We start from the raw sequence: 144,179 nt of genomic DNA, 5'->3' as shown, positions 1-144,179 counted from the left end.
ATCATCATTTGGACTTAGGGTGATTAACCATGGCTGCTAGCTTTACAGACAACTGATCTTCTACACTACTTGCATATGTAGTTAAATACAGTTGTCCAATTACAGCTAATCTAACTTATATTCCAGAGATAGAAATTGCTAGAGGATGATTATTTGCCTACAAGAACCAAAATGTCTGTGCCCAAGGGGTCCTGTAGAAGCAGATACTCCAACCAAGGATCATGCATGGAGAGGACATAGACCCTCTTCTCAGATGTATACCATAGGGGAGCTGAGCTTCCAAATGGGCTCCCTAGTAAGGGGAGCAGGGGCTGTCTCTGACATGGACTCCTTGGCTGGCTCTTTGATCACCTTCCCCTGGGGGGTGCAGCCTTTCCAGGCACAGAGGAAGAAAATCCAGCCAGTCTTGATGAGACCTGATAGGCTAAGGTCATATAGTAGAGGAGGAGGAACTCCCCTATCAGTGGACTAGGGAAGGGGCATACAGGGAGAACAGGAAAGGAAGGTGGGGCTGAGAGGGGATGAGAGGGAGCTACAGCTGGGATATAAAGTGAATAAATTATAATAATAAATAAATAAATATTAAAAAAGAAAAGAGCATTAGGCAGAGAATAGGAAGCCTTTTGGAAAAGTGAGGGCAAAGACCGAAGGAACTGGAAGGGCCAAGAATTCCATAAGACCAACAGAGTCAACTAACCTGGGCTCTGGCGGGTATAAGGAGATTGAAGCACCAACCAAAAACCAAAGATATGGTCTGGATCTAGGTCCTCTACACATATATATCCAATGGGCAGCTTAGTTTTAATGTGGGCTTCCTAGTAAGGGGGGCCACGGCCTGTCTCTGACATGGACTCTGTTACCTGCTGTTCAATCCCTTTCTTCTGCCTTGCCAGGCCTCAGTGGAAGAGAATGCAATCAATCCTGATGATACTTAATGTTCCTGGTTAATTGGTCAGAGAAGGGGGCTCCTCTTTTCTGGGGAGTAGGGGAGGTAGGATAGGGGGAAGCAAGAGTGCTATGATCAGGATGTAAAATGAACTAAAAAAATAATTTAACACAAAATATATTGATTAAAGTTTACCCTCCTCCATTTTTTTCTATTACCTCTTCCATCCTGATCCAGAGAGTAGAAGAAAACAAACAGAAGAAAAGGAGCCAAAATAAAAGCACACGAAATATATAGATGTAGAGACATGCATATTCTCAGATGCCATGGGAATCTTGTAAACACACAAAACCAGAAGCAAAATATATATATATATATATATATATATATATATATATATAAACAACATGCACATAAAAATAAATAAAATAAATAAAAATAAAGCGAACAATAGCAACAACAAAATCCTGATAAAGCATTTTCCATTTAGGACTGAATATTTCAAGGTACCTTATTATCTGCACATTGTCTGACTGTACTTATTTTGAAGGTTGATAAGTATGCATTTATTTGCATTCTTCTACATACAGATGTTCAATTTAACTAGCACCATTTGTTGAAGATATTGTCTCTTTTCCTCCAGGGTATATTCCTTGCTTCTTTATCAAGAATCAGGTGACTTTAGGTACGTTGGGTTTTGTCTAAGACTTCAATTCTATTACATCGATCAATGTGTCTGTTTTTGTGTCAATACCATAGTTTATTATAAAATAGAGGTGTGTAGTACAATGTGAGTTCAGGGATGATGATACTACCACCATTTACTTGATAATTCAGGGTTGATTTAACTATTCTTGTTTGTATGCATGTGTGTGTGTTTCCCTATGAAGGTGAAAATTGTCCCTTAAGGATTTATAAAGATAAAGGAGGTCTTCTTTTCCTTCCTTCTGATTCTAGTCAATTAGGTCTCATCAGGAGTGGCTGCATTGTCTTCTTCTGTGGTCTGTTAATGCTGCTTCCCCCTCAGGGGGAGATAATTAAAGAGCAGGCCAATCAGTTCATGTCAGAGACAGTCCCTGTTCCTATTACAATGGAACCCACTTGGGTACTGAACTGCCATAGGCTACATCTGTGCAGGGGTCTTAGGTTATCTCCATGCATAGTCCTTGGTTGGAATATCAGTCTCAGGAAAGACCTCTGTGCTCAGATTTTTTGGTTCTGTTGCTCTCCTTGTGGAGTTCCTGTCCTCTCCAGATCTTACTGTTTCCCACTTCTTTCCTAAGATTCCCTGCATTCTGCCCAAAGGTTGCCCATAAGTCTCAGCATCTACATTGATAGTCTTCAGGGCACAGCTTTTCAGAGGTCCTCTATGTCAGGCTCCTGACTTGTTGCCCCTCTTCTCCCCTTCTTGTGATGTCCAGTCTCTTTGCCTTTCTGGATAGGAATTGAGCATTTTAGCAAAAGTCCTCCCTCTTGATTAGTTTCTTTCGAAGTACAGATTTTAGTAGGTTTATCCTATATTATATGTCTATATGAGTGAGTATATACCGTGTGCATCTTTCTGCTTCTGGGATAGCTCACTCAGGATGATCTTTTCCCTATCAGTGGACCTGGGGAGGAGCATGCATGCAGAGGGTGGAGGAAGGGAGGGATTGGGATGGGAGGAGGGAGAGAACCACAGGGGGGATACAAAGTGAATAAAGTGTAATTAATAAAGAAAAAAACAATAAACAAAAAAGATGGAAGAGATAATTTCATCCATAGAAGAAGCGATGGAAGAAATAGACACATCAGTCAAAGAAAATGTTAGAATTTCCTAACACAAAGAAAAAGTTAGAATTGCCTAAAACAAAACATTCAGGAAATCTCGGACATTATGAAAAGAGTGAACCTAGGGATCATAGGAATAGAGGAAGGGAGGGAATACTACCTCAAAAACTCAAAAATATTTTCACCAAAGTCATAGAAGAAAAATTTTCTAATCTCAGGAAAGGTGTGCCTATCAAGGTACAAGAAGCATACAAAACACCAAATAGATTGGGCCAGAAAAGAATGTCTCTTCACTGCATATACTGGCTGGTTTTGTGTGTCAACTTGGTATAAGCTGGAGTCATCAGAGAGAAAAGAGCCTCAGCTGAGAAAATGCTTCAATGAGCTACAGATGTAAGGCATTTTTTTCAATTAGTGATCAATGGGTGAGGTATCAGCCCATTGTAGATGGTGCCACCCGTGGGCCAATGTTCCTTGGTCCTATAAGAAAGTAGGCTGGGCAAGCCATTAGCAGCACTTTCCTGTGGCCTCTGGATCAGCTCCTGCCTCCAGCCTTACTTGAGTTCCTGTACTGACTTACTACAATGTTAGTTTATGATCTGGAAGTGTAAGCCAAATAAACTCTTTCCTCCACAAAAAAAAAAAAAAAAAAAAAAAGAAGAAGAATTGTTTTGGAATTATGATGAGGATTGCATTGAATACTTTATCAAGCCTTATTGAGGCAAATTCATAGTATATTAACAATCTGAACAGACACACACACACACACACACACACACACACACATATATATATATACATATACAAACATATATACATACACATACACACATATGTATATATAAAAGGGGGAACTGGAGTGGCAGAGAAGAAATTTGAAGAGGGAGAGCAAAAACTAAGTGCTATTTGAGTTGTATAGAAGCCCAATACAATGATAATCTTATATTTATATTTTCCCATGAACAAGGGAGATCCTTTCAGCTTCTGATTCTTCTTCAATTTCTGTCTTCATTGTCTTACAGATTTTATTACATAAGCCTTGTATATGCTTGGTTAGAGTTACTCCAAGGTATTTTTAATGCTATTGTGAAAAGTATTTTTACCTGATTTCTTTCTCTGTCTGTTTGTTATCTTTATTAAAAAAGAGCTACTAATTTTTGTTTTAACATTGTGTGAAAAATTTTAGGGTCACTCATGTCTACTATCACATCATCTGCAAATAAAGGTACTTTGACTTCTTTCTTTACAATTTGTATCCCCTAGATTTTCTTCAGTTCTCTTATTGCACTAGCTAAGTCTCCATGTGATATACTGAATACATGTGGAGTGTACATTCTTGTTATTTTCCTCATTTTAGTGGGAGTGCTTTGGGTTTCTCTCCATTTAGGTTGGTGTTGACTGTAGATTTTCTATAAATCACCTTTATTCTTTTGAGATATTTCACTTGTATACCAAGCATCTTCAGGATTTTTATCTTGAAGGGGTGATGAATTTGGTGAAAGGCCTAATGCATCTGATGAAATGATCATGTAGCTTTTGTTTTTCAGTCTGCTTATGTGGTAGACTACATTTATCAATTTACATTTATGAATCTTCCCTGCATCTTTGGTATAAAGTATATTTAATCATATTGGATGATCTTTTAGATATGTTCATGGACATTTTTTTGCAATCTTGTTAGTGAGAAATGTTGATCTATGTTCATGGGAAAATTGGTCTGCAATTCTCTTTGCTTGGTTTTTATTTATTTTAGGAATCAGGTATTTGTGATTTCATTTAAAAAAATGATCAGTGTTCTGGATGTTTCTATTTTATGGCACATTTTGTAAAGTAATGGCATTAGTTATTCTTCAAAAATCTGGTAGAATTCTGTGCTAAAATCTTCTGGTCCTAGCTCTCTTTGTTTGGGAGACTTTTAGTGACTGTATCTATTTCACTAGGGGTTATGGATCTCTTCAAATTGCTTATGTTATCTTGATTTAACTTTGCTATGTGGTATGTATTAAGAAAGTTACCCATTTCTTTCAGATTTTCTAATTTTGTCGAGTCCACATTCTAAAATGTATCTGTTTGATTCTGTGGATTTTCTCAGCGTCTATTTATATGTCCCCCATTTTTTTGTAGTTTTGTTAATTTAGATATGTTTTCTCCACCTTTTGGTAACTTTGGCTAGGAGTTTGTCAAGCTTACTATTGATTTCATCAAAGAAAACCAACTCATTGTTTCATTGATAATTAGTATTGTATTAGTATTTATAATTAGTATTGATAATTAGTATTGATTCTATTTATTAATTTCGATCACAAGTTTGATTATTTCTTGCTGTCTACTCCTGTTTTGTATGGTTTCTTTTTTGTTGTTCTTGTTCTAGAGCTCTCACAAAAGTTACTCATGTGGGGTCTCTCCAGTGCTTTCATATGCACTTAGTGCTATGAACTTTCCACTTAGAACTACTTTGATTGTATTCCACAAGTTTGGGCAAATGGTGTTTTTCATTTTCTTTGATTTCTAAGATATTTTGAATTTGTTTCTTTATTTTTGTCTTGACCAATTTTTTAGTGATTTGTTTAATTTCAATGAGTTTGTACACTTTCTATTTTTTTTTCTCTTGTGTTCATATCCAGTTTTAATCCATAGTGTTCAGATAAAAGAGAGGGTGCTATTTTAATTTTCTTGTGTCTATTTAGAATTACTTTGTGTTCAAGTATGTGATCAATTTTGGAGAAAGTTCCATGAGCTGAAGAGAAGAATGTATTTTATTTTGTGTTACGGTGTAATTTTCTGTAAGTATCTGTTGGTCGGTTTGGATTATGATATAAATTAGCTCCAATATTTCACTGTTTAATTTTTGTCTGAATGACTTTTCTGTTAGTAAGAGTTGAATATTGGAATCTCCCATAAGTAATAGATGAGTGAATATGTGGTTTTAAGTGCAGTAGTATTAATTTTGGGAACTTGAATGTCTTTGTGTTTGGTGCATAAATGTTTAGAATTGCGATATTTTTTCTTTTATTCTCATTTTTAAATTTTTTATATTAATTACAGTTTATTCATGTTCTATCCCAGCTGTAGTCCCCTCCCTCATTCCCTCCCAACCCCACCCTTTCTCCCTTATCTCCTCCCAAGCCCCTCTCCAGGTCCACTGATAAGGGAGCTCATCCTCCCTTCCAACTAGCCCTAGCCTATCAAGACTCATCAGGACTGGCTTCACTGTCCTCCTCTGTGGCCTGGCAAGGCTACTTCCCCCTTAGGGGGAGGTGGTCAAAGAGCCAGCCACTGAGTTTATGTCAAAGACAGTCCCTGTTTCCATCTAGGGAACCCACTTGGATACTGAGCTGCCATGGGCTACATCTGTGTAGTGGTTCTAGGTAATCTCCATGCATGGTCCTTGATTGGAGTATCAGTCTCAGATATGAATCTTGGGCCCAGATTTCTTGGTTCTGTTGCTCTCCTTGTGGAGCTCCTATCCCCTCCAGGTCTTACTATCTCCCCTTTCTTTCATAAGATTCCCTGAACTCTGCCCAAAGTTTGGGTATGAGGCTCAGCATCTGCTTTGCTACACTGCTGGGTAGAGTCTTTCAGAGGCCCTCTGTGGTAGGCTTCTGTCCTGCTTCCTGTTTCTCCTTCTTCCAATGTCCATCCTGTGTGCCTTTCTGAGTGAGGATTGATCATCTTACCCAGGGTCTTCCTTCTTGTTTGGTTTCTTTAGGTGTACAGATTTGTGTAGGTTTATTCTATATTATATGTCTAGTATCCACTTATAAGTGAATGTATACTTGGTGTGTCTTTCTGCTTCTGGAATGCATCACTCAGGATGATCTTTTCTAGTTCCCACCATTAGCCTGCAAAGTTCATGATTTCCTTGTTTTTAATTGCTGAGCAGTATTCCATTGTGTAAATGTCCCACAATTTCTGTATCCATTCTTCCGTTCATGGACATCTGGGTTGTTTCCAGGTTCTGGCTGTTACAAATAAAGCTGCTATGAACATGGTTGAACAAATGTGATGCCTATCCTTGATGTTAAAGTATATTTCTTGATTGCAAAGGGATCCAGAAGGATGCATTCTGTTTTCTAATTTAATCTATTTGTCTTAGATTTTTTTGGAATTTAAAGTCATTGATGCTAAAAGTTTTCAATAAGCAGTATTTGTTGATTATTTTTTTTTTATATGGGGTTCTCTACCATCTTTTGATTTGCTGGACTGAGATTATCTTTTTGTTTGGGTTTATTTCCTCAGCTATGGTTAACCTCTTCAGGTTGAAATTTTTATTCTATTATCTTCTTTAGAGCTGGATTTGGTGTGGCTTTCTTTTTTATCTATTGTGATTGAAACTTTTGCAGGATTAGTAGTCTGGGTTGGCATCTGTGATCTTTTATGCTTTATAGAATGTTTGTCCAGCCCCTTCTGTATCTTAAGATTCTCCATTAAAAAATCAGATGTTATTATAATGAGTCTGTCTTTATATTGTTACTTAGTCTTTTTTCCTTAAATCTTTTAATATTCTGTTGTTGTTATATGTTTAGTGTTTTGATCAGTATGGGTTGTGTGGAATTTCTTTTTTAGTAAGGTCTATTTGTTGTTCTTTTTGCTTCTTAAAATTCAATAGACAGCTCCTTTTTAGGTTTGAGTAATTTTCTTCTATGATTTTGCTAAAAATATTTTCTGTACTTTTGACCTGTATTTTTCTTTACTGTATTCCCATTATTCTCAGATTTGGCTTTTTCAAAGTGACCTAGATTTCCTGGATGTTTTTGTTACTGAATTCTTTAAGATTTAACATTTTCTTTGACTAGGAATTCTATTTCCTCTATATTGTTTTCAAATTTTGAAATGCCTTCCTTTATTTCTCATATTCTGTTGGTAAGGCTTGCCTCTGAGATTCATGTTTGAGGTTTTATATTTTTCATTTCCTATTTTCCCTCAGTTTTTGTTTTTTATTGATTCCATGTTCATGTCTTAAACAGCTTTTTTTTATATCATTCTATTCTGTTTGTGTTTCGATAGATTTTATTAATGCACTTCTTCATATCCTCTTTTAAGAATTTGAACATACCTTAAGTTATTTTATATTTTAACTATATTGTATCTCTCAGGGTCTACTGTAGTAGGTGTGTTGGGCTCTACTGGAGACATGTGTCCTGGCTTTATTGATCATGTTTTCATTTGCTGTGTTTGGGATTATTGTAATTTTGGTTGTTAATATCTACTGTTTTGTTTGTTCGGTGAATGTCCCATTCCTTAGTTTCTGTTGACTTTCTTGTGTTTAGGAGAGTGTGGTGCTTGTAGGTTGCCTAGTAAGGAATGCTTCTGAGAGACTGCCAGGTATGGCCATCCTCTGAGGTTTCTGGTAAAACATGTTTCTTAATTTCTGACTAGCTGAGAAGTAACTGGTAACTTTATAATTTTAATTAATATATATCTATACATTATCTGCTATGTGTTAAATACTTATCTAATAGGTAAGATGAACTATTAAGGGAAAAATTCAGAAAACTCTTCTTGGTATATTCCAGTGGAAAAGCAAGAAACAAATAATAAACAAGATATGAAACCAGAAGTTTCAGAATATTAAAATAAAATAATAAAAAAATAGAATTCTAACAGTGAATGGGTGAATGGTTATAAATGTGGAACCAAGTAGTTAAAGTAGTAGAAAAAAATAAGTGGCAAAATTGAGAAGAGAAATAACAATATGACCAATGTGTTTAATGACTACTCAGCAAGATGAACACTCATAGATAAGGTCACAGTGTCTATGATACAACATGCAAGACATATCATGCAGAACATTTCATCATAAATAAGTACATTGTTATTTTCTCTTGAGACCATTTTAGGACATAGTAGATGAGTCCTATAATGTGACTTTCAGTTTTAAAGAAAACTTGGCAAATTGCACTGAAAACCATCTCTTGGGAACAAGGATAGTATAAAGGAGCTTCTTTGAAGAGGCATTAAAGTTGAAGGTGCTCAAGCATGCTAAGAACCATGGAGATGGTGAGAAGTAGTCAGCTTTTTTTTTTTTTTTTAAGAAAGACACAGCAGAAGTTATAATGCAGAATTTATAATGCAAAGGGAATAGAGGACAGCAAAATGTTTTTCACAAAATGACCACAATCACCAACAGGTATGAAGCAGGAACACACAGTTCAGATTATGAGGCATAGATGAGAACATGTGAAAGATGGAGTGGATGACCCTGAGAATAGTAGCAAGCACATGTTATATGAGAACCAAGAACTTAGTGTTAATAAAATAAAATGAAAGTAGAAGGCATCTTAGCATTTCTACTTTCTGATAAAATAAATTACAGAGAATAAGGGAAAATTTTACATGACTGATAACATAATTTATTATTAAATGTGCAAATAAATTTATGACAGAAGATATGAGAAAAGGGATGGATAACATTATTTTCTTTAAGATGATCAAATAATGCTATGTAAGTAATGAAGAGCACAAACAACATATATAGTGGGGATGGTTTATGGTAATACATCTAAGTAGATGTAAGGAAGCTATTGACTAGTGCACAACTTAGGGAACAACATTTGAAAAAATGCTGTTGTAGGCTCTAGTAGGTGGAGGACACAGTGGTAGATGTCTATAGACTTTCTATTTCCACTGCTGAGAGAAAGAGTAAGGATGAAATGGTAGTTTGGAAGCAGGCAGATAAAGCATTCATAGTTCTTAATTAATTAAGGATAAATGATATAGTAACAAATCTTATACTTCTTTGAAAATCTAGTTAGAATATTAGGAAAAAATCCACGAGTGATGAAGATTCACTCTCAGGAAAAGAAAGCTGTGATAAGCCTAAATACTTGTCAATCAAGTCCTGTCTGACTATTGTCTCTGGCCCTCTGGTAGTACAGGCTCATGCCAATCATCATTTTAATGTAGTCACTCTGTTCTTTACATATATGATGTCCTATATATCATTTTATTTAATCTACAGTTTTTCTTTCCACAAATATCTCTAGATTACAGACATTTATTTTTACAGACATGCCTTCACCATCCATCTACAACACAATGACAGCAGTATTTAACAGAGCCAGGCCAGCTTTATAAGTCTGGTCACTTCTCCGACTTATTCAACAAATAATAACTTTTCTTTTCTCTCTTTTTTTTTCTATTGCACTCTCTCTGCTTTAAGCATGCTTTTGCTGGTACTTTGGGATTCCTTAAACTTTCTCTAAAGCTCCTCTCCCAGCTATGTTATTGCTTATCCCCCATGTGGCTAGCTGACCTCCATGGAAGCTTAACTCAAATAGCATGACTTAAAAAAAAAAAAAAAAAAAAAAAAAAAAAACAAAACAAAAAAAACTTTTTAAAACCTTCACTTTGTTTTTGTTCCCTAGGTAGTTGTTGAAATTTCCAGCTTTTCTTCATTGGCTTTGTTTTTGTTTGTTGTTGTTTATTTGTTTGGTTTTTTTTTTTTTTGTGATGCTTTAACAGTACTGTCCTTGATCTTTTCTTCTTTGTTTTTATTTTTCAATATTCTTGAAGACTGCACATGGGGTAAAACTGCTTGGTGGTTCAGAAGGATCACAGCTTTGGTGTTTGCCTGATGGTGTGCAGTCTTTGGTAGTGGTTGGAGTGACTTGTATGAAGTCAGTGTTAAATTAGCAAAACAGCATTTATGCACCCATTATTTTCAAGATTGGTAGTAACTTGGGCATACTTTCCCCAAATAAGCTTGCCTCCTTGGGTCACACGGCCCAACTGGCTCACAATCACTTTTAAAACTGTACCTTTGGTGATTGCACCCAGAGTGCAATAATGGGGATGATGTACCCCAGAGGGAGCAGCACCAAGCCTACCTGCTGAGCAGAGAGTGACAGTTGATAGCAATACTGTTTTCCAACAGGATTAAGCCGAAACCGAAACCGAAAGAGAAAGCGGGAAAATAGGAAGTCCCTCTACCCAAAGTCCCCTGCCCAAGGAGAAGTAGAAGTACTGAAAATTTACTAACAGGAAAGAGAAAAAAGAAGGCATGGAAGAGGATGGTTACTAAAGTCTGCTTTGTTGGTGATGGTTTTACAAGAAAACCACCTAAACGTGAAAGGTTCATCAGGCCAACGTACCTGCATTTCAAAAAAGCCCATGTCACACATTCTGAGCTGAAAGCTACTTTTTGCCTGCCAATTCTTGATCTTTCCTTTGAATTTTTATTAAATATTTTATTATTAATGAGACAACCCCAGGAGAGGATCGAGGTTTCCCTGGTATCATCTGGAAATTGTAATGGGACTCCCCAAATTTTCTAGCATCATAGGGTGGACCATCAGTGGATGATAAAGGAGCTCTTCTGAGGACACAGCAGTGAGCCTTAGGTAAATGTGTTTATCCTTCTGCTTTGCATTGGTACTCCAAGCTACCTAACTAGTGCTACGCCTCTCTCCCAAGCTTCCTCCCTGGAGACAGTGCTGGTACATGGAGTCCATGTAGAGAGTGTATTTGCAATGCCTCTTTTTCTTGGCTTGTGTTTTCAATGCCTGTGGCCACTGGGCATGCTTTGGTAGCTAAACGTGCTAATTTTAACTAACTATCTTTGTTCTCTCATGTCCAAAGGATCAAACACCTTTTATATATATGATATATTAGTAGCTTGTCACATGTTGTTTGAGCTCACTGAGAAGCTAGCCCTGGAGATTCCTCCCACCTCAGAAACAAATTTTTTTTGTCTCAAAATATCTTTCAAAAAATTCTGAGTCAGGAAGACACCCTGACTCTTTAACTGCTATCCCAGGAAAAGGGATAGCAATAAAACAGTGTTAGAGTAATGGCATTGTGTCCTAAACGGAAACCATTTCCAAAACTGGTTACTATTGTTTATCTCATGATAAAGACTTCTACCTACAGTGGAAACAGTTAACAGAACTTTTATCTATGGATAGGGCAGAGAGAATCCTTTGCCTAGGAATGCTGAGTCAGTCACTCCAGTATCACTGTCGTTTCAATAAGGCTTTACTTGGTTGATTTATCTTGGATGTTAAGATATTAGTCTAATGACTTTTTAGTATTTATTTTGTACTCCTCACTCACTCATTCAAATCCCAAAGCACAGCTATGGTAAACTATGCTGTTGACTACACAGAACATATATAATTGCTGAGTGTTTTGTGCTTCTATAGGGTTTACCTGGAAACTTAAAAAGCCTCAGTATAACACTATGTTATGTATACAGTAATATTAATTCATTCCATTACTTCATTATGCTATACATGTGGTTTAGATTCCATTTTTATAAATAAGATGATATGTTAAGTTGTTAATGTTACTATGTCTCATGGCACTATGAAAAGACAGCAGGGAACCTATAAATAGAAAAAGGAAAAGAAATGTTAGAAGAATGCAAGAATAGAAATAATTTTATTAAAAAAAAAAGGGGGGGATTCGCATATGAAGGTTAAGTTGGTTAGATATCTTTCCAGATGGGAAAACAAAACTGAAAACATAAAGGTATAAGTACATTATAAGAGACAAGTAAAAGATTAGCTTTAGAGATGATATTTATGATCTTAAAGAATCTAAGGTCAAAAATTGATTCATTAATATAAAAAGCTTTCTTAAATCAATAGAGTTCTTTAAGTTATTAGTATTCTTGTGGTAAGAGTTACAGGTACTGGCTTAAAAGAATAAAACACATGCCCAATCAAGGTTTAATTAAAAGTGATTTTCCCCTCTAGGCTTCATCTAAATGTTAAACAGTAGTTAAAAGTAGCATGCTAGTGTCATTGTGAGATTGAGTTTTCAACTATACTTAGAGCCTATATTAACTTGGTCAAAGAGAAATAAAAGCAATAATATTTTGACCTGTGCTTTCCAGGTTACTATGGGGTGTCTCTCAGAATGTTCTGTAACCCTGGTGATTCATATGTCTTCTTGCTCATGAAAGTCATGTAAATGGCATTGGGTAGACTATAGCCAATTTAGTATGCAAAGAGGTGCATCAACACAGAAAAATGACTCCAATGTCTTTAAGTGAAGCCATAGTCAAGCAAGGCTTTTTTGGCTTGATCTCCAAAGACAAAACTTTTGTAAACAAATAACAAATGTTAGAGGAGACTGATACTCCATCATAACCCAACTGACCAATGAAGACCAGATCCTCCACTGGTCTAAAGAGTAAAAGAAAGTTGATTTTGGCCACCTGCATTACCATAAACACCAAGTCAGAAAATATAACCAAAGTGGGAACTTTAATTGTATAGCTTTCTATCTATCTCCTTGTGTTTTTCAATTGTCTACATTGTTCAAGTAATGTTCACCATGTATGATTTGCTACAGTATTAATTTTTATGTGTCCATGATAGATTTTTATGTAACTCTGCCTTCTTTTACATATCTGTTAATTTATGGTTAACAAAATCCAGTAATTTGATCATTCATAAGTTTGATTATTTGTCAAGTCTGTTCTAGTGTTGTATCATCTAATCAGAGGTTATATAAAATTTGCTGTAGCATTGCATTTTTAGACATTTACCATAATTTCCTTCATTCATTATTTGCTGAAACAATAGTGCAGCAAAATCACCAGATGAATTAGTTTGTCACCCAGCAATAGTTATTTGAGAAAAAGAAAATTCTCTTTCTCTCTCTGTGTGCTGCTAGAGATGAAATATCCATAAGTTATAACTTATGAATATACTTCAAAAATTATCTTGATTCTTTTTAATTTATGAAATATTGAAAATAATGAATTACTGCCTCAGCATCATTGTCAATATGCTAATAGCACTGGCTTTGGAATTACTATAAGCTCATGGATGTGAACACATGGATTAAATACACCCATCTATTCACGTCCGTGGGCTTCTGGCTCATATATAATAATTCTCTCATGTCCTTCATTTAACTCTTATTCAAGTTTGCTTCTGAGTCTTTTTGACCTATGGCCTTAGGAAAGTCATAACTTTCAAACAGTGAAAAAGAGCTCAAGTTTTGTCCTACTGTATAATAACTATAATCAACATACATTTAATTTTATTGGATTGATTAATGTTTTTAATGCTGTATGTGTGTATGCATGTATGTGTGAGTAGGTTGTTCTGGTGCTTCTGTTGGTATTTTTGTTTGATTATATTTTTGTTGTTTGTTTGCTTTGCTTTTAGACCAGAAGCCAGCAAAAGCTGGCTTGTGAGCTTCCCTCTTGATTCCAAAAAGTCCGTTTCTATAGCTATTTTAATATAACAATAATATAGTAATTAAAGCAAAGGCAGAACCACAGTCAGAAAGCCTTAAATATTTACTATCTAGACATTTTGGCAAACTTTTTTTTTTGACCTATGCTCTAGACAACCAACATAATTACAAATTATCCACTTTCTTGTTATTAACCAATTCCACAGAAATTTCCTCTACGTCAAATTTAAGCTGCCAACAAGAATCCCCAGGAGGCCAAGCTGGGCAGAATTGTGGCACAATACCTTTTGTACTATTTTCCCTATGTAGATATGAATACTATAAATAACTCTACAAATCACAACAAAATGAATGGAAATAATTTTAAACTGAAATTTGTAAAAGAACCTTGATTATTTAATTACAAGTACACAGTTGAATACTGAATAACAGCTGAATTTAACAGTCAGGTCTGATAGATTGATATATCCAGCATTGGTTTCCTGCATCCTGATTATCTTCACAATTGATGTCTAGGAGGTTTTTGTTTGTTTGTTTCTACTTCTTAATTAAAAATATGTTCAATGTCTGATGTATAGTACATTATTTTTTAGTTAGCAAGTTAACCACAAATTGGAAACCTTGCATAGTACTTTTGTACAAAAAAGTTAACCACAAATTATAATCCTTGTATAGTATTTGTTTACATTAAAAGGTATTACCCAAAGACCTTATCACAAATGCATTTCAATGTTCTAAATATAATCAAGAATACTTCTTATGAAAGAATATTTTGACTATGTCAAAAAGACTTTGACACGGAAAACACCATTTGTAGACATGGCATTGTGCACACCTTTAATCTCACCACTCTAGAGGCTCCAGAATCCCTACGAGTCTAAAGCTAGCCTGGTCTTCAGAGAGAGTTCCAAACCAGTCATGGCTACTCTGTGTCTCAAACAAAACAATCAGAAAATACTACTTGAAAGATGATGCTGGTGAAGTTACCAACAGCCTGCATATATTTGAACTTAGACATGTTGTTTTATCACACATTTGCCAATATGAATCTTTATTACAGATTCAAATCAGTGTTCCATTACTGTCAGAGGGGTTACTGAAGGACATGAAGATTGTTTCACCTCTGCCCAAATGGCAAGCATCATGTTTTACACAATAATTAACACTGTTAGAGCTTGGCCACGAACCCATTACTCATTTCAATATAAGATGAGTTTTAGTACTTGAAAAATCTAGTACAGAGTTTTCTATAGATATTTTCTTTTTGTTTTTAATACATTTCAGATATTTTAAAGAATTATGTGTGTTTCCTTCACAGTTGGGATTTGCAATGTTTCTCAAAAGTCCCTGTATCAGGGGTTGCAGAGATGGCTCAGAGGTTAAGAGCACTGGCTGCTTTCCCAGAGGTCATGAGTTCAATTCCCAGCAACCACATGGTGGCTCACAAACATCTGTAATGAGATCTGATGCCCTCTTCTGGCATGCAGGTCTACATACAGACAAAACATTGTACATATAATAAATAAACAAATCTTATATAACTCTAGACAAAAGTCCCTGTATCACAGACTTGGACCCCCATCATAGTGTTGTTACTAAGAGGTGTAGAGTCTCAAGAGGTGACGCCTAGCAGGATGTCTTCTGGTTATTGTGGGAAGGGGATTTCAAATGGAAAATGAGACTTTATAGCCCTTTGTATTGCTTCCTACCCATGAGGGGAGCATCTCTGCCCTACCATACATTCCTTACCATAATGCAACACCTTACCACAAGCACCATGAGGAGGTCACCCTATCCTTGACAACAATTTCTGAAACTGTCAGTCAAAACAAACTGTATCTATTTATGTCACTGATCTTGGATTTTGTTGTAGTAATAAAATGAACAGCTGACAAAATATTTTCAACTTTGATATTTTGTCACAATTAAAAAAATACGCAGAGTTCATGAATGTAAATATTGGGAAAGTGTAAATTAGGAGACTAACCAGCTCATTCACTTAATGCTATGGAAAAGCAGGACATTATTGGTGCTGTAAAGGCCAGTGTCCTTCACAGGTCTGTTGGGTTGGTTTATAAGTGGTCTCATTTTTCACTGTTCACACAGTACTTAATCTAATGACTTTTGCTGAAAGATTTAAGAGTAACACCAACAGAATATAATAACCCTTTCTGAAACACGGCTTGTGGTCTAGAAAATCTTAGGGACAACAGGCACATAGCAGTCTCCTTTGACCAAAACTGGGATCAAAACAGGAAAATGTGGTCATGGGGAATTTAAGGCAGAGAGAGACTCAAATCCTCCCAGGGTCTGGTATTCATAGAGCACCTGAAAAGAAATTATTCAAATACAAAGAAATTACCATGTGAATGGGGTTTCTGCATAATGTCTGCATATGCTGCCCTGCATTTTTATCAAGTACAGACATAAACTGCGTGAGAAAGCAGGTGCCTTTTCCCCATATCTTTTAAACTTCAGTATTTCCCAGAAGTTAAATGCATGTAATAATGGCCAAAGCACAGAAATGTTTTTATTTGGATCCAAACTCTTCACCCAGAAGAGGCTTTTTGTCATATATTTTAAGCTTGGAGCTTTTGATCCAGATTCATTAGATGACAGATCATTTAAATAAGAACACTAGAAGGCAGACTGAGGGGGAACTTCACAAGCTGGTGGAAATATTACAAAGAATATTACAGCTCAGAGGGATTTCTCTTTTGGAGCCAAATTCAGATCCCACCTACAGAGTTAAAAGCATTAATTATTAAGGACAGATTGCATATTAAAATTATAAGATATAGGGTTTGACAGCACATCACAATGAACCTTCAAATTGTGATTTCTCATTCTAATAATGATGATAGAACACACTGAATGGCTAGTGCTTTCAATTGAACATTTCAGAGACCTGTGCCCTGCTCTCTCATTTCTAAGGGCTGTCATTCATACAGAAAAATTCCTAACAGAAAGGAACTCTGGGTCTGCTGTGATTAATTCACAAGACAGCAAGCAGAGGGAAGCAGCTAAATGGCACAGTGGGTTAATGACACACTGCAGTACTTCACCATAGGAGACATAAGGGTTGAATTCTGACATTGTTCACAAGTGAAAATTGGTTTACCTATCTTGGTCACTGGTGGACAGTTGTCCTTGTCTTAGACAGTCTTAGATGTGTCCTAATTTTCTGCCTGCAGGAGCAAGAAGCTGGCAAACCTACTTATTGCAGAGAAATTGGCTTGCAGAATTGGAGAAGGAAACTGGCCCACTATCTTTTTAATTCTGATTGCTGCTGGTATCTCATTTTCACAAGCATAAAATTACACTCAAGACAGCAAAAGGAGGCAATAAACAAGGCCAGTTTCCTTTTTGGTAAACTGTATCCCCAAAGATGTAAGCTTAGCATTAATTTATTAAGAGGGGCACTTGTGTGCAGCAGGCCTTGCTCTCAGTAGAGTATTATGAATCTTAAAGATTAAGAATGAAACAGCTTAGTTAAAAGGATGCGCTTTTTCTAGAATAATTGTATCAGATAATTTTGTCTGTGTGCAGCTCTTCTGCTTATAATATTTATGTCCTTGGATATAAAGGGAATGCATGAAATAATCTCAATAATTTTATAATATATTATATAACTAGACAAAAGCACATTTTTAATAAAGGCTTTTTCTTTAAGATAAATTCATTTAATTTATTTTCCCATTAGATGAAGGTTGGAGGACATAAGAAAGCATCACTAAAAAAGAGAACAAGTTTAATAAAATTTTTATATACACAGAATTCAAATGGGAACGAAGAGAAAATTATTTAAGTGTCTAATGCTGTTTGTTCTCTACTTTGGAAAAAAGGGAAAACTCTACACGAAAAGCACTGAAAAATTAGTAGATGAGAAAAACAGAAAGAAACACCTATAACTGTAGAAGAGATGTACCATTTAATGAAAAGTAAAGCAAATATATTTAAAAGGCTATGGTGACAAGGGAAAAATAAGAATTAAGGTGGTGAATTACTATTTCTTTTTCTTTATATGTTCCTTGTACTTCAGGTATTTTAAGCTTATGTTAACTATTTACTGGAATTATTTTGAGCTTTATTTTCACTTTCATTAATTATAAATCATTTCTACTAAGCCATTTTTTGGTAGGTCTGAAGAATGGTTCTACTTATTTTTTTTAAATTTTATTTATTCTTTATACTTCATTCTCACTATAGATGGTTGTGAGCCACCATGTGGTTGCTGGGAATTGAACTCAGGACCTTTGGAAGAACAGCCAGTATTCTTACCTCTGAGCCATCTCTCCAGCCCCCATATATGGTTTTTTGTTTGTTTGTTTGTTTGTTTGTTTGTTTTAAGATTTACTTATGTATACAGTGTCCAGCCTGCATGTGTGACTGCATGCCAGAAGAGGGCACCAGGTCTCATTGTAGATGGTTATGAGCCACCATGTGGTTGCTGGGAATTGAACTCAGCATCTCTCCAGCCCCGGTTCTATTTATTGTTAATAATTCATGGGCTGAAACAGATATCAGTAGTAGAGCACTTGCATAGTATGTATATTAACCCATGTTCAATTTCCAGTAAAACACACACATACACAAATATGACAAGAAATTTATTTTGTCTCCAAATTATGCTCCCCAAATATGGGTGAAAGTTCAATTCAACATTATCCTTTTGTATTTGTCTCATTTTCTATGCAAAGCCAGTTTTATGAAGTTTGTGCCATGTACTTCTACTCACAGTATGCCTATTTGCCCTCCAGTTTTCCTAGGATGTCCTCATCTGTTTTGAAGTTCTGATCTGACACTGGGTTTTAGACTTTTCTGCTCTCCAGGTTCATTAAATTTAATCCATGTTTAGTCTCCTCTTGTAAGGTTTTTTAAATTTAATTTTATTTATATATTTATTTATTACAATTTATTCATTTTGTATCTCTGCTGCAGGCCCCTCCCTTGGCTCCTCTCAGCCCTACCCATCTTTCCTCTTCTCCTCCTATGCCCTTTCATTAGTCCCCTAATAGGGGAGGACCTCCTCCCTTTCTATGTGACTCTTGCATATCAGGTCTCATTAGGGCTGGCTACATTATCTTCCTCTGTGACCAGACAATGCTGCCCCCCCCAATCAGGGTGAGGTGATCAAAGAGCTGGCCACTGAGTTCATGTCAGAGAGAGTCCCTGTACCCCCTACTAAAACGACAGCCTACAGACTGGGAAAAGATCTTCACCAACCTTACATCTGACAGAGGGCTAATATCCAGAATATATAAGAGGTTAAACATCAACAAACCAAGAAATCCAATTAAAAGATGAGTTACAGAGTTAAATAAAGAATTCTCAACAGTGAAATATCAAATGGCAGAGAAACACCAAAGAAATGCTCAGTGTCCTTAGTCATCAGGGAGATGCAAATCAAAACGACCCTGAGATTTCACCTCATACTCATCAGAATGCCTAAGATCAAAATATCAAGGGGTAATGCATGCTGGAGAGGATGTGGAGAAAGGGGAATCCTCTTCTTGTAAAGTTTTCACTGACACTTTTTGTCTACAGAGATCTTGTCTTCCCCTAATCATTCAGCATTCTAGAGAAAGGGTAAGGCCCAAACGGAAAACCTCTTGCTTCCTGAAACAAGTCCCTAGGCTAGAAGCCTAGAACTCAATTAAAAGAGCCTAAAGCCCACTTTGGCAATTTATACTTGACTAGGTGAAATTAAAGATTAAGAAAAATAATTTAGAAGTAATTTCCAATAAAACCTTTGATGTAAAGGTGTGCCGGGAGCCAAAGCTATCTACTGAAGCCAAAGTCAAAGCTATCTAGTGGAGCCAAAGCTATCTACTGAAGCCTAAGTCAATTAGTGAGTCAAAGCTACCTAGTGGAGACAAAAGGTGTTTACTTGGCCAAAGCTAAATAGTGAGCAAAGGTCATTTAGTGGAGACCTAAAGCTATTTAGTAAAAGTTATCTAGGACCCTAACTCATGGGTGATAGACTGTGAGGACATCCGTTTGTTAGAGCATCCGTGAGAAAACATCCCTATGGTATCTTACAGGTACCCTATTTAACACATGAAAGCACTCTTCCTGTCTCCTGCAGCAGCTAATTACCTTTTCCTGCCTTCTCCCTATATAATTGGGTAAAAATTTCTAACAAATGAAGCCTTGATCAGACAAACAGACGTGGCTTCCTTCCTTGCGCTTCTCGTCCCTTCCCCCCATTCCTTCCACTCTCCTCCCTTAGGAACCCATGTTGAAGCCCCGCGGCAGAGGCAAAGGTGCCTCTATACATATAGTGAGAGACTTCTTTTGTTACTTTATGTACTGATGTTAATATTCTAGCACCCCCAGCATGCTGCCTTCTGAGAATAAGTTGGTAGGCATGTTTGACTCATACATGTTCACCATAGGATAATGACAGCTTTAGCTATGTTAACATAGCCTTCTTAACTCTAATGAGATATTCAAAGCCTCCCCGACATTTAAATGGAACATAAAACAAGATCATGTAATTCTCTGTTGTTAAGCTAATAATGACAGATATTTAAAGGTAAGAGAAATTTTACTTTCATTCACAAATAAATTAATACCATAAAATTATGATTCAACTGTAATTTTAAATTCTTTTAAAACACAATGTGACAAACTTGAAACTCTTTAGAATTATTTAAGAACTTTTCTACATAGAGCAGAAGAAAAAAGCCTTTAATTTATTAAAATATTAGTGTACTTAGAAATATTTATGTCAGACTGGAGAGATAGCTCAGAGGTTAAGAGCTCTGACTCTTCTTCCAAAGTCCTGAGTTCAATTCCCAGCAAACACATGGTGGCTCATAACCATCTGTAATGATATCTGGTGGCTACTTCTGGCATGTACACATACATACAGAAAGAATATGGTATAAACAATAATAAATAAATCTTAAAAAGAAGAAAATTTCTATAAAAAAATTTTTGTCAAAGTTTTTGGACTGTCAGTTTCATTTAACAATAATATTGTCTGCTATATTGGGACCGTCAGGAATGTAAAATTTCTAGTTGGTTGGACTTTTTTCTATCTGCTTTATTTTGGTTCAAGTGATTTTAAATATAATTTAGTAATAAATAGAACAATTACTTGCCTATATATAAAATATATATAAACAGAAACTAGAAACTTAATGTGAAAAGTGAATGCCACTATTAATGTGCTGGGAGATGAATGCCCTTCCTGCTGAGACTAGAATCTCCATATTTATATGCCTTACTCAGATTCTGATTTCACATCCTTTAAAACAAAACCACATGTTTTTGTTGTTTTTGGTTTTTTGTGTTTGTTTTTGCTTTCTTGCTATGTTTTTAAGTACAGTAAACTAAATCAAGTACAATTCCATCTATCAGAAATCATGATCAAGATGGATTTCTTCATTGCAGAATCTACCAGCAGACTGGAGCTATGGGAACTCAGCACAACTGCTTGTTAAAGGTGCTCACAAACCTGGGTTTAATGCTTGATTACCCACCTCCCCAGACACATATTGCTTGCCACAAACAGACAAATAAAAAGATCCAGCAGTAGTAGTAAGGAACGAGAATGAAAAATTTATGAAGAACAAGGATAAATAAACATTATCCAAAGTCATTATTTTCTGAGCCAATATTTTCAGTATATGTGGCAAAAATACATGCCTCTAATAACATGCCAAAGCACCAGACAAAACCTGGAAAGCAGGAGTTGTTAGTATACAGGTGGTCCCACTAGTCTGCTTTTCAATGTCCTAGCAACTTCTTGTGTCATTACCTGCTACCACTGTCAGGTGGATCAAGGGATAAAAAGACCCTGCCTGCCTCCCCAGCTATCTCAGTCTGTCTCTGTTTCTATATCTCTGTCTCTCTGTGTGTGTCTCTTTCGGCCTTCATGGCTATGTCTTTCTCTGCCTTCATGGCTATGTCCCCATATGTTTGTCTGCCTATTTACATGTCCAGTCATCTGCCTCTACTCCTCTTCCTTGAGACCCTAACTCCTCTCTCCTTTGCTTCCCCCAAATAAACTTCCTTATACAAGATACATTGTGAGGCATAATCATTATTATAACAGGAGTTCCTTTAGACAGTCTGTTCTATCTTCCTTGGTGGTTTCATGATAAAGGACTCTAACCCAAAGCAGCTCAGGGGAAGGACTGGATTTATTTCAGTTTACAGCATACAATCTGGCTTTGGGGGAATTTGGGGAAGGAACTCATGGAAGATTGTAAAGCAGAAACCAAAGAGTATTTGTGCCCCAAAGGCTTATACATAGCTAACTTGCTGGTGTTCTTCAGGGCCCATGCATAGCTTACTTTTTTACACAGACCAAAATTAATGAAATGTTTCCATTCACAGTGAGTTGAGTCTATGTACATCCATTAAAGCAGTCAATCCCCACAGGTATTCCCACAGGCCAATCAAATTCAATTGACACTTTCTTCTCAGACTCGGCTATGACAAGTAGACAAAACTAAGAAGGTTACAGTCCTTTCAGTTTATTCTAGAACACTTTCAAAGTTACTTCTTCTTTTCCCCTACATTTGTGAAGAATGAATAAAATCTAAAACAAAACAAAAGATAGCATAACTTACCTCTAGTACATTTACTTCTATAAAAATAAAAAGATTAAGAACTTTAATATCCACAATTTTATTCAATATATTTACGTTTTTGAAATTAGAATTACAGCATGTCTCCCCTTCCCTTTCCTCCCTCAGTCCCTCCTATACATACCCCCTTAATATTTATAATGTAAAACCTCTTTTCCTTTATTTTTCATATATATATGAACTATATACAAACATATATATATATATATATATATATATATATATATATATATATATGTATGTATGTATGTGTATGTATGTATATATAGCCCGTATCTATTGTTTTGAGCCCATGGACTTTCTGCTTTCCATGTTAATAGTCCATGCTGTCACCAGTTTTCAGGTCCTGCTTAGGCATCCATACTGGTGAGACTTCATGGGTGTTGCCTCTCTGACACTTCTAGAATACACAATTTCACAGCAATTTTTCTGTTCCCATAACTGTACTATTTTTCCCACGCTCTATTTTGAATTGATCTCTGAGCCTAAGGTGCAGATTTATGCAGTAGACATATCAGTTAGGAATAGTACTACACAGTCTCTTGTTCTCTGAAGTTTTATTGGCAAGGTTTTCTGTAATGGTCTAAAGGCAGGTTTTTTTCATGAAGGTTGAGAACTGCACTTATCTATGAGCATAAAGATAAATAGGTAGAATATATAGTTAGAAATTGCACAAATTTGCACTTGCAAGCTCTCCTCCTGGATTCAGACTTCACTAGCCCTGAGTATTTTCCTATTTTTCCATACTAGGCATGATTTACCTCCTGTTTAGCAGGACTTAAGTACAATTAGAGAGCCATTGGTTGTTGTCAATGAAACTAATAACTTACGGTTATCTTATTATGTTGGTCATTGTGGTTCATACACCATGAAGCTGGGAAAGACTATTGGTTGCTTCCCTCTCCTTGAAGCTTGCACAGCATCTCCTGTTAACATAAAAGCTAGGTTTTAGGAAGGAGGCATTCAAATTATATCCATCTTAGGTCCTGGAAGTACTGTCTCAGAAATGCATGCTGTGTCTTCTCCAATAAGGGCTTTGGTAGTTTGAATGAGAATGTCCCTCATAGGCTTTGATTATTAGATGAATGTAGTAAAAAGTACTCATATTCTAGTCTTCTATTTTATTCCATGGGTATGAGTCTGTCATTGTGCAAATACCATATTGTTTTGTTATTATGGCTCTACTATATATCTTGATATCTATAATGTTAATTTCTTCAGCATTTCTTTTTTTTTTTTTCAGGATTGATTTGGCTATCTGGGGTCTTTTCAGATTCCAAATAAATTTTAGAATACTTTTTTCTCTCTCTATTTTTTTTTTTTTTGTAAAGAATGAGATGGCGATATTGATTGGAATTACACTGAATGAAAATGGCTTTTGGTAGGATGATGTTTTTGACAATTAATTCTACCTGTTGATGAATATGGGATATATGCACTTTCTACAATATCTCTTTCTTCAGTTATTTAAAGCTTTCATTACAGAGTTCTTTTAACTCATTGGCTAGGTTTATTCCTAGATAATTAATTTTCTTCAAGTTTATTCTGAATGTTGGTTTGTCCTGGATCTCTTATTGTTGTATATAGAAGAGCTATTGAATTTTGAAAGTTGATTCAATTCAGTATTTTCTACATTTATGAAATTCTCATTTATAAAAGTTTTCTCATTTCTACAAGTAGAGTTTTGGATATCCCTAATATATAACATGTTACCTGCAAATACAAATAGTTTGAATTTTTCTTTTCATATTTGTATTACTTTAATTTCCTTTTCTTGTCTTATTGCTTCAGTTAGTGCTTTGAACACAATAGAAATAGTAAGTAGTCTTTCCTTGTTCCTGATTACTCAAGATTTTTTTTTTCCACTCAGGATGATATTGGCTGTAGTTTTTTCACATGTAGTTTTTGTTATAGTTAGTTATATTCCCTCTCATTCTATACTCTCTAGAACTTTTATCATGAAAGTCTGATTTTTTTTCAGACTTTTCTGTATCTATCAAGATAATGGTATGGACTCTATATTTAATTCCATTTATATAGTTTATTACATTTATTGCCTTGCAGATGTTGAAGCAACTCTGTGTCTATGGAATCAATCCAGCTTTGTCATTGTGGATAACTTTTTGACATATGTTTGTACTTTGTTGATAAGTGTTGTATTTACAATTTTAAATCTATGTTTTTGGGGGATATAGACTTGTGGTTTTACTTTTTGTTATTGTGAGTTTACATGGCTTTATTATTAAATGGGTACAATCTTTTTTAAAATTTTCTTTATTAGTTACACTTTATTTACTTAGTATCCCCCTCTGGTTCCCTTCCTCCTCCTCTCCCAATTCGTCCTTTCCTCTTCCTTCTCCACACATGCTCCTCCCCAAGTCCACTGGAAGGGGAGGTCTTCTTTTCCTTCCTTCTGATCCTGGTCGGTTAGGTCTCATCAGGAGTGGCTGCATTGTCTTCCTCTGTGGCCTGGTAAGGCTGCTCTCCCCTCAGGGGGAAGTGATCAAAGAACAGATCAATCAGTTCATGTCAGAGACAGTCCCCATTCCCATTACTATGGAACACACTAGGAGACTGAACTGTCATGGGCCACACGTGTGCAGGGGTTCTGGGTTATCTCCATGCATGCTACTTGGTTGGACTATCAGTCCCAGGGAAAACCCATGTGCCCAGATTTTTTGGTTCTGTTGCTCTCCTTGTGGAGCACCTGTCCCCTCCAGATGCTACTAACTCCCACTTCTTTCATAAAATTTTCTGCAATCACCTCAAAGTTTGGGCATAAGTCTCAACATCTGATTTGATAGTCTGCAGAGCAGAGCCTTTCAGAGGCCCTCTCTGGCAGGCTCCTAACTTGTTCCATTTTCTCCTTCTTCTGATGCCCATCCTCTTTGCCTTTCTGGATGCGGATTGAGCATTTTAGCCAGAGTTCTCCCTCTTGATTAGTTTCTTTAGGTGTACAGACTTTAGTAGGTTTATACTGTATTATATATCTATATAAGTGATTATATACCGTCTGTGTCTTTCTGCTTCTGGGATTCCTCACTCAGGATGAGTTTTTCTACTTCCGACCTGCAAATTTCATGATTTCCTTGTTTTTTATTGCTGAGTAGTATTCCATTGTATAGATGTACCATAATTTCTGTATACATTCTTCAGTTGAGGGGCATCTTGGTTATTTCCAGATTCTGGCTATTACAAATAAAGCTGCTACAAACATGGTTGAGAAAATATTCTTATTGTGTACTTGAGCATCTTTTGAATATATGCCTACAAGTGGTAGGGCTGGATCTTGAGGAAAAGCTATTCCTAATTGTCTGAGAAAGCACCAGATTGATTTCCAGAGTGGTTGTACAAGTTTACATTCCCACCAGCAATGGAGGAGGGTTTCCCTTTCTCAAACACCTCTCCAGCATGTGCATGAAGTTTTGCTCTTAGCCATTCTTATGAGTGTAATGTGAAATCTCAGGGTCATTTTGATTTGCATTTCCCTGATGGCTACTGAGGTCGATCATTTCTTTAAGCGTTTCTCTTCCTTTTGATATTCCTCTTTTGAGAATTCTCTGTTTAGTTCTGTTTCCCATTTTTTAATTGGATTACTTAATTTATTGTTTTTTAACTTCTTTAGTTCTTTATATATACTGTATATTAGCCCTCTGTCAGATATAGGGTTGGTGAAGATCCTTTCCCAATCCGTAGGTAGTTGTTTTGTTCTGACATCAGTGTCCTTTACTTTACAGAAAAAGATTTTCAGTTTCATGAGGTCCCATTTAATGATTGTTGCTCTTAGAGCCTGTGCTGTTGGTGTTCTATTCACTAAGTTTTCTCCTGTACCAATGAGTTCCAGGCTCTTCCCCAATTTCTCTTCTAACAGGTTTAGTGTATCTGGTTTTATATTGAGGTCTTTGGTCCACTTCAACTTTAATTTTGTGCAGGGTGATAAGTATGGATCTATTTTCATTTTACTACATGTAGACATCCAGTTAGACCAGCACCATTTGTTGAAGATGCTGTCTTTTTTCCATTGTATGGTTTTGACATCTTTTTTCAAAATTCAGTTGTCCATAAGTGTGTAAGTTTATTTGTGGGTGTTCTATTTTGTTCCATTGATCCACCATTCTGTTTCTATGCCAGTACCATGCATTTTTTATTACTGTTGCTCTATAGTACCACTTCAGATCAGGGATGGAGATAACTCCAGAAGATCTTTTATTGTAGAGGATATTTTTTTAGCAATTTGGGTTTCTTGGTATTCCATATGAAGTTGAGAATTTTTCTTCGAGGTCTGTAAAGAATTGTGATTGTAATTTGATGGGAATTGCATTGAATTTGTAGATTGCTTTTGGTAAGATGGCCATTTTTACTATGTTAATCCTGCCAAGCCATGAGCATGGGAAATCTTTCCATCTTCTGATATCTTCTTCTAATTCTTTCTTCAGACACTTGAAACTTTTTTCATACAAGTCTTTGACTTGCTTGGTTAGGATAACACCAAGGTACTTTATGTCTTTTGTGGCTATTGTGAAGGGTGTTGTTTCCCTAATTCCTTTCTCAGCCCTTTTTTCTTTTGTATATAGGAGTGCTACTAATTTTTTTGAGTTAATTTTTTATTCAGCCAATTTGCTGAAGGTGTTTATCAAGTGTAGGAGTTCCCTGGTAGAATTTTTTGGGTCACTTAAGTATACTATCATACCATCTGCAAATAGTGATAACTTCTTCCTTTCTGATTTGTATCCCCTTTATCTCCTTCAATTGTCTTATTGCCTTAGCAAGTACTTCAAGAACTATGTTGAAGAGATATGGTGAGAGTGGGCATCTTTGCCTTGTTCCTGATTTCAGTGGAATTGATTTAAGTTTCTTACCATTTAGTTTGATGTTGGCTATAGGCTTCCTGTATATTGCCTTTATTATGTTCAGGTATGTGCCTTGTATCCCTGATCTCTGCAATATTTTAAACATGGATGTATGATGGATTTTGTCAAATGCTTTTTCCGTATCTAAGAAGATGATCATGTGTTTTTTTTCTTTCGGTGTGTTAATATGGTGAATCACATTGATGGATTTCCATATATTGAACCACACCTGCATACCTGGAATGAATGATATCTTTGATGCCTTCTTGTACTTGGTTTGCAAGTATTTTGTTGAGTATTTTTGCATTGGTGTTCATAAGAAAGATTGGCCTGAAATTCTCTTTTATTGTTGGGTCTTTGTGAGGTTTAGGTACCAAGGTAACTGCTGCTTCGTAGAATGAGTTTGGTAGTTTTCCTTCTGTTTCTATTTTGTGGAATAGTTTGAAGAGAATTGGCATTATGTGTTCTTTGAAGTTCTGGTAGGATTCTGAGCTGAAACCATCTGGTCCTGGGCTTTTTTTTGGATGGGAGACTTTTGATGACCATTTCTATTTCCTTAGGGGATATAGAACTATTTAATTGATTTACCTGGTCTTGGTTTAGCTTGGGTAAGTGGAATCAATCCAGAGAATTGTCCATTTTGTTTAGATTTTCAAATTTTGTGGCATATAGACTTTGGAAGTAACTCCTACTGATTGTTTGGATTTACTCAGTGTCTGTAGTTATGTGCCCCTTTTCATTTCTGATTTTGTTGATTTGGATAGTGTCTCTTTACCTTTTAGTTAGTTTGACTAAGGTTTTGTCTATCTTGTTGATTTCCTCAAAGAACCAGCTCTTGGTTTCATTGATTCTTTGAATTGTTTTATTTGTTTCTAATTTATTGATTTCAGCCTTTATTTTAATTATTACCAGCCGTCTACTCCTCTTTGGTGTGTCTGCTTCTTTTTTTTTCCCTAGGGCTTTTAGGTGAGCCATCAAGTTGCTTGCATGAGATAATTTGAATTTCTTCTTGAAGGCACTTAGTAATGTGAAATCTCCTCTTAGCACTTTTTTCATTGTGTCCCATAAGTTTGGGTATGTTGTGCCTTCATTTTCATTGAATTCTAAGAAGACTTTAATTTCTTTCTTTATTTCTTCCCTAACCCAGCTGTAGTTTAGTAGCAAGTTGTTCAGTTTCCATGCATGTACAGGATTTTTGCTATTTCTGTAGTTAAGGTCCAGCTTTAGACCATGGTGGTCAGATAAGGTACAAGGGATTATTTCATTCTTTTTGTATTTGTTGAGACTTGTTTTGTGACCAACTACATGGTCTGTTTTGGAGAAGGTTCCTTGATTGTGCTGAGAAGAAGGTAAATTCTTTTGTGTTTGGGTGTAAGGTTCTGTAAATGTCTGTTAGGTCCATTTGATTCATGACCTCTGTCAGAGTTATTTTTTGTTTAATTTCTGTTTTGTTGACCTGTCCTTTGTTGAGAGTGGGGTGTTGAGGTCTCCCACTATTAATTTGTGGGGATCTATGTGTGGTTTAAGTTGTATTAATGTTTCTTTTACAAATGTGGATGCTTTTGTATTTGGGCCTTAGATGTTCAGAATTGGTGGAGTTTTCCTTTGATGATTATGAAATGACCTTCCCTATCTCTTTTTATTAATTTTGGTTGAAAGTCTATTTTATAAGATATTAGAATGGCTACTCCTGCTTGTTTCTTGGGTCCATTTGCGTGGAAAGTGTCTTTCAGGTCTTTACTCTCAGGTAATGTCTATCTTTATTACTTAGGTATGTTTCTTGTATGCAACAGATTGTTGGGTCTTGTTTACGTATCCATTTTGATAGTCTGTCTCTTTTTATTGGAGTGTTGATTCCATTGATGTTAAGGGAGATTAATGACCAGTCGCCATTAGATGCTTTTATTTTGCTGTTGGCTATGGTAGTGTGTTTGTGTGATTGGCTACTTTTGGTTTTGCTGTAGTGAGGTTATTTTTTTTCCTGTCTTTTCCTGAATTTAGTTAGTTTTCCTGGGTTTCATTTTTCCTTCTAGTATCTTCTGTAACATTGGATTTGTGGGTAGGTATTGTTTGAATTTGTTTTTGTCATTAAATATCTTGTTTACTCCATCTGTGATGACTGAGATTTTTGCTGGATATATTAGCCTGGGCTGATATCTGTACTCTCACTGGGTCTGCATTATATCCATTCAGGCCCTTCTTGCTTTCATAGTCTCTGTTGAGAAGTCAGATGTGATTCTGATGGGTTTGCCATTATATATTACTTGGCCCTTTTCTCTCACAGTTTTTAGTATTTTTTCTTTTTTCTGTATACTTGCTGTTTTGATTATTATATAGCAGGTGGATTTTCTTTTCTGGTCTAATTTATTGAGTGTTCCGTAGGCCTCTTGTGTTCTTATAGGCCTCTCCTTAAGTTGGGGAAATTTTCTTCTATGATTTTGTTGAAGACATTTTCTGGTCCTTGGAGCAGGGAGTCTTATTTTTCCTCTATTCCTACTATTCTTAGACTTTTTCTTTTCATATTGTCTTGGATTTCTTGGATGCTCGGTGTCAAGAATTTTTTTGGATTTAATATTTTCTTTAACAGATACCTCGATATTTTTCCATTGTATCCTCTACAGCTGGGAGTCTTTTGTTGGTTGAGCTTTTACGCTGACCTCTACCCATTGGGCTGTTTTAGGTGTTGGCTGTTAGTTTCTGGTGCTTCCTGGAATCCTGGGGAAGGGAGAATCCCCTTGGCAGGAAGATGATTTTTCCTGAAGAAGGCCTTCCCACTTTTTGGGTATGGTCACTGTATGGCCAGTGTTTCTCAGGAATTGCCACTGCTCACCTCAGGTGTATAGACCTGAGTAGTGGCTGTGGTTTTTGTTAGTCAGAGGATCTCTCCTCTCACCTGTAGAAGTCCTGGAGACAGCTGCCCTGCTGCTGGATTTCTTGTTCTGAATTTAGTGAGCTGCTGCTGTTGTAACACTGTTTTCCAGGTACAGTCCTCTTGAAGAACCTGCTGATTCCCTAGTTGTGGTGTTTTCTCCCAATAGGGAAATTCAGTCTCGTACCCTGGGGCACTCAGTTCTGTCTGGGAAGGTGAGTCTAGTGCACAGAAAGTCTCTGGGCCAGAGGCTGAGTGCTCCGCTCTGGGCAAGGAGACTGTGCACCCCTGGGTCTGGGATGGCTGCTGTGGATGCCACTATGAATCAGAGGCTTGGCATCTCACTCTGGGCTAGAGGCTTGGCACTTCACTCTGGGTTAGAGGCTGTGCCCCACCTGATCTGAGATGGTGGCTGGGGTTGCTGCTCTGGGCAGAAGGCTGTGCACGTCGATCTGGACTGGCAGCTATGCACCCAGCTTTGGGCTCTGCACTCCTCTCTGAGCCAGCAACTGAGGTCTCCGCTTTGGTCCAGAGGCTGGATGCCTCACTCTGGGCCGGAAGCTGTGTGTCCTCATCCTGGATGGCGGCTGGGGGTGCTGCAGGAGGCTGTGTGCTTCGATCTGGTGAGGCGGGTGTGTTCGCTGGTCCCCAGGACCTTTTTCAGGTTTTGACTGGGTGACCTGAGGTTGGTCCCAATTGATTTACAATCCGTAGGATTTCTTCTCACTTGGCAATCACAAAGCCTGGTGTTTAGGTTCCAGAGTTCTGTCTCCTGGTCACTGTGCTGACACTGCTGTCCTGTTCCTCAGACACTGTGTCCTCCCGGCGCCACCATCTTGTCTAACCTCCGATGGGTACTATCTTAGTAAAAGTAGTTTGAGAGCATTCTTTCTGTTTAATTATGTTTAATAGTTTAAGAAGAATTGGCTGTAAATCTTCTATAAGAGTAAAGCAGAATTATGCTTTGAGCATATCTGGCCCTGGCCTGCTTTAATTAGAATATATTGTATTACTGTTTTAGTGTTTGTTATATATTTGCTTAAGTTGTTGACTTTTTCTTGGTTTAATTTTAGTGGTTTGGCTGAATCTAGGAATGTGTCATTTCTTTTAGGTTTTACAGCTTAGTGGAGTACAGTTTGCAAACCATACCCTTCTAAATTTTAAATTCTAAATTTCTTTGAACTATGTTGTCATGTTTCCCGTTCATTTCCTATTCTGTTAATTTGGGTCCTCTCTTTCTTCTATTGGTTACTTGGGCCAAGTGTCTCTCAACTGTTTTTACCTTTACAAAGAACCAGCTCTGAGATTCATTGATTCTTTGTATTTTTTCCTTAATTCTATTTCATAATTTCTAGCTTCAGCTTTTTAGTATTTCTTGCCAGCTAGTCTTTGGATTTTCTTTCTTTTTCTTTTTCAAACTTCTGTGTTGCACCATTAAAACATATTTTGTGCTTTGTTATCTTTTTAATATATGAACTTAAAACTATAAATTTTCTTTATAGTACTGTTTTAATGTGTCACAACACCCTTGTTTTGTTGTATTTTCACTTAGTTTCAGGAATTTTCCTGATTTCTTCTCTCTTTTTTTATTTTTGAACCATTTTTTACTAGGTATTTGTTTGTTGCCATTACTAAGTTTTATTACATGTTCTGGTAAGACACAGAGTTATTTCAATCCCTCTGATTTTTTTAAAATTTGCTTTGTGTCCTTGGATATGGTATGGTTTATTTTACAGAGGCTAAATAATGTGCTGCTGAGTAGAATGTGTCCTTTTATTGATTAACTTTTTGATTCTATGTTAGTTTCACCCATTTTCCTCATCCCTTAATATTATCCCTCTGCCCTTGCAACCTCCTAACAAAAGAAGATAAAAAGCAAAAGTTAACAAAAAAAAAAGAAAAGAAAAGAAAGAAAACAAACCAAAACATAGAAAACATCTTATTGTGGAAGTTCTAGTGTGTCACACTGTGGCCCACAGCATACCTCTGTGTCCATACTTCTTTTCTTGCAAATGTTCATTGCAATAAGCCATTGATCTGGTTTGAGACCTCTGGCTTCCACTACACCATCAATACTGGATCCTCACTGGGACTCCTTTCAATTATTCTGTTGTTGCTCTGTGTCATGAAGATCCTGTAGCTTTGGATCAACAGGACCAGCCTTTTTACACCCTGCAGCAGTTCAAAGATGAGATCGATATTGGGGTGGGCCAACTCAAAGCTCTGGATCTGGGCTGAAAGGTAACTGTGCCTGAGGGATATCTGAGCTGATCAGCCTGCCAATCTCCTGTTGTTAAACCTCAAGTAGTGGGGATGGGGTTTTTTGGGGGGAAGGGCCTGGTTGGCTACTCACAAAAGTCAGAAAATCTCCACCTCTCTGTCTCCAGTTTTACCTTTTTTCATAATGCTCACACTTTTCTGCTTCTCTTTCTCTCCCATCTGTCCACCTGGACATTGTAGTCACTCCCACCAAGGGCAGGACACACAGTGGGTGGGTCTCTGGATGTCTTTCTCCTCCAAAGCTGCATTTCTTGGGGTCAGGTTGTCCTCTAGGTGTCCTTGGACAGCTGTTCTTGGCTTAGCTGTTCTCTGTGTTTCTACAGCCTGTCAGTGCCTTGTGGCAGGTGAATCTTTCTGTCCTCTGTCTTTTATCTTTCTTTGTATCCTATCTGCCATGGAGTGAACAGCTTTTCTTCATCCTCCTATGTCATGATGTCAACCTTACCACAGGCCCATAGCCAGTCTAGACAAATCTTTGGTTATGGATTACACTATGAACAGCACTGAAGCAGGAAGTCATGACAAAACATAAAACCTTAAAATGATGTTGATCTTCACCTAGCCCAGTTTTTATGACATATGAAAGAAAAGTACACTAATAAATGTCTGCCACCCTTGGAATAATGTAGAGTAGATAACTTTCAGGACCAAGAGGACATACACCAAACGCAAACTGACTCCTGCAAGATGTACTCTGATTTCCAAACATGCCCCATGGAAGGAACACCCTCACACATTCACACACTTTTTGTGATGTAAAAAGCCAGGTAGCAGGTGCAAAAGGTAAGGACAAGCTGGGAACCACCTCACCTTCATCTGTCAGCTCTCCAAGCTTCCCACAGAGAGGTGGATCTCACCCCATAGTATGTGCATTGGTGTTTGGATGAAATAATCTGTAAATTTCTGTGAACTCTATTTGATGAATTATATCATTTAATTCTGACCTTTTTTGGCTAGATTATCCATTTGCGAAAATGGCTTATTGAAATCACATAATATTAATGAGTTGATGTTTGCCTCTTTTTCTACTTCCAGTTGTACACTTCTACTGAAATCATATTGATGTATATATGTTTAGGAAACTAATATCTTTTTGGTTTATTATTACCTTGATTTAAATGAAGTACCCTTCTTTATCTTTTCTGGTAAGTTTTAAATTTGAAGTCTATTTTGTCAGATATTAGGATAGCATTTTATGCTTGCTTCTTCATTTCATTTGATCAGAGGAATGTTTTCCATCCTTTCACTCTAAAGCACTCTAAGCCTAACTTTAAAATTAAGATATGTTTTGTAGAAAATATATGGATTTTATTTATTGAGTCAGCCTGTGTTTTTCTGTTGAAGACATATGGTATTAATATTTAAATTTATTAGTAATTATCTGTGTTTGTTAATTTGTTTTGTTATTAAATTTTGTTGTTATTACTTGTGTTCTCAGTGGTACTTTAAGTTTCAGTAATTATAGCTTTATTTTTCTTTATAAGATTCTTGGGTAAGCCCATTCCTCTCTTCAGACCTAAATACTACTCTCTGTGGTTTTTGTTGTTGTTGTTATTGTTGTTTTGTTTTTTTATTTATTATTAATTTATTTTTTATTTATTTTACATCCTGATTATAGACCCATCCCTCCTCCTTTCCCAGCCCCACTCATCTTTACTCTCTACCTTATTCCTCCTTGCCTTTCCTATCCACACCAGCTCATCAAGTTGCATCAGGACTAAACATGTCCTCTTCCCCTGTGTCCTGCAAGGCAGTCCCACCAGAGGGATGTGATAAAAAAGCTGGCAACTGAGTTCTTGTTCAATGAAGTCTCTACATCCCTTACTACAGGACCCACATGAAGCTTAAGGTGACCATCTGCCACATCTTTGTAGAGGGCCCTAAGTCCAGTTCATGCATCGTCTTTGGTTGATGCTTCAGTGTCAGCAAGCCTCTGTGAGCCCTAGTTAGTTGGCCTCATTAGTCTTCTTGTGGAGCTCCTGTCACTCCCAGGTCCTTTTCTCTTTTTTCCCATTTAATATAAGACTCCCTAAGCATCACCCAATGTTTGGCTCTGAGTTTCTGCATTTGTTTGGAGGAGCTGCTGGGTAGAGTCTCTCAAAGTACAACTTTGTCAGGCTCCTGTCTGCAAGCTTAACAGTATCATTCATAGTGTCAGGGGTTGGCACTCTCCCATAGGGTAGGTCTTTGGTTGGGACAGACATTTCTTGGGTATTCCTTCAATCTTTGCTTTATCTGCTCTGTCTTTATCTCTGCACACCTTGTAGCATTTTGTCAAATGCTTTTTCAGCATCTAAAAAGATGATCATGTGTTTTTTCTCCTTCAGTTTGTTTATATGGTGGATCACATTGATTGATTTCTGTATATTGAACCACCCCTACATACCTTGGATGAAGCCAACTTAGTCGTAGTAGATGACATCTTTGAAGTGTTCTTGTATTTGCTTTGCAAGTATTTTACTGAGTATTTTTGCATCAATGTTCATAAGGGAGATTGGCCTGAAATTCCTTTTTTTGTTGGGTCTTTGTGAAGTTTAGGTACCAAGGTGACTGTGGCTTCATAAAATGAGTTTGGTAGTGTTCCTTCTGTTTCTATTTTGTGGAATAGTTTGAAGAATATTGGTGTTAGCTATTTTTTGAAGGTCTGGTAGAATTCTGAGCTGAAACCCTCTGGCCCTAGGCTTTTTTTTGGATGGGAGATTTTGATGACAGGTTCAATTTCCTTAAGGGATATAGTACTATTTAATTGATTTACCTGGTCTTGATTCAGCTATGGTAAGTGGAATCAATCCAGAAAATTGTCCATTTCACTTATATTTTCAAATACTGTGGCACATAGACTTTGGAAGTAAGTCCTAATGATTGTTTGGATTTCCTCAGTGTCTGTAGTTATGTCCCCCTTTTCATTTCTGATTTTGTTGGTTTGGATAATGTCTCTTTGCATTTTACTTAGTTTGACTAAGGGTTTGTTTATCTTGTTGATTTCCTCAAAGAACCAGCTATTGGTTTCATTGATTCTTTGAATTGTTTAATTTATTGATTTTAACTCTGAGATTGATTATTTCCAGCCATCTACTCCTTTTTGGTGTGTCTGCTTTTTTTTTCTTAGGGCTTTTAGGTGAGCCATTAAGTTACTTGAATGGGATGTTTCAAATTTCCTCTTGAAGGCACTTAGTGCTATGAACTTTCCTCTTAGCACTGCTTTCATTGTAGCCCATAAGTTTGGGTATGTTGTGCCTTCATTTTCATTGAATTCTAGGAAGACTTTAATTTCTTTCTTTATTTCTTCCCTGACCCAGCTGTCATTTATTAGCAAGTTGTTCAGTTGTGTGTGTAGGCTTTTTGCTATTTCTGTAGTTGTTAAGGTCCAGCTTTAGTCCATGGTGATCAGATAGGATACAAAGGATTATGTCAATCTTCTTGTATCTGTTGAGACTCACTTTGTGACCAACTATATGGTCTATTTAGGAGAAGGTACCATGAGGTGCTGAGAGGAAGGTAAATTCTTTTGTGTTTGGGTGTAAGGTTCTGTAAATGTCTGTTAGGTCCATTTGATTGATGACCTCTGTTAGAGACATTGTTTTTCTGTTTAATTTCTGTTTTGTTGACCTGTCCTTAGTTGATAGTAGGGTGTTGAAGTCTCCCACTATTAATATGTGGGGATCTATGTATGGTTTCAATTTTATCAATGTTTCTTTTACAAATGTGGGTGCCCTTTTATTTGGGTCATAGATTTTCAGGATTGTGATGTTTTCCTGGTGGATTTTTTCCTTGATGATTATGAAGTGTCCTTCCCTATCTCTTTTGAATAATTTTCATTGAAAGTCTATTTTATCATATATTAGAATGCTACTACTGCTTGCTTCTTGGGTCCATTTGCTTGGAAAACCATCTTCAAGGCCTTTACCCTCAGGTAATGTCTATCTTTGTGACTTAGATGTGTTTCTTGTCTGCAACAGATTGTTGGGTCTTGTTTACACATCCATTCTGTTAGTCTTTGTCTTTTTATTTGAGAATTAAGTCCATTGATGTTGTGAGAGATTAATGAACAGTGGCTGTTAGATCCTTTGATTTTGATGTTGGCTTTGGTAGTAAGTTTGTGTGCTTGGTTACTTTTTGGTTTACTGTAGTGAAGTTAATTATTTCCTGTGTTTTCTTGAAGATAGTTTTCTTGGGTTTCCTCTCTATGTCTCTCTCTGTGTCTCCCTTTTTAAGGCAGGGTCTCCATGTTACTTCCGTTGTCTTAGAATTTAGTATGTAGACCAAGCTGGCCTTAAACTCACAGAGATCTACCAGCCTCTACCTTCCCAAGCAGTGTGATTAAAGGAGTGTGCTACCATGCCCAGCTCAGATACTCTTTGATTTAAGAGAATCTCACCTAGTCCTCTGTTTCTATTTTACTTTTTCCCAACTGAGTTTCCTGCCTGCCTCAATATTCAGGAAGTAGCTACTTCCAGTTAAGCTGATGTTCACTCCACTTGGCTAAACTGCACAGCATCTCGCCTCACTTATGTGATGACCTCTCCTTTACTTTTCTCCCGGTGTCAACTGCCGTTATCCATGGCAAACATAGCAGATTCTGAGGGCCTGTGAAGCTTCCAATTCTATAACTTTGGCCTCTACACTAGTTACTTCTATTTTCTATAACTAAAGTTGGCTGTAGTTATAGCCTGGAGAGCCTTTTGCAGTGTTGAATGTTTGAGTTGTCCCACCATCTAAACTCGCAGCTTAATCTTTACCTCTGCTCAACAACCTTTTTACTTTCTTCCTCATCAGCATTTTTTCTAATTCCTTCTCTACACTGTGGTCTATAGAAGCTAGGATTAAGCTTTCTTCACAAGAGCATCCTCAGATTTGTTGTTCCCCTAAATCATCTTGGGAAATACCAAAGTATTTTTCATATCATTTGTATCTTTTTGGGGGGGTTAATTTTTTATTTTAATTTTTCTTAATTACAGTTTATTCAGTTTGTATCCCCAAATAAACCCCTTCCTCCTCCCCTCCCAATACCACCTTCCCTCCCCCTTCTCCATGCATGCTCCTCCCCAAGTCCACTGATAGGGGAGATCTTCCTCTCCTTCCTTCTGATTCTAGTCTATCAGATCTCCTCAAGAGTGGCTGCACTGTCTTCCTCTGTGGCCTGGTAAGGCTGCTTCCCAATCAGGGTGAGGTGATTAAAGAGTAGACAAATCAGTTCATGTCAGAGACAGTCCTTGTTCCCATTGCTATGGAACTCACTTGGACTAACATCTGTGCAGAGGTTCTAGGTTATCTCCATGCATGGTACTTTGTTGGACTATGAGCCTCAGGAAAGACCCCTGTGCTCAGATTTTTTTGGTTCTGTTGCTCTCCTTGTGGAGCTCCTGTCCTCTCCAGATCCTACTATTCCCCACTTCTTTCATAAGATTCCATGTACTCTGCCCAACAGTTGGCCATAAGTCTCAGCATCTGCTTTGATAGTCTGCAGGGCCGAGCCTTTCAGAGGCCATCTGTGGCAGGCTCCTAACTTGTTTCCTGTTTTCTTCTTCTTCTGATGTCCATCATCTTTGCCGTTCAGGATGGGGATTGAATATTTTATCCGGAGTTCTCCCTCTTGATTAGTTTCTTTAGGTGTACAGATTTTAGAAGGTTTATCCTATATTATATGTCTATATGAGTGAGTATATACTGTTTGTGTCTTTCTGTTTCTAGGATACCTCACTCAGGATGATCTTATCTAGATTTGCATTTGCCCAAAAATTACATGACTTCCTTGTTTTTAATTGCTGAGTAGTATTTCATTGTGTAAAAGTACCACAATTTCTGTATCTATTCCTTCACTAAGGGACATAGGATTGTTTCCAGGTTCTGTCTATTACAAATAAAGTTGCTACAAGTATGGTTGAGCAAATGTCCTTGTGTACTTGAGCATCTTTTGAATATATGCCTAGTAGAGATATAGCTGGATCTTGAGGAATTACTATTTCCAATTGTCTGAGAAAGCATCAGATTGATTTCCAAAATGGTTGTACAAGTTTACATTCCCACCAGCAATGGAAGAAGGTTCCCCTTTCTCCATAACCTCTCCAGGATATGTTGTCGCTTGAATATTTTTTATTTTAGCCTTTCTGATGAGTGTAAGTTAAATCTCAGGGTCATTTTGATTTGCATTTCCCTGATGACTAATGACATTGAACATTTCTTTAAGTGTTTCTCTGACATTCTATATTCCTCTACAGAGAATTCTCTTTAGCTTTGTACCCATTTTTAAAATGGATTACTTGATTTGTTGCTTTTTAACTTCTTCAGTTCTTCATATATACTATATATCAGCCCTCTGTCAAATAGGGGGCTGGTGAAGATCCTTTCCCAGTCTGTAGGCAGTCATTTTGTTCTGACAACAGTATCTTTTGCTTTACAGAAGCTTTTCAGTTTCATGAGCTCCCATTTATTGATTGTTGATGTTAGAGCATTTGCTGTTGGTACTCTTTTCAGGAAGTTGTCTCCTGTACTAATGAGTTCTAGGCTCTTCTACACATATTCTTCTAACCAATTTAGTGTGTCTGGTTTTATGTTGAGGTCTTTAATGCACTTGGATTTTAGTTTTGTGCAGGGTGATAAATATGGATCTATTTTTATTTTTCTGCATGTAGACATCCAGTTGGACCAGTACCATTTGTTGAAGATGCTGTCTTTTTCCGTTGAATGATTTTGGCTTCTTTGTCAAAAATCAAGTATTCATAGGTGTGTGTGTTTATTTCTGGGTCTTCTATTCGGTTCCATTGATCCCACTTTCTGTTTCTATGCCAATACCATGCAGTTTTTATTACTATTGCTCTGTAGTACAGCTTGATATCAGGGATGGAGATACATCCAGACTATCTGTTGTTGTACTGGATTGTTTTGTAGATTCTGGACTTTTATTTGTCCATATGAATCTGAGAATCTTTCTTTCAAGGTCTGTAAAGAATTGAATTGGTATTTTAATGGGAATTGCATTGAATCTGTAGATTGCCTTTGGGGAAATGGATATTTTCACTATTTTAATCATACCTATCCATGAGCACGGGCGATCTTTCTATCTTCTACTTCGTGGAATAGTTTGAAGAGAATTGGAGTTAGCACTTCTTTGAAGGCCTATAGAATTCTGTGCTGAAACCATTTAGCTCAGGGCTTTGTTTGGAAGGGAGACTAGTGATGACTGCTTCAATTTCCTTGGGGACTATTCAATCTTTCTGATCTTGACTTAATTTTGGTAAATGGAATCTATCAAGAAAATTGTCCATTTCCTTTGATTTTTTAAATTTTGTGGCACATAGGCTTTTGTAGTATTACCTAATGATTGTTTGGATTTCCTCAGTGTTTGTGGTTATGTCCTCTTCTTTACTTCTGATTTTGTTGACTTGGGTATTGTGTCTCTGCCTTTTAGTTAGTTTGGCTAAAGGTTTGTCTATCTTGTTGATTTTCTCAAAGAACAAGCTGTTGGTTTCATTGATTCATTGAATAGTTTTAATTGATTCTAATTTATTGATTTCTGCCATGAGTTTCATTATTTCCATCATCTGTTCTTCTTGTGTATCTGCTTCTTTTTTTCTAGGGCTTTGAGTTGGGCCATTAATTTGTTTGTATGAGATGTTAAAATTTCTTCTTGAAGGCAGTTAGTGCTTTGAATTTTCTTCTGAGCATTTCTTTCATTGTCTCCCATAAGTTTGGGTATGTTGTACCTTCATTTTTAGCGAATTCTAGGAAGTCTTTAATTTCTTTATTTTTTCCTTAAAACAGCTGTCATTGAGTAGGGAGTTGTTCAGTTGTTCAGTTTGCTATTTCCGTTTTTGTTGAGGTCGAGCTTTAATCCATGGTGGTCAGATAGGATACAGTGTATTATTTCAATCATCTTGTATCTGTTGAGGCTTGCTTTGTACCAACTATGTGGTCTATTTTGGAGAAGGTTCCATGATGTGCTGAAAAGAAGGTATACTCTTTTGAGTTTGGGTGAAAAGTTCTGTAAACATTTATTAGGTCAGTTTTATTTAGGGCCTCTGTAAGTGACTTTATTTTCCTATTTGGCTTATATCTAGATGATCTGTCCCTTGGTGAGAGTGGGGGCTTGAAGTCTTCCACCATTAAGGTGTTTTGATAGATGTGTGATTTAAGCTTTAGTAATGTTTCATTTATGAATGTAGGCGCTTTTGTATTTGGGACACGGATGTTCAGAATTGTTATGTCCTCTTGGTGTTTTTTTCCTTTGATGAGAATGTAGTGCCCCTCCTCATCATTTTTTTATTAGTTGGGGTTGAGAGTCTATTTTATTAGATATTAAGGTAGCTACTCCAGCTTGTTTTCTGGGTTCATTTGCTTGAAAAACATTTTACAGCTGTTCACTCTGAGTTAGTGTTTACCTTTGCTGCATAGGTGTGTTTCTTGGATACAGCAGAATGTTGGATCCTGTATCTACACCATTCTGTTATTCTGTGTCTTTTTTTTTTTTTTTGGAGAGTTGAGTCCATTGATGTTGATAGATAACAGTGACCAATGAACGTTATTTCCTTTTATTGTTGAGTTGGTGGTGTTACTGTGATTCATTGCTTGCTTTCTTTTAATTTTTCTTGGGAAATTATCTGTACCCTGTGTGTTGTAAGATACTAATAATATTTATTATTAATTGTCTTCTGGAAATGCTCTTGTTAATTCTAAGCAGCTGTATAACCAAATCACCTCACAGACACTGGGTTTATTTAGTTAACCTAGAATACAATGTTGGGCAATAGCTACTCTATCCTAAACCTCCAACCCCTCATAGTTTGCTAACATTTAGATTTCTCACATTGTACTTCCTTTTTCTGAAATCTTAGGTCCAGTCCATCTCACCACATAGTTCCAAGATCTCTCCTCCAGCTCTCTCTCCCACCTCTTCTCTTCTCCCACTCATTTCCTGCCCTCTGGCTCCTCCCTTCTCCCACCTACTTCCTTTTCCTGCTCAACATTGTGTCTAGTTTATTTGGAAGTTTACACTAAATTCAGACAGGGTGCTTAGAATAAGTATCACAATGCAATGTCCAGATTGAAACCAGAAAGTGGTTGGGGGGGTGGAAATCAGCATTTGAATGAACAAGGGTAAGGTGTATACATTTCAAAAGAATGTATATACCAACACCTATGTTTTCTTGTGTATAGTTGTTTTCGTTGGATTGGAGTTTTCCTTCTCCTATCTTCTGATTTTCTGTGTAGATATTGCTTAAATTTAGTTTTGTCATGGAATATGTTGTTTTCTTCACCTATGTTGATTGAAAGTTTTGCTCGTTATAGTAGTCTGGGTTGGCATCTGTGGTCCTTTGAAGTCTTCATGACTTCTGCCCAGGCCTTTCTGGCTTTCATAGTTTCTGATGAGAAGTCTGGTGTGATTTTTGATAGGTCTACTTTTATGTTACTTGGCCTTTTTCTCTTGCTGCTTTTAATATCTTTTCTTTGTTCTGTATATTTAGTGCTTTGAGTATGATGTGGCATGAGGAATTTCTTTTCTGGTCTAGTCTATTTGGTATTCTGTAGGCCTTTTGTATGTTTATGGACATCTCTTTCTTTAGGTTGGGAAATTTTTCCTCTATGATTTTCTTGAAAATATTTTCTGGACCTTGGAGCCTGAAATCATTTTTCATCAATTCCTATTATTCTTAGACTTCACTTTTTCATGGCATCCTTGATTTCTTGGATGTTTTATGTTTGGGACTTTTTTCAGATTTTACTTTTTCTTTGAGAGAAGTATCAATTTCTGTGAGTGTGTCTTCAGTACCAGAGATTCTTTCTTCCATTTCTTATATTCTATTGGTGATGCTTCCCTTTGTAGTTCTTGATCTTTTCTCTAAGTTCTCCAGCCCCAGTGTTTTTTCTGTTTGTGTTTTCTTTATTGCTTCTAATTCTGTTTTTGTGCCTTTTACTATTTCTTTCATCTGTTTGAATGTGGATTCCTGTCTCTCTGTGATAATCTGTATATTTTTGTTCATTTCCTCTCTATATGCTACTAATTTTGCCTCTACTTGTGTCTCTATTTGTTTTGCTATATTTGCCTGTTTCTTTGAGAGCTTTGTTCATTTCCTCTTCATTTGCCTCCATTTGTCTAGCCAATTCTTTGAGAGATTTGTTCATTTCCTTTTTAACTGTCTCTTTTTGTATGGCTAGTTCTTTGAGATATTTCTTTGTTTCCTCTTTATATGCCTCTAATAACTGGATAAGCATAGCTTTAAAGTAATTTTCCAATGTTTCCAATGAATTGGAGTATCCATTGATTTGGGGGGTTGTTGGTAAAGCCATGATGTCCTGATTTTTGTTGGATGTGTTCTTTCTCAGACCTCTGGCCATTTGGTTCTCCGTAACTTTTACTGTTTGTTCTGGGATTCTGCAATTCAGACTGGTACTGTCTTTCTCTGGTGTCTTGGGAATTTTTCAGGAAGATGAGATTGGTCTAGTGGTTTCAGTAAATGTGTTGGTATTTCAGCTGTACCTGTGGGAAGATTGTCTGTGGGTGCAGAAGGACAAATGCAAGTAAGAATGTGCATGTGTGTGAAAGTGTTTCTTGAGGGACAGGGTGCTAGAGAATGTAGAAGCCTTGTGTGGGGGGGAGAGGCACTGACCTGCAAGCACTGATTGGATTGCATGCACTGAATGTGTAGCAGGATCTGGTGATTATTGTGGGCACAATTTCCTTATGCAAATTCCCTGAATACCTCTGAGGCCTACAGGCTGCTGGTATTTATTTGTGACTAAGCTCGAGGTGTTATTTGCCTGAACTCCACTGGTGGACCTGCAGAGCAGGGGCTTCAATGTCCCAAGAATCCCTCTGTTTACCACAGTGGATGTGTGGGTGGGAGGGATCTAATGTCTAGCTGCTAGCTTAGAAGGAGCCTGTATCTGGTGCTCTACAGGCCCTTGAGGGCACATTCACTCTCTAGCAGGTCACATCAGTAAGCTTCGGGCTACCCCTGCTCTCTACTCACATGTTTGGACCTGCTGAATCAAAAGCTGGAGGATGATCGAACTCTGCTAGCTCAGTGGTACTGCAGCCATGGAACTGGGAGGCTGGTCCAGGTGCCTGCTGGGAAGTCATGGGGAGCCACAACTGTGGTCCACAGACCTAGATGGTCTGGCGCCTGGTCTACCTGGTTGGTTTGGCTGGTCTGTTGGACTTTGGTTGCTATGCAGCTGGCTGTCCACCACTGAGGGATTGGGTGACCCGTACAGTCACTGGCTGGGAGGCCCTGTGGAATAGGTATGGCTGATTGCAGACCCAAGACCTGAGGATCAAGGATCTGGGACTCAGAAGGTGAGTGCAGCTGGCAGCAGTGGTTGAGGAGCTAGGAGCCCCACCTCTGCTGTCTCAGTCCCCAGGCGGTGAGTTCTGTGTTGAGGGTCTCTGCTTCTGTGGGCTGGCTCCACGGAGGAGGGAAGCCCAAAAAAGGGAAGTTCATGGGGTTCAAAAGTTCAGAGGAGCAGCGTTGCTAGGCTACAGATAAGGACATTACAGCCAGTCCTGAAGATACCTGATAAGCTAGGGTTAGATGAAGGGGAGGAGGACCTCTCCTATCAGTGGACTTGGTAAGGGGCACTACCTACCCCTACCAAGGGAGGGAAGGTGGGATTGGGAGGGAAAAGGAGAGAGGGCTACAGCTGGGATACAAGTGAATGACTTGTGATTTAAAAAAAAAAATCTCACTTTTCTCTATCCCCAGAGAAGTTTGAAGGAGACCTGAATCTAAAGGTCTCAACTCATTTGATGTTCCCTCTTGTTTAGGAAGCCTCAATGTCAATTTTCTGGTTTTAGCTGCCCCTCCACTCACCAATTTCGGAATTTCTGATCCTCTGCTTCTCAGAAACTGTGCACACTGGTGGCCCCCATCTTGGATTTCCCTATGTTTAGAGTTTTTAACAAAATAATGTGTTTAGTAAATCTTGAGATTCTAAATAATGACAATATTACTTAAACACTACATCTCACTTCTCACTTCTCCCTTCTCCCTCAGATGTCTTGTTTTAAGTAGCACATACTTCAAAGTTCAGGTAATTTACTGGAAGCCAGGAAAAAAAAAATCATGACATATTGTTTTATTTTTCCTTCATTGATAAATAGAATTAAACAAGTGATATATTTGAAGATAATAACTGGAAAAACAAATGTTGGCAGCATTTCACAAATAGGATGTTTATAAAATATAATCTTTGTTTTGTGCTTTATTATCTGTATTTGAAATGAAATACAGGAAGATTCAACAGCAATCAGGCAGCTTGCCATTGTGCCTGTAGCACTTCAAGAACCACAGAGGAAGACTCAATCATTCCCAAGTACCTGTAAACCACAGTTTCATGTCTACCAAAGATTTTTACTGCATTTGGGGTTTTGTTAATAGCTTTTTACAGTGATTAGAACATTCAAATCTCCCATTTACAATTGCTGATACCTCATTATCCTAAAACGACCATTTAGTGTAGCCAAATCTTTATTCATGTCCTACACATAAATTCTTCATTTCCACTGACCTCTGCCAAATTGTATTATTCTTAGTGATTGAATGTTACCTCAATTTACTTAATTTTCATTATTTTTTTTTGTAATTCAGTGAGTAGAGAAAGATGGGTAAGGTGGTAAACTTGGTAAGAGAGTTGTCTTCTAGAATCACAAAAAGATTCCAGGGATGCAATAAGTCACCTTCAATAACTCAGATTCAGATAAATAAGAAAATGAGAATAAATATACTAAGTAAATTCAATTGAAATATTTTCAAATTGGGCTAATGTCTGCCATCAGTTTGAAATTTCTTAAGTGCAATCACATGGTTTCAGCATTCAATAAGATCTATTACTGTTAATGAGACAAAATAATATTTTGAGTCCCACCAGGCAAATAAATGAGAGTCTTTTAGCATCGCTCTTTATTTATTTTTTAATGAAAAGGAGAATTAGGAAACAGTTAATAACCTGAGAATATGTCTGCTAGCAATTACTTACATATCAATTACAAACCCAAACAGTATGTTTTCTAACGATCAGTCATAGTACTCTGTAAGAATAGAAAGACTTAAAGCCAATGTGTGGTAGCACTTATCTTCCAGACTGTAAAAAGATGAACATCCATGTAGACAAGTGAAGCAAGCATTATGAGTATATACTGTAGTATATGGTACAGAGTATATAGTGTCTATGTATTGCACTATAGTATATAGACTACACTTTATCCTCAATCATCATCATCGTGGGCTTATATGGTAATATAACTATAGATAGTATAAGGTACTCTACGTACCATGGTAAATTACTGTTATTATTAACTATTACATTTATACATGAAATCATAAAATATATAATCTTCCAAAGTTCATCAGGTTAAAAATAAATGCAAATCCCAATATGTTGATTCATAATCAAACATTTTATCCATATAGTTAAGAGTTATGACCTGAGACTAAGAGTTCCTAGTGAAATCTACATGATCTCTCATACACAGAATATCATCTGCAAATTCATAAAATATAAAAAACCCAAAAATTAATAATAGCAATCAAAAAGAATAATTCTAAAAATGTCACAATCCTTGATTTTAATTATAACAGACCGTCAAAAAAAGAGCATGCTTTTTAAGCCCAAGACCAGATATATACATAAACAAAGTAGAATAGAAAGCACAGATATAGCTCAACCAACAACATACCAATAGTATTTGACAAAGATACCAAAAATAAACACTGGAGAAAAAAGGTGGTGCCATGAAACTAGTTACTCACAAGTAGAAGAAAAAAGCTGGATCAGTATCTGTCACCTGTACAAAAATTTAACTCCAAGAGAGTCAAAGACCTTAATGTTAGAAATAATATTTTAAAAAAGTTAAAAGAAAATATAGGAATATAGAAGTCTGTATAAAGGATTTTGAAAGTAGGATGCCAGTTGCTTTGAAAATTAACGACTTGTAAATGGAAGACCATAAAATTAAAAAGCTTCTGTATAGCAAAAGAACAGTTAATATAATGAAGATACAGCTATTTTGTCTCTACAGAATGGGACAAAATAGTTGCATATATATATAATTTATACATTTTATATATTATATTTATACTTATATATTTAATACAGCTGACTGATATTAGAATACATAAAGAACTAAAACAACAATAGCAAAACAACAAAAGCTGAAAAGAAAGAAAGCAAACAACTGAATAAATAAATGAACTAGTGAGTAAACAGTTCTCAAAAGATGAAAGATAGAGGGAGCCAAGGCACCTGGAGGACACTATGTCTGATGAGCATGACAGCAGTGACTGCATAGTAAACAACAGACACTGGGCACTAAAAGACCAGCTATTGTGTTTCCCATACTCCAAGATCCAGGCTCTAGCCTCCTGCTGGGCATGAGTGCTATACTCACCTGCTACAGATTGCTGAATGAGTAGTAGGACACAGAGCTCCAACCTCAGACCTATCACCACCCAGATACTGCTCCAAGGTGCAACCAGTTATCTAGCTAAACTGTTTAGCTAGTTAACTAACTAAACTGACCAAACCGTGGGGCTTCCTGGTTCTTCAAGAGAGCTGTGCCAAGCAAAAGTAGTGTATGAGCAACAGGAGTAGTTTACTAAATTCAGAGCAAGAAACACAGCAGCAAGGCATCTGTCTCCAGGACTTCTCCTGGTGAGAGGACAGACCTCCTGACTACCAAAGACCACAGTTACCACACATGTCCATACACCTGAGGTGAGATGTAGCAATTCTTGAGAAGCAAGGCCATTTGGTTGACCACAAACAAAAAGCTGAGGAGGCCTCCTTTAGGAACAAGCATCTTCCAGCCAAGGGGATTCTTCCTACCCCAGGATTCCAGCAGGCACCAGAAACTAACAGCTAACACCTGAGAGAGCCTGATGGGTAGAAGCCAGAATAAAAGTACAACCAACAACAGGCAAATAAATAGGGCATCTCCAAAACCAAGTTATCCTGGGAAAAGTAGCCCTGGACACCCTAGCATAAGTGAAATTCAAGAAGATGACCTTACATCTATGCTTATGAAGAAGATAATGGATGAAACAAATAAAATTTGCAAAAAAATGGAGGAAGATAAAGTCAAACAGATTATGGCCATCCATACAGAAATATAGAAAGGTGCAGCCAAACAGTTTGTGGCCTTCAGAGAGTAAATGATTAAATCACTGAAAGAAATAAAAGAAACAGAGGAATGTTCAAACAGCTGAAGGAATTGAAGGAAAACCAGGAATATACAGTCAGACAGGTGAAGGAAATCAACAAAACAGTTCAAGATCTGAAGATAGAACTGGAAAAATTAAAGAAAACACAAACAGAAGAAATAATGTAGAGGAAGAACTTAGGGAAGAAAATGGGAAATGCAGAGGTAAGCATAACTAACAGTCTGCAAGAGATGGAAGAATGAATCTCAGATGTGGAATATACAGTGGAAGAAATCAGTGTATCCTTCAAAGAAAATGATAAATTTAAAAAATTCCTGACACAAGCCATCCAAGTAATCCAAGATAACATGAAAAGACAAAACCTAAGAACGATAAGAAAAAGAAGATTTCAGTCTCTATGGCCCAGAAAATATTTTCAATAAGTCATAGAAGAAAATTTCCCCAATTTAAAGGAGAGGCTTATAAGCATAAAGTAGGCATACAAAACACCTAATAAATTAGATCAGAAAAAAAAATCCTCTGGCCACATAATAATCAAAACTAGAAGTATACAGAGCAAAGAAAAAATAATAAAAGCTGCAAAGGAAAAAGGCTAAGTAACATACAGTGGCAAACTCATCAGAATCACACCTGACTTCTAAACAGAGACTATGAAGGCCAGAAAGGCCTGGACAGATATCATGCAGACCCTAAGAGAACACAGATGTCAGCCCAGGCTACTATACCCAGCAAAACTCTCAGTCATCATAGATGGAGAAAACAAAATACTCAATGACAAAAACAAATTAAAACAATTCTTAGCCATAATAAGAGCATTACAGAAAATACTAGAAGAAAAACACAACCCAAGAAAAGAATTACCTTCAGAAAAACACAAAAAAATAAATAACTTTACTACAGCAAAACTAAAAGTAGCCAAGACAACAAGCATCAAAATCAAAGGATCTAACAGCCACAGGTAATTAATCTCTCTCAACATCAATGGACTCAATTCTCAAATAAAAAGAAACAGTAACAAAATGGATGTTTAAACAAGACCCAACAATCTATTGTACACAAGAAACACACCTAAATCACAAAGATAGACATTACCTAGGAGAAAAGGACTGGAAGATGGTTTTCCAAGCCCATGGACCCAAGAAGCAAGCAGGAGTAGCCATTCTAATATCTAATAAAATAGACTTTCCACCAAAATTAATCAAAAGACATGGGGAAAGTAATTTCATACTCATCAAAGGAAAACTCCACCAAGAAGACATCACAATTCTGAGCATCAATGCCCCAAATAGAGGGGCAACAACATTTGTAAAAGAAACATTAATAAAACTGAAACCACATATAGAGCCCTACACATTAATATTGGTAGGCTTCAACACCCCTCTCTCATCAAAGGACAAGTCAACAAAACAGAAAGTAAAGAAATAGTGACTCTATCAGACGTCATGAATCAAATGGACCTAACAGAAATTTTCAGAACCTTTCACCAAACACAAAAGAAATTATCTTCTTTTCAGCACCTCATGGAACCTTCTCCAAAATAGACCACATAGTTGGTCACAAAGCAAGCCTCAACAGATACAAGAAGATTGAAATAATCCCTTGTATCTTATCGGACCAACATGGACTAAAGCTGGATCTTAACAACAACAGAAATAACAAAAATCCTACATGCACATGGGAAATGAACAACTCGCTACTCAATGATAGCTGGGTCAAGGAAGAAATAAAGAAAGAAATTAAAGTTTTTCTAGAATTCATTGAAAATGAAGTCACAACATACCCAAACTTATGGGACACAATGAAAACAGTCCTAAAAAGAAAATTCATAGCACTAAATGCCTTCAAGAAAAATGTCGAAACATATCATACAAGCAACTTAATGGCTTACTTGAAAGCCCTAGAAAAAAAGGAAGCAGACACACCCAAGAGGAGTAGATGGCTGGAAATAATCAAACTCAGGGTTGAAATCAATCAATTAGAAACAAATTCAATTAAAATCAATTCGAAACAGTTCAAAGAAAAATGAAGCCAAGAGATTCTTTGAGAAAATCAACATGATAGACAAAACCTTAGCCAAACTAACTAAAAGGCAGAAAGACACTATCCAAATTAACAAAATCAGAAATAAAAAGGGGAAAATAACAACAGGCACTTGAGGAAATCCATACAGTAATTAGGTCTTACTTCAAAAACCTATATGCCACAAAAATTGAAAATATAATGAAATGGACAATTTTCTTCATCAATTCCACTTACCAAAGCTGAATCAAGAACAGGTAAATCAAGTAAATAGTACTATATCTTCTAAGGAAATAGAAGTGGTCATAAATAGGCTCCCATGCAAAAAAAAAAAAAAAAAAAAAAAAAAAAAAAAGCCCAGGACCCAGATGGCTTTCAAGCAGAATTCTACCAGGCCTTCAAAGAAGAGCTAACACCAATAGTCTTCAAACTATTCCACTATTCCACAAAATAGAAATAGAAGAAACAGTACCAAACTCATCCTATGAAGCCACTGTCACCTTGATACTTAAACTTTACAAAGACCCAACAAAGAAAGAGAATTTCAGGCAAATCTACCCTATGAACATTGATGCAAAATTACTCAACAAAATACTTGCGAACCGAATACAAGAATATATCAAACATATCATCCACTATGACCAAGAAGGCTTCATCTCACATATACAGGGTGGTTCAATATATGGAAATCCATCAATGTAATCTATCATATAAACAAACTGAAGTAGAAAAACCACATGATCATCTCCTTATATGCCAAAAATTCATTTAACAATATCCAACATCCGTTAATGTTTAAAGTCTTAGAGAGATCAGGGATACAAGGAACTTACCTAAACATAGTAAAGGCAATACCTATGTCCAACATCACACTAAACCTATACCCAACATCACACTAAACCAAACTAAGTGGAGAAACCTTAAATAAATCCCACTGAAATCAGGGACAAGGTAAGGCTGCCCACTTTCTCCATATCTTTTCAACATTAATCTTGAAGTCCTTGCTAGATCAACAAGACAATTAAAGGAGATGAAGGGGATACAAATGGGAAAGGAAGAAGTCAGTATATCACTATTTGTTGATGATATGATAGTATACCCAAATGACCCCAAAAATTCTACTGGGGAACTTATATAGCTGATAAACACATTTAGCAAAGTGGTTGGATTCAAAATTAACTAAAAAAAAAATCAATTGTCCTCCTTTATACAAAAGACAAATGGGCTGAGAGAGAAACTAAGGAAACAACAACCTTCTCAATAGCCACAAAGAACATAAAGTACCTTGTTGTGATTCTAACCAGGCTATTCAAAGACTTCTATGAAAAATCTTCTAGTCTCTGAAAAGAAATAGAAAAAGTTATTAGAAGATAGAAAGATATCCTGTGCTCATGGCTTGGCAGGATTAAAATAGTAAAAATGTCTGTTTTATCAAAAGCAATCTACAGACTCAATGCAATTACCATCAAATTACTAACACAATTCTTTACAAACTCTGAAAAAAAATTCTCAAGTTCATATGGAATAACAAAAAACCCAGACTTGCCAAAACAATCCTCTACAATAAAAAATCTTCTGGAGTTATCTCCATCCCTGATCTCAAGCTCCACTATGGAATGACAGTAGTAAAAATTGCATGGTATTGTCATTGAAACCAGCTGGATATATCAATGACCTAGATATAAACTGATACACTTAAGGATGCCTGATTTTTGACAAAGAATTCAAAACCATACAATGGGCAGCATTTTAAACAAATTGTGCTGTTCTAACTGGATATCTTCATGTAGAAAAATGTATATTTATCTATAGTTATCACCCTACACAAAACTAAAGTGCAGATGATTCAAAGACCTCAATATAAAATCAGACACACTAAACCTGTTAGTAGAAAAAGTGGGGAAGAGCCTTGAACTCTTTGGCACAAGAGACAACTTCCTAAACAGAATACCAACAGCACAGGCTCTAAAAGCAACAATCAATAAATGAAAAGCTTCTGTAAAGCAAAGGACACTGTCATCAGAACAAAACGACTGCCTACAGATTGGGATCTTCACCAACCCTATATTTGAGAAAGGATTTTATCCAGTATATATAAAGAATTCAAGAAGTTAAACAGCAACAAATCAAGTAATCTAATTTAAAAATGGGCTACAGAGCTAAACAGAAAATTTTTAAATAGAGGAATATCAAAAGGGAGAGAAACACTTAAAGAAATACTCGACATCTTTAGTCATAAAAGAAATGCAAATCAAATGACCCTGCAATTTCAGTTTACACCCATCAGAATGGTTGAGATCAAAAACTCAAGTGATAACACATGCTGGAGTAGATGTGGAAAAAGGGGAACCATCTTCCATTGCTGATAGGAATGTAAACTTGTTCAACCATTTTGGAAATCACTCTGGTGCTTCTCAAACAATTAGGAATAGTGCTACCTTACAGTTCAATCATACCACTCCTAGGCGTATATCCAAAATATGCTCAAGTGTACAACAAGGGCATTTGCTCAACCAAGTTCATAACAGCTTGATTTGTTAAAGCCAGAAGCTGGAAATAACCCAGATGTTCTTCAGTAAAGGACTGGATACGAAATTATGGTACTTTTACACATTGGAATACTACTCAGCCATTAAAAACAAGAAAATAATAAAATTTGCATGCAAATAATGGGAACTAGAAAAGATCATCCTGAGAAGCAGAATGACACACATGGTTTTTACACACTTATAAGTGGATATTAGACATATAATGTAGGATAATCATACCAAAATCTATACACCTAAATAAGCTAAGCAAGAAGAAGGATTCTGGGTAAAATGATCAATCCTCATTCAGAAAGCCAGACGGGATAGATGTCAGAAGGGGAGAAAACAGGGAATAGGACAGGAGTGTACCACAGAGGGCCTCTGAAAGCTCTACCCTTCAGGATATCGAGGCAAATATTGAAACTCTTAGCCATATTTTGTACTTTTCCCAGAGTACAGGGAATCTTATGAAAGAAGGGGAAGATAGAAAGACCTGGAAGGGACAGGAGCTCCACAAGGAGAGCAACAGTACTAAAAATCTGGGTACAGGGGTCTTGTCTAAGACTGATATGCCAACCAAAAACCATTCCTGGAGATAACCTAGAACCCCTGAACAGATATAGCCCATGGCAGCTCAGTATCTACTTGGGTCTCCCAGTAAGGGGAAACAGGGACTGTTTTTAACATGAACTCAGTGGCTGTCTCTTTGATCACCTTCCCCTGAGGGAGGTGCTGCCTTACCAGGCCTCAGAGGAAGACAATGCAACCAATTTTGATCAGACCTGACAGGCTAAGGTCAGATGGAAGGGGAAGAGAACCTCCCATATCAGTGGTCTTGGAGAGGGGCATGTAGGATATGAGAGAGGGAAGGTGGATTTGGAGGGGAAAAGGGAGGGGACTACTGCTGGGATACAAATTGAATAAACTGTAATTAATATAAAAAATTAAAAAAAATATTTATTCTCACTGTCCATTAACAAAACAGAGAAATTATATTATACTGCACACCAAAACTATACTATTTCATCTCAACCTAGTCAGAATGGCAGCCATTAAGGACACAACTAACAAATGCTCGCAAGGTGTGGTGCTCTCTACCTGCTTGCCCCTTGCCACCTGAGACTGATAAGAGAGTTGATCCCATGGTAATGAGAGCAGGTGAGTTGGTCGCTTGGTCATGGGAGTGTTGCCTATGCAGCCCAGTAAAGGTGGCCTTGGGGGAGGGGCTGCAGGTGAGCCTGTCCCATGGGTATGGGGGTGTGAGAGCTTATCTTAGCATTCATCTGCTTTGAGGTGATGTGAGAACAGGGATGAGTCCTTACCCGCAGCTCCCTTCTACCTGCAAAAATTGAGAGTTTGCTTTGAGGTTATGAGAGTGGGAAAATGATCCCTGCCCCCCCCCCCCCCCGGCTGTAGCACCTACTGGAACGGGTCCTGTGCCTTACCTGGGCATAACAATGAAGCTGGCCCTGATGGCAAAGGAACTGGTGAGCCAGCCCTGAAGAGATGAAAGCAGGAGAGCTGGCCTAGCCCCTTGCAGGCTGAAGCGCTTGGGAAAGTGGGCCTTGTACCTTGGCTAGGCAGCATAGTGGAGCTGACTCTGGAGGCATGGGAGATAACTTAAGGGCTTGAGAGCAGTAGAGCTGACCCTGCCTCCTGCTGCTGGTGATATTATGATCTAGTCAGAGCAGCAGTGAAGAACTTGGCCTGATGGTGTAGATGCAGTAGAGCTGGCAAGCTTACCAGCTCAGTTACCACACAGGTCCATATCTAAGGCATTAAGTTGGCCCATCCAAAATCTACATCATCTGAGAACTCTTGAGGTATGTGAAAAGGGCCTGTACTGCCAATCGAAAACTGCAGAAGTTCCATGACAGAGGGCAACAACAGGAAAATTGAGAGGAGTCCCAGTGAGGATCCAATAAAGGTGGAATTACAGAGACCTCAAAACAGACCAATGATTCACTGCAATGATCATTTGCAAGGGAAAATGGGTGGACAGCGGGTTTTGCTGTGGGACATACACTGACACACTATGGCTTCCGTGAGATGTTTTGAATGCTTCATTTTGTTTATTTGCTTTTTGCTTGTTGGTGTGTTTTCTATTTGGGGTGGACAGCAAGGGCAAAGGTTGAGTACAAAGGGATGGGAAGATGAGTGGAAATGAGGTGTATGATATGAAAATCACAAAGAATCAATAAAAAGTTAAAACAAAAGAGTTATGTCAGAAAAAAAAATGCTGGAAAGGATGTAGACAAAAAGGGATCCTTATTCACTGATGGTGGAAATACTATTCCAACCACTAAGAAAGTCAGTATGGAGATTTCTCAAAAAATGTGAGTGAGCTCCACAGGTCTCTGAACCGTAGACACTGTCTTAAGATCACACTTGCTATGTTCAGGTCCAGCTCTTCTGGCATCCAAGTGTTTTCAGCTTTGGGCCTTCTGTAACTGAGTTCACTAGTTACTTATTTCTACAGCTTTCTACAGTCAAAGAATGACTACTTTCATTATTCTTAATAGAACTAATACACCCACATACACTTTTGTGTGCACACTTTCACTCCTAAATACAGGTCACTATTTTCTTTCTTTTTTCCCCACACGATTAATTCATTATATACCCCAATTGAAGCCCCCTCCCTCAGGTCACTATTTTATTTTTTGAGAATTCTTGTATTAGAAGATGTCCCGGAAGACAAAAGTTTAAAGTCATGCAATTAATGATTACAACTAAGTACAAAATTCCAGGTAAACTTGCCTTTCAAAATAAACAAGGCTCTTGCAATATGAGGTTTTTTTGTTTTGTTTTGTTTCTTGTAAAAAACAGGTAATGCCACTTTGATAAAAAGCATACAGAAATACAGTATTTAAATAAAAATGAAAGACCCCAGCATATAACCCAGCAGCAGTTTGTAAAACACAAGCCATTCAGATGGGACTTCAGCCTGTTCACCATTTGTCCTCCTAAGACGGAGAACAAGAAGTTCCCTTGGTACCTGAAAGTCCTACCCCAGCAGGTAGAACAGCCACTAAAAAAAAAATGTCAAAAGAGCTTTTTTTCAAATGAGAAATGTCTTGCAAAACTCACATTATCTTGTACAATGTTCACTTTTCTTTGCATGTATCAGATATGAGCAGCTGGAGCCATGGTACTTAATACTCTATTCTCTTAATAGCTGCCTAGATTTAGTAAATCCATTGGTTGGTAAAAGATAGAAAATATTCATGTTAGCATACATTTCTACAGATTCACCAAGATGGACCTTCCTAGTGATATTCTTCTTTAATCTGTAGTGGAAATTTCTTTTTTCCAGCTTTTCTTATTTTCTACTACATACACAGAGAGATTGTATTATAGTACTGTTTTATTCTTTTAAATGCATTGAAATTACCTTTTGTATTTCAGGAACATTTTTTTTTTTTACATTATACAAATCCTCCCACATAAGGCATTAGAACAAGAGAACCATCCTTGATGCATTTTAAATAGTGTCACTTTGCAGAATAAATTCAATCTGAGTTCTGTGGGAAGAAGAAACTTTATCACTCCTACAACAGATCTCTTAATAAGAATCGCTATGCTAACTTATTTCTAGTAATAATAATAGGATATAATGAGAAGAGAATAGAATAATGTAGTTATTCTTATGAAAGATATTACAATAATGCTGGGACCAGACAAAAAAATAATAATGACAGCTGAAAGAAAATGGGCTAGAACAGCTTCAGTTACTGTTGACTTCTGGAAAAGATGATGCTCTTATCAGGTCCTGGTTAAATTCATGTCCTTGCATAAAGGTTCTTTTATGGATAGTCAGTCCCCTCACTGGACCAGGCACAAAAATAATAAATCCTGCAGGATTTAATATTTTTTATTTTAGGAAATTAATTCTATGAGGTCCTAATTATAACAGGGAAAAATGCTTTGGTAAGTTGAATCTTGTCTTTTTCTTCCCTCTGTGGTTAAGGTTTAATTGCTAGAAAATACAAAATTGGTTTTATATTAACATTTTCACTTTGAAAATGAGACAGGTGGCTAATTGTGATGGTGTTAGAAATTCTGATAATATATATTTTTTGGGCCAATGTAAAGACTTTGTGAATTTTTCAAGGGTATTTTTAATTTTATGGTGATTAACATATATTGTTAATATTTAGAAACTTTAAGTTTTAGCTTTTTTAAGCTGTCTGTGTAAATGATGTGATAGTGAAAGAATCAGATGACAATAAAAATAATTTTGTGAAGATAGCCCAAGGCTTTTAGAAACTTTAAAATAAACTGCTCATAAAAAATTACAAGGAAACAAGAATAAGAAAAATTATTTTAAGACAAGATTTAGCTGGAGAAAGCTAGGTTTCTTTTTGTACTGTGAAACAAGAAGGGAGGTGTTTTACTAGAGACATAGATTGGGGCAGGAGTGGTTATACTATTTGTTATTTTTCAGTATGCCTTGATTTTGCAGTACTAACTGGATTCCAGTTTTTCAGAACACCCTGAGGTGGAGACAGTGGTGGTGATGTTGTTATTTCTCATTTATCCATCTTATAATGAAAGCTGTACTGAGAACCAATGCTCTCCTCAAAGTGGGATTTACACACTGTGGAACTAGCACCACTGGTTTCACTGCTAAAAAATACTGTTTAGTAAGATGCTTAGTAGAAAGAATTCAGAAAGGAAGAGCTCAGCTTACCAAACCTTGCTACTCACAAGTATGTGAGAGGCCTGCTTTAAACCTGAAGGGCCAGGCTTAACATCACCCTGAGGTGTGATGTTACTTAACCTTTTAAGTTACTGTCTACCCACAATATTTGCCATTATTAAAATGGAAGTAGCATTCACACCTTCATTTACATTCATCAAAGAAGTCAGGCTTTCTCAAAGGGAAGAAAACTTTAAAATTTAGTGTCTCAGTGCATGTGATAGTTATAACACAAGAAGGAAAACATATTTAAAACATCTGTGAATAAAAGCATCAAGTTGTGTCCTTGAATAGTTGTATCCTTGAATTAGCATAAAGTTGTATCCTTGAATAGTTGTGCATTCATCATAAAATTAACTAGTTTATAACAGCTCTCCTCTTTTCTTTTGTGATCCTTTCGACAGTGATTAGACTTTACTTCATGAGTACAAAGTGAAGAGACATTTGATCCAATCTGTAGATTCATCATTTACTTAATGGGCAATAAAAGTTGAGTCTAGTGATTTTCTTTTAAGATTTTTTTTTCACAGAATTGATACATTCATAGAAATTGAAGTGCTAATAATTTCAGAATACTGCTTCTCACATTCAGAAGAATGTGTTGATAAATGGGCTATTCAACTACCCTATCTGATATTACATAATCCTTTTTCAAGAAATTTAAAAAATTATACAGACTTTACAGTAGAGTTCTTCACAAAAGAAACCTTTTTTAAAATATGAGTAATATTAAGATATCTTTTAAAGAAAAAAAAAACAAAAAACAGATTCATATACTCTGGAGAACATAAATTTTTCACAGCATTAAGACCTGACAGATTTGGGGTGGGTTATTTGAAGTTTTTTTTTTTTTTAATTTTTTTTAATTTTATTTTTCTCATTAGTTATATTTTGGTAATTCTATATCCCAGCTGTATCCCTCATTCCCTCCCCAATCCCACCCTCCCTCCCTCATCTCCTTCTGCCCCTTTCCAAGTCCACTGATAGGGGAGGACCTCCTCCCCTTTCATATGACTCTGTTCTGTCAGGTATTTTCAGGACTGGCTGCAAAGTCCTCCTCTGTGGCCTAACAGGACTGCTCCTCCCTTGGGAGGTGGGGAGGTCAAAGAGCCAGTCATTGAGTTCCTGTTAGAAATAGTCCTTGTTCCCCTTACTATGGGAAACCAATTGATTACTGAACTATCGCGGGTCACATCCGAGCAGAGGTTCTAGGTTTTATCCTCTCATGGTCTTTGGTTGAGTGTCCATCTCAGAAAAGACCCTGTGCCCAGATATGTCTGGTCCTTGTGGAGCTCCTATCCTTTCCACATCAAACTCCCCTTCTTTCATATGATTCCCTGCACTCTGCAGAAGGTTTGGTTATGAGTCTTAGTATCTACTTTGGAACACTGCTAGGTAGAGTCTTTCAGATGCTTTCTGCGGTAGACTCCTATCATACATTCAATACATATCCCATTTGTCTTTTTAAATGAGGATTGATCATCATACCTCGTGCCCGCTTTCTTAATTATCTTCTTTAGGTGTATAGATTTCATTATGTTTATCATATCTTTTAGGTCTATATAAGCGAGTATATTCCATTTTTGTCTTTCTCCTTCTGGGATACTTCATTCAGAATGATCTTTTCTAGATCCCACAATTTGCCTGCAAATTTCATGATTTCCTCTCTTTAGATTGCTGAGTAGTATTCCATTGTGTAAAAATACCACAATTTCTGTACCCTTTCCTCCATTGATGGACATCTGGGTTGTTTCCAGGTTCTGGCTATTACAAATAAAGCTGCTACAAACATGGTTGAGAAATGTCCTTATTGTGTACTTGAGCAAATTTTGGGTATATGCCTAGCAGTGGTATAGCTGGGTCTTGAGGAAGCGCTATTCCTAATTGTCTGAGAAAGCGCCAGATTGACTTCCAAAGTGGTTGTACCAGTTTACATTCCCACCAGCAATAGAGGAGAGTTCCCTTTTCTCCACAACTTCTCCAGCATGTGCTATCACTTGAGTTTTTCATCTTGGCCATTCTGATGGGTGTAAGGTGAAATCTCAGGGTCGTTTTGATTTGCATTTCCCTGATGGCTAATGATGTTGAGCATTTCTTTAAGTGTTTCTCTGCCATTCTATATTCCTCTACAGAGAATTCTCTCTTTAGCTCTGTTCCCCATTTTTTAAGTGGATTACTTGGTTTGTTGCTTTTCAGCTTCTTTAGTTCTTTATATATACTGAATATTAGCCCTCTGTCAGATAAAGGGTTGGTGAAGATTCTTTCCCAATCTGTAGGCAGTTGTTTTGTTTTGATGACGGTGTCCTTTGCTTTACAGAAGTTTTTCAGTTTCATGAGGTACCATTTATTGATTGTTGCTCTTAAAGCCTGTGCTGTTGGACTTCCGTTCAGGAAGTTGTCTCCTGTGCCAATGAGTTCTAGGCTGTTCCCCACTTTTTCTTCTAACAGATTTAGCGTATCTGGTTTTATGTTGAGGTCTTTGATCCACTTAGACTTTAGTTTTGTGCAGGATGATAAATGTGAATCTATTTTCATTTTTCTCCATGTAGACATCCAATTAGACCAGCACCATCTGTTGAAGATGCTATCTTTTTTCCATTGAATGGTTTTGGCTGCTTTGTCAAAAATCGAGTATTCATAGGTACATGGGTTTATTTCTGGGTCTTCTATTCGGTTCCATTAATCCTCCTTTCTATTTCTATGCCAATACCATGCAATTTTTATTACTATTGCTCTGTAGTACAGCTTGAGATCGGGGATGGAGATACCTCCACAGCTGGTTCTTTGAGAAAATCAACAAGATAGACAAACCCTTAGCCAAGCTAACTAAAAAGCAGAGAGAATCTATCCAAATCAGCAAAATCAGAAATGAAAAGGGGGACATAACTACAGACACTGAAGAAATCCAAACAATCATTAGGTCATACTACAAAAGCCTATACGCCACAAAATTTGAAAATCTAAACGAAATGGACAATTTTCTTGATAGATTCCATCTACCAACATTAAGTCAAGATCAGGTAGAAAGACTGAATAACCCTATATCTCCCAAGGAAATTGAAACAGTCATTCACAGTCTCCCCTCCAAAAAAAGCCCTGGGCCCGATGGTTTCAACGCAGAATTCTACCAGACCTTCAAAGAAGTGCTAATACCAATTCTCCTCAAACTATTCCACAAAATAGAAACAGAAGGAACACTACTAAACTCATTCTATGAAGCGACAGTCACCCTGATACCCGAACCACACAAAGACCCAACAAAAAAAGGGAACTTCAGACCTATCTCTCTTATGAATATTGATGCAAAATACTCAATAAAATACTTGAAGTTTTATTTGGCAGTTTCGAGGTTTGATGAGAAGTTCATAAACTTCATCAAAATCTTGGGTCCAGATGTATTTGTACATTTAAAGAATTGTTTTCAGGTAGAGGAAATTTCACAGTGCAGTTGTTGGGCCCATGGATAGGCAATATTATGCAGGGAAACAGATAAAGTAGCACTATATAATAAAGATAACAGATGTAGATACTATCATGACATCATCAGGAGTTGCTTTCAAATGAAGTGTGTTGAATTCACATACACAAGGAACTCTTAGCTTTTAGAAGTTTGGAATTGTAGCCAAGGAATCATTAATTTCAAAATAGTCATTATTTCTGATACAACGAGCACTTCTACTCAGTGTTACTGTTACTCCTTCTTATGTAAATATTTTTACTAAACACCTTATAAATCTTTCTAAGAATCTGTTGGATATATTACAAAACCCATTTTAAGAAATTAAGAAAAATACAGAAGGTGAGATGTGAAGTCATCATTCTGTTTTATTCTACTTTACTCTATTCTAATGTCTTGCACAAAAACACATACATTGTTTTCCTGTTACTTCTTTAATACATGCATTATGTTTGCCCTTTTCATTATTTTTCCCTTTTTAATTGAACAAATATTTTTGAGAATTTACCACATGTCAAACATTTTTCTTTTTTAATTAAATTTTTATTTTTTATATTAATTACAGCTTTTTCACTTTGTATCCCAGCTGTAGTCCACTCTGTCCACCCCTCCCAATCTTACCCTCCCTCATCTCTTCCTATGCCTCTCTCCAAGTCCACAGAGAGGGGAAGTCCTTCTCCCCTTTCATCTAACCCTAGATTATCTGGTCTCATCAGAACTGGCTGCATTGTCCTCTGTGGCATGTCAAAGCTCCTCCCCTATTCGGGGGAGGCAGTCAAAGACCTAGTCGCTGTTCCCCTTACTAGGGAACACACTTGGATGCTGAGCTGCCAGGGGCTACACCTGAGAAGGGGTTCTAGGTAATATCCATGAATGGTCCTTGAATCAGTCTCAGAAAAAACTCCTGTGCCCAGATATTTTGGTTCTGTTGCTTTCCATTTTTTAACTTTATGTCCAAGTGCTTTGCATATATACCTGCATGCCAGAGAAGGACACCAAATCACATTATAGATAGTTGTAAGCCACCATGTGGTTGCTGGGAATTGAACTCAGGACCTCTGAAAGAGAAGCCAGTGCTCTTAACAGCTGATCCATCTCTCCAACCCCTTCTGTTGCTATCCTTGTGGAACTCCTGTCCTCTCCACATCTCATATGTCCCCCTTATTTCCTAGGACACCTTGCACTCTGCCCAAAGTTTGTTTATGAATCTCAGTATCTGCCTTGATACAATACTAGGTAAAGTCTCTCAAAGGCCCTTCTTGGTATGCTCCTGTCCTGTTTCCTGTTTTCTCCTTCTTCAAATGACCATCCTGTTTGCTTTTCTGAGTGATGATTGATCATCTTATCCAGGGTCCTCCTTCTAGCTCACTTTCTTTAGGTATACAGGTTTTTGTAGGTTTCTTCTATATTATATGTCTAGTATCCAGTTATAAGTGAGTATATACCATGCGTGTCTTTCTGTTTCTGTGATACCTCACTCAATATGATCTTTTCTAGTTCCCACCACTTGCCTGCAACATTCATGATTTCCTTGTTTTTAATTGCTGAATAGTATTCCATAGTGTAAATGTACCACAATTTCTGTATCCATTCCTCTATTGAGGGACATCTGGGTTGTTTCCAGGTTCAGGCTATTACAAGTAAAGCTGCTACGAACAAATGTCCCTGTGCTTGAGCATCTTTTGGATATATGCCTAAGAGTGGTATAGCTGGATCTTCAGGAAGTGCTATTCCTAATTGTCTGAGAAAGCACCAGATTGATTTCCAAAGTGGTTGTACAAGTTTACATTCCCACCAGCAATGGAGGATGGTTCCCCTTTCTCCATAGCCTCTCCAGCATGTGTTGTCACTTGAGTTTTGATCTTAGCCATTCTGATGGGTGGAAGGGAAAATCTCAGGGTCATTTTGATTTGCATCTCTCTGATGGCTAAGGACATTGAGCATCTCTTCAAGTGTTTCTCTGCCATTTTGTATTTCTCTATTGAGGATTCTGTTTAGCTCTGTACCCCATTTTTAATTGCATTACTTGATTTGTTGCTTTTTAACTTCTTTATTTCTTTATATACTCTGGATATTAGCCCTCTCTGTCAGATACAGGGTTGGTGAAGATTCTTTCCCAGTCTGTAGAGTGTCATTTTGTTTTCACAATGGTGTCCTTTGCTTTAGAGAAGCTTTTAAGTTTCATGAGGTCCCATTTATTGATTTTTTTATCTTACAGCCTGTGCTGTTTTTTTTCTGTTCAGGAAGTTGTCACCTGTACCAATGAGTTCTAGTCTCTTCGGACACGGATTTACTGTGTCTGTTTTATGTTGAGATCATAGATCTGCTTGGCCTTTAGTTTTGTGCAGGGTGATGAATACGGATCGATTTGCATTTTTCTACATGTAGACAAGTAGATAGATCATCACCATTTGTTGAAGATGCTGTCTTTTTTCCATTGTATGGTTTTGGATTCTTTGTCAAAAATCAGTTATCCATAGGAGTATGGGTTTATTTCTGGGTCTTCAATTCATTTCCATTGATCCACTATTCTGTTTCTATGCCAGTATCATCCAGTTTTTATTACTATTGCTTTGCAGTACAGCTTGAGATCAGGGATGGAGGTACCTCCAGATGATCTGTTGTACAGGATTGTTTTGGAAATTCTGGGGTTTTGTTTTGAAATTCAGAATTTTTCTTTCAAGGTCTATAAATAATTATGTTTGAATTTTGATGGGAATTGTATTGAATCGGTAGATTGCTTTTGGCAAGATGGCGATTTTCACGATATTAATTATACTGATCCAAGAGCACAGGAGATTCTTTCCATATTCTGATATCTTCTTTAATTTATTTCTTTGGTAGACAGGAGGGCTTCTGTTTTGTTTGTTTGTTTGTTTTGTTTTGTTTTTTAGTTAATTTTATATCCAGCCACTTTGCTGAAGGTGTTTATCAGCTTAAGGAGTTCTCTGGTTGAATTTTTGGGGTCGCTCATGTATATTATCATATCATCTGCAAATAGTGATATTTTGACTTCTTCCTTTCCGATTTGTATCCTCTTGATCTCGTTTAGTTGTCTTATTTCTCTAGCTAGGACTTCAAGTACTATGTTGAGGAGATATTGGGAGAGTGGGCAGCCTTGGCTTGACTCTGGTTTCAGTGGGATTTATTTAAGTTTCTCTCCATTGAGTTTGATGTTCACTATGGGCTTTGTGTGTATTGCCATTATTCATTATTATTTTTAGGTATGTGCCTTTTATCCCTGATCCTTCCAAGACTTCAAACATGATTGGATGTTGGATTTTGTCAAATGCTTTTTCAGCATCTAAGAAGATCATCATATGGTTTTTCTCCTTCAGTTTGTTTAAATGATGGATTACATTGATGAATTTCCTTATATTGAACCATGCCTGCATGTGTGGGATGATTTTGATCATGGTGGATGATGCCTTTTATATGTTCTTGAATTTGGTTTGCCAGTATTTTATTGATTATTTTTGCATCAATGTTCATAAAAGACATAGGTCTGAATTTCTCTTTTTTGGTTAAGTCTTTGTGTAGATTAGATATCAAGGTGACTGTGGCTTCATAGAATGAGTTTGGTAATATTCCTTTTGTTTCTACTTTGTGGAATAGCTTGAAAAGAATTGGAGTTAGCTCTTCTTTCAAGGTCTGGTAGAACTCTGCCCTGAAACCATCTGGCCCTGGCCATCTTTTTGGAAGGGAGACTTTTGATGACTGCTTCTATTTCCTTGGTCGATATAGGCCTATTCAATCTTAATACCTGATCTTGATTTAATTTTGGTAAATGGACTCTATCAAGAAAATTGTCCATATCCTTCAGATTTTCAAATTTTGTGGCATATAGGGTTTTGTAGTAAGACCTAATGATTGTTCAGATTTTGCCAGTGTCTGTTGATATGTCTGCCTTTTCATTTCTGCTTTTGCTGATTTGGATAGTTTCTCTCTGCCTTTTAGGTAATTTGGCTAAGGGTTTGTCTATCTTGTTGATTTTCTCAATGAACCAGTTCTTGGCTTCATTGATTCATTGAATAGTTTTATTTGATTCTAATTCATTGATTTCAGCCCTGAGTTTAATTATTTCCAGCCATCTACTCCTCTTGGGTGTGTCTGCTTCTGCTTCTTCTTCTTCTTTTTTTTTTTTGACTTTCATTTGACTTTCAAGCAACATTAATTTGCTTGTATGAGATGTTTCAAATTTTTCTTAAAGGCACTTAGTGCTATGAATTTTCCTCTTAGCATTGCTTTCATTGTTTCCTATAAGTTTGGGTATGTTGTACCTTCATTTTCATTGAATTCTAGGAAGTCTTTAATTTCTTCTTTTATTTCTTCCCTAACCCAGCTGTCATTAAGTAGGGAGTTTTTCGGTTTCCATGTGCATGTAGGATTTTTGTTATTTCTGTTGTTATTGAGGTCCAGCTTTACTCCATGGTGTTCAGATAGAATACAAGGGACTATTTCAATCTTCTTGTACCTACTGAGGCTTGCTTTGTGACCAACTATATGGTCTATTTTGGAGAAGGTTCCATGACATGCTGAAAAGAAAGTATGCTCTTAAATTTGGGTGAAAAGTTCTGTAGACATCTATTAGGTCCATTTGATTAAGGGCCTCTGTAAGTGCCTTTACTTCCCTATTTAACTTCTGTCTAAATGATCTGTCCCTTGGTGAGAGTGGCTTGCTGAAATCTCTCACTATTAAGGTGTTTTGATTGACGTGCAAGTTTAGCTTTAATAATGTTTCCTTTTACAAATGTAGGTGCTCTTGTATTTGGGGCATAGATGTTCTGAATTGTAATGTCCTCCTAGTGGATTTTTCCTTTGATGAGAATGAAGTGCCCCTCCTCATCTTTTTTGATTAATTTTGGTTGAAAGTCTATTTTATTAGATATTAGAAGAGCTACCCGAGCTTTTGTCTGGGTCCAATTGCTTGAAAAACATTTTTCCAGCCCTTTACTTTGAGGTAGTGTTAGTCTTTGTTGCAGAAGTTGTTTCTTGGATGCAGCAAAATGTTGGATCTTGTTTCTGAAACCATTCTGTTAGCCTATATCTTTTTGTTGGAGAGTTGAGTCTGTTGATGTTGATAGATAATAGTGACCAATGAATTTTAGTTCTTTTTATTGTGGAGTTGGTGGTGTTACTGTGATTCATTGCTTGTTTTCTTTTAATTTTTGTTGAGAAATTATCTATGTTCTATGTTTTCTTGGATGTAGTTATTTTCATTGCATTGGAGATTTCCTTCTAGTTTCTTTTGTAGGGCTGGATTGCTGTGTAGGTATTGCTTAAATTTAGTTTTGTCATGGGATATTTTGTTTTCTCCTTCTATGTTGATTGAAAGCTCTGCTGGGTATAGTAGTCTGGGTTGGCATATTTGGTACTTTGAAGTCTGTATGACTTCTGCCCAGGCCTTTCTGGCTTTCATAGTTTCTGATGAGAAGTCTGTTGTGATTCTGATAGGTCTACCTTTATATGTTACTTGACCTTTTCCCCTTGCTGCTTTTCATAACTTTTCTTTGTTCTGTAGATTTAGTGTTTTGACTATGATGTGATGTGAAGACGTTCTTTTCTGGTCTAATCTATTTGGTGTTCTGTAGGCCTCTTGTATGTTTTATGGACATCTCTTTCTTTAGGTTGGGAAAATTTTCTTCTATGATTTTCTTGAAAATATTTTCTGGACCTTGGAGTCTGGAATCTTCTTTTTCATCAATTCCTATTATTTTACCCTTTCATAGCATCCTTGATTTCTTGTATGTTTTATGTTTGGGACTTTTTTCTGATTTTACTTTTTCTTTGAGAGAAGTATCAATTTATGTGAATGTGTCTTCAGCACCAGAGATTCTTTCTTCCATCTCTTGTATTATATTGGTGATGCTTCCCTTTGTGGTTCTTGATCATTTCTCTAAGTTCTCCAGCTCCAGAGTTTTTTCTGTTTGTGTTTTCTTTATTGCTTTTAATTCTGTTTATATGCCTTTTACCATTTCCTTCATCTGTTTGAATGTGGATTCCTGTCACTTTATGATAGTCTCTATTTTTTTTGTTCATTTTTTCTCTATATGCCACTAATTGTGCCTCTACTTGTGCCTCTATTTATTTTGCTATATTTGCCTGTGTTTATTTGAGAACTTTGTTCATCTCTATTTATTTGCCTCCATTTGTGTGGCTATTTCTTTGAGAGAGTTGTTTCCTCTTTATATGCCTCTAATAACTGGATAAGCATAGCTTTAAATTCATTTTCCTGTGTTTCCAATGAATTGAAATATCTATTGTTTTGGGGGGTTGCTGGTGGGGCCATGATCTCCTGATTTTTTTGGGTGTGTTGTTATGCTGACTTTTGGTCATCTCTTTATCTGTAACCTTCACTGTTTGTTCCCAGATTCTGTTCTTCAGACTAGTCCATCTTTCTCTGGTGTCTGGAGTATTCTTTTGAGAGAGATCCACAGGTTTGAGAGTATGCTTTGGTGTTTCAGCAGTACCTAAGGGAAAACGGCTGCTCTGCGTAGAATTGCCATTGCAGGGGAGGAAGTTTGCATGTGTGCATGGAAGTGTGTCTTGAATGAGAGAGTGCTAGAGAGTGTAGATGCTTGGAATGTGGGAGGGTGCAGGCGCAGGAGGGGGTGTGGATCCTAGCGCTGTTCATGGCCCAGTTTATGAGCGTAATGTGCCTCTGCTGTGGGCACTGCAGACCAGGCACTGCGCTCTGTGTGGGTTGGGGACTACACTCTGTGGTGAGCCCAGTGGGCTGCCTCTGTATCCTCTGCCTCTGCCAATGAGGGAGAAGGGAGACCTGTCCTGCGGAAATGCCAGAGGATTGAGTATTCTCTGTCTCAAATCTCAAGCAGGGTGTTCTGTGCTGGGAGCAACCAGCACTGTGCTCTGTGCTAGGAGCTGAATACACTGTGGGCCACCTCTGCTGCCTGTACTGCTGTCTGCACTGCCTCCACCACTGCCTCTGCCCTTTAAAGGGGAAGTGCCTGGGAACTGAATCCCCAGGAAAGGTCCTCAGAGAAGTCTGCAGTTGGCCTGTGTCCTATTGGTCTCAGTTCAGGGTTTGTTCCCTTTCTCCCTGGAAACTTCAGTGTTGTTGTTCTGGGTTCAGCTGCCCCTCCACTCACCAATTTTGGAGTTTCAGATCCTCTGACCCTCAGATATGGTGCTCACTGGTTGATGCCATCTTGGATTCCCCAAACATTTTTCTTGACACTAAGGAGTCAGTAGGAAATAAACAAATGCTCTACTTCTAGGAAGGGAAACCAGTATTTAGACCTTCTCATAAGCAGCATGTATAAAATATATAAAATATAATACCATATTCTAGTACAGAAGCCAAACACACAGAGATATTATAAGATTGCTAAATAGTAACACAAAGTTGGTAAAATAATAATAAATAATATGGACAGGAAGCTACAGAAGTAACTAAGATCTAAACTGAAAGGGGCAAGGTATCTAGGGAAGAATGCCCAAAGTTAGTAAATGGGATTCCCAGAAAACTGGGACACTTTACGTCAAGTGTCAAGTGTCTAGAACCATGGTTATCTCTAGTGTGTTGTCAGAGTATCCCACAGTGTTGTGTGTCTTTTCCTGTGACAATCTGGAATGCAAGTATGTGGAAATTATTTTTTAATTAATTTGTTATTTTATTTATTATAATTTATTCACTTTGTATCCCAGCTGCAGTCCGCTCCCTCATCCTCTCCCAATCTCATCCTCACTCCCTGTTTTCCTCCCATTCCTCTCTCCTACTCCACTGATAGTAGAGTCCTCTCCCCCTGCCATTTGATCTTATTCTATCAGGTCTCATCAGTACTGCATTGTCTTCTTCTGTGGCCTGGCAATGCTCCTCCCCCCTCAGGTGGAGGTGATCAAGGAACCAGAGTTCATGACAGAGACAGCTTCTGTCCCCCTTATTAGAAAGCCCACTTGGACACTGAACTGCCATGGCTATATCTGTGCAATGTTTCAAGGTTATCTCCATGTGCAGTCTTTGGTTAGAGTATCAGTCTCAGAAAAGAACCCTGTGTCTATATTTTTTGGTCCTGTCCCCTACTTTCTAACTCCCCCCACTTTCATAAGATTCCCTGCACTCTGCCCAAAGTTTGGCTATGAGTCTCAGCATCTGCTTCAAATACCGTGCTGGGTAGAGTCTTTCAGAAGCTCCTGTCCTATTTCCTGGTTTCTTCCTCTTCTGATGTCTATCCTGTTTGCCTTTCTGAATGAGGATTGATCATCATACCCAGTGTCCCCCTTCTTGCTTAACTTTTTTAGGTGTACAGATTATTTATTATTTACCTGATATATAAGGTTGACTGACCATCCTGTATTTTGTTTGCTTAATGGGTTGCATCATAGATTTGAAGATATGTTTTCCCTTTTGCAAGTATAATTTGCATGCTAAACAAAAGGACCAAGCAGAGAAACTGGAACAAAATAAGACTTTCATACTGAATCACTAGCCATTCATTTGTGTATGTGTGGCAGGTTTTATTCTGTAATGGCAGAGTTGAACAGATTTAAGTATTCAAAATGGAGACTATATGACCTATAGTGCTTAAAATATTTACTCTTTAGCTCAATATGGAAGAAGGAAAAAGAGCAGGAGGAAAAAGAGGAGACGGAGAAAGAAGAAGGGAAGGAAGAGGAGGAAGGAGAAAAGCTTTTTGTTTGCTCAATCAGGTTCCTGCCAGCATTGGCATCCAATATGCTTCACCACAGGAAACTTAATTGTAGCAAGGGTACATGTGTTAAAAGGTGAGTAACAGTTTTAGACTCCTATTCCCCCCACATTTGAAATATCCATGCACCTTTAGACGTTGTTTTGCTATCCACATCATTCTGATAAATGAGTCAAACACCAAATTGCTGTAAGGAGTTCCAAGGGAACAGTTTGAAAACAAGGTTGGCTTTCTGGCCTATGTCTCATGAAAATGTATGACGTGAATCACTCTCAGGTAGGAGCACACTGTGCTGGCTCCTCATTTCAGCTTTGAAAAACTGCTGGCTTTGTGTGTAGGGAGATTTTTGCCTTGCAAACCAGATCAACAAGCCATGACATTCTGTTTATTTTACTTTCTGGAAATGCTCAAAGGAAAGGAGTCTCAAAAATTTCTAAGCTGGTATCTGAATATCTCTGTCTACACACACACACACACACACACACACACACACACACACACACACACAATTCATATAAAATATGTATATCTTCTTTCACAGATACTGCCTGAATGGCCATGCAGAACAATTGCTTCAGTTTCCCTAAGACTGCTTGGATCAGCTCACTATTCAGCAACTACCACACTATTTACCTCTGGCAGGCCAATCTCCACTCCCTCCTTATTGCTGCTTGATACAACACTGAAGGGATTTCCCTGGATAATTCCTCCCCTCAACATTTAACCCAAGACATATAAAAGTGATCTTCCCTTGCAGTTTTGAGAGAACAGAATTCATTTAGAAAAATGTCAAGAACATAAAAACTCAGTCACTAAGTGATTACTGACATTAACTTTCACAGGCTCAAAGGAATCCTATATTCCACAAGAGAGCATTTTTCTCAACATGTGTATGTGTTTCAGAAAAGGTATATATATATTCTGACATGATCAAATAATTGATTCTGAGCAATGAATAATTTCACACCAAATGCAAAAGAAAATAACAGGAATAAAGAAAATAAAGCATACTGTAATTTTCTGACAATTTAACAAGAATGCGCTACTGATTGGTGTTGAGAGATGCTTATGTGTTCTTTATGAAAGACACCTTATTTTCATTTTCTTGATTCTTAGAGAATTCAATAGAAATACTTTGCAATATATTGTGACTAAGATCTGAAATGTCCCTCACAGGCTCATGATTTGAGCGCTTCTACCTCCAACTTTCTGCACAATTTTGAAGGGTATGGTGACTTTAGGAGGAGGGTGAGGCTGGCCAATGTAAAATACTTTGTGAACCTTTGAAGATAAGATTTGTTCCTGGTACTGGCTATAGATTCTGCTTCCTGATCCCCCAAGGTGAAGTAGCTCCTAATAGGCCTTCATACCCCAAGATAAGAGCTGTTTTCACCACCACGTCTTACAGGCCATGGTGGATGTAAATATCTCTGAAACCATGAGCCAAAATTAACTCTACCACTTTTCTATTGTTTCTGTGAAGTATTTTGGTCACAGCAACATGAAACTAAGAGTTGGGCAGAACTGACCTCTCAATACGTGTACATCACATCCCTGTACGTTGCTATAATAGGATAAGAATTATGGAAAATAGAGACGTACTTTTTTAAAATTTTTTATTAATTACACTTTATTCATTTTGTATTCCCCCATAAGCCCCTCCCTCCTTCCCTCCCAATCCCACCCTCCCTCCCCTTTCTGCATGCATACCACTCCCCAAGTCCACTGATAGGGGAGGTTCTCTTCTTTCTGATCTTAGTCTATCACTGCTCATCAAAAGTGGCTGCATTGTCCTCTACTGTGGCCTGGTAAGGCTGCTCCCCCATCAGGGGGAGGTGATCAAAGAGCAGGCCAATCAGATTATGTCAGAGGCAGTCCCTATTCCCATTACTATGTAACCCACTTGGACACTGAACTGCCATGGGCTACATCCGTGCAAGGGTTCTAGGTTATCTCCATGAAGAGTCCTTGGTTGTACTTTTTATAGAGAGAGTTTGGGAGTTTGGGAAATATGGTCTTTCTAAAATTAATGCTGAAATTTAATTTCCAGGGCAATACTATTGTGTTGAATCTCCAAGGGTAGTTAGGTCCTCCTTTTTAAATAGGATTATTTACAAAACAAGAGTTGTTTACAGTTTAGATTTCCAATTTTTCTTATGTTCCTTCTGCCTGTGAAGAAACCTAGATGATATCATCATGAAAAACAGGATTGTACACTAATTTAGACATTAAGAGTTTCAGAATTAATGATAAATTAGGTTATGTTATTAGTAAAATATTCAGTCTCCTATATTCATGTATGGAGACAGAAAGTTTAGGGAAAACTGAGCTAATAGAACATACATCTTCAGCTACTCGACCAACACCTCTGTTGAAATAAGCCTGAAACCATCTGCAACTTCTGCAAGCTTATTCTACTCTAATTCACGCATGCATGCTTGTACACACACACACACACACACACACACACACACACACACTATTCCTATAATTAGTTCAGGTATTTGGAAACTGGCACTGATCTACACTAGGTATCATGAACATTGATGTTCCCCTCCCCCAAAATGAATAAATAGATGCTAGCTCTGACTAAAGCCAAATGCAAATCATGAAAAGTTTCATAATAGGGACTGAGAGGTCACTCTGATTTTAAGAGTGTGTACTACTTTTACAAAGGACCTTAGTGTAGGTACTAAAATGCATGCCAGGCAGCACAAACCACCGGTAAGTCCAGCTATAGAACATCTGACACCCTCTTCTTCAACCTATGTGCACATGAGCATGACCTACATGTAGATGCACATGTATGCACATAATTTTAAAAACTTTAAAATTATAAGAAAATTAAAACAACAGTGAAAATTAAAAGACAAGATGTCTGAGAAAGTGCCAGATTGATTTCTAGAGTGGTTGTACAAGTTTACATCCCTACCAGCAGCAGAGGAGGGTTCCCCTTTCTCCACAACCTCTCCAGCATGTGTTGTCACTTGAGATTTTCATCTTGGCCATTCTGATGGGTATAAGGTGAAATCTCAGGGTCGTTTAGATTTGCATTTCCCTAATGGCTAATGACATGTCTTTAAGTGTTTCTCTGCCATTCTATATTCCTCTATTGAGAATTCTCTGTTTAGCTCTGTTCCCCATGTTTTAATTGGATTACTTGGTTTGTTGCTTTTCAGCTTCTTTAGTTCTTTATACTGGATATTAGCCTTCTGTCAGATAAAGGGTTGGTGAAGATTCTTTCCCAATCTGTAGGCGGTCGTTTTAAGATCTGGAGAGGACAGAAACCACACAAGGAGAGCAACAGAATCAGAAAATTTGAACACAGGGTCTTCTCGGAGACTCATACTCCAACCAAGTGCCAGGCATGGAGATAACCTAGAACCCCTGAACAGATGTAGCCCATGGCAGTTTAGTGTCCAAGTGGGTTCCATAGTAATGGGAAGAGGGACTGCCTCAGACATAATTTGATTGGCCTGCTCTTTGATCACCTCCCCCTGATGGGGGAGCAGCCTTACCAGGCCACAGAAGATGACAATGCAGCCACTCCTGGTGTGATCTGATAGACTAACATCAGAAGGAAGGAGAGGAGGACTGCCCCTATCAGTGGACTTGGGGAGGGGCATGCTTAAAGAAGGGGGAGGGAGATGAGACTGGAAGAGGCTTTGGGAGGGGCTTATGGGAGAGACACAAAGTGAATAAAGTGTAATTAAAAAAATTAAATTAAAAAGACAAAATGTAGGCCAAAATATCTACCATGTAGAAGCCACTGTTCTTCTGCTTTCCAGAAAATGACTCACAAACTTGTACTAGACCATAACATTTGTTCTTGTAATTCAGAGAGCACTTCTTATGGTGTGACATGAGCTGAAAAGCAGAAGCCAGTTTCTAGAAGCTGCTGTCTTCAACTTTGGTTTATCTCCACAACTTTTGGATTTTGGTTTCTAGTGTTCCCACTTATTTAGAAGTAATTCCTAGACTCAGCCAGTCTCCATCAGCCGCTTGGCTACTTGGCAAGTCTGAGTGCAGAGAGGAAAAGCTGAAAGGCTTTTGTTGGCACCAGTCAGTAAACTTTTACTAAATGTCTGACACATGGAGAGTGCCTGCAGGCATAAAAGAAACAATGAATTTGGCTTCATTCCACTGTAGTCTTGTATATATATATATATATATATATATATATATAGATATATAGATATATATATAGATATAGATATAGATATAGATATAGATAAATATATAGATAGATAGAGATAGATAGAGATAGATAGATAGATAGATAGATAGATAGATAGATAGATAAAACCTGAAATACAGAATACAGTTTGTCCAGTGACACAATATGCTTTGCCTTGTGCAGTGTTCAGATTCAATATAATCTAGGCTAGACCCCTTCTTCCCTGTTTCTCATGATTCTCAGAAAATGCTTGAGAGATCATTTCTAATTGAAATGTATTTTCCTGGCCGTAAGATCATCTGTCACACATATTTCCAACAATTCTCAAAGAAGTAAATAAATAAACAAGTGGACTTGCCCTTGTAGGACAGACTGTGGGTGGCCATTAGTCTCCAGAGCTGAATACAGACACTTGTACATTGCAAAGTCCCAAACAGCTAATTAATCACACTCAGAATTCAGATGTTATTTTAATCTTCTTGGCAGGGAAGTACAGCATTGTGACATATAAACTGTGTTACGCCCAAGTCTGGGGTAGGCAGTGGACACATATAAAAGCAAAAGCGACTGTAAAGCTGTGGTAGCAGTGAAGCCTAGCTGCCTTTTGTGCTGACCATAGAGTCTGACTCACATGCATGCCCTCTGTACAGGCTCCATTGTTGTAACAAATGCAGCTGGCTAAATGCAAACACATCACAACCTCTGATGCAAAGCCAAAAGACAACTGCCTCACTTGCCAAAAGTTGGCTGCCTCCCCAGCAGTAAAATATTCACAGGCAGACTGTGTATGAAGAACACCTGAATTCTTGGGAATGCATCATTCATCACTTTTTCTCTTTTAAAATGAAGAATTTTTTTTCCTGTGGTTTAATGCCTATTTATAGGCTGTTAATTATGGGAGAAGCTGTTCAGATGAAGCCAAGCTTTCTCATGTAGAATGATCAGAGGAGTGCCACAATTGCTAAACACATGTCATCTGCCACAGCTGTTTATTGTGTTGTATACACTTTCAGACTGATGTTAATTGGGGAATCACTCACATTCACAAAACTGTGCTTTGTTTTGTACACAACTGCTACCAATAATAAACAGTGGGTGGCTAGACTCCTCACATCCCTATAGGAAGATACCCTTCCTTCCATTTGTTTTCTATTTGCTCTAAATCTAGAACTTCTGAGATCACTGGGTATAATATTGCAGCTATTTAAAGCTACTTCCTTTTAAAGAATTCAAGAGACATTTTGGTTCAGACAACCTCCTCTAAGAGACAGTGACAAGACTCACACATACTTCCATAGTTCACATCAAAACACTCCAGTCTTCTACAGACAACTCACAGAAGCCATATTTTAAATCTTAAAGAGAAACAGAGCAACACTACTTAAATGTTAAGAGATTGGCAAACACCACATTTCTATGAATTTGGAAAGTTTCCACCTAACTACTTAGCAAACAGAATGACTAAATGATGAGAAGTGTCATGAAAAATATTGTAGACGTCAAAGGAAATCAGAATGTGCAGGAATGTCTAACACAGTCCTAATGTCAAGAACTCATGGTTATATATGGTGTCTGATACATTCTACATACAAAAAAAAAAAAAAAAAAAAAAGAAGAAAGAAAAGAAAATAAGAGCTGATTGGATTAAATATAAATTCCAGGAATTGTTTTCTCATTTTAACAATAAAGCCTTGATAAAGGAAAGGGCATTTCATGACAGAGATAAGCATATTTGGTGATTGCAACATAGGAAGACGTTGTGGGTTTCATTGGAGGAAAAGCCAGAATCTTGCCTCTGTATTAGTTAATTTTCTGTTGCTGTGATAAAACACCATGACCAAGGCAACATATAGAAGTATGGCTATATTTTGGCCTATAGTTTCAAAGGATTAGAATCTATAATGTCAGGGAGGAGGTAGCAGACAGGTATGGTGGCTAGAGCAGGATGGGAATAGCTCATATTTGAACCACCAACACAAAGCTGAGGGAAGACTACAAGCAGGGTTAGGCCTTAAATCCTCAAAATGTACCCCGAGTGACATGCTTTCTCCAGGAAGGCCACACCTCTTCGGTCATCTAGCACCATAAACTTGGAATCACATGTTCAAGTGCCCCAGCTTTTGGGAGACAGTCTCATTAAAAGCACTGCTGCCTTTATAATTTCTCTACTTCTCTCTGTGCTGTAAGCTGCAAACCATCACCTTTTACCTAGAAATGGCATTAAACCCACCCTAATTTCCTTCACATGGGTCCTCCTTATTTCAGTGTCCTAATATTTAAAACAAAAATATGATTTTACCTCTTAATTTAAATCCATCAGAGGCATGTAAACATGTTAGTGCAAAACCACAATCTTCCTACATGTTCATCCCTCTGTAGTCCCAAGTTTTCTTCACTTTCAATTCTTCTTTCTGCTTCTCTCCAGGCCCTGGTAAGGCACTCTTGTCGCCATGTATTGTTTTGCCACCTTGACACAAGTTTGTCTCACAGAGGAAAATGCCTCTATCAGACTGATTTGTGGACAAGTCTGTGGGCACATTTTCTAGGTTGATAGATATGAGATGGACCAACTAATCATGGCCAGATTTATCACTGATACTCCCTCAGCAGACTTTGAAAAACTAGTGTCTTGGAATTACACATGTAGTGTAAGCATTCACATCTCTATTTATGTAATGGCTTCAGCAGCCTCTTGATTTGTTCTACACCTGAGCAGCATAGATGACTACTGTTAGAGCCTATAAAATCCCATCACCCTATTCATTGGCCAAGTTCATAAGACATCATTGACAACAGGATTTAAGTAAATGAATATTTTCAACCTTTGAAGCTTATTATTTGATAAAGTTTAGACATGAAAGTATATATCTTTGGATTTCATAACTATAAGCCATGAAAATTCTCACTTTTGTCATTTATAGCAACATATATTATTCCATGCAGTCAGCTGCAACCAAAAAAAAAACAAAAAACAAAAACAAAAAAACAAAACAAAACAACAACAACAAAAATTCTATGGCTTCCTCCTTGGACACATGTCCCACTCAGGGCCCTCCGGACTCGCGGAGCCTCCCCTCCCCCATACCAGTGACGCGATCCCAAGCTAGACCATAGCAGGAAGTGCAGTGGAGCTCACATCTCAAGGGGCCAGAGCGCAATAACCCCAGAAACCTCCTCACAGGAGGAGCGCAGGCCCAATCACAGAGCTCCAATCACTGAGCGCTAACACAGAGACTCAGATCCACAATACAATTCTTCCTGGATATCAAAGCCTCAAAGCACAGTGTCTGGGATCCAAGACTGGCAGAGGCAAGGAGGCAGGGCTCCAGACCCCGCAGCCTCAGCAGAGAGCAGTAACGACCTGCTGAACGCCACCACTCAGAGGAGAACACATCCTACCTAGGGCCCTCTCAACCGAGCTCTTGACCCGCGGAGCACACCTCCCACTACCACCACCACCCGGCTCTGCAGGAGTGCACACACCACCAAAACTACAGCCCACCAGAGCGTATGCCCAATACAGTGCTAGCCACAGGGACTCAGATCCACAGTACAACTCTTCCCAGACCCCAAGTCTGCAACTCTAAATCAGTTGGAAAAAAATGTGGGGAACAGCCTAGAACTCATTGGCACAGGAGACAACTTCCTGAACAGAAGTCCAACAGCACAGACTTTAAAAGCAACAATCAATAAATGGGACCTCATGAAATTGAAAAGCTTCTGTAAAACAAAGGACACCGTCATCAAAACAAAACGACTACCTACAGATTGGGAAAAAATCTTCACCAACCCTTTATCTGACAGAGGGCTAATATTCAGTATATATAAAGAACTAAAAAAGCTGAAAAGCAACAAACCAAGTAATCCAATTAAAAAATGGGGAACAGAGCTAAACAGAGAATTCTCTATAGAGGAATATCGAATGGCAGAGAAACACTTAAAGAAATGTTCAACATCATTAGCCATCAGGGAAATGCAAATCAAAAAGACCCTGAGATTTCACCTTACACCCATCAGAATGGCCAAGATGAAAAACTCAAGTGACAACACATACTGGAGAGGTTGTGGAGAAAGGGGAACCCTCCTCCATTGCTGGTGGGAATGTAAACTGGTACAACCACTTTGGAAGTCAATCTGGCGCTTTCTCAGACAATTAAGAATAGTGCTTCCTCAAGACCCAGCTATACCACTGCTAGGCATATACCCAAAATTTGCTCAAGTACACAATAAGGACATTTGCTCAACCATGTTTGTAGCGGCTTTATTTGTAATAGCCAGAACCTGGAAACAACCCAGATGTCCATCAATGGAGGAAAGGGTACAGAAATTGTGGTATTTTTACACAATGGAATACAACTCAGCAATCAAAAAAGAGGAAATCATGAAATTTGCAGGCAAATGGTGGGATCTAGAAAAGATCATTCTGAGTGAAGTATCCCAGAAGGAGAAAGACAAACATGGAATATACTCACTTATATAGACCTAAAAGATATGATAAACATAATGAAATCTATACACCTAAAGAAGATAATCAAGAAAGCGGGCACGAGGTATGATGATCAATCCTCATTTAGAAAGACAAATGGGATATGTATTGAATGTATGACAGGAGTCTACCGCAGAAAGCATCTGAAAGACTCTACCTAGCAGTGTTCCAAAGTAGATACTAAGACTCATAACCAAACCTTCTGCAGAGTGCAGGGAATCATATGAAAGAAGGGGAGTTTGATGTGGAAAGGATAGGAGCTCCACAAGGACCAGACATATCTGGGCACAGGGTCTTTTCTGAGATGGACACTCAACCAAAGACCATGAGAGGATAAAACCTAGAACCTCTGCTCGGATGTGACCCGTGATAGTTCAGTAATCAATTGGTTTCCCATAGTAAGGGGAACAAGGACTATTTCTAACAGGAACTCAATGACTGGCTCTTTGACCTCCCCACCTCCCAAGGGAGGAGCAGTCCTGTTAGGCCACAGAGGAGGACTTTGCAGCCAGTCCTGAAAATACCTGACAAAACGGAGTCATATGAAAGGGGAGGAGGTTCTCCCCTATCAGTGGACTTGGAAAGGGGCAGAAGGAGATGAGGGAGGGAGGGTGGGATTGGGGAGGGAATGAGGGATACAGCTAGGGTACAGAATTAACAAAATGTAACTAATGAGAATAATAAAAAAAAAAGTTAAAAAAATCCTATGTCTTATTTCTGTAATGATACAAGTCAGAGGACACCTTAAAAGATGATTTAACAACCTCTGTTAAATTGCAGTTTTGTTAAATTTATTAGTTAAAATATGGGTTTTTAAATTATTTTTTATTCAATTTACATCCTGGTTGTAGCCCCATCCTTTCTCCCATTACAGTCTCATTCTCCATCCCTCCTACTTCACCGTTTGCCTATTCCTAAGATGTAGGAACTTGCTATGGCCTGGCCCAACAGATAAAACAGATCACCAGGCTATATTAATCACTTTTAAATCTGAGCTCTCTGCAAAATGGACAAGTTTTTGTTTTGTTTTTTTTTTTTTTGTTTTTTTTTGATTGCAAAGAAAATCCTGTGTGTTTAACATTCCTTGTTTCTTTGAAAATCTGTAGCCTCAAGGAGGACCTTCCAGCTATGCTCCCATCACTTCACAGCAGTAGTAACCATAACAGAGACAACTCCATAGCATTCATGCTATTGCTGCACAGAGGACACATCTTCCCTTCTTGACTCATAGCTGAGGGAGATTATTCTCATCATCAGCCTCCTTTGCATATTCTCACACTATGAACAATCAAGGAAGAACTTAGGCTGAAAACAGTATATAAACACTACACTTTTCAGAAGCCACTTTCTTTAAGATTTAGAGTATTGTCAACATGGAACAGTTATTATTTTCACTTCATATCACAATACATTATTCCCTTAATTATATTAAGAAAATTTCCTGATAGAATATTGAAAATAGAAAAATGAAAAGTAGAGGGGGATATATAATTTCTTATACAATATAAGTCATATGTTAAATAACTGGTTGGGAGCCACGAGAACTTAAAATTTTAGTCACAATAAAAAATCCTTTTTGTCAAAGCTAATGGGTTCAGGACCAGGCCTTCACTAAATAGTACGCTAAAGACTCTTCAGCCAAAAGCAAAAATAAATAAAGTAAAAATCTCTATTTTTTTTCTCTAAACTCAGGATACAGGAATATGCCTGTATGATATGTAAGGTTAAAAAGTCAGTGAGCCAGTCTTGTTAGATACCTAACCTGCTCTGCATCCTGGGTAGTCTGCCAGATCCAATAATCACTGTTAAAGCCCTTTTCATTACCTGGTAGTAGAAATAACTCAACACTATGGATAATCAAGAGTTACACCTCACCCTTGTTTTCTTCTTCCCGCTTTCAAATTTCCTATAATTTTTTGAAAAGATTTGCTTTTCTCAGTTTCCTACATATCTGGGGTTTTTTTTTTGTTTTTGTTTTTGTTTTTTAATATTTGTTCCCTTTCTCAAAAATAACTGTGCCTATCTATAGTAGCACTGGGTAGTTCACTAGGTTTTTGGTATCAGAGTTTTTTGTTGTTGTTGTTTTGTTTGGTTTTGTTTTCCTTCCTGTTGAGTGGGTCATAAATCTAATTAGAGAGGTTTTGATTACCACCAACATATGGATGCCACTTACTGCACCCTCAGAGTTCTCATGACAGGGTAGTCATTAATGTGGTTTGTAGGTGTAGTATCTGGATAGGACTATTAGTTGCCTCTTTCTTTTGATTATTGGAGGATAATTTACAGCCAATAAACTTACAAAAGTAGCATAATCCTTAACAACAAACAATCTACACACATTTGTATTTACACATATACATAAGCATAGTCTTCACCCTTCAAGGAAATTTCTCTTTGCAACAAATGAAAAGCACTACAGAAAGCCACAGCCAATTAAAATGCAGAATTGTGGAACCCAGCCTAACTGGAGCCATTCACAAAGTACCCTTGCACATAAGGTTCAGGAAATATTATTGAAATTATATAGAAAGAGTATAATAATCAGAAAGTCTAAGAGTTTTCTGTGAAATTGTGTCTCCTACTAATATCAGAAGCTATACTTGCATTCTCACCAACATGACTAGCCAAATTTAACCTTAACAAGGACAGCACCAACAAACATGCCTGAGTGGACAGGGAGAAGTCCACAGCCCTACAAAAATGAACCATAAGTAACTTATTAAAGCTGGAAGCAGGGAAGAGTTCTTTTTTAGAAATAGCACACCAATTTATGTCCAGCGAATAAAGTTAATGCTAAAAACACACATACAAGTAATATTATATGAATGGAGAAGGTTATATTTAGGAATATGTATTACTATATATGTACATATCAGTATGCAATAAAAATTAATGACAAAAGAGTCCATAAATTTGAAGGAGACTAGGGAGAGGTATATAGAAGAGTTAGGATTGGGGAAAGGGAGAAGAGAAATAGTGTAACTTTATTTTTCTCAAAAAACAAACCAAATAAGTAAAAACTCCATGACTCTAAATTAGCAAATACAATTGTTCTATGTTCTGGTAATATAAATTATTGTTAATGTTAAACAATATGAAATTATCCTTCAATAGTACGACATAACCAGATAACCAAATTATGAATCATATATTTATTGATGGTGTTACATTGTTTTTACTGTTTATATCCAACATACATCTTGCCATTTTTCCAAGAACATCACTTGCTTTTTTACAACTCTCCCCTACACGCCATATAGATGCATACAAATGCACCACAATACACATACAACAACACACACATATTCAGGGTGGTTCACCTGGAAACTTTTTATGGTCCATTGTCTTGATGAATTTCATTTAGCAAAAAGCATAGTAGAGGAAGTTTTGCACTTTTAGTGCTAAAAATAAGGCCACTAGTGAATCAACATCCAAGAATCAACAAAGTGGCTTTAACTTAAGTTCTCTAAAAATTCATTCATTTCTGTAACCCATTCATCAGCCTACAAACTTGCTAGGACCTTGTTGCCTTACTTAAGTTGCAGATAAGTAGAACAAATCTTAATTCCAGATATTTCTTCTGGCTAGTTCCTGTTCTGCACATATATGAGGACAGAGTTCTGACCTTGCTATGTTTGCCCTGCTGTTCCTATCCATATGAGGCCCAGTGAGTGACATGCAGTGGAGAAGGGCAGTAGTCTCTTGGGCACTCTATATAACTGAGAGTTCTCCAAAAACCTAAGGAGATCTGAGTCTGTTAAGGCTATCTGGCAGAGCACGGGACTAGTAAAATACATAAGCCCTTCTGTGTGTACCTATTCTGCTCTTTCTGACTCTCCTCACACCTTGGATCCTGAGTCAAGATCTCAAATTTGGCTCACTCAATTTGGACCTTATTCTATGGTTTGAATGTGAAATGACCTCATAGTATTTAAATGCTTGGTCCTCTGCTAGTGATGATGCTTTTGACAACTATAGAACTTTGTAACCTCAGTTAGGTAGATAACATGGACTTCGGGAACCAGGCCTAGAATATGTGATTACCCACTCCTGAGCTCTCTGCTTCTGATCTGTCAACATGTAAGAAGTCTCCAACATAGTGTTCCAGATGGCAAGTCACTCAAACTGCCTCAATTACTCCACATATTTGTTGTATTTATAGTTAATATTTGTATTATGTTAGCACCATGTTGATTGCCAAGGTCAGCTAAGACTCAATGTGTATTCAGAAATTTAATTCATATTGGTTTATATCTAAAGCTGAATTATGTTACTGAGTGAAGCCATTTTAACAAACTCCATTAGCAAAATAAACAAAATGTTTACAAATGTAAATCAATTTAACATAACTGTAATTCCAAACCTTAGTGTGAGTTTAAAAAACAAGCTTGTTTCCCTAGTAAAATATTCAGAATTAAACTCTCATGTATTCATGAAAGTGTAAGTTTCAGAGACTTTCAATAATAAAATCTAGTGTATGCATGCTTCACAAAAGACATTAGCTACAGTGCAGAGCTTTTCTCACTAGTAAACAGTATCCAGACAAGCTGAAGTAGCACTGAGACAAATTGCCAAGTAATACATTTGGTTTTTTAACATAGTAAGGGGAAGCACAGTTCTGCTACATCACAGATCATCTGTGGGGGTATAACATTATCCTTTGATTTATCTTGAAGGCATTGTAATTGGAAAATTTGTACATCTCTTAAACGTATTTACTCATTCCTTAATTCCTAAAGCTTGTTTTATATAGAAAAAAGGGACATAATTAAGCTAATGATCTTATTCTGAAAAGATGAGAACATTCTGTCCTATCCTACTGACAGCTCATTCCAAATGTTCTTCTAGAACTCACAAGGAAAACGTGGAGAAGGGTAGGGGCTCACTTGGATAATCCTTGGAAAGACTACAACATCCAGCTAAGAACAACCAGAGACACCATAATCTGAACATCCTTGTGAGAGAACATGACCCTTCTAACTTTAAACTATAATTCTTCAAACTATGACAGGCTTACACTATTTTAAGACACATCATATGTTATTCTTTGTTACCATACCTACGTGAAGCTGATAAATGCATACACTCCTCTTTGCAGTCATGTTCTGATACCATTTAGAACTAGAAATTACACATTTCCTACATGTAATAAGCCTTTAATGAAAATTTAGACTAGTTTCATTTTTAATTTAATTTATTGTATGTTTATTTATTACAATTTATTCACTGTGTATCCCCAGTGCAGCCCTTCTATCATCTTCTCCCCTCCCAACCACCTTGCCTCTTTTTCCCCTATGCTCTTTCCTTAGTCCACTGATTGGAGAGGCCCTCCTCGCCTTTTATCTAACCCTAGCTCATCAAGGATGGCTACATCATCTTTCTCTGTGGCCTGACAAGGCTGCACCCACCATGGGGAGGTAAAAGAACTGGTCACTGAGTTCATATCAGAGACAGCCCCTGTACCAATTACTAGAATACCCACTTAGAAACTGAGCAGCCAATGGGCTTCCTATTTACAGGGGTCCTGGTCCTCTCCATGCTTGGTCCTTTGTTGGAGTATCAGTCTTTTCAGGAACCCCTGGACCCAGGTTTCTTACTCTGTTGTTCTCCTTGTGGAGTCCCTGTCCCCTCTAGGTCTTTCTGTCTTCCTCTTTTTCCATAAGGATTCTGGCACTTCATAAATCTTTCATTAAAAGAAAATCATGTGAGATTGGCTATTTCTCAAAATAAGTTTGATGAGCATGTTTCAAAGTACAATAAAAACATTTATGTAAAAAAGGCAAATTCATACTAAAGAGATATGCAAGCAAAAGTTATTAAAATATAGAATAAAAATACAATGTATATAATATGAAAAGTATAAATATAATAAAAAGTAATAAAGTATAAATACCATAAATTTTATTGTTTATAATTTTATGTAATTTATTAGTAATAATTTTCTACTAGAAAAGTTAAATAATAAGGGGATAGGGAAATAGAACAGATGATAATATGCTTGCTTCACAAACATGTGTAAGGACCTGACTTCACTATCTAGAACCCATGTAATAATACAATACATAATAGCATAGCCTTATAACCCTAACACTGAGAATGGCAAAGGAATAGGATTTCCTGCGGCTCACTTGCCAGTCAACCAAACCTAATAAACTCTAGACCAATAAAAGACCCAGTCTTAAAGGAGGTCAATGGTCTTTCTGAGGATAGCAACAGAGGTTGTAGCTCTGGCTTCCACATTTATGCACATGTATGCACACACATGAAAAAATTAAAATTTAAATATAAAATATTTTAAAATGTGTATAATAATACAATAATACAAACATTTTTTTAATTTTAATTCTGTTTTATGTGTATTGGTACGCAGTGTCAAATCCTCTGGAATTGGAGTTAAAAAACAGTTGTGAGCTGCCATGTGAGTGCTGGGAATTGAACCCGGGTCCTCTGGAAGAGCAACTAGTACTCTTAACCACCGAGCCATCTCTCCAGCCCAATAATACATAAGTTATATGATCATATGGGTCTTTTTTTAATCATGTCTTGTGCTTGATGTCCTTTCAGTAGCAAATGTCTGCTTTCTACCACAAATTTTCTTATGTGGTAGTGAAGGAAATAATTAATTATTGCTTAGGTACAAAAAAAATCCTATTTTAATATTTTTTAAATGTTCAATAAGGGAGAAATCAAAACACTTTTCTTACACCACCCTTATTCTTTGTAATTCATTAAATTGGGATGATATAAATCTCTGAAGATGGAAGTACAAATTTTAGAACTGTATTGATTTAACCTTCCTTTTGTAAATATTTCAGAGTTCCATAATGTGCACATTCGGTCACTCAGAACAAACAATATCAGTTTTATGTTGGTCTGCAGAGGAAGGCAACTGATCATTTTTAATATAATGTTGGGAGACAATACATATGAAAATATTTGAAGATATCTGACATTATTATGGATGACAAGAATTAATAAGACACTGTTTTTAAATAACATTTTTTAGAGATTGCTGTGTGTCCATTCATATACAAATGTTTTCCTTCTCAGTGTTGTATTTCTTTTCTTTTACTATTTTTTAAATGTAACTTATTGTTTTTTTTTCCAGTAATAGGCATTATTTTGTTAACTTTTTATATGTCTTTAGTTAAGAGTGTGGAGAAACTCAGAGTTTAAATACCAATTGTCAATTTACTTCCATAAAAGCACACTATGAATGCTTGGACATATAAAATAAATATTTTCTTGAAGTATCTTGTGAAGAAAAAAATAACCTTTCTCAGTTTAGTGCTGAATGTCAGCCTTTAAATGGCAGCTATGTTCTATTACTGTTTATTAATTTCCCTTTTAGGTGTCTATGTACAAATAAAGTCATAGTAAATGTAGAAGAGCATTAAGAATGTTAATATACCTAGACTTAAATGTTATCTTTTTGTTTATAAATGTGAAAAAGAAAAAAGACCACTATATACTTTGTGTGTGTGTTGTATACTCATAACTGTTTCTCCATTTGTTTGTGTATGTGGTATGTGTGTTTGTGTGTGTGTGTGTGTGTGTGTGTGTGTGCATGTGTCTGTTAGTGTCTATATATATGTGTATGTGTGATTGTGGACACTGCATGTGTGGCTGTGTGTTTGAGGTAGGCATATTCACAGGGGATCTGAATGTGTACATATGGTGACCAAATATGTAGAGAATGGAGGTTGAAACTGGATGTCTTCAATAGTTTTCTGCCTATTTCATCAAACACTATCTGCCACTGGCAATCATTTGGCTCTAGCAAATGAGCTTCAGGAATTTTCATGTCTCTACTGTCTCCATTCCACAGATCTAGGATTACAGTAATATATGTTCACATCCAGATTTTTATTTTACATGGAGCTAGGGATCTGAACTCATTTTCAAGTTTATGTGACAGGCACTTTACCAAATGGGGTATTTCTACAGTCCTACTTATTCTTTTAATATTTATTTTACCAAGAAGAAACAAAGACAAAAAAAATGGGCAGATGTCTGGTTTGTAACTAAACTATATGTGAGCATACAAGCACTTCAAGGAAAGGTTAACACAGACTTACTGAAGTTTTACTGCTAGAAACTGAAGTCAGGGCTTCACTAAGGATGTGCTCTAGAAAAAGAACTAAGGTCCCAGCTGACAAGGTCAAACAACTAGGTACGCTGAAACAAAATTTTTATCTACCTCAAGTAAATTGCATTCATAATTCTAGAGATACAGTGCACCTTTAAGAAAGTTTCAGCAAACAGGAACCAAGTCCTTCACTAGAGGGAAACTAACTAGTAGAATAGAGTTTTCAGTTATGATATATATTATCTCATAAAAATCATAATATAGATTTGGAAAGTTTTTGATCTAGAAAAATGTATGGGACAAAGTGTTGAAAATAACTCCAAAATAATAGCCTAAAAGGTAGCAAAGTGGTATAATTCCAGTTTTGGAATATGTCTCATATATGTACTAAATAATACCAAGTAGATAGAAAGAACATATAAGAAGTTGAGCTTTTGCTAAAATATATAATGAGGTATCTTTATCTTTTGAAAAAGAAAATAAATATAAAAACTAGATCAATGAAGTCTCATTTGTTTCTAAAAGTAAATTTTATTTTGAATGTGACTGTACAAAACATGGTTACATGTGAAATCTGAACACACAAACTAATACATAACAATGGTATAATGGAAAAAAAACACCTACTAGTCTGAAGATTCTCAGTATAAGAAATATGGAGCTACACAGAGAATTATTTGTAGAAGACTATAGAGTGGCAGAAAAACACATAATGAGTTGCTCAACGTCCTTAGCCATCAGAGAGATACAAGTCAAAAACCCTGAGATTTGACTTACACCCATCAAAATGGCTAAGATCAAAAACTCAAGTGACAACACATGCTGGAGAGGTTGTGGAGAAAGGGGAACCTTCCTCCATTTCTGGTGGGAATGTAAACTTGTACAACCACTTTGGAAATCAATCTGGTGCTTTCTCAGACAATTAGGAATAGTGCTTCCTTAAGATCCAGCTATACTACTCTTAGGCATATATCCAAAAGATGCTCAAGTACTCAACAAGGACATTTGCCCAAACATGTTTGTAGCAGCTTTATTTGTAATATCCAGAACCTGGAAACAACCCAGATGTCCCTCAAGAGAGGAATGGGTACAAAAATAGTGGTACTTTTACACAATGGAATACTACTTAGCAATTAAAAAAAAGGAAATCATGAAATTTACAGATAAATGGTGGGCTCTAGAAAAGATCAACCTGATTGAGGTATCCCAGCAACAGAAAGATACACATGGTATACACTCACTTGTATGTGGGTATTAGACCTATAAGATGGCATAAATATACTAAAATCTGTACACCTAAGAAAGACAAATAAGAAAGAGGACCTGGGGTAAGATGATCAATCCTCACTTAGAAAGACAATTGGGATGGAAATTTGATGTAGGAGAAAACAAGTAACAGGACAGGAACCTACCATAGAGGGCCTCTGAAAGACTCTACCTAGCAGTGTATCAAAGCAGATGCTGAGACTCAACCAAACCTTCTGTAGAAGTGCAGGGAGTCATATGAAAGAAAAGGGAGTTATTATGACCTGGAGAGGACAGGAGCTCCACAAGGACCAAATATATCAGGGCACATGGTCTTCTATGAGACTGTTGCTCCAACCAAGGACCATGTATGGATATAACCTAGAACCCCTACTCGGATGTAGCCTATGATAGTTCATTATCAAAGTGGGTACCCTAGTAAAGGGAACAAGGACTATTTCTGACATTAACTCAATGGCTGGCTCTTTGACCTCCACCCACCCACCCAAGGGAGGGGCAGCCTTGCTAGTCCACAGAGGAGAACATTGCAGCCAGTCCTGAAGATACCTGATAAGCTATGGTCAGATGGAAGGAGAGGAGGACCTCCCCTATCAGAGAACTTGGAAAGGGGAAGGGAGGTGATGAAGGAGGGAGGGTAGGGTTGGAAGGGAATTAAGGAGGGGACTTCAGCTGGGATACAAAGTAAATAACCTGTGACTAATATAAAAAATAAATAATATAATTATTCTTGTAAGAGATGATAAGAATACCATGAAAAAGGCAACTTAAGAAAGAGATTTTTGTGTTTTGTACGTCCAGAGAGAATATATGGTAGTTTGAATATAATTGGCCCCCATAGGTCCATATGTAATGGCACTATAAGGAAGTGTGACTTTGATGAAGTAGATAGGACCTTGCTGGAGGAAGTGTGTCACTGTAGAGGCAGGCTTTATATGTTCACGCCATGCCCAGTGGAACAATCTCCTTCTCCTGCCTGTGGATCAAGTTGTAAAATTCTTGGCTCCTCCAGCATCATGTCTACCTAAACGCTTCCATTCTTCTACATGGAAGCCATCCCCAATTAAATGTTTTTCTTTATAAGATTTGCTATGGTCATAATGTCTCTTCACAGCAATAGTACACCAACTAAGACAATTCATGAAGAGAAAGCATGGCAGAAGGAGGCTGGAGTATAGAGCTGAAAAAAAAAACGTATCTCCAACTAAAAACAAGTAGGTAAAGAAGCTTAGAAGTGCAGTGAGGTTATAAACCTTAAAAGCTAAGTACCTTGCGTCTTATTGCCTGGCCTCAACATCAATCTGTACTGAAGAGGAAGAATCCACAACTCCTCACTATTACAACTTTCATTCGACGTAAATCCCATGTGGATGACACTGCCAAATTCATCCGCCACAGCTTGAGATGTATTCTGTCTCCCTTCAACCACTTTACCATCAACTTTTGTAGGTTGAAAGATTTCTTTGTAGGAGCAATAACCTCCCTGTTGGCTCTCTTTCACAAATTAGAAGTGTGCTGAGTGAATTCTGGTGCTCTGGGCACTTTTCTTATCATTCCAATGCATAGTAGACCTCTTCTTAATGTTTCTAATATCCTTAACAATGGCAGCCTCTGTTTCAGCAAGTGCCTCAGCTATAACATTAAGTTTCCTTGTGCTTTTTCCTCTCAAACTTCATTTTGCGTTTTTCTGCTTTACTTCCTCTTTTCACTGACAATAATGTGAATATGTGTTATTACTGATAAGTATGCTGCACCTTCACTATTATGCTCTTTTGAAACTTCACTTGTCAAATAACTCAGTCCTTTACATTTTAAATTAGTCTCACTCAAGTTTTTAGCACTTGGATTGAAAATAGCCAGATTCTTTGCCAAAAAAAAATCACATGAATGGCCTCTACTCTATGTAATGTTAAACTCATTGATACCCTCAGAAACCTCATGTGCCAGCCCTCCATTTGCTACATTATTCTCTGCACTCCTTTCTTTTAGGATCTTACTGAAATGCCTTGAAGTTTTGTTTACAACATTTAACCACTTTTCTTGGACCTAGTTCCAAAACCTTCTATATTACTACATATAACAAATTGCTTAGGCTCTTCATAACAGCAACTCACGTGCTGGTACCAAGTTATGTATTAGTTTCTTTTCAGTTGCTGTGATAAAATACCATGACCACAGAAATGTATAAAAAAGTTTATTTCCTCTTAGAGTTTCATAGGGAAAGTTCATAATAGCATAGGAAACATGGTGCCAGAGTACCTGAGCAGAAAATTAAGACATCATATCTCTAACCACAAACACAAAACAGGAGAGAGTGAACTGAAAGCAGCGTAGTATAATGGATTTTCAAACTCATCTCTAGTGATGTACTCTCTCCAGCAATGCATCCCCTCCTCAAACAGCATTATTAGTTGGGAATCAAGTGTTCAGAGGTCATGGGAGACATTTCTTGTTCAATAGACCACACTGGAAGAAAAAAAAAAAAAAGACTGAAGCTTAAGTATGAGCAAGATGAGGAACTTCCTTCCCAAAAAGAGATTTCACCCAGATTGACAACTTCTTAGACTGTCTTAAAGAAGAAATGGTAGTTAAGATAATGATAATGGGTCCACAACAGCCTAACCAGGACTGCTCAGCTATATGTACCTCTTGTTTTCTACTTAAGCCTAGATAAATCTCAGATCACAAACACAAGGTGGACTGGGAGGTGTCATGGGAAGCCTTGTTCTTTGACCAATATGGTCACAATGAACAAATCTTCTATTTCTATGTTTCACAGTTATTTATGTGTTCTATTGGTCTATTTTAGACAGGTGGCCCAGCCTTGCTTGTTAGAGCTATAAAAACCCAGACTCTGACCCTAAAAATTCCATAAAAATGATACTGGCTTAGACTTAGTCGGTAGCTCTTCAGGTGGTGGATAATGACTAGACTCTTGATATTTTAAACATTACAGGTTTTCAAGAGTACAGAATGAAAAATAAAAAAAAAAACCTAATCAGTGTCACAGTTTGCAGTTAAAATCTAGAAAAAATGTAAATTCTGTTAAAAAAAATTACAGAAGACCAAAGGTGGAATAGATTCAGGTTGAGGAAGATTGAGACTTCAACTTCAAACAATCTAATGGGAAAAAAATCAGCTGAATTTGACTTAGAAACACCAATATATGTCTCAACTTGTAGAACATATAAGACAATAAAAGTAGTTGCCATGATTTGGGACAGATAAATGGATCAAAATATCTGCAACTGCACAGATGTTGGATAAGTACATCTAGAAGTACTATATGTAACATGAGGACTACAGGTGATCACATTACACCAGAGTAGAGACTTTCCTTAGCCTTTGGCTTTCACACAAACTATGTAAGATGACACACAATGTCAGTCTGTTTTACTACAGTGAGTTTAACTATTCTATATGTACCCTATAAGATGATGTTGTGAGACCATCAGATCCTGATAGATACACATGATAAAGCCACTCAAAATGAAGCAAGCTGTTGTGTTCAGATCACTAATAGAAAAGAGCATGAAGAGATACAAGAGACGGTTAATTACATGATAGGCTATCTCAACATTCACATGTAGGGATTCTTCTCCAAGGAAAGTAAAGACAGAAAAGCACATGGCAAACTAGGACAATACTATGTGCTGGCAAACAAGTCTAAAGGAAAAAGGAGCTACTGTAGAGGTGCTGGTTATTGAAGAAAAGAAAAGGACCAAGAGCATTTCAAAAAATTTGGAGGGTTGAAAAAAATCCCTATAAAAATGCCTTTATTCTTCAGGATAAATGTCAGAACTTTGAAGGTATGGTCATACTTCTTATTACATGCAGCTCAGAACATAGAACTGTGGTGCTATGTGGTATTCAGGGTGTTGAGTGCATCAACCTGAGGATATCTTCAATGACTCATAAATATCCTCAAGTCTATTTGACTGTCCCCTGCCATCTGTCTTCAACTTTATTTCTCCTTTAAAGTGGATCACAGAAGCCAAAATCTATACCTCTACTTCAATGGAAGCTACACAAACTAGAACCCCTCTGCCTCAAAGCACTTGATAAAATATAAGAATGACCACTTCACCCTTCCTTGAGATGTGTATTTTGGAGGGGTCCTGTCCTGTGTCATGAAGACAAGCCTATTCATGTCCTTTATTTCTCCAAACTGCAGGACTCCAGAGACTCAAGATATTTTTGCCTCCTAAAGGCCTCTACATAGTAATCCATAGTCTCAGGTTTGGTAGACACTGTAGATTGACTAAAAAGACACAGTGTGGGAGGAAAAGATTTCTGTTTTTGCTTTTCATTAAGATGCTGCTAAACCACATGGAAGGCAATAGCTTCTTCATTTCCAGGCCTTTCTCCTCTTTGCCAGAGGAACTCATAGACACTTCTTGAGCCTCACAAGAGCTTCTGGGAAGCTTTTCCTTTCTAAAAGTGGCTTAAGGTGTATGTAAACTCTATCATTTACTACCCACGGTTTCCCTGTTTTTTCCCCCTTCTGCTAACTCATGCACTTCATAAACACAGCAGATCCCAGAAAAGAAAAAGTGTTCCAATGAGTAGTACAGGAAAATTTCTTCCCTGCAACATCATCCACTATGCTAGTAATTTTCCATTCTCAGACAAAAATCACTGTCTCTATCATAAGCCTGTTCCTGCTTTACTTCCTAGTCTGAAGCTGACTCCATATCCTATGTATTGAGAATAACAGTTTTCTTTAGGGAAATTAATAGGTCTTTGTAGATTCTACCTGTTACATCATTCTGGAGTTGCCATACTATCTGTTCTGATGTTGCTTCAAAGTTCCAGTTTTGACAACAGGCCTTTATGATTGGATTTCCTAATTGCAGGTGCCATTGATTGGTCTTTGTATTAATTTTTAGAACAAATAAAACTAGTTTCCAAATCAAGAAATACTATGCTCAATGATAATCCAAATTAACAATTACATAAACAGAGAATCAAAAATATTAATGTTGTGCTTGACTTGAGAAGGCTTGAAGAAGTGTGGTAAGAGTGAGTTCTGTCATCGTTTCAGCAGTTTTAATCTGGACCACTATGACTATCACCAGAACTATGTAAGGATGTAAGGCACAATATAGAACATCACAGAGAGAAGACATCATTCTATTGGATTCAGCATCAAATTCCAGTTTTGCAGTTTCTTAGAAGGTATCATATAGAACATTATATGTTAAATCCTTGCACTTCAATTTGTTTAAGTTTATAATTATAGTTTGTCACTTTTAGCACCATATGTATAGTATGATAGCATCTATATGCAATAGGTATTCATTAAGCATGTATTGGTACACTTGTATTACTGTACAGAAGCTAATAAAGAACATTGACATAAGATTATATTCATATTTTACCATAGGTCATAGTAAAAGAGTCAAAATTTTAAAAATATTGTTTGAACCGAACAGAGGACCCAAAAATAAACCCATACACTTATGGACACCTGATCTTTGACAAAGATGCCAAAACCATACAATGGAAAAAAGATGCCATCTTCAACAAATGGTGCTGGTCCAACTGGATGTCTACATGTAGAAAAATGAAAATAGATCCATACTTATCACCCTGCACAAAACTGAAGTCCAAGTGGATCAAAGACCTCAACATAAAACCAGACACATTAAATCGGCTAGAAAAAAAAGTGGGGAATACCCAAAACTCATTGGTACAGGAGAAAACTTCATGAACAGAACACCAACAGCACAGGCTCTAATAGCAACAATCAATAAATGGGACCTCATGAAACTGAAAAGCTTCTGCAAAGCAAAGGACACCGTCATCAAAACAAAACGACTGCCTACAGATTGGGAAAGAATCTTCACCAACCCTTTATCTGACAGAGGACTCATATCCAGTATATATAAAGAACTAAAGAAGCTGAAAAACAGCAAACCAAGTAATCCACTTAAAAAACTGGGGAACAGAGCTAAACAGAGAATTCTCTATAGAGCAATATTGAATGGCAGAGAAGCACTTAAAGAAATGCTCAACCTCATTAGCCATTAGGGAAATGCAAATCAAAACAACCCTGAGATTTCACCTTACACCCATCAGAATGGCCAAGATCAAAAACTCAAGTGACAACACATGCTGGAGAAGTTGTGGAGAAAAGGGAACTCCTCTCCACTGCTGGTGGGAATGTAAACTTGTACAACCAGTCTGGAAAAGCAATCTGGCGCTTTCTCAGACAACTAGGAATAGCACTTCCCCAAGATCCAGCCATACCACTCCTAGGCATATATCCAAAAGAGGCTCAAGTACACAAAAAGGACATTTGCTCAACCATGTTTGTAGCAGCTTTATTTGTAATAGCCAGAAGCTGGAAACAACCCAGATGCCCCTCAACTGAAGAATGAATGCAGAAATTGTGGTACATCTACACAATGGAATATTACTCAGCAATGAAAATTAAAGAAATCATGAAATTTGCAGGTAAATGGTGGGACCTGGAAAGGATCATCCTGAGTGAGTTGTCCCAAAAGCAAAAAGACACACATGGTATATACTAACTCATATAGACATACAACATAGGACAAACACACTAAAAATCTGTGCATCTAAAGAAACTAAGCAAGAGAGAGGACCCTAACTAAAACGTCAATCCCCATCCTGAAAGGCAAAGAGGATGGACATCATAAGAAGAAGAAAACAGGAAACAACCTAGGAACCTTCTACAGAGGGCTTCTGAAAGCCAGAAGAAGAAAACAGGAAGCAAACTAGGAACCTACCACAGAGGGCCTTGGAAAGCCTCTGCCCTGCAGACTATCAAAGCAGATGCTGAGCCTGATGGCCAACTGTTGGGCAGAGTGAATGGAATTTTATGTAAGAAGTAGGAAATAGTAAGAGCTGGAGAGGATAGGGTCTCCACAAGGAGAGCAACAGAACAAGAAAATTTGAACACAGGGAACTTCCCAGAGACTCATACTCCAACCAAGGACTATTCATGGAGATAACCTAGAACCCCTGCACAGATGTAGCCCATGGCAGTTCAGTGTCCAAGTGGGTTACATCGTAATGGGAAGAGGGACTGCCTCTGACATAATCTGATTGGCCTGCTAGTTGATTACCTCCCCCTAAGGGGGGAGCAGCCTTACCAGGCCACAGTAGAGGACATTGCAGCCACTTTTGATGAGAAGTGATAAACTAAGATCAGAAAGGAGAGGAGGACCTCCCCTATCAGTGGACTTGGGGAGGGGCATGCATGCAGAAAGGGGAGTGAGGGTGGGATCGGGAAGGGAGGAGGGAGAGGCTTATGGGGGGATACAAAATGAATAAAGTGTAATTAATAAAAAGAATGTTTTTCAACCAAAAAAAAAAAGAATCACCAACAGAGTTTACTATCAAATGAATAAAGATACATTCCCTCATAAAAAAAATATTGTTTGATTTTAGAGAAGTTCAGTGACTTCTTCAAGTTCCCTGAGTAGGAGAGTGGCCAAGCCAATGTGAACAACATAGAACAACATATAAGTCATGAAGTGCAAGGAGCCTTTCACTCCAGTTCTCTAGTGGCTGTATGTTTTCCTAGCATTAGTTTATCTAATTGGTTATTCAGCTCCTTGAATAAATTAATTATTTTCAAGATGTGATTTTATCTTATTTTTAATTAAGCTGTATAATTATATAAAACATGTTGGTAGTAAAGACTAAAGGACAAGGCTTTAGGGGACACCAAGTCTGCCTTTAAGAGACATCACACTGTGCCTTTTATAAGCAACCTCCTTCTTCAGAATGAAGAATGACTCTGGACTAGAATTTAGTTTATGGTCTTTGTAGTAACTTCTTTCTGGCACTTGGTCACAATTACTGATTTGAATGTTCTTTGAATACTTTCTATGACAGCAAAATGTTTGACAGCCTTTCATTATATAATTGGAAAAGAATTCAGGTCATTATAGGTCTAAGGATCTCATTTTAATGTTTTATATCTCTAGATAGATCTTTCTTAGTTTGAACTTTCTCACTAAGAATCACTAAATACCAGCTGAGAAACATAGATATTAAGAGGTTCAATCATTCCACAGAACACTGTGTACAGATTAGGAGGAAAACTGGTGAATAGGAACCAACACACTAGCCTGTAACAAGCTTAAATTCTTTAGAACTGCCGCCTTCACTGCTTAGTCTTCTCCTTGTACTCACCATTTAAGTAAGGCACTGAAAGCATTGTGAGTGCTGTGGAATGACAGAACCCCAGCATTAAGGAGAATAAAATCTGAATTGTATGAAAAGTCTCCCAGCAACTTGAGAGACCCAATATAGAAACTATCATCACAATCAGAGGGTTATTATTTTTAATCAGGTTCATATCTAGCTCAGAGAAATCTCATAAGGAATTCTAAAATTATAGTTTATTTAAATTACAGAAAATGAACAGTAATTAAATGAGAATGCCCCCATAGACTTATGTATTTGAACACTTGGTCCCCAGTTGGTGGTACACTTTGGAAAAGCTTAGGTATGGCCTTGCTAAAGAAACAGAATCATAGGGGCTTCCAGAACTAAGATCCTCCCCCCACTCCCAGTTCATTCTCTCTGCTTCCTGCTTGCTACCCCAGAGGTGAATGCCTTTTGCTCCTGCTGGGCTATACTGCTGCTTGCTGCCATGCCTTTTCTCTGCCACCATGGACTCTTATCCTTCTGCAGCTAAAAACAAACAACAACAAAATGAATGCCTTCTGCTATAAGTTTCTGTAATCAGTTTGCTCTACAACAGAAACAGAAAGGGATCTAATAGAGTGAGTTTCATTATAAACTAACTCATGATGACTAGAGAAATATTCTAGGAACACATGGTTAAAGAACCTGAACCTGTTACTATTCTACCTAGGAAGTGTTAGGGCAAACAGTGTTGTGCAATGCAGAAGAATATGGAATAATAAAACTCAGTAAAGGCTTTTTACTTTGAGCAAAATCCCCTGAAACATCTAGAGAAAGTATATGTTCATTCTTTTAGTTAGACAATTCGCCCAAATAGGTTTTTTATATTTCCTTAAGAACTTCCAATAATTATGCTTCAATGATTTGCCTTAACTCTCTTCTGCCTCCTTCTAAATTTGGAGCAGATGATTGGAACTTGCCAATAAAATAGAGAGCAAATTACATGGACTTCAAGTTCTTGAATTACATTTTCTAGAACCTGTTAACAGCAGGGGAATACTTCGGTGTCTTCTAGATATCTCTCCCGGGCAACCCTTCTGTTTCTCGTGAAGCATATACAAATGTAGCATCCTTCTGCTTCTGCTTAGTAATTGCAGGAGGCTGCCGTTTGTGCTGCTTGAGCATCTCCAAATACAGCACTAATTTCAACTGTTATAAAGTAATTTCTCAGACTCCATTGTTCTCCTGTGTCCTATGTCCACTGTTCTTCCAGCTCCCCATTCTTCTCTCTTTTCTTATTCACACTTGCCACCCACTTTCTCCTTTCCTTCTAGCCTTATTTCCCCCTAATTTCTTCCCTTCCTCAATCCATTTCCTGCCTTGTCAAATTCTCTCCCTCCCCCACCCCAACCAAGGATACACTAGCTGAAACAAATAATAAATTTATCAGTACTGGCACATATTGTACCCTGTTTTAAAATGATACACAAAAGTACACAATGTCTTGGACATGTGCCCTCTATTTAGTAGTCAGGAAGATATTTATGACCCATTCTTACTTGTTGCTTGTGTTTTCATATTGATGTGTGTTTGTAGAATCTATGAATACATATTTTACTGAGATTTTAGATAATGCTTTAAGAGAAATGAGAGTAATGTAAACATTTCTTTGATATATATTCAGATAAGGAACTATTTGTGGGTGTGTGCATAAGTAATTATTGTTCAAATAATCTACAAATGCGTAAAAAATAGAAACATAAGCTATAATATAAAAATCATGTTTTTCTCTTTTGTTGTAAATATCTTAGAATATATTCTTTGAGTATTTTTTATTCATGCAATATTTTAATTAATTCAATACAGTTATATTAGGAATATATAATAATTTATAGAATAATATTAGTATTAAATAAATTACATTTTATTTATCTCATGAAAATTTACATAAATGCATAAGTTAATATATGATGATATCAAATTAGAAACAAAGAATTCTTTTGTCAATGCATAAATTTAAATAAATATTTAAAATGTGAGTGAGCTATATAGAAGTAAAGAAGTTACAGATTAAGGAAGAAATATTGGAAAGAGTGAGCTATTACTGCCTCAAGTGAAAATATACACTAATGATTTTAGTGGGAATGAAGTTACACCAAAATAGATAATTAAAGCTGTTTACATGAGTCTTGGAATATTGTCATAAGAGAGGCAAAAATACTCACACATGTACTCTGACACTTGCATATTCCCCTTGGACCTGTATGAGTGGTGTTAAAGAAGTACCTGATTAGTGAAAATAAACCATAAAACATTCTGTTACTGTTGAGTGACGGAGGATGACTCGTAAGTTGGTTTTACTACTCAAAGCAGTCACCGCACAGGCAGGAGTATCTTTTGGTGAATGGAATGATGTCCTTTTTTTTCATTAAGTTCACTCATCTAGCTTTGGAATAAAAGGAATCTCAGTAACATTTTTATATTAATTCAGTTAATGAAGGATATTAAAATCCAGGAGGCAAATTGAAGGGCTGGGAATCATTAAGTCTTTCCAATAATAATCAAGAACTCTTCTCCCTGTTTTACAGTTCTCAACCTCAATTATACAATAAAATCAATTAGTAAACACTTACTTGGGACTTTCTGTGTCCAGGAAGACATTTAAATGTGGTAGTAATGAAAATTTTCATTCCATCCCCAATGTCCATAAGGAATTCACAGGAATTAATCAGCAATAAACCTAAAATTACTCTGATGTGTATTAGACTAAGCAATAGCAGCTATAAAAAGGGGGAATAAGGTAGGAACTTATTAAATAGGATCTTTTAACATATCTTTTTAGTTTTTATTTATGTGAGTGCATGTATGTCTCTCTCATTTTCTCCTCATTCCACTTCCTCTCCTCTCTCCTTTGCCTTTCTCTCTCTCTCTCTCTCTCTCTCTCTCTCTCTCCCTCTCTCTCTCTGTGTTTGTGTGTGTGTGTGTGTGTGTTTGTGTGTGTGTTTGCTTGTGTGTGTGTGTGTGTGTGTGTGTGTGTGTGTCTGTATTTGTGCCTATTGCTGTGCTTATGTGTCTATATGCCACATGTGTTTGGGAACCAATGGATATCAGAAGCCAGCATTGTAAAACATAGAAAAACTGGACCTGGAGTTATATGTAGTTGTGATCAGCCCAACTGTAACTGAACTCAGGCCTTTTGGAAGAATCACTAGCACTTTTAACTACTGAGACAACTCTCAGTCCCCCAAAACAGTGGTTCTCAGCCCTCCTAATGCTGCAACAATTTATTACAGTTCCTCCTGTTGTGGTAAACATAAAGTTTTTTTGTTTGGTTTGGTTTTACTTTTACATTGCATCTGTAATTTGTATCTATTATGAATTGTAATATAAACATTTGTGTTTTCAGATGGTCTCAGTCCACTCCGGTGAGTCATTTGACCCTAATAGGGGTCACAACCCACAGGTTGAGAGCCACTGTCCTAAAACCTCATTTTAAAGAAAATAATATTTTAGAAATAGGATTTAGCATTAAATAGAATTGCCTTTGGAAACTATTATCATAATTTATAATTTTAAAATACTATTTAAAATTTTGCTGTTTAAACAATCTTTTTAAATAAATTTTTATTTTTTATATTAATTGCAGTTTATTCACTTTGTGTCCCAGCTTTAGTGCCCTTTTTCCTCCCCTCTCAATCTCACCCTCATCCCTCATCTCCTCCTATGCCCCTCTCCAAGTCCATGGATAGGGGAGATCCTTCTCTCTTTCCATCTAAATTTAGCTTATCCAGTCTCCTCAGAACTGGTTGCATTGTCCTCCTCTGTAGCTTGGCAAAACTGTTCCCCCATTAGGGGGAGGCAGTCATAGAGCTAGCCACTGAGTTCATGTCAGAGACAGTCCCTGTTCTTCTTACTAGGAAACCCACTTGTACACTGAGCTGCCATATGCTACATCTGAGCAGAGGTTCTAGGTTATATTCATGAATGGTCCTTGGTTTGAAATGTCAGTCTCAGAAAAGACCCCTGTGCACAGATATTTTGGTTCTGTTGCTTTTCTTGTGGAGCTCCTATCCTCTCCAGATCTTACCATCTTCCCCTTCTTTCCTAAGACTGCCTGCACTCTGCCCAAAGTTTATGAATGAGTCTCAGTATCTGCTTTGATACAGCGCTGAGTAGAGTCTTTTAGAGGTCCTTTGTGGTAGATTCCTGTCCTGTTCTCTGTTTTCTCCTTCCAATGTCCATCTCCTTTGCTCTTCTGAGTGAGGATTGATCATCTTACCCAGGGTCCTCCTTCTTGCTTAGCTTTATTAGGTATAATTATTTTTGTAAGTTTGTCCTATGTTATATGTCTAGTATCCATTTATAAGTGAGTATTACTGTGTGTGTCTTTCTGCTTCTGGGATATCTCATTCAGGATGATCTTTTCTAGTTCTCACCATTTGCCTACAAATTTCATGATTTCCTTGTTTCATTGCTGAATTGGATTCCATTGTGTAAATGTGCCACAATATCTGTATCCATTCCTCTGTTGAGGGACATCTGGGTTATTTCCAGATTCTGGCTATTCTGAATATAGATGCTATGAACATGGTTGAATAAATATCTTTGTTGAGCATATTTTGGATATATGCCTTGGAGTGGTATAGCTGGATCTTGAGGAAGCACTATTCCTAGTTGTCTGAGAAAGTGCCAGATTAATTTCCAAAGTGGTTGTAAAAGTTTTCTTTCCCACCAGCAATGGAGGAAGGTTCCCCTTTCTCCATACCCTCTCCAGCATGTATTGTCACTTGAGTCTTTGACCTTAGCTATTCTGATGCATGTAAAGCAAAATCTCAGTTTCGTATGGAAAAACAAAGAACAACAAAAAATGAGAATTGCTGAAACATTTCTGTACAACAGCTCATCTGGAAATATTGACATCCCTGATCCCCAGCTGTACTACAGAGCAATAGTAATGAAAACTTCATGGTATTGGCATAGAAACAGAACATTGGATCAATGGAATTGAAGACCCAGAAATAAACTCATAAATCCTTTGGATCCTTGATTTTTGACAAAGAAGCCAAAACCATACAATGGAAAAAAGACAGCATCTTCAACAAATGGTGTCAATCTAACTGGATGTCTACATGTAGAAAAATGCAAATAGATCCATATTTATCACCCTGAACAAAACTAAAGTCCAACATAAAACCAGACACATTCAATCTGTTAAAAGAAAAATAGGGAAGAATCTTGAACTCATTGGCACAGGAGACAACTTCCTGAATAGAACACCAACAACATAGGCTCTAATAACAACAGTCAATAAACAGGTCCTCATGAAAATTAAAAGTTTCTGTAAAGCAAAGGACACTCTAATCAGAACAAAATGACACCTACAGACTGGGGAAAGATCTTCACCAACCCTATATCTTACAGAAAGCTAATATCTAGAATAAATAAAGAATTCAAGAAGTTAAAAAGGAACAAATCAAATAATCCAATTAAAATATGGGGTACATAGCTAACAGAGAATTTTCAATAAGGAATATTGAATGGCACAGAAACACTTAAACAAATCATCAACATCCTTGGTCATCAGGGAAATAAAAATCAAAATGACCCTGATATTTCACCTTACACCCATGAAAAGATCTAAGATCAACTCACAGTTTTTAAGTAAGATAATTTTAAAATTAGTTTATTTTTTATTAATTACAATTTATTCATTTTGTATCCCAGATGTAGCCTCCTCTTTCGTCCCTTCCCAATCTCAACCTTCCTCCCTTATCTCCTCCCATGCTCCTCTCCAAGTCCACTTATAGAAGAGATCTCCTTCCCTTCCATCTGACCCTAGCCTATCAGGTCTCATCAGGACTGGCTTCATTGTCTTCCTCTGTGGCCTGTAAAGCTACTCCCCATTCAGGGGGAGGTGATTAAAGAGCATGCCACTGAGTTCATGTCAGAGACAGCCCCTGATCCTCTTACTAGGGAACCCACTTGGATACTGAGCTGCCATGTGCTACACCTGTCTGTTTCTAGTGGTCCTCTGATTTCCATCTGTTTCTTCGTACACATCAGAACTTCCTGTCCCTTGCCAACAAATGAAAGAAAGAAAGAAGTTCAATACAAAATTTAAAGAGTTTTTGTGGTAATATTTTGAAATTTTTATATTTGATGTGTGCTTCAGAATGTGTACCCTGTAATATATCTTACAATATGCAAGTTTTTACTACTTTCTTTTATTCATTTCATCTTTCCTGTGTGCATATTGATAGAAGTATGCCTTTATTAATTTTTTATTTCAATTAAGTTGTCCTCAAATATTGTTAAACTTTTTTGTTAAGCACAAATGTTAATAACTCCAATGTTGCAGTTTGTATGTATTTTATTAATATGAAATGGTCTTTATTTACTGGCTGATATTTTCCATTACATTTTTCTTTATTTGAATTTAATACATTTATTTCTAGCCTCTTCTCTTATTTTCTTTTTCTGCTTATCTTTTTATATATGAACATACCTTTTGAAATAGTTATGAAATAGTTATGAACATACCTTTAGAAATAGCTTGAAATAGTTATGGTTGGCTTCTAGTTTTGGGTAATAGTCTTACTGAAATAACACATACAGTTTATGTCATATCTGAGTCTTATAACATTGTTGCATTCAGTGCATTCACAGAACTGTGTAACCAAGACCATAAATTTACAATCATTTCCTCACCTACAAACAAATCTTGTATTCTTCAGTCATCATCTGTCTACCACCTCTTTCTCCACCTCTGATCTCAGGTAACCACACTAGGTGGGCTTTTTTGTACATGAACATTTATTATCAAAGACATTGTAGTTCTGAACTATTTCATTTAACATAGCTTTAAAAAATATATATTTTGTTTTATTGAATGCATTGATCACTTGGTATTGTGATGCTTAAAAAAACTTTCACCCAAGCATGTTTTGCACTTTCGGTACATTCCTTTTCATGAACCCAACCCCAACTCCACTCCTATTAATCCTTTTGTTTCCCTAGACTGTTTGTTTCTATGTTGTGATGTAATATAAGTACATAATCTAATGTGTTTATATTAAATTTAGAAATCACATATGATACTGCTGTGTTTAGTTTTATTAATTATGCATCTGATATATAGTTGAATAATAATCCACTGTGTGTACTGTCTTTTGCATATATACATATATTTTTATTTATGTAATTATTAGCATTTGTTTGATATTTTTCAACTTTTGTGTCAATAGTAACACTGCTGTAATAATTTGTGTATATATGTTATGTGGATTTTTAACTTCATTTCTTCATGGTGTGTACCTGGGATAGGGCTGTCAAGCAAAATAACATCTAAGTTTGATATTTTCAGGGTAATTGGAATGCTTCAAGTGGATGATCTAGTTATATTTCTACCATATATTTCTACCAATAAATAAAACTCTAAGCTTCTGCCAAAACTGGTGAGCACATGTTTTTTTGTGATGTGATTTAGTTATAGAAATCCTTGTGAGTATGAAGTGGTATCTCATTGTAACTGATATTTTTATTTTTCTGATGAATAAAAATGTTGAGAATCATCTTATATATGTCTTGTCTTGTTGTGCATCTTTGGACAAAAGTCTAGAGGATCATTGCTTCACATCAAAAACAGGATGAAATATATTTACCAACTAACACAATGTTTGCTTTCTAACACCTTCCTGCTCCTTAATATTTTATTATACAAGCTTTATATGTTTTGATTTTTCTAAGTTATTTGGAACATACTCATGTTGTTATAAATTATTTTGATGGTTTTATTCAAACTGTGTATAAAATTTTATTATTTGTAAAATAGTAAGTAGATTCAAAAATATTACCTGAGCTCTGCTTAGGTAAAATGGGAATTTACTAAATGTTCGATTCTTTTTACTTCAGTACAAGTATAGAATGTCATATGTGATGAACAAATTGTATTCATGTGATGAACACCCTACTTTTAGAGTAATTTACACACAATTCTATTCTACAAAACAAAGACATTTGTTCAACCATGTTTGTAGCAGCTTTATCTGTAATATCCAGAACCTGGAAACAACCCAGATGTCCATCAAAGGAGAAATGGATACAGAAATTGTGGTATTTTTATACAATGGAATACTATTCAGCAATCAAAAATGAGGAAATCATGAAATTTGCAGGCAAATTGTGGGATCTAGAAAAGATCATTCTGAGTGAGGTATCCCAGAAGGAGAAAGACACACATGGTATATACTCATTTATATAGACTTATAAAATATGATAAACATAGTGAAATATATACAACCAAAGAAGACAAACAAGAAAGAGGACCCGGGGTAAGATGATCAATCCTCACTTAGAAAGACAAATGGTATGTGCATTGGATATAGGAGAAAACAAGTAACAGGACAGGAGCCTACTGCAGAGTGCTTCTGAAAGACTCTACCTAGCAGTGTATCAAAGCAGATACTAAGACTCATAAGCAAACCTTCTGCAGAGTGGAAGGAATCATATGAAAGAAGGGAGAGTTAGTATGACGTGGAGAGCATAGGAGCTCCACAATGACCAAATATATCAGGGCATAGGGTTCTTTTCTTTGACTGATACTCCACCAAGGACCATGTATGGATATAACCTAGAACCTCTGCTTGGAGGTAGCCCGTGGTAGCTCAGTAACCAAGGGGAACAGGGACTATTTCTGACAGGAACTCAATGGGAACCTGTTTGACCTCCCTACCCTCCAAGGGAGGAGCAGTCCTGCTAGGCCACAGAGGGGGACTTTGCAACCAGTCCTGAAGATACCTGATAAAACAGGGTCAGATGAAAGAGGAGGAGGTCCTTCCCAATCAGTGGACTTGGAAAGGGGCAGGGAGGAGGTGAGGAAGGGAGGAAGGGTAAGATTGGGAGGGAATGAGGGAGTGGGATACAGAGTTAATAAAATGTAACTAATAATAAAAATTTTTAAAAAAGCAGAAAATTAAAAAAAAATTTGAAGTTTTAATCATTTTCTCCACAACTATAACTTTTTGTTCATTACTTTGACTTTTTTGAATTATATAAACTATAGAGTTTTATAGAGAGCCATAACTTTTCATAGTTGAGTACTATCTCAGATGTCCACTTTGGTTTGCAATACATTCTCATGGGGGATCAGTCACTGCTGAAGAGTCTTCATTGTTCTTTTTTAAAGTATTATGTCACTGTTTTATTTATAACATTAAAATTAAATGTTTTCTTAAATAATACACTATTAAATGGTAACTAATTTTTAGAAGAAAATGAGTTTACAAGATGTAAAATTTTAAACACTTGATTATTGATAACTGGGTATCCTTATATGCTGCTAATGGGTCCTGTCATATAAACTTGTGTTGGAGTGCGCATGAACAGAATGGATGTGTAACAGATTCATCAAGAACATGCTGAATATGTCACTATGGGCTTGATGAAGAAAAGTGTAGGGTGAGACTCCTCCAAGAGAGAACAAGACCTGGTCAGAATCTGTGAAGCCTCTCTGTAGGGAGCCAAGTTTCTGTGCCCTCCACTGCTGCATTCTCAACATCTGCTCCCTTCAGACCACTGCAATTGTGAAAGTAAGTCTTGTTGTGGTTTCTTTATAGGGCTAGCGAGATTCCTGGGGTCTTATTTCTGTTCCTACTTGTGTTTCAGCCTCGCTTCTTAATGTAGCATATGTATACAGAGCACCACATCTGTTCCAGTATTTAGCTCAGCCCAATGTTAAGGAGCTGATTTATAGCTTCCTTTGCTGACTTTTAGTTCAGAAGATGTGGCATTCTCAGTCTCACTACAGACACTGTATCTTTCTTCTAGAAGAATTTGGTTCGTATGATAATTGGCTTGTCTGTTTGCATTTGCTTTGATGGTTAAAACAATTGATGTACAACATATGAGTCTGGGCAACTGGGTATATCTTTCATGTTAAGATATTAATATTTTACTATGTTTGAGCTAGCAATAAAATATTTATACTTCTATATATTCTATTGACTTTCACTTTATGGAAATTCTTAGATGTTGCAATGAAGTTGTCTTTTATTGTTGTTGTTTTAGTTATATACTTACATTTTATAGAGAAATTATGGGAGACTACTTAAACACTCAACAAAGATACAGTTGTGAAACCAAACTATTCTTGTCACCCTGTATCTTAGTAAAATAAGCTATCTTATTGGCTTAGAGATTTATTACTAGCCCAGGAAATGTATGACATAAGGAGTTCTCTGTACATATATTCTCTAAGCCTTTTCATATTGAAGTAAGAGTGGTTCCTATTCTCTTCAGTTATCCTATTGCAAAACTCATGTATAAATTGCTAAGTTTCTATGAACAACACTAAGGACCATTTTCTCAGCTCCCATAACTCCAATTAGAGAACTTGTGGTAGTCCTTTGGGAACAACAAGGGTTTTTTTTGTTGTTTTGTTTTTTACCATCTTGGAAATGAGACCTGATCACCTACCTGTTTTTGTATGGCTAAAAGAATTATAAGTAAGACCAATTAATTCACTGGTTCTCTGAGGTGAACTTTGGTGAAATTTACTATGGTTTATTGTTGGTACTCTATAATAAAGAGAAGGTAAGTATTGATTACATCTCCCTGGGAAGGGATTCTCACAAAATACATATTTAATGATCACAAAAATCAATAGAACAATGACAGTTTCACACTATGAAAATTGCATGGATTCTAATTATCAGCATCTGTACAGCTATTTCATCAAGATACTGACATGTTTATTAATAAGGTTTCTGTGACTCCTTTCACTTCCCACAACCATAGTGATGGTGTTATATAAAAATATTCAAAATGCTTAACCTCTGTCCCTTTATGGTAAGAATTTTTCCAATTTCTGACAACTCATTTGCTGTCACATATATCATGTAATATGATATCTTAATTCTTCAGTCTAACTTCTCCTACCAAAATCATAAATTAATCTGATAATCTTTAATAATTTTTAAATGTGAGTGCCTCTGCTTTTGTTATATTCAGACTATTATCTCTGCCTGTCATTTCTTCCTGCTTTTCCTCCATGAGAATTACCACTGAGTTTCATCTTATTTGTCTGCCTTCTTTGTTACAGTTTATATGATTGACAAAAAGATATTGCACCTTTATTAAAAAAAAAAAAAAAAACTAGCTTTCAAAGTTCAGTGGTTATACTCAGGAGTGATATATTTCTCAGTTTTACCATGGTTTGATTGTTGAGGATGCAGCTCTTCATTCAATAACTCAGCAGCCAATTCCCTTCCTATTTCTTGGTACCACCCATTCCCTCTCTGCTATTACATTCAGTGTTCAGTACTAAGAGGAAGTGAGGATGCAGCTCATTTTATAGATACCTAAAAGTGCCATACAGGATTCCACTTGCATCATTTATTTAAGCATCATCAAAGCACTTGGCAGACGACTACATCCAGGTGAACTAGAAAGCTTCTCAGCACCTCGGGAAATACCCAGCAGGATTCTGTCATATTTTAATCAGTCACAAATTGTTTTGTGAATATTTGAGTAAAATAAATTCTCTTCCTATTAGTATCCCTATTTATGTGGCACAGGGGACTGTAGGAGGTACATAAGTATATCATTATGGTAGTATGCAAATTCCACATCTATTTTAAGTGTGTAAAGCAATCTTTCAAATGTCATTGGCTCATTTGAGGTACCAGGCTAGTTTCTGCCACTGTTAGTTACACTTATTTTAGTGACTTGGCAAAGATCATGTGCCAGGTAATGGTTATCAAGAGAAAACCCACACAAAGTTTTATAAAAAGCTTCAGTCTTTCTTACATGGTCACATCGTCGTTCATATGGTTTTATATGTTCTAGACAAGTGTTTCATTCATACTAATATGGGTTTAAGATTATAATAAAGAGTATTTAGTTATACTACTAAGACGATGATAGGAAGTTCTAAGTATGTTTTGAATGTAATCTTTCCATAGCAATAACTCAGTCATCCAAGTCAGAACATTATTATCAGGTATCCTCACTCAAGTGAATAACAAACAGCCACTCTGTTAGAGCATTGATTTCTGCTTGCCCTCAAGATTCACTCATCATTATTGCTTAGGTTCTAAATAAATACTGATAAAATATTCAGTGGTACCAGAAATTTTTATTTATTTTTTCTTAAAGGACTTTTAAAATGATGCTCTTGAGGTCTGAATAAAGGCATCTGATAAAAAAGGTATATAAAATTGGTCAATAAAGTGAAAGTGTCAGTAAAAATTGCCTATTGGATGACATCTAAAGACCACTTGCTGCTAACCTGGCTTTTATTGCTTGTTTAAATATTAACATTGATTTGCTGGCTTAAAACCTTACCTTGGAGTACAACATATCTCCAGCTACAAAACTCCGATTCTTTCACTTGAAAGGGGAAACTGGATTCTACTACCCCTTTGAGCAGCACTGGGATGGGCATGCTAGTTCCACCTGTGTAGACCATATTGCCTCTGCATGCATTAAATCTCCATCTTTCTTTTTCAATAGCCTTGTGGGAGAGCTTGATTGGTAGGCAAATTTTCAGAGCAATAAAATGGAAAGAAAAGTACAAAGACAGAACTTTCTTCTGTTGAATGGGTTTCCTCCTCATCCAGTCACAAGGCTCCACAGATCCCAAAGATGTAGCTTGAGGTAATGAAGTTTATAGACTTTTGGTGTAGAACCATTTTTGCTCCAACAATATAAAATTATTTTGTTTCAGTAATATCCATGATTTCTAAAACATGTAATAGTATGTATTTTTTAAAACATGTGAGAATTAATTTTTAAGAGGTATAAAGCAAACACCAAATATTAAACACTAAATATTAACTGTATTTTTCTACTTTTTCATTCCTTACATATTTTTAATTTTTTTTAACTTTTTTGTGTATTTGTTTCTACATTTCCAAAACCAAATGTCTTTAAGACTTCCTTAAATACTGTTGAGGAAATATGTACAAACTATTATAGCTTCTCAGTGCTAAGCCCATGGGTTTGGTCAACTTTGTGCTTCATTAAGTAAACATTTACTTATTTAAAAATTGTTACATTTATTTATTTTTTTATTAATTACAGTTTATTCACTTTGTATCCCAGCTGTAGCCCCCTCCCTCATCTCCTCCCAATCCCACCCTCACTCTTTCATCTCCTCCCATGCCCCTCTCCAAGTCCACTGATAGGGGAGGTCCGTCCTCCTCCCTTTCCATCTGACCCTAGCTTATCAGGTCTCATCAGGACTGGCTTTATTCCTTGCTTCTGATTTAATACTATTGTAGTATTATAGGCTGAATATAATTAATTTTTCCCAAAGGTTCATTTGTTAAACAATAGTCTCCCAGTTACTGTCACTACTTTCGCAACTAGCCAGAGGAAGCCAGTTAATGGTGATATTATCTTTGTCGGTATCTTCTTCCATACCCTTACTTACTTGCTCTCTGTCCTGGACCTCTTGGTTTTTTCCTCTATATGCTTGTAATGCATATAGTGTTTTGCCTGATTTTTTTTGAAGCAAGACAGTCATTATCTAAACCCTCTGAAACCATGAACTAAGATATTTTTTTTCTTTCAGGTCAGAGTAATAATAATAATAATTAATATAGTTGTTAGCCTCAATCAATGCCAAACAGAGAAAAGGTGTGAGAATAGAAAAAGAAGATGGAACTGGCTTGAGTATTAAATGATGATGAATAAGTTGTTTCAGAGTTATATGAACTAGGAAGTGAAGAGTTTTTACTATATCCCCAAGAAGTGCTTATTCTTAACATTTCTGTCATTCATGCTATTCTTTTTTTTTTTTTTTTTTCTGCTCACAGGGAAGGCAACTGTTTCTTACAATCCTGATTGTTGTCATACTTTAGGGTTATCTTGGGTTATTGTCAATGTTATCAGTTGTTCACCACAGTCTACTATCATTATCTACCACAGGTAGCAGGTTTTTGTCCCATGACTGAATCCACATATAACTGTGTGGATTCTATTTCCTAGAAGACTTGATGGGTATGTTGATTCAATTCAAAATTAATTTTTCACTAGTATATTTGATCCATGCATTTCTCTGGAAGTAAAAATTAAATCTAATAAAATATCTGATTACCAGAAATTTACTATGTAGCTGGTTTTTATTGTGTGACACACATGTACCTTATTGTAAACTATCTGTGTATACATATACATATGTATACACACATATATATATATGTGTATGTACACACAGATAAGAAAATAAGCCACCGTTAAGGACATAAGCATCTAGAGACAAAAACAATGCTACCACCTGATCCAAATACATCATTTGCTTCTTTTTAAAAAATTCATATTGGTTGTAGGCCCCCTCTGCTCCTCCCGTATCACCCTCCCCATCCCATCTACCCTAGCTCATTCGTTCACATGAGGACTGCTTTTTGTCCTCTTCCTAGAGGATAAGAAAAAAACTAAACAAGTAGATCTCAAATATATATTTAGCTTTACAGATTATCTTATTTTCTTGCTTTGGAATTATTTAGACTGAAACAAATTATACATTCTGGTTTAGCTGATAAATTCAATAATTATTTAGTTAACATCTTCTGTACTGATTACTATTATAGTTCCCAAATGTGATTTGTGTTAAAAAAAAAAAATAAGGGTTCTTTTTCCCATTGAACTCTACCCTAGGGGCAATGAAGAAATGAGTAAACAAACAGAAAGATAAAAAAATGAAGAAAAATAACCAGGGGAGGTGGTACACTCTCTTAGTAAAAGTACCTATCATAGTGCTATCTGAAGAACAGCATCAACAATGGTACAGCATAGGAAAAGCCCAGTCCATGCAATGTTTCACAGAAAAGGCACACAAGCAGGTGGTAGAAGATGATGGAGAAAGGGTATAAGAGGGAGATGTTTTTAGGGGAAATATATAATAGAAAACTAATGTGAATTTTAGCTCACAAGTGTCACTATTTGTTCTGCAAACAACAAACAAAAGTACCTTATTCCACTGCTATAAAAAATTCTAACCAACAAAAAATGAACTCTGTACTCAAAGAGACCAGAGAATTCCTTTCTGTTACATTCACGAAAGAGACCGTCTTAAGCCTTGAGAAAGTTGAGCAATGACCCAGTTTTTACAGCTTTTATAGGTTAAATGGCAGTGTTGTCACCCCTAACTTTATAACCATCGAGAGTGGTTTTGACTTTTGTTACTAAGGAAAATTTCCATCACAGTTAAGCATGTCACATGAACAGATATTGCAAAGGTAAATATTTGCAGGTAGTAAACAAAACACTTCTTATTCAGCAAATAGGTTCTGCAGTATGACCTTTGTCCAGAGGGTTGTGGTAATCATTGCTTGACTAAGTTTCTCACAATGTTTAGTATAACAGGAAAAGGATTTTAATTAGCAAATAAAGCTCAAGACACTTAAAGAAAATTTTAACTTATTACATTTCTGCACAATCTTATATTTTCTAGATCAATATCTCTAATAAGCTATAATAATACAGAGTAATTTGAATTTTTGTGGTACATATATAAGTACAATTATAAATTTGTATCTGGTCTTCATCTTGTCTTCATCGTATTTGTTTCTTCTTGTGTGCACTCTACTGTTTTCCTGCTCTTCCATATAACCCTGAGCAATGCTTTCTGCCCCTTCATTAATTCCCAGCTTTCTCAGTCAGAGTGGTTTTAGTAGCCATGCTTCCTATGCTACTATCATTTTACTCATCTTCAGGAAAGAATTGTACAAACATTAGATATTTCATAGTGACGTAGCCAATGTTTACAAAGAGAACCTCTGTACTGACTATGGTACCAGCTAAGTATTGGTTGATTTATTTAGTTAGTGAGTTATTTTTAGAAACAACTTTATTATGTTTTTTAAGTTTTAATTGAGACAGTTCTTAGTTGGCATGGAATATGATGAAGTCAGATTTCTTTCATCATATATCTCATTTTGATGAAATTCAGTTCTTCTATCTGAGTAGGCAAGGTTGTTAGTTTTCAGTCTTAAGCATTTTTTCTTGGAGTTATTAGTATGGTTATGTACTATTTTCCTAACCCCTTGACAACATTTAGGCATGTATAAACTACTAATATCACTACAGTTCAAAACCAGCAACAACATTTTAGCAGTTAATCCACTGACAGACTCTTTGCCAACACGTGAGTCCCCAGGCTTGGTTCCAAGTCCCAATAAAAATATTACTACTGTAAACTGGACAAATTTTCATGAAAGCATAATTTGTAGAATTCAAAATTACACTACAGCTGCTTAAGGAAACAGTTCATATACTTGCCTAATCCAAAATTCTCTATATCCCAGTAATTGTCTAGTTGGCCTTTTCAAAAAAAAATTTCTTAGGGTTTGCACTTTCATTATCAACCACTTTGCTTATTTGTCCATTCATGCATGTGCTTATTTTTATGGTTCTTTCAAATTTAATACCCTAAATTGGATTTACTTATCGAGAATGGAAAAAAAAAGTTTTGAAACATAACAAGACGAATAAACAAACCAAAATTTTCTCAATTCTTTCATGTCTCCTGTCATTTTTTCCAATACTCTGTCACTCTTTACCACCTAATACAAGCCTTGCTTTGTCTTTTCTAAATGTTTCACTATACCAAATCTGTAGGACTTTACAAATATACATGTAATCACTATAGACCATTATTTACATATGAAAACATTCACTTTTTTCTTTTTCTTTCTCAGATTGAGTTATCTTACTTAATATTACACTTTGCTAATTTCTTTTCACTCAAATTTCACATGATTTCATTTTTCTTAATTGAATAATATTCCATTTTTTGTACATGTCACATTTTCAATATACATCCATTTGTTGAGAGACATATAGGTTGGTTCCATTTCTTAGCTATTGTAAAGAGAGCTTCAATAAACACTGTGTGCAAATACTTCTATTGTATGGTATGGAGGTATAAGTGAGGGGCACAGAAAAAAAAAACTACTGAAATGGTTGTTCCATGATTTAGAGAGAATATTTGTATTGTATATAAGAGAAAGAAAAATATCCAGATGTATCTGGAAGAGACCAAAGTAAAGACTGGATATTTCCATGGCTACTTGCAAGAAAAGTAAGAACAATAAAGTCAAGAGGATATCCTTGTCATTATATAGAGAACAATCAGCTATATTGAAGGAGGTAAGCCTGTGAACTGCAAAAATTTGAGAGCTACCACTGAGAAGTGGGGTAGGTCTGAAGGCCCTAGAGGCTAGGGGGGCTTTGAAATATCTTGCAAGTGTAACTATGGACTATAGAAGACTAGAGGCCACCATGGGCTTTGATAGACAACCAGAGGTATAAATCAAGGGAGGTGGCCCTCTTTGATAGGAAGAACTTAATTTTTTGCAGGTTTCTGAGAAATGCTGGGTATAGGTTTTCAGCAATCTTTATATATTCCAGCTGGAGATGATCCAAGACAGTCATTTCTGACATGTACTGCCTTTTTGAGTTTGGAGAATTGGAATTTTCTTTGGATCTGATGTTTAAATGTCTCTGAGATTATTTCCAGAGGTTGAAAAGCTGGGTTATATAATAGTTCCATTTGTATTTTTTATATTTGAGAAAAATCTAAACTTATTTCCATAATGGCTGTATTAATTTGCACCCCCACTAGAATAAGGATTCCTCTGTTTCTACATTTTTTTTAAATTATTTTTTGTCATATTTCTTGGTGACTTCCTGAGGTGAGACAACATCTCAAAATAGTTTTAATTTGCCTTTCTCTGATCACTAGTTTGGTAGTTTGAATGAGAATGTCCCTCATAGGCTCATATACTTGAATACTTGGTCCCCTGTTTGTGGAAATATTTGGGAAGATGGTGTGGCCTTGTCTGAAGAGGGAGATATATCCCTCAAAGAGTGCTTTGAGATTTAAAAAGTCTCAAAGCATTCCCCAATCTACCCCTCTCTCTCTGTCTCTTTCTGCTCTCTCAGTCTCTGTCTCTGTCTTTCAGTCTCTGTCTCTCTCTGTCTCTCTTTCTCTCTGCCCCCATGTCTGTTTCTCAAGATGTGAGCTCTCAATTACTGTTCCAGCACCATACCTACCTGCCTGCTGCCATGCTCTCTGCCAAGATTGCCATGGACTCTTACCCTCCAAAATAAATTATTTTTCTGAAAGATGCCTTGGCCATGATGTCTTACCATAGCAACAATAAAGTAACCAAGATAACTAAGAATGTTGCAAATGTTTGAAAATAGGTATTGACCTTTTAATTTTTTGTCCTTTTAAGAACTACCTGTGCATACCTTTATTCTATTTGTTGATTGACAGTTTTATTTCCTTCATGTTTAATCTATGTCATGTAAGTGAGAGTATGGTGAAACCACTGAACTAGACCACTCAGTGGATAGAAAGAAAAGTTCATTGAGGAAACAAACTTTTGTTTTCATATTAAGGTGTTTGATCCATTTGAATAATGGGTCATTATTTGAATTACTTGAATCCACTTTTGTATAATGTAAATAATGAGTTTAAATGTCCTGCTGACAAATATCCAGGATTGCCAACACCAGTTTCTAAATATGCTATCCACAGTTCCATTTTAAAGCTTTGTCAAATTAGGGGTTACAACTTTGTTGGTTTAGTTTTAGGTATTACTATATCTCCATAGCATAATCTGAAGTCAGGTATTTTAGTATCTCCAGCTATGTTTTTACTCCTTAGGATTGCCTTGCTTATTTTAGTCTTTTGTGGCTCCAAATGAGCTTCTTTCCAGATTTCTAAAGTATGGCATAAAAAAACATTAATAATTTGATGTCAAAATTACAGATGACGAAATTGCTGTTCCTGTTTTTGATAGGTAATGATACTTCAATACTTTCAAAATATGAAAACAAAAGGGACTAATGAGAATTAAAGTTGATAGGTAACAGACCTGTCTGAGTATCTATCCAACACATTGTTTTCCGATGCTACTCCTGAGAATACAAGTTTCTATCACTGTCCTCCAGCTATATGTTCTTTGAGAGACAGTCTTAACCAAAGGCATATAAAAAGAGATTGACTGGTGTAGTGAGATTTTAATCCAGCAATATGGATACTCTGGCTACATACATGCCCTTAGCACACACTCTTAGTCCTTCTGGCTGGAATACAGACATGCCTTTAATCTAAAGACACAGAAGCAAGCAGATCAAGACCAGTCTTTGCTGAGCAAGTGTCATATAAAGAAAAGTTTAGGTCCAGGTGTGATAGCAAACACTTTTATTCCTGGTACTCAGGAGACAGAGTCATGCAGATCTCTGTGTTGAGTCAGTTAGTTGAGAGGCAGTGAAAGGAGTTGAGTTTATAGCAGTTCAGCTTGTGGAATTCAGAGAGAGTTTGCTGGGAGAGTTTTACAGACAGGTTGAAGAGAGAGCAAGCTAGACACAGGTAAAGACAGATTGAGCTAGAGAATGAGAAGGAGCCAGAAGATTAAAAGAGATTGCTAGAGCTAGTTTTATCCAAAACAGCTTAGTTAAACCAGTGAGCTTGAGTTGAGAAAGAGCAAGAAAGGGTGACCTTATTCAGCAGTTAGTCTCAGAGACTGAAAATATTCTAGGCCTAGATTAAATTGTATGGAATTTAGAAGCTGCCACCACTAGACCTAGGTTAGCAGATGGAGGCAGTAAGCCTTGGGGACAGCAATTAAATATGGAGAAGAAAAGATACTTTAACAGACTGCTGTGTTAGGGTTTCTATTGCTGCAATGAAATATCATGACCAAAAAAGCAGGTTAGGGGAAAATGGGTTTATATGGCTTGTGCTTTTCTATTGCTGTTGATCATTAGAAGTACAAACAGGGCAGGAATCTGGAGGCAGGAGGTGATGCAGAGGCCATGGAGGGATTTTGCCATGTTTCACATGGCTTTCTCAGTCTGCTTTTTTTTAAATTTTTTAATATTTTTAATTAGATGACTTTCTTTTTAAATTTAATTTTATTCATATATTTATATAGTACAATTTATATCCCTGCTGCAGCCCCCTCCCTCATCTTACCCACCCTCCTTCTCCTCCCCCTATGCCCTTCCCTTAGTCCTCTGATAGTAGAGACTTTCCTCCCCTTCCCTCTGAACCTAGCCTATCAGGTCTCATCAGTACTGGCTGCATCATCTTCCTCTGTGGACTGGCAAAGCTGCACCCCACAGATGGAGGTGATCAAAGAGCCAATCACTGAGTTCATGTTAGAGACAGCCCCTGTACCCCTTACTAGAATACCCACTTGGAAACTGAGCAGCCAATGGGCTTCCTTTGAACAGGGGTTCTAGGTCCTCTCCTTGCATGGTCCTTAGTTGGAATATCCATCTCTGTAGGCCTGCCATGGGCCCAGGTATCCCATGCTCATAAATCGGTAGGCTGAGTCTGTTTTTTTTTTCTTTTTTAAAAATTTTTATTTCTTATATTAAATACATTTTATTAGCTTTGTATCCCAACTGTAGCCCCCTCCCTTATTCCCTCCAAATCCCATGCTCCTCTTCAAGGCCATTGATAAGGGAGTCCTCCTTCCCTTTCATCTGACCCTAGCCTATCAGGTCTCATCAGGACTGGCTGCCTTATCCTCCCCTGTAGCCTGGTAAGGCTGCTCCCCCCTCTGGGGGGGATGGTCAAAAATCCAACCACAGAGTTCATGTCAGAGACAGTCCCTGTTCCACAGTCTGTTTTTTTATACAACCCTTGCTGAGGCCTGCTGCCAGAGTCGAATGGTTCTTGAGTCTGGAGTGAAGATTGAAAGAAAAATAATAAACCAACACACATGTCATCTTTCCTAGAGGGCTCTAGTAGACACTACTCACACCTTGCTTTATTCCAGTAATCCTTTTTAAGTCAGAACAAAAGCATCTCAGTACAATGAATGAATTCACAGGGATGTCAAAGAAGGTGTGAACTTAACAAACATCTCACCTGCTGTCTCAAACAAAAGGAAACAGACTTGGAAGCTTATCACTGACTCCAGTGAAGGCCAGGGTAAAAGCAGTCTTTCTGCTGAGATCTAAATAACAAAGCAGCCTGGCAGACCAGCAGCTCCCAACAAACCCATAACTGCCATCCATGTGATGGAACCACCCACAATGGCTGGTCCTTCTTCTCAGATGACTGACTCTTGCTTTTATCAAGTTGATACACAAAACCAGCTAGTGCAGCCAGTCTCTACCTGTATCTACCAGAATTTATGCTTTACTTATTTGATTTCCACACCCACCGCCAAGCCCTCCACCTCTCCCTGACAAATCTTGAGCTTTGCTTCTAGGCTATAAAATTCATTCCTGTGAGAGATTTTATTTGTACTTTACAACTGCCTAAATGACTGCTATGATGTCTTAGGGACAGGCCAAATCCTGGCTCCCAAAGATGTTATGTTTACCTCAGTCATTCTCTCTAGATCCTTACCTTGAGCACTGTGTCTAAGTCAACAGAACCTATCTCATGATGAAGCCATATACAGTTTTTTTTTAAGAGCTTCACTTAAAACATGTCTTAAGCTTTGCTGTACTCGTGGGACTGAATTAATTTTTGTTAGTATTTTAGAACACAACCTGCTCCTGGCTTACCCAGCAACTTATGATGTCATCATGTGTTGCTAGCCATGTGGCCACACCTGGAAGGCGTGGTTACCTTGCCCCTTAAAGGGCTAACCCTGACTCGTGGTCTCTCTCTTCTCTTACTCTCCTCCCTTACTCTCTCTCTCTCTCTCTCTCTCTCTCTCTCTCTCTCTCTATCGGCACCCCTTCCCTTTTCTCTCTCTCTCCCCATGTCCTGCTCCCCTCTCCCTCCTGATAAACTTCTTGCAGAGAATATCAGTTGTCACCAGCCTCATGGTTTTTAATAAATAATAACATTGGTGCCGAAACCCTGGAAGGGCTCCCCTAGCTTTGCTAGGGTCCCTTTTGGACTCCTGTAATCTAATAGGATGGTTTCAACCAATTTTCTCTGTTCTATAACAAAACACTTCACTGCTCTCCCTCCTGCTCACCGGGTCCACCAGCCCCACCACCTGCGCGCCCCTGCCTGCGTGGGGACCAGGGACCGGACAGCAAGGCCCCACACCAGCCAGCTCTCCCGAGTCGCGGAGATTCAACACAAAACTCAACTTTGCAAAACTTGGTAAGGAATTTCTAAAAAACCCAGCACAGCTACAAAACTTTTAAATTTCCCGTGGGATCCCCAGCTGGCACCATGTTGATCCTGGGAGGAACATAACTATAGCTTAACCATTCACTTAATGTGGCGGAACAGCACCATCTTAGGCTCAGGCAAAGAGGCCCTGCCTCCTGTGCACCATCTCTTCACATGCTCCCTCCCCCTTCCCCAAGCTGCTTTTCCATGCTTTCTTCTGACTATTTCCAAGTTCTTTCTTCCTGATTTCTATACACTACTCTTATATTTTAAAATATTGTAAATTCCTTATCTAATGCTTTATATAATTTTCTCATTGGGTTTGCATTTATAAGTCTTAATCATAATTAACTGTTTATCTTATCTTTTAGACTAGGCCACAACAACGAGCCTCATTTCAAGTTGGTATGGATTTTTATAAAAACTCAAAGTTACATTTTACTATCTTATGATTCAACCCTGCTTCAAAATAAATTTTATATAATAATAAATTTTCAAAGTTATAAATATCTATTCAAATTAAGTTGGTTTATGTGTTGCTCAAATATAATTTTAAGATTGCTTTATACTCTTCTGATCAGGGGTTCATTATTATGTACAAATTGTTTACCAATATTCTAAATTAGTATCTATTAATTTTAGAGGTATTTACTTATGTTAAAACTGGGTCAATTTGCTGCATCTCTACTATCAAAAGGTTAAAATATGCTTGGTTAAATTTAAAATTTGTTTTATACTGTTCTGCTAAGTTGTTGGTTTTAAACTTATAACTCAAGGGTTTGTTATTATGTACAAGTTGTTACCAATATTCTAAATTAAGATCTATTAATTTTTAAAAATGTATATTTATATTAAAACTGGGTCAATTTACTATATCTCTACTATCAAAAGGTTAATATAAGCTTGGTCTTGTTCTCTTAAAATGATGTTATTAATCTGTAGTATATCCTTAGACTAATATAAGCTATAAACTTTTACATATTAATTCATACAAAATCTCTTATGCTCTTGCTCTAATAAATTATATTCGTGACTTTTAAGATTCTAACTTAAAGTCCTAATATTTAATGGTTAACAAATGCAATTTAGTAGTCATCTGATAGATACATATTTATAGTCCTGCAGATGCAAACATGGTCTCACTGAAATTTTTAAAAAACAGCTGAGGATGGTTGTTGAGTCACCATATAGGAATTGGTAAATATAGTGAGCGGTCCTGAAGGGCTCTAGACCTTAGCTGCGTTCCAAAGCTCCTGGTCTTCCCACAAAAAGGCAGTAGGTTTGCATAGCCAAAAGTCCGTTCCGCCAGATGACATTTTCAAATGCAGCCAAGTGGATGCTGGTCCCGCTGCTAACATGCCAAAGCTGGCTGCTGACAAACTGGCTTCTGGATGTCAAAATGTTCCCAAGCAGGCTTGTCCTCTGTGCCCAGCCATGGAGATTCAACCAGCACAAGAGCTACAGACACTTCCAGCCTTCTAGCTCATTGGCCTAGCAGAGGACGAATGGCTCCTTGACAGAACAACCTCCACAGCTCTCGCACAGGTCTGTTTTTGACCTCAGAATGAGGTCCCATGGACATATTGCCAACTTCTGTGTTGGGAGAATTCAGGTGCCTTCCCAGTTCTCTTTATATGCAGGAGACCAGGCCTTAAGTCCTAGAGCTGCTACTTTCAGGCCTACACAGAGACTTCAGGTGCCTTCCCAGTTCTGTTCATATGCAGGAGACCAGGCCTTAAGCCTAAATCCTAGAGCTGCTATTTTTAGGCCTAGACACAGTCCAGACTCAAGAAACAGGCCTAAATGAAACCAAATCTCTTTAGTTAAAGGACAATAAAGGTTCATAGCAGTTTCAACTATGCCTAATGGTAAATAACTAAATACAAAGGTTCCTCTCAAAAGACATATTTGAGAGATGTCTTAAGGTTGGTAAACATAAGTTATACATGTTTGAGAGTCTAAAAATGTGTCTTATGGTTGATAATGCAACTTATAAATGTTTGAGGGTCTAAAAAAATGTTTTAAGGTTGGTAAATGCAAGTTATAAAGGTTACAAGGTCTAAGGTGATTTAAGGTATCTTAAATAGGTAAAATGGCTTAATATTTCCTCCTGTTGTTATGCTACTGTTGTATTGACTGTCCAGAGTTTTGACCTTTATCAATAGAGCTCTAATTTATTAATCTAACTCTGATAGAAAAACATTCCACTATACCAGGTACTATTATGGTTCTAAGCTTTTGCTTTTTCAGAGCTCACCTTAAAGAATACTTATGCTGTTAACACAGATATGCATGTCTACTGCCTTTTTCTACAATGCACAGTAAAAATGTAATACTAACATGTCTAAAGTTTTATCTCCTTCTTAAAACTTAAAAGTAATTTTTGTAAGCTGCAGAAAATCCATCTCTCAGGTCAATTGGACTCCAGATAATTACTGCACTTATTGCCTATCTCGAAAGGTGGGACTCCTCCCCTTTCCCTGGTTTTGGGACTTCCTTTCCTGGCTACCAGACTGCTATTTACTGCATGGAACCACTGGCTGGATTGGTGAGTTCTCCTTATTGACCAGCCATTAGATTGTTGAGTTCACTCCATTTTCTCAGCATAAACACCTCTCTTGGTAGAGGAAGGTTGACTGCAGAGCTCTGGCAACTTCGTACTATCTTTTGAGATGGAGCCTTAACTGTCTAGGTTTGACCCTTTATGCTGACCTCCATTTTAGGGCCTCACTCTCCCTTGGGTGGTAAGTCCCCTCTCATACACGGTTCCTTCTCCCCCTTGCTCGCTCGCTTGTGGGAAGACCTAGCTCTAGCCAAACCATCATGCCCCACTGGGCACTGTGCCCCGGTCCCTGGCCAAAATCTGATGAACTATTGGACCAGGTAGCAACCTTCTTGCTCGGAGTCACACCTTGTTATTGGGACGGCTCTGGAAGATTGTTGACTTCTCTGCCCCCAATGGGAGACGCCCAGACGCCCGTCCCTCCAGACAGGATGTCCTCTGGAAAATTTCAGGTTTCTACACCTAGTGCCAGCTGGCACCAGGGCCTCTAAGTTTACAGCGCTTCTGTAACCAAACCTCACCTCAATGACAGATCAAAAACAAAGCCTTCTTTAAATATTGCCAGTGATTGGGTAAATAAATGTCCCCCAGGTAGACAGAGGTTCCCATGTACAAGCATCATCTATCCAAACCTTCTATTCCTGTTCGCTCTCCCAAAAGGTTTCAATGTATACCTACAGGATTTTCTCCATAACCTGCTCAACTTTATCTTTTGCCTATATATGTGTTTCAGTGTCCTGCCAGACACAGATGTTTCCTGTAGTCACAACAGCGCCAAAGCAGCTACAGGTGTTCAACTCTGACCTCACAGACTTCCAACAAGCTGGACCTGCACCTTCTCTCCCAGCCATGGATGTTCTCTCAGACCCTGGAAAGCATCAAACAGCCTATTCTTCCTGGACTTGGCCAACATTTCAGCTTTTTTACCTCCCTACAGCGCCCCCTATGTCAGCAGAAAGTAGCCAGAAGAGAATCTACACCCGCTATTCACTTGTTGTTAACAAAAGGCTGAAATGGTGTGCTTCAGGACCAGGAAAAGCAGCTCCAGGTTCTCCCAGCATTTCCCAGCCCCTACCTTCTGCCTTGCATGGCTGGCAACTCTCTATAGACAACCCTTTACCCTAAATTTTCCAGGGCAAGGCTTCCCTTACTCTTGACCTTGCAATCTGACCATTTTGTTGTTATAATTCTTCTCTGTCTCAAACTCTTGCATGACAACCAAGAGCTGCTTCCAATGAGCCTAAATTTATATACTTTAACTTACCTTATAAAAAGCAGCCCAAGCTCCCCATTTTTAATTATAGAAAAAGGGAGGAATGTTAGTATTTTGGAATACAACCTCCTCCTGGCTTACCCAGCAACTTATGATGTCATCATGTGTCGCCAGCCAGGTGGCCACACCTGGAAGGCGTGGTTACCTTGTCCCTTAAAGGGCTAAACCTAACACGTGGACTCTCTCTTCTCTTACTCTCCTCTCTTACTTTCTCTCTTTCTCTCTCTCTCTCTCCCTCTCTCTCTCTCAGTGCCCCTTTCCTTTTCTCTCTCTCTCCCCATGTCCTGCTCCCCCTACCTCCTAATAAACTTCTTGCGAGAATATAGGTTGTCACCAGCCTCATGCTTTTTCATAAATAATAAAAATTTTTGCTTAAAAACTTTCTCCCAAAATTGTGCTATGCTTAAGTATATCAGAAGTAAATGAGCTAATATCACTCTCTTAAATTCTTAGCCCAGTACTGGTATCTAAATTAAGCTGGACCAAGTGTCATTTTTGTCTCTTCACAGATTGTTTTTTCTGCCTACTGTAAAGCCTGCAGGGACTCTCCACAGTCCTTGAGTAATCAGAGCTGATGACTGCCCAAACTAAAAGTTTGTTCCTACTTGTCCATTGCTATTTTAGTAGAGCAAAGATTGTTGCTAGCAATAGCAGCATAATTACTGCAAAACAAAAATATAGAGTGGCATAGGTCTACAATCTATAAACTTCTACTTATGTGAACAAATTATAGGGTTTATTTCTATATAAATAAATGTGATTCCAATTAATATTGCTGGTCACAATAATGACAACTCTAATAATATTTATAGAGAACACTTTTTCTATATAATTAACATAGTGAGACTCAGCTGAGGCAGGTAAGTGTTATGTTTGATCACTTAAGCAAAACATTCAGGAAATGTCATCATGGAAAAAATATTTTTCATGTATCTACTATGGATTCTTTGTATTAGGCTATGCATCTTGGTTTGATACAAGTCTTTTGGACACTTATATGGTTAGTGACAAATGAAAAATAGGAGTGCAGAATTCTGTTTGTGGCTTTTGTTTGGCTATGTTGGCAGACATAGGTTTGCACATATACACATAACACAAACACACACACAGTGCATTAAACATTTCATAAAACCAATTTCTTAAAACAAAATGATGTCTTTATTGCTTTTAAGACCTTCAAATGCAAGTAGTGTTTAAAATAGTTGGTTAGTTTTGTGCTAATGACCCTTAATGAAAATTACTTTCAAGATGAGGGTGCTTCATCATGACAGAATTAGCCATTCTGTTATTCAATGATGATAGTCTATGTGTTACTAATGAGCATTTTTCATGATTTCCTTATTTTTAATTGCTGTGTAATATTCCATTTCGTAAATGTATCACAATTTCTGTATCCATTCTTCTGTTGAGGGGAAGCCAGGTTGTGTCCATATTATGGCTATTATGAATAGAGCTGCTACAAATATGTTTGAACAAATGGTCTTGCTGTATTGTTGAGCATATTTGGGATATAAGCCTAGGAGTGTTGTGTTACTCTCTTCCTCATATACAATCCTATGTGTTTTCATAAAGATGCCATTATCCAAGCAATACTTTACAGTACTATACAATACACCTTTACTATCCTATAGGCTCCCTGCATTTCACTAACACAGTCTAGAAGTTTATCCTGAGTACATGGCAAGTATTCATGATTTCTACTGCCATGGGGCCTCTTTTGACAATGTCACAGCTGTAGCACATGGCACATTGCCTCTTTAGACAGGCTTCTTTCATTGAGAAATTTGCATTAATCTTAAAACACTTCACTGTCTTCTTGTGCCTCGTTTCTTTCTCTCTCTTTTTTTCACTGAAATATCCCTGATATCAAGCTATAGAGCAACAGTAATAAAAACTTCATGGTACTAGCATAGATACAGAATGGTGGATCAATGGAATAAAATTGAAAACCTAGCAAACACACACACACACACACACACACACACACACACACACACACACTCATGGACACAAGATTTTTGACAAAGATGCCAAAACAATACAATGGAAAAAAGATAGCATCTTCAACAAATGGTGCTGGTCTAACTAGATGTAGAAAAATTCAAATAGATCCATATTTATCACCCTGCACATGTAGAAAAATTCAAATAGATCCATATTTATCACTCTGCACAAAACTCAAGTCCAAGAGGATCAAAGACCTCAACACAAAACCAGACACACTAAGTCTGTTAGAAGAAAAAGTGGGGAAGAGCCTTGAACTCATTGGCACAAGAGATAACTTCCTGAACACAACACCAACAGCACAGACTTAAGATCAGCAATCAATAAGTGGGATCTCACAAAATTGAAAAGTTTCTGTAAAGCAAAGGACAATTGTTAGAACAAAACTACAGCCTAGAGATTGAGAAAGGATCTTTACCAACCCTATATCTAACAGAGGGCTAATATCCAGAAAGTAAAAAGAACTCAAGAAATTAATCAACAACAAACCAAGTAGTCCAATTTAAAAATGGGGTACAGAGCTAAACAGAATTCTCAATAGAGGAATATCGAATGGCAGAGAAACACTTAAAGAAATGTTCAACATCTTTTTTCAAATAGTTGGTTATTTACTTTACATCCCAAGGTTCCCCCTCCCTTCCCTCCTCCCAGTCTTCCCCACTTTCACCTTCTTTCCTCTTGCCTTCTCAATTTCCCTCCAGAAAAGGCCAGCTCCCCATCCCTCCATATTAACGTTTCCCAGCAAATTAAATCACATCAGGACTGAGCATATCTTCATCCCTGAATCCAGACAAGGTCGTACTGTCAGGGGGAGTGATCCAAAAGCAGGTAACAGAGTCCATGTTAGAAATAGCTACCCCTCCCTATATACCAGGCACCCCATATAAAGAACAGGTCTCCTATGGGCTACATGTGTGCAGAGCCCTAGGTCCAGATCATGGATGCTCCTTAATTGATGTCTCAGTCTCTGAAAGCCTTCATGGGATGAGTTAGTTGTCTCTGTTGGTTTTCTTGTGAGGCTCTTGGCCCCCCAAGTCCTTCCATCTTTTCAGCAACACTTCCACAAGACCCCCAGAGTTTCGTCCCATGTTTGACTGCATGTACCAGCATCTATCTCAATCCACTGCTGGTTGGAGCTCCAGATGACAGTCAAGTTAGGCTGTCTGAAAGCATAGCAGAATATCATTATTAGTGTCAATTCCTGGTTCTCTACTGTGATATGGGTCTCAGGTTGGACCAATTATTGTTTGGACTTTCCCTCAATCTTTGTTCCCTCTTTATCCCTGCACTTCTTGTAGGTAGGGTAATTTTTAATCACAGGTTTTGTTAGTGGGTTGTTGTTCTCCTCCTTCCACTAGTTCTGCCTAGCTAGGAGTATTCAGTCTTAATTCCCCCCTCCTTTTGGAGTTTCAGCTAGAGTCACACCCATATCCTCCCAGAAACCTATCCTGTTGCAGGCCTCCAGCTTGACAAAGAGGTACCTCCCTCCCAACTATCCTTCTTTTTTTAATTATTTTTTTATTTTTTATTTTAATTCAAGTTTATTCACTTTGTATCCCAGCTGTAGCCCCCTCCCTCATCACCTCTGAGTCTCACCCTCCCTCCCTTATCTCCTCCTATGTCCCTCTTGGAAGGGGAGGAGGACCTCCCCTATCCAGTTTCCTTTCTTGATCCCAACCTTTTCACTTCCACCAACATTCCCCTCACATCTGATCCTCATCCCTTTTCCCTCCCCATTCCATCTCCTCCTGTCTATTCTATTTCCCTTTCTGAGTTACATTTGGTACCCTCCTTGGGCCCTCCTTGTTACTTAGCTCTTCTTTGGTACTGTGGATTAAAGTATGATTATACTGTTCATTAGGTCTGATATTCACTTCTAAGCAAGTTTATATCATGTGTGTCTTTCTGGGTCTGGGTTATCACACTAGGAGGATCTTTTCTAGTTCTACCCATTTGCCTGCAAATTTAAAATTTTCCTTGTTTTTAATAGCTTAGTAGTATTCCATTGTGTAAATGTATCACAATTTCTGTTTCCATTCTTTGGATGAGGGACATGTAGGTTGTTTCCAGTTTCTGAATATTATGAATATAGCTGAGCAAATGTCCTTGTTTATGGTAGAGTAATTTTTGCTTATATGTTCAAGAGTGGTATAGTTGTAACTTGTGGTAGTACTATTCTCAATTTTCTGAGAAAGCATCCAATTGATTTCCGGAGAGGATGTACAACTTTCCACTCTCACCAGCAATGGAGGAGTATTCTCCTTTCTCCACATCCTCTCTAGCATGTGAAAAATAAAAGACCCAGGATAACCAAAGCAATTCTGTCCAGTAAAAGAACTTCTGGTGGTATCAACATCCCTTATCTCAAGTCATACAACAAAGCAATAGTAATAAAAACTGCCGGGTATTGGCATAGAAACAAACAAGTTGATTAATGGAACTGAACTGAAGACCTGGAAATAAACTCACTCTCTTATAAGCACTAGATTTTCTACAAAAAGACAAAAAACCATACAATGAAAAAAAAAAAGCATCTTCAACAAATGGTGCTTGTCTAAGTGAATATCTGCATGTATAAAAATAAGAGTGGCATAGGAGGAAATGAGGAAGAGAGTGTGGGATTGGGAGGGAATGAGGGAAGGACTATACCTGGGATACAAAGTGATTAAAGTGTAATTAATATAAAAAATAAAAATTTAATTAAAAAATAAGCAAAGAAATGCAAACAGATCCATCTTTCTCACCCTGCACAAAACTCAAGTCCAAGTGGATCAAAGACGTCAACAGAAAATCAGATATTCTAAACCTACGAAAAGACAAAGTGGGGAAAAGTCTATAACTCACTGACATGAGAGACAACTTCCTTAACAGAACACCACCAGCACAGGCTTGGATATCAACATAATAAATGGGATCTCAGGAAACTGAGAAGCTTTTTTAAGTCAAAGCTTAAAAAATGTCAATAGAACAAACAGCATCCTTCAGATTGGGAAAAGATATTCACCAACCCTATATCAGACAGAGGGCAGTTATCTAAAATGTACAAGAAACTTAAGAAATTAAACACTAACAAGTTAAATAATCCAATTATTAAATGGAGTACAGAGCTAACCTGAGAATTCACAACAGAAGAATATGAGAAGCACTTAAGGAAATGCTCAATGTTCTTAGGTATCAGAGAAACGCAAATCAAAATGACTCTAAGATTCCATCTTATTCCAGTCAGAATGTCTAAGATAAAAAACTCAAATGACAACAATGAATAATATTCTACTATATAGATGTTTGGATGTTTGATGGCTGATGTACTTGTGGACCCATTAAAAGGCATCTTGGCTTATTCCAAAGATTGGTAATTATGAATAAAACTGCTATAAATAAGTTTACATATTGTTTTTGCTTTGAATGAAATTAGATAAATAGAATAACTTCTGGATCATATGGTAAAAATATGTTGAGATTTATAGAAACTGCTAGAATTTAGCTTAAGTCCAAGATTTTCCATGTTCTACATCCTGGCAAGTGTTATATTGTCAGTAATCCATATCCTAGCAATCCTGACTGAAACAAAGTATTATCTTGTGTTGTTGAAGTGTGAAAGCCTCTAATGACAGATTATATCAATCATATTTTCCTGTGACATATATGTTACTTCTTGGGTTAGATGTATCTTCAGGTCCTCTGTCCATTTCTTTTTTTTTAAATTTTATTAAATACAGTTTATTCACTTTGTATCCCCCCTGTAGCTCCCTCCCTTCTCTCTTCCCAATTCTACACTCCCTTCTCTTCTCCACCCATGCTCCTCCCCAAGTCCACTGATAGGGGAGGTCTTCCTCTCCTTCCTTCTGATCCTAATCTATCAGGTCTCCTCAGGAGTGGCTGCATTGTCTTCCTATGTGGCCTGGTAATGCTGCTCCCCCCTCAGGAAGAGGTGATCAAAGAGCAGGCCAATCAGTTTATATCAGAGACAATCCCTGTTCCTATTACAATGGAACCCACTTGGACACTGAACTGCAGGGAATCTTATGAAAGAAGGGGGAGATCTTAAGACCTGGAGAGCACAGGAGCTCCACAAGGACAGCAACAGAACCAAAAATTCTGGGCACAGTGGTCTTTTCTGAGACTGATACTCCAACCAAGGACTATTCATGGAGATAACCTAGAACCCCCACACAGTTGTAGCCCATTTCTTAATTTAATTTGTTTTCCTATTGTGCTTATACATTCAGGCTGTCAGTGTTTTGTCAAGTATGTGTACAAAGCACTAACATTCTTTTAAAGGTTTTTAATTGGATTATACATTGAAGTACTGTGTATAAAAATCACATAGGCCAAACAATGATCAGCTAGGTCATTCTCCTCTTAGCTTTCACAGAGTTTGTTTTTTCACAGATTTAGTTTTTAAATTGTGGACAATAACCTGTTTTGAGTTCATTGTTATGGGAGGATTAAGGTCTGTGTCAAGATAATTATCTTTTTTTTCTAGCCTCATTGGTAAGAAAGACTAAACATTTCCATTGTGCTACTTTGTTCTTTCATCACAGGGCAGCTGACTTTGTACATGCAAATGTCTTTCTGAGATCTGTATTTTGTTGCATCAGTCAGTTCTTTGTGAACATAACATTTTTATTACTGTTCCAACATATTAGGTAGTGCAGTTGAGTGTGGTGGTTGAAATGAGATTGGTCTCTTAGCTTATAGATCTGAATACTTGGAAAGCAGGTAGTTGCTCTGTTCGAAATGATTAAAAGGTATGGCCTTGTTGGAGAAAGTATGTCACTGGGGGTGGGATTTCAAGTTTGTCTGTTTTTGCTGCTTGTATATCTGATGTAGAACTCTCAGTTACTTCTATTGCACCATTCCTGTTTGCAACCATGTTTCTTGCCAACATGATAATGGACTTTACTTCTGAAATTGTAGGCAATCCCCAATTAAATGCTTTCATTTACAAGAGTTGCTGTGTTCATGGTGTGTTTTCACAACAATAGAACTCTGAATAAAACAGAAATTGGTTCCAGGGAGTGGGATATTGCTGTGCAGACCTGACAAAGCAATTGTTGACAGAATGCTGATTATTGACAGAATATGAACTTTGCGACTTTGGATTATGAACTCAGTTGAGCACTTTAAACAGGGCTTAATGGGTCATTCTAGCAAGGACATGGAAGACAGTGATTCTGAGAACTATATAGATTATGACAGCCCAACCCAAGATGTTTTAGAGACATGAATAATAGTAAGTGGCTTAGAGAACATTCTTCTTGGTGAAGAAGTATATGGCTGTTTTCTGTCTTTTGTAAAGAAAAAAAAAAAAGTCTGCCTGAGACTAAAATGAAGACTTTGAATTAATGACATTGGCAGAGAGATATCAAGAGATCCTAATATTGAACTCTATGCAGTAGTTATTATGCAGATCTATAATAAAATGGAACACTTATGCAGTGAAGTAAACTGTAGTGTTTGAAATGAAAATGACCCCTATAGGCTCATAGGGAGTGGCACTATTCAATTATATACCTTTGTTGGAAGAAATGTATCCCTTGGGGAGGGCTTTTAGGCTTTAGTAGCTCAAACCAGGCTAGTGGCTCACTGTCTCTCTTTCTGCTGCCTGCCAATCCAGTTTTAGAACTCCTGGCTACCTATCCAGCAACATGTCTGCCTGCATGCCACTATGCTTCTCACAATAACAATAATAGACTAAACCTCTGAACTGAAAGTCAACCCTAATTAAATATTTTCCTTTATCAGAGTCATGGTTTTTTATCCATAGTCATGGTGTGTTTTCACAACACTAGAAACACTAAGACAGAAACTGTCAAATTTATTAAAAGCTTGTGAAACTCAATTTAAATGAGGGGTCAAAGTTCCAGTCACAAAAAGAAGAACTTAGCAGCTTTAGCCATGTGGTTCTGGCTTTAAAGTCTAGGATAAAAGAACAAGCTTGCAGAATCTCCTTCTGCTGCTATGGAAAGCCACTGAGGCCGGGTGTGTGTCAGGGGTGTCTCTGCATAGAGGCCCAGAGAAGCCATTGCAGGTAGTTGTGAAGGTGAAGCCTAGAGTGTGAAGCCTTGGAGATGCCAAATGTTGGAGATAACAGAGGCATGGGATATTGGCCACAGAGAGCTACTTACAGCGTATAGAACTATCCCAAGAGAAAGAAACATGTTGCAGTGAAGAAAATTGAAAGGATCTAGAGATCTGAAGAGTGCTTTGACATCAGACATGGAGGTTACCATGCAGAGCTTGGAGTTTACCCAACTGCTTTGGTCCACTATGTCCCCTTTCTTCCCTTTTGTAATGATAATGTATATTGAAAGTATATGATATGCTTTTTTATTTTGATTTTAAAAGTTATAGTTAGGAGTTTGTTTTGAGGCTCAGAAGAGACTTTGAACTTTGGACTTTTAAACAGTGTTGAGGCCTTTTAAAGTTGTACTTAATTCATTTCTGCATTATGATATGGCTACAAGACTATGGGGGCCAGGAAGTAGAATGGGATGGTTTGAATGAGAATGAGACTCCCATAGGCTCATGGATTTAAATAGTAGGTCATCAGAGAATGGCACAAAGGTTAAGAGCTATGGTTTTGTTAAAGAAAGTGTATCATTGGAGGTAGAGTTTGAGGTTTCAAAAGCCTATTCAAGGTCCAGAGTATGTTTCTTCCTACTGCACATGAATCCATATGTGGAACTCTAAGGAAGCTCTCCAGCACCATGTTTGTGATGCCATGCTTCCTATCATGATTATAATGGGCTAAACCTCAGAAACCAATTCCTGATTAAAGAGTTGCCATTGTCATGGTGTTTCTTCATTGTGATAGAACACTGTCTTTTCAGTTAATAACTCAGTCAATACACATTGAGTATGATTGATTATCCTATTTCTTTTTCTTATTTTTCCTCCTACTAGTGCTCTTTCTGTATTTTTGTTGGTGGTTCTAGGCCTTTCTTCTTATATTAGTATTTTACTTCATTTGTTGATATCACTGAAGTAACTAGAGGGCATTTTGATTCATTTTTGAATCCTTAGATAGTTATTTTTTTTTTTAATTCGGCTGTGCTGGTTAATATGTTAAAACATTTACAGACCAGTTGACAACACTTTAGCTTCTCCCTAAATCCAATATTTATTTTATTTGTGCATCATATATTACTCTGGAAACTGTGTAATGTTTGAATAAACTCACTGCATTCACTGGGTGTTAGGTTCTAGGGAATAAACTATATAAGATCAGGGTTTTTTGTTTGTTTGTTTACTTGTTTGTTTTTCAAATGACATTTGTTTTTAACTGAGAAACCTCATATATAAGGCTTGGGATACAACACAACAAAGCTCAAAGTATCACTAGGCAAACAAAGCCCAGAGTTTACACGTAACCCATGCATAATCCCGGTGTTTTTAGTATAAACCTATCTTGAGCATTTTTTTAATATTTAATTTTTATTAATTACAATTTATTCACCTTGTATCTCCCCGTAGTTTCTTCCCTCCACCTCTCCTAATCCCTGCCTCCCTTCCCCTTCTCCACCCATGCCCTTCCCCAAGTCCACTGATAGGGAAGGTCTTCTTTTCCTTCCTTCTGCTCCTAGTCTATTAGGTCTCATCAAGGGTGGATGTGTTGTCTTCCTCTGTGGCCTGTTAAGACTGCTCCCCCCTCAGAGGAAGGTAATCAAAGAGCAGGCTAATCAGTTCAAGTCAGAAGCACTCCCTGTTCCCACTACTATGGAACCCACTTGGACACTGAACTGCCATGGGTTATATCTGTTCAGGGGTTCTAGGTTATCTCCATTCATGGTCCTTGGTTAGGGTATCAGTCTCAGAAAAGACCACTGTGCCCAGATTTTTTGGTTCTGTTGCTCTCCTTGCTGAGCTCCTGTCCTCTCCAGGTCTTAAAATTTCCCACTTCTTTCATAAGATTCCCTGCATTTTACCCAAAGTTGGCAATAAGTCTGAGCATCTGCTTTGATACCCTGCAGGGTAGAGTCTTCCAGAGGTCCTCTGAGGCAGGCTCTTGACATGTTCCATGTTTTCACCTTCTTCTGATGTCCACCCTCTTTGCCTTTCTAAATGGGGATTGAGCATTTTAGCCAGAGTCCTCCTTCTTGATTAGTTTCCTTTTTATTAATTTTTTTATTTATTATTTTTTAATTTTAATTCAATTTTATTTTTAATTACACTTTATTTACCTTGTATCCCCCTCTAGTTCCCTCCCTCCTCCCCTTTCAATCCCTCTCTTCCCCCACCTTCTCCACACATGCCCATCCCCAAATCCACTGGTAGGGGAGAGTTTCTTTTTCTTCTTTCCGATCCTAGTCTGTTAGGTCTTATCAGGAGTGGTTGCATTATCTTCCTCTCTGGCCTGGTAAGGCTGCTACCCTTCAGGGGAATGTGATCAAAGGGCAGGCCAATCAGTTCATGTCAGAAGTAGTCCCTGTTCCCAGTTAGAACCCACTTAGACACTGAACTGCCATTGGGTACATCTGTGCAGGGGTTCTAGGTTATCTCTATGCATGGTACTTGGTTGGAGTATGACTCTCAGGAAAGACCCCTGTGCTCAAATTTATTGGTTCTGTTGCTTTCCTTGTGGAGCTCCTGTCCTCTCCAGATGTTACTATTTCCCACTTCTTTCATACAATTCCCTGCATTCTTCCGAAAGTTTGGCCATAAGTTTCAACATCTGCTTTGATAGTCTGCAGGGCAGAGCCTTTCATAGGTCCTCTGTGGGAGGCTCCTAACTTGTTTCCTGTTTTCTTCTTCTGATGTCCATCCTCTTTGCCTTTCTGGATAGGGATTGAGCATTTTAGCCAGAGCCCTCCCTCTATATTAGTTTCTTTAGGTGTACAGATTTTAGTAGGTTTATCCTATATTATGTCTATATGAGTAAGTATATACCATGTGTGTCTCTCTGCTTCTGGGATAGCTCACTAAGGATGATCTTTTTCAATTCCCACCATTTTCCGGCAAATTTTATGATTTCCTTGTTTTTATTTCTGAGTAGTATTCCATTGTGTATATGTACCATACTTTCTATATCCATTCTTCAGTTGAGGTGCATCTGGGTTTTTTCCAGCTTCTGGCTATTACAAATAAAGCTGCTATGAACATGGTTGAGCAAATGTCCTTATTGTGTACTTGAGCCTCTTTTGGATATATGGCTAGGAGTGGTATAGCTGGATCTTGAGGAAGGACTATTGTGAGTTGTCTGAGAAAGTGCCAGATTGATTTCAAGAGTGGTTTACATTCCCACCAGCAATGGAGGAGGGTTCCCCTTTCTCCACAACCTATCCAGCTTGTGTTGTCACTTGAGTTTTTTATCTTGGCCATTCTGAATGGTGTAAGCTGAAATCTCAGGGTTGTTTTAATTTGCATTTCCCTGATGGCTAATGACATTGCAGTACTGGCATAGAAACAGAATGGTGGATCAATGGAACTGAATAGAAGATCTGGAAATAAACCCACACACTTATGGACACCTGATCTTTGACAAAGATGCCAAAACCATACAATGGAAAAAGATAGTATCTTCAACAAATGGTGCTGGTCTAACTGGATGTCTACATGTAGAAAAATAAAAATAGATCCATACTTATCACCCTGCATAAAACTAAAGTCCAAGTGGATCAAAGACCTCAACATAAAACCAGACACATTAAATAGGTTAGATGAAAAAGTGGGGAATAACCTTTAACTCATTGGTACAGGAGAAAACTTCCTGAACAGAACACCAACAGCACAGTCTATAAGAGCAACAATCAATAAATAGGACCTCATGAAACTGAAAAGCTTCTGTAAAGCAAAGGACATGGTCATCAAAACAAAACGACTGCCTGCAGATTGGGAAAGAATCTTCACCAACCCTCTATCTGACAAGAGAGTGAATATCTAGTATATATAAAGAACTAAGGAAGTTGAAAAGCAACAAATCAAGTAATCCAATTAAAAAATGGGGAACAGAACAGAGAATTCTTGATAGAGGAATATCGAATGGCAGAGAAACACTTAAAGAAATGCTCAATGTCATTAATTAGTTTCTTTAGGTATATGGATTTTAGTAGGTTTATCCTATATTATATGTCTAATATCCACTTATGAGTGAGTATGTAACTTGTGTGTCTTTCTGCTTCTGGACATCTCACTCAGGATGATCTTTTCCAATTCCCACCATTTACCTGCAAATTTCATGATATCCTTGTTTTTATTGCTGAGTAATATTCCATTTCGTAAATGTACCACAATTTTTGTGTCCATTCCTCAGTTGAGAGGCATCTGGGTTGTTTCCAGCTTCTGGTTGTTACAAATAAAGCTGCTACGAACATGGTTGAGCAAATGTCCTTATTGTGTACTTGAGCCTCTTTTGGATATATGGCTAGGAGTGGTGTAGCTGGATCTTGAGGAAGCAATATTCCGAATTGTCTGAGAAAGTACCAGATTGATTTCCAGAGTGGTTGTACAAGTTCATATTCCCACCAGCAATGGAAGAGGGTTCCTCTTTCTTCACATCTTCTCCAGCGTATGCTGTCACTTCAGTTTTTGTTCTTAGCCATTCTGATGGGTGTAAGGTGAAATCTCAGGGTCATTTTGATTTGCATTTCCCTGATGGCTAATGATGTTGAGTATTCCTTTAAGTGTTTCTCTGTCCTTCGATATTCTTCTATTGAGAATTCTCTCTTTAGCTCTGTTCCCCATTTTTTAATTGGATTACTTGATTTGTTGCTTTTTAACTTCTTTAGTTCTTTATATATTCTGCATATGAGTCCTCTGTCAGATAAAGGGTTGGTGAAGATTCTTTCTCAATATGTAGGCTTTAGTTTTGTTTTGATGACAGTGTCCTTTGCTTTACAGAAGCTTTTCAGTTTCATAAGGTCCTATTTATTGATTATTGTTCTTAGAGCCTGTGCTTTTGGTGTTCTGTTCAGGAAGTTGTCTCCTGTACCAATGAATTCTAGGCTCTTCTCTACTTTTTCTTCTAACAGGTTTAGTGTGTCATGTTTTATATTGAGGTTTTTGATGCACTTGAAATTTAGTTTGTGCAGGGTGATAAGTATGGATCTATTTTCATTTTTCTACATGTAGACATCCAGTTAGACCAGCACCATTTGTTGAAGATGCTATCTTTTTTTCCATTGTATGGTTTTGGCATCTTTGTCAAAAACAGGTGTCCATAATTGTATGGGTTTTTTTCTGGGTTGGTCTTCTATTCGGTTCCATTGATCTAACATCCAGATCTTGAGTTGTTTGTTGATTTTCTTCACCTGTGTGATTGTATTTTCCTGTTTTTCTTTTAGTTCCTTCAGCTGTTCCTCTGTTTCTTTCAGTGAATTAATTACTTCTTCTCTAAAGACCACAGACTATTTGGCTACATCTTCCTGTATTTCTTCATGGATGGCCATAATCTGTTTGTCTGTATCTTTCTGTATTTCATTAGGGATGGCCTTAAGCTGTTTGATTTTTATCTTCCTCTTATTCTTTATATATTTTATTTGTTTCCTCTATTATCCTCTTCATCAGCATAGATGTAGGGTCATCTTCTTGAATTTCAATTATGCTGGGGTGTATGGGGTTGCTTGTTCCTGGATGACTAGGTTCTGGAAATGCCTTATTGCTGTCTTTTGTTAGTTGATTTTTTATGCTGGTCTCTACCCTTTGGGCTATTTTAGGTGTTGGCAATTAGTTTCTGGTGCTTCCTGGAATCCTGTGGTGGGGAGAATCCCCTTGGCAGGAAGAAGATTTTCCTGAAGGAGGTTCCTCTGCTTTTTGTGTATGGTCACTCACTGACCGGTGGTTCTCAAGAGCTCTTCTCATACATATAGACCTGTGTGGTAACTGTGGTCTTCATTAAGCAGGTGGGCTCTCCTGTCACTCTAGAAATCCTGGAGACAGCTGCTCTGCTGCTGGGTTTCTAGCTCTGAATTTAGTGAGCTGCTGCTGTTGTTACACAGTTTTCCAGGCACAGCCCTCTTGAAGAACCTGCTGATTCCCTAGCTGTGGGGTTTTCTCCTGACAAGAAAACTCAGTCTCTGGTGTCCTGGGGCCCACAGTTTTGTCTGCAAAGGTGAATCAGTTGCACAGCAGGTCTCTGGGCTGGCAGCTGAGTCCTGTGCTCTTAGTTTTCAGTTGTGCTCCTGGTTCGGGGCTGGGGGCTGTGTGCTCTGCTATGGGTTGGAGACTGGGCACCTCACTCTGGGCCGGAGGCTGTGGTCCTCAGTCTGGGATGGCAGCTTGGGGTGCTGCTCTGGGCCAGAGGCCTGGGCCTGGTGCCTTGCTCTGGGCTGGGAGGCTGTGCACTCCCCTCTGGGCTGGCAACTGAGGGCTCTGCTCTGGGTCAGAGGCAGGGTGCCTCACTCTGAGCCAGAGGCTATGAGACCTGATCTGGGCTGGCAGCTGTGCTTCCACTGGTCCCCAGGACCTTTTGCAGAGACTGGCTGGTGACCTGAGTACTGTCCTGATTGATTTCCACACCATAGGATTTTATCTCACCTGGGAATCACAATCGCTTATGTTTTAGGTTCCAGAGTTCAATCTGGTCACTGTGCCAACACTGCTGTCCTGTTCCTCAGACACAGTTTCCTCCCTGTGCTGCCATCTTGGATCTCCCTCTAGAACAAGTTATTAACAATGACATTTTTAACTATAGAACTTTCCTTTCCAAAGAAATTTAGAGTAATTATACATTTATTTACACGTTTTTGATTGTTTTAATTAGTTTTTTCATATGGGTCTTATAAATATTTTGTTACATTAGTAGCTGTTTTACCTGAATAATGAGTGGTAATATAAATGGCATTATACTATTAGTAACACATTTAGAGTTTTTTGCTTTAATATTTACTCATGTACTTGTTTCAGTATTTGTCCTCAAACCTAGGAAGACACATATTCTTGACCTTGTATTTGTTATTTAAATGATAACTGTTTTTATACAGTCAATAAAACAATTTTTGTATATTCAATATGTATGCTAAAATTTTCCTAGAATTGCTCATTATTTCCAAGATCGTTTTAAAACATTAGTTGGCATTTCAACACAGAAAAGCATGCATCTTTTTACAAAGACAGTTTTGTTCTTTGTTATCTATTTTTCTTATTTTCTTTTCTAGATTGTTTGAAATAAATTTGGGAGGTAGAGCCAAGATGGCAGCACCAGGAGATCACCGTGTCTGAGAAGTGGGACAACACACTCCGTGCAGCAACCAGGAGACTGAACTCTGCGCCCTAAAAGAACAGCGATCGATCATGTTTCCCAGGTGAGGGGAGGCTCCCACAGTGTGGGAATCGGTCTGGTCCACTCTCGGCTGCCCAGCCAGAACCCGGGAGAACCCGGCTAACGCAGGCTTTGGGTCTCCAGGCTGGTGCCTCAAGCCTGCTTGTCCCGATCAGTTTCCCAGGCTGATTGGTGGGCACATGGGTGCCTGAGGCTAAGAGTCCCAGTCGCAAAAAAAAACCCACGGGGAAGGAAAGTTTCCAGACTGGTCACGGGTCACCCAGTCTTTCCCTGGAAGGTCTCTCCGAACACGGGTACCTGCCGCCATCACAATTGAGCTCCTGCTGCACACGGATTTCAGCTGCGCGTCCAGCTCAAAATCCCTACTCCCTCTTTGGAGGAGGCAGGAGGCATCCAGCAGAATCTGCCACAGACCACATTGTCTGTACCCCAACCCGAGATCGGGGCTAAGAAAACCCAATCCTTACGGGCACTCCCCCAAACGCCACCATAACCCTGCCGCAGTGGAGTGGAAGGATAAAGAGGCGCACAGCGGCTTCACAGTGGAGGAACTCCAGTGCTGCTGGCCGCTCCTAGCAAACAAACTACAGCTTGGGATCTGGGACTGTGGTCATTTTACACATCCTGAGATTCTCCTGGGTCCAGCGCAATAAGGTCTAGCAGCAAGTTCTATCACCGGCGGCACCCCCCCCCCGACCCCTGGCAGAGAAACGCCGGCTCAGGGCTCAGGATCCGACTGAGAAGCCCCAACCCCTGCTGGCACTCCCCTGAGAGCACCTCCATAAGCTTGCCCTAGCAGAGGAGAAGATCAGAGGTGAAGGACAGAGAGGCAGCCTGCCAAGGACACAGCACCCTCTCTCCAGCTCACCCAGCGGCCCCTAGCAGAGAAACCCAAGCTCTGGATCTGAGGACACTCAACCCTACCCAGTACTCTTTTGGGATCAGCAAACATAAATTCTACCGCTAGGCAGCTTCTGGCAGAGAGATCTAGGCCCGGGATCTGGGATTGAGTACATTCATCCTAACTCTTTCCCGCGCAACCCAGAGACCAGTCAACATAACCCCTCCTGGCAGAGGGAAAGGACAAAGAGGCAGCACACAGGAAAGGTGGACACCGAGTCCTGCGGCCACAGTGTCACAGAGCTGACTGTTAGCCTACCTGTGCACTTCCGCAGCAGGACCAAAACAGAGAGTAGTGAGCAAGGGGAATTCCTGTGCATTCCAACTGGTCCTGCAAGAGAGTGAGTGAACCTTCTAGGGAAAGATTGCCCCAGACCCAGGGCCTCTCCACAGAAGCAACCAGATGAGATCCCTGCCACCCACACCCCTAGTGGGGGCATCATAGGGATTCTTGGGATAGCGAACCCAACATTGAAGCCTCTGACTTGCGGGTCCACCAGGGTAATCCAGGCAAACAATCCCTGGATCTCAGTCAAAACTGCGTAATAGTGACTTGCAGGCCACTGCAATAGTCAGAGAATCCGCGCATGCACACTGCGCCCGCTAAAAGCGCAAGCAAATAGCGCCAGCGTCACATTCTTTACATAGGCAAAACTGAAAACACAGTGCACACACCCAAAGCAGTGAACTTCTCTCATCTTCCTGAAAAAAACAGTCCAGAAAACAGAGAGGATCATAGCCCAAACTAAAATCTTGAGGAAAAACCAGCGAGGATTATAAATAACCAGATGGCTAGAGGCAGACGTAAGAACACTCCCAACAAAAATCAGGACATAATGACCTCACCAGCAACCCCATAAAACAATGGACACTTCAATTCACTAGATATACAAGAAAACTACCTCAAAACTATGTTTCTCCAGCTATTAGAGGCCCATAGAGATGAAATGAACAAAGCCCTCAGAGAAATAACCAAAGAAATCGAGACTAACCAAGAGGAAACAAATCGTGCTCTCAGAGAAATGACCACGAAAATTGAGGCAAACAGAGAAGAAATGCACAAAGCTCTCAAAGAAATGTCCACACAAATGAAGGCAAATAAAGAAGAAATAAACAAAGCTCTCCTAGAAATACAGGCAATTATAGCCAAAGAAGTAGAGGCACAATTAGTGATACATAGAGAGGAAACAGACAAAAAAATAGAAGCTATCATTGAAAAGCAGGAGTCCACATTCAAACAGATGAAGGAAATGGTGCAAAACATGAAAACAGAATTAGAATCAATAAAGAAAACACAAATAGAGAAAAACCAGGAGCTGGAGAACATAGAGAAAAGATCGGGCACTACAAACGTAAGCATCACCAACAGAATGCAAGAGATGTAAGAAAGAATCTCAGGAGCTGAAGATACACTTGCGGAAATTGACACGTCTCTCAAAGAAAAAATAAAATCAGAAAAGTTCCAAACACAAAACATCCAAGAAATCAAGGACACCATGAAAAGACAAAACCTAAGAATAATAGGAGTAGAAGAAAAAGAAGACATAAGGCTCAAAGGTCTGGAAAATATTTTCAAGAAAATTATAGAAGAAAACTTTCCCAACTTAAAGAAGGAGATGGCCATAAACATACAAGAGGCCTACAGAACACCAAGTAGACTAGACCAGAAAAGAAATTCTTCACGTCACATCATAGTCAAAACACTGAACCTACAAAAAAAAAAAAAAAAAAATTCTAAAAGCAGCAAGGGAAAAAGGCCAAGTAACATATAAAGGTAGACCTATCAGAATCACACCAGATTTCTCAACAGAAACTGTGAAAGCCAGAAGGGCCTGGACAGAAATCATACAGTCCTTAAGGGACCACAGATTCCAACCCAGACTACTATACCCAGCAAAACTTTCAATCAACATACACGAAGAATTCAAGATATTCCAAGACAAAACCAAATTTAAACAATATCTACATAGTAACCCAGCTCTACAGAAGTTACTAGAAGGGAAACTCCAAACCAAAGAAAAGAACTACATCGAAGGAAACAGAAGAAATAAATAACTACACAACAACAACAACAAAAAAAAAGAAGACAAGCAATGAAACTCAGTGACACCACCAACACCACATCTAAAGTAAGTAACAATTGTTGGTCACTAGTTTCTATCAACATCAACGGACTCAACTCCCCAATTTAAAGACACAGACTAACAGAATGGTTGCGGAAACAGGATCCATCATTCTGTCGTATCCAAGAAACACACCTATACAACAAAGATAAACACTACCTCAGAGTAAAGGGCTGGAAAAATGTCTTTCAAGCAAATGGTTCCAGAAAACAAGCAGGAGTAGCCATCCTAATATCTAATAAAATAGACTTTCAACCCAAGTTAATGAAAAAAGATAAGGACGGCCACTATATTATCATCAAAGGAAAAATCCACCAAGAGGACATCACAATTTTGCATATCTATGCCCCAAATACAAGAGAACCTACATTCGTAAATGAAACAATATTAAAGCTTAAATCACACATTGACCCTAATACCCTAATAGTGGGAGACTTCAACACTGCACTCTCACCAAGGGACAGATCAACTAGACAGAAAACAAATAGGGAAATAAAAACACTTACAGAGACCCTAAATCAAATGGACCTAATAGATGTCTACAGATCTTTTCATCCAAACTCAAAAGAGTATACCTTCTTTTCAGCACCGCATGGAACCTTCTCCAAAATAGACCATATAGTTGGTCATAAAGCAAGCCTCAACAAATACAAAAATATTGAAATAATCCCTTGTATTCTATCTGACCACCATGGACTTAAGCTGGACCTCAACAACAACAGAAATAACAAACAGCCTACACGCACATGGAAACTGAACAACTTGTTACTCATCGACAGCTGGGTTAAGGAAGAAATAAAGAAAGAAATTAAAGACTTCCTAGAATTCAATGAAAATGAAGGCACAACATACCCAAATTTATGGGACACATTGAAAGCAGTGCTCAGGGGAAAATTTATAGCACTAAGTGCCTGCAAGAAGAAATTCGTAACATCACATACAAACAACTTAATGGCCCAACTGAAAACCCTAGAAAAAAAAGAAGCAGATACACCCAAGAGGAGCAGACAGCTGGATATAATCAAACTCAGGGCTGAAATCAATCATTTAGAAACAAATAAAACTATTCAAAGAATTAATGAAACAAAAAGCTGGTTCTTTGAGAAAATCGACAAGATAGACAAACCCTTAGCCAAACTAACTAAAAAGCAGAGAGAATCTATCCAAATCAACAAAATCAGAGATGAAAAGGGTGACATAACTACAGACACAGAGAAAATTCAAACAATCATTAGGTCTTACTACAAAAGCCTATATGCCACAATATTTGAAAACCTAAATGAAATGGACAATTTTCTTGATAGATTCCATCTTCCAACATTAAGTCAAGATCAGGTAGAAAGACTGAACAGCCCTATATCCCCCAAAGAAATTGAAGCAGTCATTCACAGTCTCCCCTCCAAAAAATGCCCTGGACCAGATGGTTTCAGCGTGGAATTCTACCAGACCTTCAAAGAAGTGCTCATACCAATTCTTCTCAAACTATTCCACAAAATAGAAACAGAAGGTACATTACCAAACTCATTCTATGAAGTGACAGTCACCCTGATACCTAAACCACACAAAGACCCAACAAAAAAAGAGAACTTCAGACCTATCTCTCTCATGAACATTGACGCAAAAATACTCAATAAAATACTTGCAAATCGAATCCAAGAACACATCAAAGATATCATCCACCATGACCAAGTAGGCTTCATCCCAGGCATGCAAGGGTGGTTCAACATACGGAAATCCATCAATGTAATCCACCACATAAACAAACTGAAGGAGCAAAACCACATGATCATCTCCTTAGATGCTGAAAAAGCATTTGACAAAGTCTAACACCCATTCATGTTTAAAGTCTTGGAGAGATCAGGGATACAAGGCACATATCTAAACATAGTAAAGGCAATATACAGCAAGCCTATAGCCAACATCAAACTCAATGGAGAGAAACTTAAATCAATCCCACTGAAATCAGGGACAAGACAAAGCTGCCCACTATCTCCCTACCTCTTCAACATAGTACTTGAAGTCCTAGCCAGAGCAATAAGACAACTAAAGGAGATCAAGGGGATACAAATTGGAAAGGAAGAGCTCAAAGGGTCACTATTCGCAGATAATATGATAGTATATATGAGCGACCCCAAAAATTCAACCAGAGAACTCCTCCAGCTGATAAACACCTTCAGCAAAGTGGCAGGATACAAAATCAACTAAAAAAAATCAGAAGCCCTCCTGTATACCAAAGACAAAAGGGCCGAGAAAGAAATTAGGGAAACAACACCCTTCACAATAGCCACTAACCACATAAAGTACCTTGGGGTGACACTAACCAAGCAAGTGAAAGACCTGTTTGAGAAAAACTTCAAGTCTCTGAAGAAAGAAATTGAAGATCTCAGAAGATGGAAAGATCTCCCGTGCTCATGGATTGGTAGGATTAACATTGTGAAAATGACCATCCTGCCAAAAGCAATCTACAGATTCAATGCAATTCCCATCAAAATACCAAGTCAATTCTTTACAGACCTTGAAAAAAAGATTCTCAGCTTCATATGGAGAAATGAGAAAAACAGAATCTCCAAAACGATCCTGTACAACAACAGATCATCTGGAGGTATCTCCATCCCTGATCTCAAGCTGTACTACAGGGCAACAGTAATAAAAACTGCATGGTATTGGCATAGAAACAGAAAGGAGAATCAATGGAACCTCATAGAAGACCCAGAAATAAACCCACACACCTATGAATACTTGATTTTTGACAAAGAAGCCAAAATCATTCAATGGAAAAAAGACAGCATCTTCAACAAATGGTGCTGGCCCACCTGGATGTCCACATGCAGAAAAATGATAATAGATCTGCATTTATCACCCTGCACAAAACTAAAGTCCAAGTGTATCAAAGACCTCAACATAAAACCAGATACTCTAAATCTGTTAGAAGAAAAAGTGGGGAACAGCCTAGAACTCATAGGCACAGGAGACAACTTCCTGAACAGAACACCAACAGCACAGGCTCTAAGAGAAACAATCAATAAATGGGACCTCATGAAACTGAAAAGCTTCTGTAAAGCAAAGGACACTGTCATCAAAACAAAAAGCCTGCCTACAGATTGGGAAAGAATCTTCACTAACCCTTTATCTGACAGAGGACTAATATCCAGTATATACAAAGAACTAAAGAAGCTGAAAAGCAGCAAACCAAGTAATCCAATTAAAAAATGGGGAACAGAGCTAAACAGAGAATTCTCTATAGAGGAATATCGAATGGCAGAGAAACACTTAAAGAAATGCTCATCCTCATTAGCCATCAGGGAAATGCAAATCAAACCGACCCTGAGATATCACCTTACACCCATCAGAATGCCCAAGTTCAAAAACTCAAGGGACAACACATGCTGGAGAGGATGTGGAGAAAGGGGAACCCTTCTCCACTGCTGGTGGGAATGTAAACTGGTACAACCACTCTGGAAATCTATCTGGCACTTTCTAAGACAATTAGGAATAGTGCTTCCCCAAGACCCAGCTATACCACTGCTAGGTATATACCGAAAGTTTGCTCAAGTACACAAAAGGGATATTTGCTCAACCATGTTTATAGCAGCTTTATTTGTAATAGCCAGAACCTGGAAACAACCCAGATGTCCATCAACGAAGGAATGGGTACAGAAACTGTGGTTTCTTTACACAATGGAATACTACTCAGCAATCAAAAAGGAGGAAATCATGAAATTTGCAGGCAAATGGTGGGACCTAGAAAAGATCATCCTGAGTGAAATATCCCAGAAGGAGAAAGACAAACACGGTATATACTCACTTATATAGACCTATAAGATATGATAAACATAATGCAATCTATATACCTAAAAAAGATAATCAAGAAAATGGACATGGGGTAAGATTATCAATTCTCGTTTTGAAAGACAGATGGGATGAGCATTGAACGTATGACAGGAGTCTACTGAGCGTATTTGAAAGACTCTAACTAGCAGTGTTTTCAAAGCAAAGACTCATGACCAAACCTTTGGCAGAGTACAGGGAATCATAAGAAAGAAGGGGAGTTAGTCTGATGAGGAAAGGATAGGAGCTCCACAAGGACCAAATATATCTGGGCACAGGGTCTTTTCTGAGACTGACATGCAACCAAGGACCATGTATGAATGTAACCTAGAACCTCTGCTCAGATGTAGCCTGTGGTAGCTCAGTAACCAATTGGTTTCCCATAGTGAGGGGAACAAGGACTATTTCTAACAGCAACTCAATGACTGGCTCTTTGGCCTCCCCACCCCCAGGGGGAGGAGCAGTCCTGTTAGGCCACAGAGGAGAGCTTTGCAGCCAGTCCTGAAGATACCTGATAAAACAGGATCAGATGAATGGGGAGGAGGTCCCCCCTATCAGTGGACCTGGCAAGGGGCACGGTGGAGATGAGGGAGGGAGGGAGGGACTCGGAGGGAATGAGGGATCGGGACACAGCTTGGCTACAGAGTTAATAAATTATAACTGATAAGAAAAAAATAAAATTCAAAAAATAAATAAATTTGGGGTTGCAAATAAAGAGCCTACCTCTCCAACTGAAGTGTCCTGACAAGACAAACCTCATTCTTAATCAAGAGTATATGCTGAGAAAAGTGAGAAGAGAGAAGGTGTGGTGCACTTGGCTGTGTCTTTTCTCCACTGGTTTGGGTCTTACAATACAATCTTATTCCATTGGTTAGTCTAAAAAGGATTGTCATATAAAAAATGAAGGAGGAAATGTAAAGGAGTCACTGACCTGAGCAGAAAAGGCTCACTTCTTGGCTGGCCATCAACTTTCTGGAATTCAGTAAGGAATCCCTTGTGTAAACAAAAGTGTAACTAAGTGGGGAGAAAAAAAATTGCAAGTCTTAGAAGGTGGTCTTATGTTGTAAACATAAGTTT

The sequence above is a fragment of the Psammomys obesus genome, unplaced genomic scaffold (assembly GCF_907164565.1).
Source record: "Psammomys obesus unplaced genomic scaffold, mPsaObe1.curated_primary_1811, whole genome shotgun sequence".
NCBI lineage: Eukaryota > Metazoa > Chordata > Mammalia > Rodentia > Muridae > Psammomys > Psammomys obesus.
Note: the sequence above shows the minus strand (reverse complement) of the source record.